Here is a 132,585-nt window from a genome sequence, read left to right on the forward strand (position 1 = left end):
TCCTTCCAGAAAAAGCAAATGATTAATTGCAACAAGTACTGCTCCCAGTTAGACCAACTGAAAGCAGCACTCGACAAAAAGCATCTGGAATTAGTCAACAGAAAACGCATAATCTTCCATCAGGATAATGCAAGACCACATGTATCCTTGATGACCAGGCAAAAACTGTTACAGCTTGGCTGGGAAGTTCTGATCATCCGCCGTATTCATCAGACATTGCACCTTTGGATTTCCATTTATTTCGGTCTTTACAAACTTCTCTTAATGGAATAAAATTCAATTCCCTGGAAGACTGTAAAAGGCACCTGGAACAGTTCTTTGCTCAAAAAGATAAAAAGTTTTGGGAAGATGGAATTATGAAGTTGCCTGAAAAATGGCAGAAGGTAGTGGAACAAAAGGGTGAATATGTTGTTCAATAAAGTTCTTGGTTGAAAATGAAAAGTGTCTTTTATTTTTACTTAAAAACCTAAGGCACTTTTTGGCCAACCCAATATATATAACATTCACTTTGCTGTACACCTAAAACTAACACAACACTTTAAATCAACTATACTCCAATAAAAATTTAAAAAAAAAAACAAACAGCAATGTATACAGGGTAATTGTAATTGAGAAAAAGCACACACACAGAAGTCTCATGCTCCAGAGTCTGATCCAGTTTAATTCCTGCCCCTTTGTAGAGGTAGTTTTGGGGCAAGCGTTTGAGGTTTGTTTTGATCCCACGAGGGCTTTCCTTATCTCTTTCCCTAGTTCTCTGGTAAACTAGCTGACCTGTTTCCTTTATTGTTCTCATTAAGCTACTAGCCTCCTCTTCATTGCTTACAACCAAAATCTCCATTGTTTTTGAGACTACCCTTAGTCTTGAACTTTCACATATGTTTCAAATAAAGTTAGCTACCTTAGAGTTTGGAGCTATCTCTTCTTAGGAATTGCCTCTGCCTATGAGCAAAATCTTTGAGCCACAGCTCTGGAATTGTGGGTGAGGACATTGACCTGCATCTCTCTGAGTTACGCTTTGCTTTATGAGCAGGACATCGGTGTGGTTGGCAGCCTCTCATCTTCCTAGCTTGCCTCTCATAGCATAGAACCTCCACCCTATGAACAAGCTAGGGCAAGGGCAATTGGGGTTGTATTCTCAACATGGCATGCCTGAGGTACAGTCTCTATCAATGGCAGCCAGGTGGAAAAGATGAGCCTCTGAATTTCTTGCTTCACTCACCCGGAAGGAGCCTCTGCAACATGTTGCTGGAAGGGATAAGAAATGCTGTTGGACTGCCCCTCCCAGAGAGATACCACAGTCCTCCACTGAGCAGAGGGTAGAAGAAGACTTGTGTTTTTGGCTGCCCCTGCCTGGAGTGGAGTTTCTATCACACTGAACTGGGAGGGGCAGAGAGCAAGTTGTGGTCCAGATGCCCTAGCCTCTCACTTAGTAGATTTTATTGAATCAATGTTTCTTCATTTGTAGTATACCATTATGACACTCCTAGAGACTTTAAATAACCGGGTTTTTAAAAATAATTTATACCACTTATACTCATTTTTCTAGAAAGAGCGTCCATTGAGCTCCTCATGCTGCCATTTCTGGAATAGCATTTTTTCTTTTGATGCTATGGTGAATGGAATTTTCTTAATTTCAGTTTTGGATTTTTCATTGTTAATATATAGCAATGCAATGGATTATTGTATATTGATTTTGCATCCTATGACCTTGCTATTAGTTTCTAGTAGTCTTTTTTCCTTTTTGATTCAATAGGAATTTCTACAAACAAGATCATGTCATCTGCAAATAAATATAGTTTTACTTTTTTCTTTCTAATCTTTATGCCTTTTTCTTTCTTGTCCTGAATTAAGTAGGTATTCGAGGACAAATTTCTAATAGAAGTGGTGAAAAGGGACATGTGCTCTATTTCCAGTTTGAGGGGGAATACATTCAGTCTTACACCACTAGGTAAAATGTTACCTGTAGGTTTTCCATATGTTTCATCAGATTGAGGTTTCCTTCTATATATAATTTGATGAGAATTTTTGTCATGAATGCATGTTGGTTTTTTCTCACGTTTTTTCTGCATATGGAGAGATTATCCCATGCTTTTTCTTAAGCTTTTTAATATTGTGCCTTACACTGATTTTCAGATGTAAAGTCCACCCTTGCATTTTTTAATACTATGCTTCATTATATGTACAAATCTTTTGTGTATTGCTGTATTTCATTTCCAAATATTTTGTTAAAAGTTTTTATATTTGTGAGTGTCATTCACCTGGTGGTTGTTTTTTTGTTTTCTCACAGTCTACCCAAACCCAATACTGTTCCAGTGCTGTTGTTGGGGGTTTTTTTCAGCTTTATTGAAGTATAGTTGACAAATAAAATTGTAAAATATTTAAAATGTACAGTTGACCCTTGAACAACACATGTTTGAACTGCGTGGGTCCACTTACAGATTTTTTTCAATAAATATAGTACCTGTATTTTCATTTTACAGATCTTTAACTAAGCGTGGGGAAAAGTTTGTGTTCAATTAGAGATCAGAATGTGTGGAATCAAAAGAATTAGGTTTTGAGTCCTGCTTCTGTCCAATTCTATCCTGTTTCAGCTTCCTGTCCTTGGGTGAGTCATTTATCAATTCCTTTGTTTTTGAGGCAGAGATAGCAGTATGTGGATTTTTTACTGCATTGGGGGTTGGAGCCCCTAACCACTGTGTTGTTCAAGGGTCAACTGTACATCATGGTAATTTGACACAAGTATACAATGTGAAAGGATTCCTACCATTTTTTTTCCTTGTGATGTCTTTGTCTAGCTTTGATAAAATAATTTATGATGCAGTTCCTCCTCGTTTATTGGTGTTGTTTTGGTATTATTTCTTCTTTGAATGTATGTTAGAATTCCAAGAGTGAAGCTATCTGGTCCATGGCTTTTCTTTGTGGGAAGATTTTGAACTACAAATTCAATTTCTTTACTTGATATAGGCCTATTCAGCTTTTCTGTCACTATTTCTACTTGAGTCTAGGTGTGTGTATTGCTAGGAATTGTCCATTTCAAATAAATTATTCAATATGTTGGCATAATGTAGTTCATATGATTCCCTTATAGCTTTTAAAATCTCAGGTATGTGTGTAGTGATGGCTTTTTTTTTTTTTCCTTTTTTGGTAATTTGTGTATTCTGTTTTTCTTGGTTGGCCCTGCTTTGATTTTATCCATTTTCCTGATTTGTCAGAGAACCAACTTTTGGTTTTATTAATTTTTCTCTATTGGTTTTCTGGCTTTCTAGTTCATTTATTTCTGCTTTTTCTTAATATTTATTTTTTTCCTTTGATTTGATATGCTTTTCCTTTTCTAGCTTCCTGAAGTTGGAACTTAGTGATTTTAGATCTTCTTTTCTAATGTATTTAAAACTATAAATTTGACCCTAAAACTTTTTTGTGTGTATTCCATAAACTTTGATGTTCTATGTTTGTATTTATTTACTTTGAGATATTTTTACAGTTTTTCTTCTGATTACTTCGATTTTTTCAAACTTCTTTTTTGTGATTTGAATTATGTGATTCCTTCTAGGATCCAAGGCAATTTTTTACGGTTAAATTCTTGAATTCCTGTATAGTTAACATCTTTTCCCATTAAAATGACTTAGTATCCACTCATATTAGTAAAAACTTGTATCTTGCTTTCATTGATACCCTGCAGCCAAAGATCACTAGGCACACAGTTGTAGTGGAACACAGTTGAGTTACTGATTCATTGTAACGATGGAAACCACATGCCATGAGGAACCATGGTGCATCTCAGTATAGGGTGACTTATTGTATGATTTGAAGCTTGCACTGGATGTTTGGGGGGGAAGTTCAGGAATCAGAGCTTTGGATTAATAGTATCAGGAAATAAATATAATTCTATGATTGGAATCATTTCTGGAATCATTCTTATCCAGAAAGCAGAAAGAATGGAATGGGGCTAAAAAGAGATCAAGAAGCAACCGTCAGTCATCTGTGGCAGAATACTGAGAGATTTGTTCATTTTTGTGGTTTGGATAATTTTCTTATATAATCCAGGTACAGACATATAGTGGCCTCGTATTAGTCTTGTTCCATCACAGTCAGCAAGTAAACCTGTGTGATGCTGATTGTCTGTAAAATAGTTTATGTTCAGGAATTCCCTGGTGATCCAGTGGTTAGGACTCCATGCTTTCACTGCCAACGGCGCGGGTTCAATCCCTGGACAGGGAACTAAGATCCTGCAAGCTGTGTGGCATGGCCAAAATAATAATAATTTATGTTCAACAGTAGAACAACATAGCCTTGCTGTGAGTGCCAGGCCAGCAGCTAGACACACCAAGGCCTATCTGGACTATCTGTTCAGCTACCACTTTGCAGAGCGTGATTACTGTCTATGAGATACCATTTCCAATGTTTTATGGAAGTGAACTCAGTACACATAGATTAGTTCAGTAAACCCTCAGCAAATTCTATAAAGTAGATTTTTTTTCACATCTTTATAAAAAAGAAGTGAGGCAATAAATTTCAGGAAACTTCCAGAGGTCACAAAAGCTAGTAAATGACAAAAGACTGAATTCAAACCCATACCATTTGATCATTTGGCTCAGAGATCGTGCTTTTTTTTTTTTTTTTTTTTTTTGGCCATGCAGCTTGCGGAATCCTGGTTCCCTGACCGGGGATCAAACCCATGCCCCCTGCAGTGGAAGCCCAGAGTCTTAACCACTGGACGGCCAGGCAAGTCCCTCAGAGATCATGCTCTTAATGCAGCTCTAATTTAGGAGCATCTCCTCTGTGCCAGGTGTTCTAAGTCAGAAGTTGGCAAAATTTTTCTGCAAAAGAGCCAGAGAGTAAATTTTCTCATCTTGGCGGTCTATATGGTCTCTGGCACAACTACTCAATTTTGCCTTTGTTCCCCTAATAGGCAACTATAAATATAATGTAAACACACCTGTAAACAAATATATGTGTTCCAATTAAATTTGACATACAAATACTGGTGGAGGGCTAGATTTGGGATGTGGGTCACATGGGATGCTGACCTTTGCTATAGTCTATAAACTAATTGTACTCAAAAGTAACCAAAGCACCCTAGGGTTTTGGTGTAGAGGCATGAAAGAGGAGGTCTAAGTGTCTTCTTCCTCCTGCTTGAGATCAATGTGTTGTCTGTCTCCATGAATAAGACACAGGACAAAGAAAGTAACAAAATATTATGCACAGAATGATGTCAGCAAAAAGGTGGGCTAGAAAGCTCCAAGTTCTTGTTCCCCCACAGAAATATTGGCAGGGGGAGCAGGAACTGTCTGAGTCAACTTTGCAAAGCTCTGGAAAACAATCAAAGGTTTACAGCAACCAAGTGAATGCCCAATCAAGAAAAAAACATCTTCACAAATGAACCTATCTACAAAACAGAAACAGACTCACAGACATAGAGAACAGACTTGTGGTTTGCTGAGGGGGAGAGGGGTGGGGGAAGGATGGAGTGGGAGTTTGGGGTGAGTAGATGCAAACTATTACATATAGAATGAATAAACAACAAGGTCCTACTGTATAGCACAGCGAACTATATCCAATCTCCTGGGATAAACCATAATGGAAAAGAATATTTTTTAAAAAAAGAATGTATATATGTGTTAAAAAAATAAATAAAAAAGAAAAGAAAGAAAGAAAGAAGAGGCCATCTTCAAATAGTAGGAACATTTTATGCCTCTTTTATTCATCTTTTCCTGACCCTCTCCCTGGCATGGTGGTGCCCGTAGTATGGAAGCAATGGCAGCCTGGTTCCCAGTTCCCTCCCTGGAACCCAAAGGAGCAGAGCAGACCTTAACTGCAAATTATTATGCATCTCTGTTCTAACCTGTCTGGAGGACCCCTGAAGGACTGACACAGGCACTTGTCTCTGTTTCACCTAACTAGGAACCCCAGTGGGAAAAGCAGCCTGAATGGCTTATAAAGGTGACCACAGACCTGCAGATGACTGGGGCAAGAGAATGTGGGTAGAGACATACGACATACCATCTGAGGCCTGAGAAGATGGAGTGAAACTCTTCAGGAAATTAGGACATCTAAAAGCAGCTGTGGGGCTTCCCTCGTGGCACAGTGGTTAAGAATCCACCTGCTAAGGTGGGGAACACAGGTTCAAGCCCTGGTCCAGGAAGATCCCACATCCTGCGGAGCAACTAAGCCCCTTGCACCACAACTACTGAGCCTGCGCTCTAGAGCCCGCGAGCCACAACTACTGAAGCCCGCGCACCTAGAGCCCGTGCTCTGCAACAAGAGAAGCCACCACAATGAGAAGCCCGTTCAACGCAACGAAGACCCAACACAGACAAAAAATAAAAACAAATAAATAAATAAATTTATAAAAAAGTAAATGAAAGCAGCTGTGGGCGGGGTGGTAGGGATAAATTGGGAGACTGGGACTGACATCTACACACTACTACATATAAAATAGATAACTAATAAGAACCTCCTGTATAGCACAGGGAACTCTACTCAATACTCTGTAACGACCTATAAGGGAAAAGAATCTAAAACAGAGTGGATATTGGGCTTCCCTGGTGGCGCAATGTTGAGAATCTGCCTGCTAATGCAGGGGACACTGGTTCGAGCCCTGGTCTGGGAGGATCCCACATGCCGTGGAGCAACTAGGCCCGTGAGCCACAACTACTGAGCCTGCGCATCTGGAGCCTGTGCTCTGCAACAAGAGAGGTCGCGATAGTGAGAGGCCCACGCACCACGATGAAGAGTGGCCCCCGCTTGCCACAACTAAAGAAAGCCCTCGCACAGAAACGAAGACCCAACACAGCAAAAGTAAATAAATAAATAAACTCCTACCCCCAACATCTAATAAATAAATAAATAAGAGTGGATATATGTATATGTATAACTGATTCACTTTGTTGTACAGCAGAAACTGACATATTATAAATCAACTATGCTCCGGGACTTCGCTGGCAGTCCAGTGGTTGAGACTCCACACCTCTACTGCAGGGGTCATGGTGGGTTCGATCCCTGGTCAGGGAACTAAGATCCCACCTGCTGTGCGGTGTGGCAAAAAATAATAAATAAATAAAGTAAATCAACCATATGCCAATAAAAAATTAATTTAAAAAAAAAGCAGCGATGTACAGGGGAATTTAGAAGGCCATGTGCACACCCAAACAAGATGCACACTCTGAAAAAAGCTAAGACCTCAAAGTTCTCACCCCAGGTTCAGAGCAAGTCCAGCTAAGTGTTGAACGAGTGGCCCAGAGCAGATCCAAACTGCAAAGACCAGCAGTGCTCCTGACAGTCATGAAACACTGTCAAATGATCATACTAAGGGAGGTAAGTCAGACAGAGAAAGACAAATACCATATGCTATCACTTACATGTGGAATCTAAAAAAAACAAAAAAAAAGTACAAATGAACTTATTTGCAAAACAGAAGTAGGCTCACTGATATAGAAAACAAACTTATGGGTACCAAAGGGGAAAGCAGGAGAAGGGATAAACTAGGAGTTTGGGATTGACATATACACACTACTATATACAAAATAGATAAACAACAAGGACCTACTGTATAGCACAGGGAACTATATTCAATATCTTGTAATGACCTATAACAAAAAAGAATCTGAAAAAGAATATATATATATATGTATATCTGAATCCCTTTTCTGTACACTTGAAACTAACACAACATTGTAAATCAACTATACTTCAATTTTAAAAAATAAAAATTTAAAATAAATTCAAAATTTTTTTTAATTTTAAAAAAGAAACACTGTCAAAACATTAAACACAAGCTAAAGAAACACAGACTTCAGTAATCACAGACAAGGAATGGTGTTTGCAACAATAGTTTGGAAAAGTCTCAAAACAGGCTACTGCAGACTTCTACAGTTAAAAAAAAAACAAACTACAAACCCTAGGTAAGGGAAAGAATTTAACTTCCAGAGTTATCACATTAAAACAGTCACATCGGCACTTCCCTGGTGGCTCAGTGGTTAACAACCTGCCTGTCAATGCAGGGGACACGGGTTCGAGCTCTGGTCCAGGAGATCCTACATGCCGCAGAGCAACTAAGCCCGCGAGTCACAACTACTGAGCCCCCATGCCACAACTACTGAAACCTGAGCACCTAGAGCCTGTGCTCTGCAACAAGAGAAGCCACCACAATGAGAAGCCCGCGCACTGCAATGAAGAGTAGCCCCCGCTCGCCACAACTAGAGAAAGCCCGCGTGCAACAACAAAGACCCAACGCAGCCAAAAATAAATAAATAAATAAATTTTCAAAAATAAAAAAATAAAATAGTTAAATCCCCAATTTTTAACAACAACAACAAAAAGAGGACATGCAAAGAAACCGAAAAACATGGCCCACTCAAGGAACAAAATAAACTGACAGAAACTGTTCCTGAAGAAGTCAAGACATCAGACTTACTAGACAAAGAGGGTTTTTTTTAACAGAGAAAAGAAAAACGATGGAGAAAATCAATGACACCAAGTTTGGTTCTTTGAAAAGATCAACAAAACTGACAAACATTTAGCTAGATTGAGAGAAGATGCAGACTACTAAAATTAAAAAATGGAAGAGTGTATGTTACTACTGATCTTACATTAAAAGGATTACAAGAGAATATAATGAATAATTTTACACAAGTAAATTGGGTAATTTAGATGAAACGGACAAATTCCTAGAAGTACACTATACACCAAAACTGAATCATGAAGAAACAGAAAAACCGAATAGACTTACAACTAGTAAGGAGAACAAATCATTAATCAAAAATCTCCCAACATAGAAAAGACCAGGACCAGATAGTTTGACTGGTAAATTCTAGCAAACATTTAAAGAAGAATTAACACCAATACTTCTCAAATTCTTCAAAAAAAATTTAAAAGGAGAGAATACTTCCTAACTTATTCACTGAGGCCAGCATTGCCCAGATTCCAAAGTCAGATAAAGACACCACAAGAAAAGAAAACTACAGACCAATATCTCTGATGAATATTGATTCAAAAATCCTCAAAAAATTAGCAAACCAGGGACTGGTGGCACAGTGGTTAAGAATCTGCCTGCCAATGCAGGGGACATGGGTTCCATCCCTGGTCTGGGAAGATCCCACATGCTGTGGAACAACTAAGCCCGTGAGCCACAACTACTGAGCCTTCATGCCACAACTACTGAAGCCCATGCACCTAGAGCCTGTGGTCTGCAACAAGAGAAGACACCACAATGAGAAGCCCGCACACCTGAAATTAACACATTTTAAATCAACTATACTCCAATAAAAATTAATAAAGTAAAATAAAAATTTGGTAAGGCGTGTTTGTCAAGGCCCCATATGTGACTACAGCCAGGCCCAGGCATGCTCTTCAGGTGTCCCTCACCAGCCCACACTGGTGACCCCTTCTTGAGGGGAACTTGGAAACATTTTCAAGGGACGAATATGACAACTGGGGCTATGTGAGCCCACGATCAAGACAGGGATGCTCTCTCCAGACTCCAGGTCCAGCCAGGGCTGGTCACAGCCTGGGTGCGGGAACTTAGAAATGTTTTGGGGGACACCTCCAAGTACCAGGCCTGATCTGGGCTGTGGACAGGACCCAGGCATCCTTCCACAGCAGCTGGAGGGCCTCTCTGGCTGGCTCACTGGTGACTACAGAGAGACTTAGAAAATGTTTCAGGTGGTGGATTCAGCGAACAGGACCCACATGTGACTGTAGTCTCCTGGTATAGGGACCTGACCTGGGGCCTTCCTCCCCTCAGGAAACATTTTCAGGAGGTACAGGTGGTGACTGGGTCCCGCTGAGGACAGCTGACTCCAAGAGCAACCTCCTCAGGCCTCCCTTGCAGCCCCCTAAGGATTCAGCCATCTGAGGAAGACAGAAACTTTCTGGAGATTGGGATTGACATATATACACTAATATGCATAAAATAGATAACTAATGAGAACCTGCTGTGTAGCACAGGGGACTCTACTTAATGCTCTGTGGTGACCTAAATGGGAAGGAAGTCCAAAACAGAGGGGATACATGTATACATATAGCTGATTCACTTCGTTGTACAGCAGAAACTAACACAACATTGTAAAGCAACTATACCCCAATAAAAAAGAAAAAAAAAAAAGAAACTTTTTGGAAGGCCCACATGGGAATGAAGCCCCGACGGCATCTAACTGGAACCTCCTTCACCTGCCAGGGCCAGTACCACACCCTCACCCCAGGCAGAATTGGAACCGATTCCAGCAACTTCAGATGACCAAGCATCTCCTGGGGACCCTGTCCATGGTACCTACCCCTGCACCCCACTGGTTGGCCTGGGATGGTCCCTGCCACTGGAGGGGGGCTTGCAAAGGTTCGGGGACGGGGGGAGTGTCCAAGAACAGGCCCCCAGTGTAACTGCAGTTGGACATTGGGTGCCCTCTCTCGGCCTCCCTGTCCCCTCTTCAGAAGGGAAAATTTTCTGGACGCACATCATGCAACAGTACACCGCGCGATCCTGGCCCCAAGAGGGGGACCTAGAAAAATTCTCAGGAGGCACTCCAGACAAGCGGGCACGAGGTGGGAATGCAGCCGAGTCCGGGGCTCCCTACCCCGGTCACCTGCAACACCTCGTCAGTCCTCGCTGGTGGAGGGGACTTCCATGCGCCAGCCATGCAGTTCCCAGATGCCCCTCTCCTTTATACAGCAGAGACAACCTCAGAGGAGCCCGTGTTCGGAGGCAGAGGGTGTCGCATCCCAGAAGACGGCGCTGCCGGCCTTATGGAACTCGCCCTTGGGCTCGGCAGTCGGATCCCACTTCAGCGGAGCTCCGGGGACTATATTTTTTTTTTAAAAAAAAGGCCACCAGGTGGCGCCCGACAACCAGCGCGACCTGGACGGATCTGGACCCCTAGACACCACCTCTCCTGGGTCTCACTCAAACAGTGTACCTCAGCTCAGCATCCGGGGTTGGCCTGGTGGGCCCGGGACACCGTCCACGGAACTCCCTGGACGACCGGGGCTGATCTCAGCCTCCAAAGGGGGACTTAGCCATTTTTTAGGAGGCACCCCCAATGACCCGGCCCCACTTGGGACTGTGGCGGGACTGGGGACTGTGACGGGGCTGGGGGCTGTGACTCAGCCTTCTCCACGCGCCTCCAGGGCCATCTCAGTTCAGTCTCCCCGTCCCAAGAGGGCTTAAAAATATTTGGGGGGGGGCTCCCCTGGTGGCGCAGTGGTTGACAGTCCGCCTGCCGATGCAGGGGACACGGGTTCGTGCCCCGGTCCGGGAAGATCCCACATGCCACGGAGCGGCTGGGCCCGTGAGCCATGGCCGCTGAGCCTGCGCGTCCGGAGCCTGTGCTCCGCAACGGGAGGGGCCACAACAGTGAGAGGCCCGCCTACCGCAAAAAAAAAAATATATATATATATATATATTTGGGGTCAGCACATCTGGTGACCCATCCCCATGTGGGACTTCCCCCAAGCCCTGGACAACCTCGGAAGTGGTCCTTTACCCTCCTGGTCACTGCCTCTCTGCAGAGGAGTTGGAAACATTTTCCAGAAGCATATGTGATGAATAGAGCCCACCTGTGACTATGGCTAGGCCCAGAACATCCTCCCTGGGGCCTCCCTGGATGGCTAGGACCAGTTGTCTCCTCCAAAGAGAGATTTAGAAAAATGAAGCAGGGGAGAAGCGCATCCACCAACTGGACCACACAGGTGTCTGCAGGTAGAAGTGGGGAGCCCTCTAAGCCCAGACCAGTGGCCCTCATCCAGAGGGGGACTTGGAAACTCTTTTGAGAGGCACGATGCCAACACATGACCACAGTCATGTCTGGGTACCTGCCCCGCTGGCAGACTTCCTGGCTCCAACTAGTTCCCACCAACAAAGGGGGAACCTCTGAAAATGGGACCCTTAAGCAGGACCATATAGCAGGCCTCTAGCCGCCCCCCTCAGCCTCCATGGCTGGCACAGCTGGTCCAGTATTCTAAAGGGAACTTACGTTTTTAGGGATTGTCTCCAGTGACCAGGCCCTAAGTGGGTCATTGGGTGCACCTGGGACACCCTCCCTGGTTGGCCCAGGCACATCTTCAATCCAGGCCCCAGACAGGCCATGGGCATTCCCACCCAGCCTGGGTTGGCCCTAGCCTAGTGAGGAGGACGCAGAGATCTTTTCAGAAGGTGATCTTAAAAGTTGGCACCCAAGCAGGACCACTATGGGCCAGTGTACCCTGACCCAGCCTCTCTGCCAGCCTAGACCTGTGCCCCTGCTCAGGACAGAAGAATGCAATGATCAGGGCACAAGAGGATGACAGCCAGGCCACGGTCACACTCCCCAGGACACACTGGTCCATCCAGCCCTGTCTATACCACCAGAGGGGACTAGACATGTTTTCAGTCATGCCACACAAGACCACTGGCATGCTAAGGTCTCCACACAGAACTCCCTGACTATCCCGGAGCCTGTCCACACTGGATCAGGACTCAGAAATGTATTAGGGGCATGTTTCTGCCAACAGGGACCCACAATGGATAGTAAGTGGGTTGCCGTGCCCTCGGGCCTCCATGTCTGGCCCAGACCAGTCCTCCCCTCCACAAAAGGTCACATGAACTTTTCAGGAGGGGCTCTCAATGACCATGACCAAAGAGTGATAGCACCTGAGCCCGTGGCACACGCAATGGGCCAGTAGGTCCAGCCCAGGTCATTGCCTCTTTGAACGGGGATGTGGGTGTGTTTTCAGGAGGCACCACCAGGTGCCATGGGTCCGATACCAGGACCTGTGCAGAACCACAGGCTGGCTCAGGCACCCACCCTGAGTCTTTCTGGCTAGGCTGTGCCTGTGCCCACTACCAAGGACACCTTAGAGAGGTTTACAGGATGCATCGGTGATTAGGCTCCATGCACAACTGAGGGAGGACCCAGGGCAACCTCCATGGGTCTCCTGGGATAATGCCCTGGATTTGGATACATCTTCAGAAGGCACATGGATGACCGGACACGAGATGCCACTCCTGGGGCACACTGCCTGGCCCAGCCTGATCCCTGCCACCAGAGGAATATTTACAAGCAGTTTTGGTGGGCACTTCCTACGACAGGACCCGATGCAGGACAGCAGGCAGCCCTGGGGCACATGCCCCAGACTGTCCTAGTCAGCTCTGCTGCCTTCCCCTTCTGGAATAAAATTTTTAAAAGTCTGGGGATGGGAGTTCCCTGGTGGTGCAGTAGTTAGGACTTGGCACTTTCACTGCCATGGCCCCGGGTTCAGTCCCTGGTCCGGAGAACTAAGATCCTGTAACCCACACAGCATGGGTGATTGGACCCCATGCAGGATGGCAAATAGACTGGGGTGCCCTCCTTGGGCCTCTCTGGTCTATCTCTCTAGGGGGGAGACTTAGAAAACTTTTCAAGAGGCACATCTGCCACCTAGACCCCATGTGTGTTCTGCCCGGGGGTTCCAAGCCAGCCCAGGCTCATGCCTGTTCCCCCACCAAGGGGGATGTAGAAATATTTTCTGAAGGCACATCTGAGAATCAGGGGCCCGAGCATCCGAACACTGTTCTCTACATGGCCTACAGGTGGGCTCGACATGCCCTCCCAGCCTCCAGACGCCTTCAAGGGGACCACACAAGACTGTATCAACTGGAGGGCAAGTTACTTCCTTTCAACTCTAAACCTCAGGTTTCATCCCAAGGCCTCCTTTCTCTGTAACAGACTCCAGAACACACCAGAACCAGGGTATACCAGGCTCTCTACCTGTCTCCTGGGAGGCCCAAAGCTCCAGCCCACCTGTCCAAGGCCCCACTTTGGGACCTGCCTCTAAGTCTTTCTCCACCCCAAGACGTCCCAGATTCCCCACCTTCAGGGCCCCAAAGTAGAGTATGGGAGGCCCTGGGGTATGTCTGGCTTCCAGGACCCAGGACAAACCAGCACAAGCCTGCCCTTAGTGGCTTCTCAAAACAGCTGTGTCAGGGACTTCCCTGGCGGTCCAGTGGTTAGGACCCGGCGCTTTCACTACCATGGCCCCGGGTTCAATCCCTGGTCTGGGAACTAAGATCTCACAAGCCGCAGGGCACGGCAAAAAACAAAACAAAACAAAAATACAGCTGTGTCACAGCCCTAGTGGACGGAGGAGTGAAGCAGGAGTGGCGGACAGAGTGGTAGGTGAGGTGGGGTGTGAATCGTGTAGACTCTGGTGAGAGGATTCAAACCAGCAAGTGGTCTTCCTGCAAGGCCTTGGGTCAAGGGTCAGCTAAGGTTTGCTGACCTTTCTGGGTCATAAATTCCACTGCCTTCAAAAAAAAAAAAAAAAAAAACCCACGCTCAGTTACACCTTGACCTGAGTCTTTTCTTGGTAGTGGCATTTTAATGGCTTTCCTTGGTGGTAGCAGCAGCAGCAAGAGAAGGGGGAGAGTTTGCCCTGCCCCTGGAGGACCCGGCTCAGGCTCTGGGGGAATCTTGCCTCCACCAGGTCTAGCTGTCCTCTTCCCATTGGACTGAGGCCAAGAAGGTGCGGATTTCCATGGGCTGTAGCGTGATGGTGGTGGAGAGCAGCCGGGAAGGAGAAGGATGGGGTGTGGGGCCTGGGGAGGTGGAGGGGAGAAGGAGTGAGGGACGTAGACTTCCTTTGCCTTAACACCTATATGCCACCCCACACCACCCCTGTGCTCCCTATCCTGAACGCAGACATACCACCTTAAATCCGTCCCCAGGGCCTCACTCACAGACCCTTCAACTGCTTCCCAGGGCCTAGATACCACCCCCAGATCCCCAAATCCCTCCCCAGTGCCTGGTCACCATCCTCACACCCACAAGCCCCACCCCAAGGACCGTCAAGCCAACGCCTGCCTCTGGAACTAGACACCGACGGAGATTCTCAAATCTTGTTCTTGGGACTGCACTCCATTCTCAAACCCTCAAGAACTACCACTAATTTGCTGGACCCACCTCAGTCCCTTAAACCCCTAACCTAGATCTGAACACCGACCGACTCAGGCCCTCGAGCTCTATACCTGGACCTGGTCAACATTCCCACACCTCCCACCCGGCCCCCAGCTCCAGGCAGGCCCCCACCCGTGTTTGGTGTCCACTGGAGCCTGAAGGCGTGGGCCCGGAGCTGGTTGGCCGCCAGCGTGGTCTCGCGCAGGTCGGTGATGGTGAAGGCGGAGAACAGGTCCTGCGGGCAGTGGATGGGCCGGGCTGTGTTGGGACAAAGCTGGGGTTTCCCCTCCCGCCTCTCTCCTGTCTCCTTCCCACCTCTGCCCTCCTCACCGTCAAGTCCAAGGTCACCGGCGAGCTCAGGTTGCTGCCCGAGTCCTCCCCTACGGCGAACTGGTGCTCTAAGCGCAGCAGCAGCGTCTCCGGTCCCCAGCGGGCTAATGTTAGTAGATGCACGGAAGGCGGCAGCTCTCGGCGTAGCCCCGAAAACTGCGGGAGAGTGGCGCGGGGCTGAGCCACGAGGGGCGGGACTGAATGGCGGTCAGGAGGCGGAGACCCGGCGTGGAGGGACTGGCCTTGGCCGCGGTGAGGGGGCGGGGCTTACCGGTGAGTGGCGGGGCTCACCCAGGACAGAGCCAATGAGGGAACGGGGCGGTGTCAGGTTGGGGGCACAAAGGATTTGGTCTGAGACTGAGTTAGGACGGGGAGGAAGAGTGGAGAGACCCGGCTGGAGGAGGTGAATAGACGAGAGGGCCGGGCCGAGGCTGCCGGGGTGACGGGGCTGAGCTAAGGGGACTGGACTAGCATACGTCCTCCCCAGGACGGGTAGGGGCAGGCGAGGTGGGTCCCAGTTAAGCCTAGGTAAATCCGCCCTCAACCCCGCCCCTCCCCCGCAGGCTTCCTTCGTGTCCTCTTTCTGCCGGCCCCACCGCCCCTCACCTGCGTGCGAGGGGCGACCTCGAGGCGGTAGGGGGCGCCGCCACCTCGGGCCAGCACCACCTGCGGGGCCAGGACCTCCTTCTCCGCCTGTAACCGGTGCCCGGCGGCCGCGGTCCGGGCCTTGTCCAGCAGCACGAGGTGGCGCCCTCGCACCCAAAGCCCCGACCCCTCCTCCAGCAACGGCTCCCCTACGCCGCGTGCATCGTCTCTCAGCAGCCTTCTGTGCACCTGCGGGGAGAGTGGCCAGGAGAGGGTGAGGGTCCTTCTAGCCAATTTCTGGGCCAGAAATTGGGCAAAAGCAAGTGGGAATTTCAAGAAAAATTGAAGATTGGAGTGGAACGGATGAGGACGAATGTCTGGTAGGAGGTCCCCAGTAGAAGTGGGGATCCGACCTAACAAGGTACTAGGACAGCGGGAGGTAAGGATCTAATGGGGGCGTGGATAGGGCAAATCAGGGCCTGGAGGGGAGGCTTGGGTAAGGGTTGGATAAAAGCACGGAGTAAATGTCTCACATAGGAATGGAGGGCTCCGCTTAGCGGGGACCACAAACGGAGGGGTGCACCTAGCAACAGAAACTGGCTTCAAGGTCCTGCAGGGGGCCAGGGAGGGAACTGGTAGGAGGACCCTGACTTAGATGGGGCTCGGACCACTCACCATGAGCTCTAAGGAGCCGTCACTCAGGCTACTGCCCCCCTGGGAGCGGTCAGTCAACACAGTCAGCTGCATGTTCCCATCCTGGGGGGCAAGGGGTGAGTGAGGGGCTGCACTGCCGGCCAGCCCTGGCCCCCAGGCAGGCCCCACAAGGATGGTGGAGACTGCTGAGAACAGTTGGGAGATGTTAAGAATGAGAGATAACCCCTGCTCTGTAAAGGGGTGTCAGGAAGATGTGGGGAGCAGGATGGGGGATGGGTACCGTGATGTAAATGCGACTGTTAACTGGATAGTAGTTTCCCGCCACTGGCTCAGTCTGGTTCAGCTTCCAGGTGAGTCGATAATCCCGCCTGGGGTGGGGTGGGATTTGATCAGGCCCGGGGTCTGGCTCCCCTTCCCCGCTCACCCACTCCTCACTCCCCCTTCACCCTCTCCCTCCCACACTCATTAGGATCAGCAGGTGCCCCCACTGGCCCTGGGCCCCAAAAGACCACAGACCACCCCTCAGTGCCCCCAATCACCCCACCTCCTCTCCAGGATCTCCCGGCCATTGCTGTCAGTGTAGAAGAGTCCGTCTGTCTCCAGCACAGTGTCAAAGCGACTGATGACCTCCTTCCCCCAGCCATCACTATACCCAATGGGATGGCAAGGTGGTGAGCCTCACTTTAACTCCACTCTGCCCTTCACTCAGCCCCCACTCCCAGCCTCCACCACTCACCCCACAGGTATTGGCCCCACCGTCCACTCCAGCTCCAGGTGCCGCTGTCCCGGGTACAGACGAACCACCTGGGAACACCAGGCTGAGAAGTTCTGGTGCACTTCCTGCACCAAGGCTGTCTGCAAGCACATGGGGGTGAAGGGCAGGTGTAAGCGTGCAGCTGAGCAGAGGTAAGCCCTGCAAATGTCCACCCCTGCTGTGAAGCTCATAAAGGCCTACATCAGGGTCAACCCCACTGATAGCTTGGGAGCCCCACCCACCTCCCCCACCTGCCTAGGTGTGATGCCCACACTTTGTACCGCAGTCATAGCCATGTAAATTTTGAGTTTGGCATACATGCTTGCTGCCCATCATTACCCTATCTCCCCTCCTTAGAACAGGATTCTAGCTTAGCACATGGCTACTGGGAATAGATTGTACTGTTTCGTCTTCCCTGAGGTTCTGAGTAGCTGCGTGACCATGTTTGGCTCAGTTAAAGTGGTGTGAACAATGTTCCTTTCCCCTTTCCCTCTTCCACTGGCTCAAATGCAAATGTGATGGCTGGAGCTTGAGCAGCCATCTTGGGCCATGAGGTGGAAGCTGAATGCTAAGGAGGGTAGAGCAATAAGATAGAAGACTAGGGCTTCCCTGGTGGCACAGTGGTTAAGAATCTGCCTGCCAATTCAGGGGACATGGGTTCGAGCCCTGGTCCGGGAAGATCCCACATGCCACAGAGCAACTAAGCCCGTGTGCCACAACTACTGAGCCTGTGTTCTAGAGCCCGCAAGCCACAACTACTGAGCCCGAGTGCCACAACTACTGAAGCCCACGCGCCTAGAGTCCATGCTCCACAACAAGAGAAGCCGCCACAATGAGAAGCCTGCGCGCCGTAATGAAGAGTAGCCCCTGCTCTCCGCAACTAGAGAAAAAGCCCGCACGCAGCAATGAAGACCCAAAGCAGCCAAAAATTTTTAAAAATTAAAAAATAAAAAATGATAGAAGACTAGATGACTACTGAACCATCCCACCTGCCCGGACTTTCCATTAGATGGAAAGAAACTTCCATCTTGTTTTAGGCATGGTTAATTTGGGTAACTCTGTTACAGGAAGCAAAACTATATCCTCATACAGTGACCCAGGTATGCAGGTGTTCACCTCAAGGAGAATCATGTCAAATGTGAGGCTTTCCGTTACCTGCCCCATTCCCACCCTAAGAGGAAACGTCAACGAGAGGCCCCAGGAAACCCCACAAGCCTAAGCCCCTGTTCCCAGCCAGATGCACCCTCAAATATCCACCCTAAGTTAGAATCACCCAAGCCCTATCCAAGTGTGAACCTTTAAATGTCCACCCCAGATAAAATCCCCTCCTACCACAGATCCTTGATGAAATCTGCAAGCAGTTACCCCTGGCTCTCCCTATCTGTTGGCCAAATGGGAGCATCCCACCCCCAATTTCAAAAGCTAAGTATAATCTTGACATTCACAACAGATGTGAATGCCTTTCTATGTGCTTCCATGGCGTAACTGTCACACAACCAGCCATGAATATCAACCCTGTGGGAGGATCCTCAAGTATTCCCCTCGGGTCTTAGCCTTCTTATTTGTTGGAGATATAAATCCTCCCCTCACTGCACACATGGCACACCACCCTCCACACACACACCCCTCACATGCCCCATCCCCAAGTGCCCACTCATCAGTCTTAACCCCTTACCTTCACAAGGTGGGTTTGAGCCCAGTGGCTCACAAGCAGTGGTTGCTGTCGGTTGGGTCTGAAGATGTAGGCACCTGAGACCTGGGAGCTTAGATTGTTGCCTGTACTGGCGTTGTACCTGGGGCCAGGGCAGGTGAGAGTCAGGCAAGGGACCCCAGCTCTGCTCACACCTGTTCCTTTACCTGGTGGTCCTCCCTCACCAGTAGAAGGCTTGGCGAACAGGCAGCCGGAGGTTCTGGTCCAGGTTCTCCAACTCCATCAAGAGCCCTGAGTCAGGGTCAAACCTAGCCCGGATGTACTGGGGAGAAATGGGTGGACAGACATTAATGACCACCGCTTCAGCCAACGGCAGCTTCATCCTTCCTGGGGCTCAGGAGAAAACCCTGGAGTCACCCACCCTTCCCTCCTCTCTCTCTCTTACTCCTCACCTCTGACTCTTTTAGCAAATCTGAACAGCTCCACTTTCTACCTTACCCTCAATCTGACCACTTCTCACCACCTCAATGGCATTCGTGGACTGCAACCAACCCCTTCCTGATCTCCCACCTTCCATGCTCGCTCCCCAGTCTTTTCCCCCCATAACTGCCAAAAGGTGCCTGTAACACCAGAAGTGAGATCACAGCCCATCTGCTTGGGACCCAGGCTGCTTATGCAACTGACAGAGGAACCACAGTGCCAGGACCCACAAGATTTTTAGGGCCCGTGGAAAGGTATAAATCTCAATTTCTTTTAGGTTCAGAAGAAAACCTGAATGAAATAATAATGAATATATTATATTGAATTCTGCATGGTTAATATTCATGTTAATATCCATACTATCATGAAATATAATTAACATATTTTTATGGAAGGAGGGACCCACAAAGGCCAAAGTGCTAGGACCCACAAGAGTCTTAATGCAACCCTGTTTCTCCCGTGGTTCCTTCACAGTAAAAGCCAGAGTCCTCCCCTCAGCCTTCCCTTAAGGCTCACATGATCTGACCTATCACCTCCACCCCAACACCCTGTTTCAGCCACACTGAGTGTTCTTTGAACACCCATCACCCGCCTACTTGAGGGCTTTTGTGTCTGCTGCTCCCTACCTGACTGGATCCCTCTTCCCCGAAAATGGCCACACGGCTCCCTCCCCCAAGTCTCTGACATGCCTCACTTAATTTGCAAAACCCTACCTCCATCAGCTCTGACATTTCTGTCAAGTGTCACCCATGATTACATTGGGTCCTCATAACAGCCCCAGGAGAGGACACTGAGGCTCAAAGGAAGACGGTCACTCCCTTGAGGACACACAATGGGGGGCTGATGATGCTAGACCATGAACCTAAGACCCACTGGCCCAGGGTCCCTGTGGCTTACTTCCACATCTCAAATTTGTCACCCAGGAATGGAAGGGGATATGAATAGGGTCTCACCTCATTCTGGATGACCAAGACACGAGACCAGGGCTTCTGGGATCTGGGATGGTGGATGTGGGCCTGGGGGCTTTGGCCAGGCACCTGGGTTACTGAGTAGATGCTGAAGCCCAAGGCAGGCACTGAGGCTGAGAAAAGCAGCTCTTGACTGTCTGAGCTGGGAATCATCACCACCTTGGGTAAGGGAGGAAGGAAACCAAGTCAAGAAGCTGTTGAGTACACATATAAAGCCACACCACACATACAGGGAGGGGTCAAACTTGAGGAGGGGAAAGAGTTCCAGGATGGGGAGAGGAAATTTAGGAGTTGGGCAGAAGGGATGCGAGTGTCAGAAATGCTGAGTTAAAGATTGCAAAGAGGGAATTCCCTGGCAGTCTACTGGTTAGGACTCTGTGCTTCCACTGCAGAGGGCACATGGGTTCGATCTGTGATTGGGGAACGAAGATCCTGCAAGCTGCATGGCCCAAAAAAAAAATGATTGCAAAGATTCATAAGGTGGGAAAAATCCACTAGGAGGGTGGAGCTACTGTGGGAAGTGGGAGAAGTGAGGGAGTAAATTCAGGAAGAGATCCTTGACACAGGGGAGGGAGGGAAAGACAGATTCTTGGGGGAGGAAGAGGTTAGTGGGAAGAGGCCTTCCAGGATGAGGGGAATATTCATAAACAGGAAACTTTTTAACGGGGAGATATTTAAAGGGGAAGAGGGCTTCCCTGGTGGCGCAGTGGTTAAGAATCTGCCTGCCAATGCAGGGGACACGGGTTCAAGCCCTGGTCCGGGAAGATCCCACATGCTGCGGAGCAACTAAGCCTGTGCGCCACAACTACTGAGCCCGCGTGCCACAACTACTTTAGCCCACGCGCCTAGAGCCTGTGTTCCGCAACGAGAAACCACCGCAATGAGAAGCCCCCACACCACAACAAAGAATAGCCCCCGCTCTCAGCAACTAGAGAAAGCCCACGTGCAGCAACAAAGACCCAACGCAGCCAAAAATAAATAAATAAAATACATTTTTAAAAAGGGAGGGGGAAGATACTCATGAGAGGGGGTAATGTTCCCAAGGGGGTGTGATATTAAGGGGTAGAGGGGGAAGATATTCAGAAGAAGAGACAGTAATGAGCAGAAGGTATCCATGGAGGGGGAGGTATTCAAGAGAGGGAGGTGTCCATGGAAGGAGAGATCCATGGAGGGAAATAAACCTGGGGGAAGTGTCCATGGGGAGAAGGGAGAAATGCTCATGGCGGGAGGTTTCCAAGGGCTTAGGTATTCATGGGTTGTGGTATTCAGGGAAAAATATTTGTTGAGTGGCCTTACATCGCTGGGCACAACTGTGCCACTGGGGTCCCTCACGAGAAAAACGTGTTTGCTGACAGGCAGCCGCACCATCCAATCCACCTTCCGCCCCAAGGGGTTATAAATGGTCACCTGGAACTGGGGTGGATCAGAGCAGGCATGGGTCACAATACGCCTTCTGCAAACCCACTCACCATGTGCAGCAACGTCCCTGGGTGATTCAAACCCCCAAGTGGTACACTGGTCTCCGTCCTGCCGCAGCTTCACTGAGCCCCCAGTGATCTCGCCCCAGAGTGATTAGCAACTCGCTGAGGCCTCCCCGCCTCCTTTCCGCGCTGCCGTCCCACCCACCATCCACGGGACGGTCCCCCGGGCCCGCCCCTCCCCGTCCAGGCCGCCTCACGCTCTCTGAGGTCTGGGTGAGCGGACAAACGCTGATGTTGAGCTTGCGACAGAACATGAAGTCCTCCTTGGAGCCACTGAGCCGCGCCAGCGCATTGCTCAAGAGAACCTGGGGAGGCGCGTAAAGTGGAAGGTATGCTGCGGCCACCAAGCGCGTCTCCTCCTCGCCGCCCCGCCCCCAGCCTCGCCCCTGCCTTCTCCGCCCCTCCCATCCCAGGACCCGCCCCTCCTTCCACAAGCCCCGCCCCACGAGCCCTTCCAGACACCACTCCGCTGTTTTCGACCACGCCCCGTACTGGCCCCGCCCCTTCTGCTCCAGGGCCTGCCCCTTCCTGTCTCCGCCTCTCCCAGGCTCCGCCCTCGCACCTCGCAGGGCCCCCAGCCTTCTGCAAGTTGGCGAGCGTAGTCATTGGCCACGTGCTGGCGGGAGGTGCCGCTGACCGCATCGTGGTGCTGGAGGACGGCCATCGCCTCATCTGCAGGCAGACGGTGAGCCGGGTGGGGTCTCCGCAGGACTCTTGGCCCCCGACCCCAAGGAGACGTGAAAAGTCATGTGCTGGCAGGCTGGGTTCTTAGGGGCTTTAAGAAGGGACTCGAAAAAAAAAAAAAAGAAGGGACCCGAGGGGGCAGTGGAGGTCTGGAGTCCAGCTTCAGCCTCGCCCCCGTCCCCTCACCCGCTGGACACCTACTGAGGGGTGCACTGTCTCCGGAACCATAGGGTCCCACGTTGGCTGCCGGACCCGCCAGCGCCTCCAGCTGGTTGCACACCTGTAGAGCAGGGGGTATGTTGGGGCACCAGGTCTGTCAGGACCCCTGAGCCACCCCCTTGAGCCTGGCGCCCACCTACCTGCAGGAAGTTGTAGCTGAGGCGCTCATAGCGTTTGAGGGCTGGCCGGCTGGAAAAGTAACCGGTCCAGAACATGTGGGGGCCGTCGGCGTAAGGGAAGAAGTCATCCTCTTTCAGCGACCTGCAACGGCAGCAGCATTGAGGGCAGGGTCATGACCCACAGGGCATGCCACCCATCCCCAGGCTCCCCAGTCCCCCCAAATACCAGGTGAGGTTGGCCTTGTTCAGCTGCCAGAGATAACAGGCTGGAGTGGAGTAGAGAACATTGACGCGGCTCCCGTTGGCCTGTTGCTGCGGGGAGGTGTCTGTGTGAGCTCAGGAGCCCGGGCAGGGGGGGACCCACAAGTGTGCACAAACTTACACACACACGTGCACACATTCATGCATCCAGTCGGTTCAGATTCTCTTTCTTAATACACAGTTTGAGTGCAAACCAATGGCCAAGTGTGAAAATGAATGTTGGCCAAAGCTAAATATTACCAGCCTGGAAAGAATTTCAGGGATGCAACAATAAACCTGAGATTTTACTAAGCTTTAAATAATTCCAATTTTATTATTTAAAACTTTCATGGAAAAACTAAATATGACATTATAGGACAGGAATAATAACTCCTCAGCACTGTAAGGTTATTGCCAGATGACACAACTGTTATAATGAATGGAGGCTCACTTTCAACTGAGGGAGGTGGAGGAACAAGAAGGTGACCTCCGTGAGTTAAAGGATGTTTGTTCTGCTCGAGTTGTGTCCCCAGTGCCTCGTACACAGTAGGTGCTCAATAAACACTTGAATGACCTAGAGAATATTATACTTAGTGAAGTCAGAGAAAGACAGATACTATATGATATCACTTATATGTGGAATCTGAAAAATAATACAAATGAATCTATGTACAAAACAGAAACAGACTCACGGACATAGAGAACAAACTTATGGTTACCTAAGGGGAAAGGGAGGGGAGGAGAGATAAATTAGGAGTATAGGATTGACAGATATAATCTACTATACATAAAGTACATAAGCAACAAGGATTTACTGTATAACACAGGGAATTATATTCGACATCTTATAATAACCTATAATAGAAAATAACGTGAAAAATTATATATAACTGAATCACTTTGCTGTACACCTGAAACTAATACAATATTTGTAATACAATACAATATTGTAAATCAACTATAATTTAAAAAATAAAACAAACACTTGAGTGAATGAAGAGAAGTGCATAGGACTACATGCCTTTATGTGCAAACGCACATTTACACCCCTGAACACACACTCATGTACAGATTTACATACACACACACTGTGTTCACTGAGCAAACAATCACTTGATTCTGCAGCATGCTCAGGACTGTGGACACAATTTACAACCAAAGGCTAACCCTGCTCTCACGGTATTCACAGCCAAGTGCAGAGGAGAGAAACTGAACAGATAGTCAGTTGGTTACAGTCAGCCTAGATGTATCATCACAGGTATTTGTGGGGACTCCTGTGAGCACAGAGGAAAGAGCAAGAGCTCGGCTGGGGCCTGGTGAAGGCTTCCTACAGAAGCAACACCAGTTGCAACTGATGTCTTAAGCAGCAGCAAATTTTCAGCCCCAAATAATAATAATAAACAACCGTAATACTTATTATTTACCTGGCACTGGTCTACTGGTCTATGCAAATGAACTCATTAAACTTTCATCAATAGCCCTGTCAGCTGGGAACCACCATTATGCCCATTTCCTAGATAAGAAAATTGAGGCACTGACTGCTTAAGAACATTCCTCAAGGTCACAGAGCCAGTAAGTGGCAAAACCAGGATTTGAACCAAGGAACTCCATTTCCAGTAAAATGGAGTGTGTGAAGGAGCAGGCAGGAGAAAAACCAAAAGAGTGTGATCTTCTGGCAGCCCAGGAACATGGTATTTGCAGGAGGAAGTAGTCAAGGTGTTGAAGCCTCCTCAGGGACCAGGGGCTTGGGGAAGATTGGGAAATGTCTTCTGGAAGGCCCTTGATTACGTTACTGAGAGCTGTTTTTGGTGAAACAGCAATGCAGGGAGCGCGTGGAAGGTGAGGACATTAAAGACTGTGCCAGGGCTTCCCTGGTGGCACAGTGGTTAAGAATCTGCCTGCCAATTCAGGGGACACAGTTTCGATCCCTGGTCCGGGAAGATCCCACATGCCGCGGAGTAGCTAAGCCCGTGCGCCACAACTACTGAGCCTGAGCTCTAGAGCCTGCAAGCCACAACTACTGAGCCCATGTGCCACAACTACTGAAGCCTGCACACCTAGAGCCCATGCTCCACAGCAAGAGAAGCCACGACAATGAGAAGCCCGCGCACCGCAACGAGGAGTAGCCCCCACTTGCCACAACTAGAGAAAGTCCGCGCACGGCAACGAAGACGCAACATAGCCAAAAATAAATTAATAAATAAATAATTTTTTTAAAAAAATAAAAATAAAAAAGACTGTGCCAGTAGACAACTCTGGGGATGAAATGATGGGGGAGGGGAGACGAGGTTCTGTGCTGATGGGAGAGTGAATGCCTGCCCACACAGCCACAGACCATTTACAGAGGCCACATCAATACATCCACGGTAGACAGAATAATGGCCACCAAAAGATGTCCATGTCCTAATCCCCAGAACCTGTGACTATGTTAGGTTACATGGCAAAAGGGAATTAAGCCTGCAGAATTAAGGCTGTTAATCAGCTGACCTTAAACTAGAGAGATTATCCTGGATTATCTAGTGTGTCCAATGTAATCACAAGGGTCTCTAAAAGTTGAAGAGGGAGGAGAAAGAAGTGAGAGTGAGAAAAAGAGATGTAACACCAGAGGCAGGGTCAGAGAGCTGTGTTGCTGGCTTTGAAGATGGAAGAGGGGGCCATGAGCCAAGGAAAGCGGGCAGCCTCTAGAAGCTGGACAAGGCAAGGAGACTTTTCCCTAGAGCTTTCAGAAGGAACGCAGCCCTGCTGACATCTTGATTTTAGCCCAGTGAGACCCATGTCAGACTTGTGACCTACAGAACTGTAAGATAACATGATTTCTGTTGTTTTAAGCCACTAAGTTTGTGGTAATTTGTTAAAGCAGCCATAGAAAACTAAGATAGCAGCCATAGATAATGTACGTGACCCAAGGCCCAGGGATACAAGCACAGGTGCCCACGGGGTAGGCACACTCACCTGGGCGTTGACCAGTTGGATGAGCTTGTCAAGGTTCTTGAACCACATGTTGGCATTCTCATACTGGAAGTCTGAGCCCATGGTCATCACAGTGTGGTTGGTGCGGTAGTGCTGGCCCTGTAGGTGGGATGGGGGGGTGTCCTCAGGCCAGGGTGTCCTGAGCCACCCCTGTGGACAGCTGTGTCTCGATATATACGTGGTCAAGAATGTGGGCGCAAAGAGGCATGGGGGGGGCAGGGGTGGAAGTGTGTCACGTGAGAGCAGAGGGACATAACAGAAAAATAGCCACAAGCTGTTGGGTAATTCTCTTGGGCTCACCACCCAGACGTGGGTACTGAGGCACCGTGCCATGCTGTCTCATGATCATGGTGGAGGTGTGCAGTGGTGAAGGGGTCCGCATTTCTAGTCAGGAACACACACAAATCCAGGAGGAGGGCATAGTGATGGTGAAAGGAACACTACCTTCCTCCGAGGATGGTGAGGAGGTGCTAGGGATTGCCTGGGCCGGTGGAAGGGCCCCGTGCATGTACACTAGAGGCACAGGTTCTGGGTACCAGGTTACCTGGGCAGTGGCCAACTGCAGGAAGTAATGGACCAGGTCCTTGGCGTTGTACTCAGGGCTGAGTGGGTCCTCCACAAAGGGCCTGTCGGCACACAGCGTGTCCCAGCACAGACCATCCGGTGGGTTGTAAATGTTGGGGAGCACACCTGTGGGCCGCACCAGGCTCAGGGGTGGCCCCACCCCCTAGACCTGCCAGGCCCCACAGGGGACGGACTTCAGAATTTGCAGGGCCCAGTGCAAAGTGCAAATGCCGGGCCCTTGTTCCTAAATTATGAAGAATTTCAAGACAATGACAGCTGGCTATAAAACCAAGCCCAGGGCCCTTCTGAGCGTGGGGGCAGCCCTCTCCCCACTCCACCCCCTTACTGGTGAAGAGGTCCGCGGCGGGGGGCTTCAGGCTGGCGCTGGCCCGCCACACCTGCTCCATTTCCATCTTCTCCTTCCGCGCGCTCTTGTCTTGATAATCCAGGCGTCCGAAGAAGAAGCCGTCAAAACCCATCTGGAGGTGGAGCAGGATGAAGAGTGGGATGGGAGAGCAGGACAGGGCAGGATAAATAAGGGCCTAGCCCTCTCCTCACCAACCGCCACCCCTTCAGAGCACGGATAGAAAAACCAGGTCTAAAACCAGGGAGGCCCTCCAGTTCATTTTGAACTTGGGGAGGGTCGGAAGTCCTGCGGGAGCGCCGGGAGGGAGCTGGTGCAACGCTAGAACCCACCTCCACCTTCCGCAGCCTAAGCACGGGAAGGAGGCAGGGTCATGGCACAGGTAATGAAGCCGGCTGCAAAACGGCAGGCATTCGCCTGCCACCCCACTTGGGGAGGAGCCAGGATCAGAGCAGACGGGGTGGGGTCGGGGAGGGGGGGGAGGAGCCAGCTGGACGTGAGGGTGCGGTGGCGGGGGGGCGGTCAGCCTAGGCTGGGGCAGAGAAGGGTCAAGGCCAGAGCAGAAAAGGAATGGGATTCACAGGTCACCCAAGAGGCAGGGTCTCAAGGGGCCAGAGGGCCAGGGGCAGGGCCTGGTCTGAGTGAACTTTCAGGGAAGGGAGGGGCTTGAGTGACCGGGGGAGGAGTCAGAGGGAATGAAGGGGCTGGCCCAAGGGGCCAGGAAAAGACCTGCGCGAACAGCGAGGCCTGCTCCCTAGAGTGGCCGAAGGGGTCGATGTGCCAGGCCACACGGGGGCGCCCGTCGCTGCCAAACGTGTCCTCCAGGAAGCGCAGCCCGAGTGTCATCTGGTCGATGATGGCTCCATAGTGGGTGGCCGCCTCATCGTTCATCACCCAGCCACCATTGGCAAACTCTAGGCGTCCTGTGCCGGGAGGGGCAAAGTCCAAGTCAGCTGTCAGGGCCAGGAGTGGGGCCGGGGTTGGTGATGCCGGGGACGAGAAGACCTGCCTGCATGCCCAGGCCTGAGAGGCGAAGAGGGGTCACTCCCAGGCCAGTGTAGAGAGATACTGAACAGAAGCCCTCCTGGCATGGCAGGCTTTCCAGAGGATTCACTGGAGGTGGGGCCTTAGAGGACGCACAGGAGTTCTCCAAATACAGAGAAATTCCAGGCAGGTGCAGCCACATACAGGCAGCACTTGGTATGATAAAAATCTCAGAAGCCAGAGTAGTGGAAACAGAAGCTGGTCTGGGTTTCCTCTTTTCACTTCCTTAGGGCAGCCTCACCCTGTCGCACCAGGTCCCGCACGATTTCCTGCGTTGCATTTGTCTGCTGTCGCCACCAACGGGAGAAGAAAGCGATTTCCACATAGATGAAGCGGCGGGTGGGCTCCGCCAGCAGGGAAGAGATGACCGAGTCTAGGATGTACTGCACACCCGCGTGCTGGACATCATTCTTGACTATGGGAATAGGGGTCAGGCAGTCAGGGACCAGCAAGCCAAGGGGCATAATCCTAGACACAGAAGCCCAAGCTGGGTATTGCCCCCACCCTAATGTCCAGGGCTGAAAAAGAATTCGAGGGGCTCCGAGGGGCCGTGGGAGTCCTAGGGGTCAGTCCCCACCCTCTACTCACTGCCGTAGAAGTACTGGTCCACCGTCTTGAGCCAGCCCACGTCATCATGTGTGTGGGCCACCAGGTGCACATTCAGCATGTCCGGCTCCACCTTGGGGCATGTCTGCACAGGGACCCCAAACACAAACACACATACCCTGTCAGTAACCCCAAGGTAAGAGGCAGGCTGCAGTGGGGCGTTGGGGAGGACATAAGGTGAGCCTCGATTTAGAGGCAAGTGGCTCAGGTGGGGCCAGCCCCTCCCAGGGAGGACACACATAGTTGTGTCACAGATGCAACTCCCACCTGACACAACTTCTCAGAGCACCTCTTATTCACACCCTGTGGAAATAATAGTAGTAGCTAATGCTTATTAAGCATTTGCAAATACCAAGCAGTCAGCCTGCGGGGTGGGGGCGACATTATCTCCAGTTTTCAGATGAGGACACTGAGGATCAGAGAGGTGAAGTGACTTGGCCAAGATCACGCAGCCAGGAAGTGGAGGAGCCAAGCTAGAACTTCTGGCAGCTGACTCCCAGCTCTCCACCAGTCCTCGCCACACATACAGCTGCTCGCCCGCTCACATCCAGCCACACAGGTAAATGCGTGCAAAGTCCAGAAGCAAGGGAAGCAGCCACAGACAGCCCCATTCTCAGACACGCACAGCCAGACTTCTCAATGACACAAAGCAAAGCATGCACTCAGACCACACTGTCATATTAGCAACCATTCACTAGGCGCCCACAAAACAGACCCACCCACACCTCCGGACCCTACTGGAGGCTTCACTCTGGCTCTTGTACATTTCCGCTCGCTGGCCGCGCTCACCTGGTATCCCGCGGCCCAAGCGCTGGGCGTCGTCAGCAACAACAAAAAGAGAAAGGAGAGAGGCGGGAGCGGTGGCCACAGCGACCAGGAGCTCGTCCGGGACCCCGCAGCGCCCCGGCCGCCGCCAGCGCGGACCCCCGAAGACCGCGCGTCAGCGGCCATGGCTCTAATGCCGCCGCCGCCGCCGCAAGCGCCGCCGCCTCCGCCTCCGCCTCCGCCTCCCGGGGGTTCCCGGGCCTGCCGGGGGCAGGGTAAACGCCCCGCCTCCAGAACCCGGCTTGGCCAATGGGCACCGGAGGGGCGGGGCTAGGGAGTGGCCCGGCGCGTCACGAGACCAAGGCGGTAGTTTTGGGTACCGCTGGGGACAATGCGGGCGCTAGGAGCGCAAGGAGGCGCTGGGCGCGTCCCACTCTCGGGGTGCTGGTTCGGCCAGACGAGCCTTTAGCCTCTCGTGGCCTCTGTGTGGCCTCCATGTGGACTTCGAGTGCCCTTTTGTTCCCCCTGGGCGCAGAGGTCTCAGATTTTCCTACGGATGCTGTGTTTGCCTTGGAGGTAGAGTATATGCCTAGGATCCTAGGGTATTCCGTTGACTTTCTGGGCTAGGGTCCGCGAGGGACCTAGGATGGCTAGGAACAGAGGTTAATGGGAGCTCTGTTCTGTCCTATGCATGGAGATGTAAAGTAACCGCCGTTACGGTGCTGGGGAGGGGAGGCATCCAGCCTTGTTCGAGAGATACCGGTGTCCTCTGATGAGGAGTGAGAACATGGCAGGTGGGGGAGAACTCAGTCTTTCATGCCTTCCCCCAGTCCTTGCCAGTCCATCCGATTTGCTGACAGTACCCCCATTCCTCTGATAAGAAATCCAAAGCACAGATTCCTTAGATCAGCAGGGCTGTCTGCTGAGTTGCCAGAGGGCAGGGATCACTGTTCAGTCTCTGGCAGCTGACTTAAGGCTCGAGTCTTGTGAAATAAGCAAGTGAACTAACCAAAAGGCTCCAGACTGGGGACCCCACCCCCAGCCTGACTTGAGTGGAGGAACTGGTGCCCTTCCCCCTGTTATGACAATGCACAGAAGGAGAGAGAGGTCTCAGAGAACCACCAGAATGCAAAAATTTATTATTAACTGGTTTCAACAAGAAAATGAGTGGATACACCTAGAAACACGGATAGTATCTCCCCCAACAGCAGGCAGGGTGGGGAAGGAAGGCAGGAGGGGTAGACCCAGGAGATTCCCCTCTCTGCTCCAGCGAAGTGGGATCCCAAGGACAGGGCCAGGCTCCCTCCATCCAGCTGCAGGCCCCAAGACTACCTCACCCAGGGAAGCCCAGGACTGCAGCCGAGGGCAGGAGGCTGAGCAGCCACGGGCCAGGCCTAGGGCGTAAAGTAGATAGAGGGGTCCAGGATGTGACCCCTCTAGGCTGACATCACCAGGGGGGCGTCATGGGCTGAGGGTTCTGCAGATATGACATCACCACGGCAGAGATGGACAGCCTGAGATGGGAGAGAGGTGTCAGTCCAGGATGGATAGGCTTGGGGTCCCCTTCCCCTCACCCAGGAGTCCCTCCCTCTCCAGATCCAGCCTCACATGAAGCTACTCATCATCTGCTTAGTGTCCTCAGAGCTCCGGGAGTTGGCAAAGCTGATGAAGGAGCAGTAGACAGCGACCCAAGCGCACCACTTCAGCTGGAAGAGGTAGGTGGGTGGGCGGGTTAGGTCGGTGAGAGGCACCACAATGAGCCCCCACAAGGGCCATTCCCAGGCACTGGTTCCAACCCCAGTTCCACCTGATACAGCTCAAACCCTGAGCCCCAGGAGTCTCTCAGTTCCAGACCCCCATTGTTAACTCCAAGTACCCGAGTTCTGGTCCTACTCCCTGTCCTGCATCTCTGACCCCACCATGTCCCCTCAGGCCTAAGGAGCCTGGCCTTTGACATCCCCCATCGTGCTACGGACCCCACATTTTCTCCACCAGTCCCCACCAAGTTGCATTAGAGCCTGGCCCCACCCTCAGACTGACGTCCTATGTGCCACCCTGACCAGGACACCTGGCTTCCCCGACAGCTCTAGCCTTCTTCACCCAGCATCACCACAGCCCTGCCCCCTCAGCACTGGTCCTGCTTCATTCTGAATCCATGCCTTCCCCACTGTCAGGCAGAGCTACGGGAAGGAAACTCAGCCCTGCCCACCTTGAGCATGAGGCCACACATGCTGAAGATCATGCCGAGCAGGTTCATGTAGTCTGGTGTTGGGTCATCCAAGGCTGGGTTACACTCGCTCGGCGGGGGCTTGTACCTGCAGCAGGGTCAGGGGTGCTCAAGCTCTGCCCCCAGGATGGGCAGGTGCTCCCCTGGGCCTCCAACCCACAATGCGAGGCCCATTCCCATTGTTAAAAATAAAACCACAGGCCCAAAATGGAGTCACTTATGCTAGGCCATGCCACTAAACTGGGGCTTAGTACCTCACCTAATTGGAGCTTCACCCTCCCCCAGAAATGTAGTCTTAACCAGTCAGTCAGGAATTTTCTGGTCAGTACCAATGAGGTAGTCTGTCACATGGGCCCCTCTCCCCTCTCCATCCGCCAAAGGAAGAGGTAACCCACCTAATAAGACCCTTTTTTCCCAAAAAGGAGGTGACTTAATCTGAAATAATCCTTTTTTCTGTTTATGACTTCCTTGTCCTGTCTTTAAAAACCTTTCCCTTTCTGTAGCCTTTAGAGCTCCCCTCTACTTGCTAGATGAGATGTTGCCTGATCCATGAAGCCTTCAATAAGGTCAATTAGATCTTTAAAATTTACTCAGTTGAATTTTGTTTTTTCAACAGATCTGGTGGCAGCGACAGGATCCAAAGTGAACCTCTGACAGCATTCGGGGACAACGAGAAACATAAGCATGGTACCCATGAACCCCTTTTTGAGTCCACTGTCTTTCTTGCCATTTCTAGGGGCCATGGGTAAGTTCCTCTCAGTTCTGACCTCTGCTCTCTTTGTGTCACTCCCAGTCTAATTGGCTTTCCAGCCAGTTACCCATTTGTCTGGAATCACTAGTTCCACGTTGGGAGCTGCTGGTAGTTCAGACCACAGTTCCTCATTTGGTTGGAAACCCCCAGCCTTGGTTCTGTTCCCAGATTCCATGTTAGGAACTGCTGGCGGTATGGTCTGCTGTTCCCCATTTATTTGGGGTCCTTTCCCAGATTCCATGGTGGGCACTGCTGGTGGCAGCTGAGGTTCCCCATTTGTTTGGAATCAGCCCACAATCCCCATTTGGAGTCTGCTGGTTCAATCCTTTCCCCCAGCCCCAGGTTCTGTGTAGGCAGTTGGTGGTGGTGCGCACAGGGCCTTTTCCTTGGCCAGGCCGCAGTAACTGGTTACAGGTGGAATGTTAAGGTATTCATGTTTGTCTGTCTTGCTTTGTGTAGATAAAGCCAGCTAAGAGAGGCTAAGAGAGATGGGAGCTTTCACCTTTAATGAATCAAGCATGCCACCCATCAGCACACCTGCCTTTTTTATGTCTAAGAACTATAATCCCAAAAGCTGTAAATATCTACAAAAATGGCAAAATATTACTAAAAACAACCTAGAGTTACAGTGGCCACTGTGGGGAATGTGTCAGTGAGACAAGATTGTTTATTTCAGAAGTGCTCTTGAGGGACTTCCCTGGTGGCACAATGGTTAAGAATCCACCTGCCAATGCAGGGGACACGGGTTTGAGCCCTGGTCCGGGAAGATCCCACATGCTGCGGAGCAACTAAGCCTGTGCACCACAACTAGTGAGCCTGAGCTCTAGAGCCCGCGAGCCACAACTACTGAGCCCACGCACTGCAACTACTGAAGCCCGGGGGCCTAGAGCCCATGCTCCACAACAGGAGAAGCCACCGCAATGAGAAGCCCACACTGCAATGAAGAGCAGCCCCCTGTCCACAGTTAGAGAAAGCACGCACGCAGCAACGAAGATCCGACACAGCCAAAAAACAAATAAATAAATTTATTTTTTAAAAAAAGTGGGCTTCCCTGGTGGCAATGGTTGAGAGTCCGCCTGCTGATGCAGGGGACACGGGTTCGTGCCCCGGTCCGGGAAGATCCCGCATGCAGCGGAGCGGCTGGGCCCGTGAGCCATGGCTGCTGAGGCCACAGCAGTGAGAGGCCCACATACCGCAAAAAAAAAGAAAAAAAAAACAACAGTGCCCTTGAAAGTGAGGATTTCCAAATTAAGCAAACAGAATGGGATACCTATTTTCATTGGTATATGGAAGCTTCCAAAAGGCTTTAAGTTTCCAAAATAGCCTCATTAAAAGATGGGTTACAAAAAGGCTAATGAAAAATCAAAAACACAAGAAGTACCTAAAACAAAAAAGGAAGGGCTGACATGACTCCTACTGCTCTCCTTTCTCCTTTTTTTTTTTTTTTTTGGCTGCGTTGGGTTTTCGTTGCTGCACGCGGGCTTTCTCTAGTTGCAGAGAGCAGGGGCTACTCTTTGTTGCGGTGCGTGGGCTTCACATTGTGGTGGCTTCTCTTGTTTTGGAGCACGGACTCTAGGCGTGTGGGCTTCAGTAGTTGTGGCATGCAGGCTCAGTAGTTGTGGCGCACGGGCTTAGTTGCTCCGCGGCATGTGGGATCTTCCTGGACCAGGGCTTGAACCCGTGTCCCCCGCATTGGCAGGCGGATTCTTAACCACTGCGCCACCATGGAAGCCCCTCTCTCCTTCTTTACCTGAGTACTCATGTTTGGTTTTTTTTTGTTTTGTTTTTGCGGTACGCGGGCCTCTCACTGTTGTGGCCTCTCCCGTTGCAGAGCACAGGCTCCGGACACGCAGGCTCGGCGGCCATGGCTCACGGGCCCAAGCCGCTCTGCGGCATGTGGGATCTTCCCGGACCGGGGCACGAACCCGTGTTCCCTGCATTGGCAGGCGGACTCTCAACCACTGCGCCACCAGGGAAGCCCCTGAGTACTCATGTTTTACTGATTTTCTTTCCGAACTGCTTTTCCACTCTGAAGGGACTATTCAACAGTTACCATGTAAGAGAGAACTACCCAAGGTTGCAGACGAACCTCCTCGGGTATCTTTCACTCTTTGGTCAAAGATGGAACTAAGGGCCATAGTTAAGGCATTTCCTAAACCTAGGGAGGAACCCCAAAAGTTCTTTGAAGAATCTGGAGTCATTATCAGGGCCTCGACCCCAGGCTGCAAAATCTTTATCAGCTCGTGCACATGCAGGTAGCACCAAATGGACACAGGAAGCAAATTGGCAAAACCCGGAGGATGATCTTCAAGATCCTCAACCAGAGAAAGCTGGCAAAACAACACCTGACCTTTTATAAGCCATTCCTAGGATCTTCCCTACCCCAACTGATCGGTCTGTTATTCAAACATGCAAACCAAAGAAAGATGAATCGGGCCAACTTTAAGGCACGCTTGGAAGCACTCCTCCTATGGCGTTCTGGTCCCATATAAAAGAGTCACTCAACCGGCTCTTAGCTGCCCAATTTGCAAGTAGATTATCTCCTGAGATTAGTGCATTGATAAAAAGACAGAAAATAGGATGGGAGACCACCAGTCTGATGGAGCCAGTGACCATAGCTGAGCACTTTGAAACGACCTTAGAGCAAAAATTTTCCAAGTTGTTGGCCTTACAGCTACAAAAGCTCCAAGGCCAGAGACCTAACATAACATCTTCCTAGAGGTCCACCATCAAAACGCTGGCCCGAGACCCAATGTCTCACATGTAATCAACTGGGACACTGGAAAAAAAGATTGTCCTCAAAGGTCTTATGCAAATTCTTCAACTTGAGTGCCCCGCATCTACCCCCTAAGTATTCCGAGGGATTCTCCAGTAAGCTGTTGTCAGTAATTCCCTTAAACAGCCAAGGGGAAACTAAAATTAAAATTAATGGGAAGGACCGTTCACCGTGCCAAATTCCAGTCGATAATGGAGCTACACTTTCTACTTTTATTTATTTATTTATTTTTTAGTTGCAGCAGGCGGGCTTCTTAGTTGCAGCATGCAGACTCTTAGTTGCGGCACGCATGCGGGATCTAGTTCCCCAACCAGGGATCAAACGCAGGCTCCCTGCATTGGGAGCGTGGAGTTACCCACTGGACCACCAGGGAAGTCCCTACACTTTCTACTTTAAATCCCACTCCCATAGGACAACAAATCCCTCAGAGTGAAAAAGAGGTTTCCTTAGTAGAAGTATCTAACAAACGTTCAGAGAGAATTTCTACCTCAACCAATACAAATGACTCTGGGACCTTTGACTGAAAAGCATTCTTTTTTGCTATGTGACATAGCCCCGGTCAATCTGTTAGGTAGAGATCTCTTTCTAAGTTAAAAGGGCTAATACATTTTGTTTCCAATGGAGACCTCACCGTAAAATTTCCTGACCAACCTGAACCTGATGTTCTCTTACGTTCTTACAATCTGTCCTTGATGTAGAAGAGGAAGGATTCCAACAGAAGTCCCCTAATTTAATTGAGGTGCCCAAAAACCTGTGGGCTATTTCTAATACTGACACTGGGACAATAAAAAGTACAGAGCCTATAAAGATTCAGAGACACATAACTAAACCTCTTCCTCAATTACCTCAATATCCACTAAAGCCTCACACCCGCAACAAAAGATCTCATCTCCCAGCAGGTAATTGTGCCCTGTATTAGCCCCCATGACACACAGATCCTGCCAGCCTGGAAACCTAATGGGTGAGGATGGAGATTTGTCCAGAACTTAAGAGGTTTTTCCTTTTTCCCCCCAGGGAAAGGTTTTGTTTGTTTGTTTGTTTTAGTTTTTATTGGAGTATAGCTGATTTACAATGTTGTGTTAGTTTCTGCTGTACAGCAAAGTAAATCAGTTATATATGTTCATATATCCATTCTTTTTTAGATTCTTTTCCCATTTAAGTCTTTACAGAGTATTGAGTAGAGTTCCCTGTGCTATACAGGAGGTTCTTATTATTAGTTATCTATTTTATATATAGTAGTGTGTATTTGTCAATTCCAGTCTCCCAATTTATCCCTTCCCTCAGGACTTAAGAGCTATTAACGAGACAGTTATTCCCCATTTCCCAGTTGTTGCAAACCCAGAACACCCTTTTGTCATGAGTGACACCAGACTCACAATGGTTCACTGTTGCAGACCTTGGTTCAGCCTTTTTCAGCACCCCTGTAGACCCCAACGGCTGATATCTGTTTGCCTTAACTTGGAACAATCAGCAATACACCTGGACAGTCATGCCTCAAAGGCTCATTGAGGCCCCTTCTTATTTCTCCCAAGTGCTCCACCAAAATGTAAGGACCTGCCAGTCCCGGGGATATCAACTCTTTTACAATAGGCAGACGACTTCTTGCTGTGCTCAGTAACCAAAGAGGCATCCATAAAAGACTCCATGTATCTGCTGCAACAGTTAGCTGAGAAGTGATGGAAGAAATTTTCACATATTGAGGTATGGGGAAGTCATCCTAGCTCATACATGACTGGGCTTGAACTTTTTTTTATTATTATTTATTTATTTATTTATTTTGGCTGCACCGCGTCTTAGTTGCAGGATGCATGTGGGATCTAGTTCCCCAACCAGGGATCAAACCTGGGCCCCCTGTATTGGGAGCTTGGAGTCTTACCCACTAGACCACCAGGGAAGTCCCCTGGGCTTGAACTTTTTGCTAATTAGAGCAGACCGTCTTGTGGCCTGTCAAACAGACATTGTACATCTGCTTTAACCATTAAAACAAACAGACAAAAAATGGAATACAGTTATCAGACTGTTCAGAATGTCCACTTTGAAGATAGGGATAAATGTCCATTCACGCCATCCCTAAGATGCCAATGCATCAACTCCTTTGAAGATGAGGTTCCCTTCCCCAAAACTAAGGTCATGCTGACTCACTGTGTATGTGCTAATCTGTCTCTTGAAACCTCGAAGGAATGTATTATGTTTGATGTTTGTTCTTTGTTCTGACAAGACAGAACTGTGCTTCAGGCATCGAAATGGAGCCGGGTGGTCATTGTGGATGTGGATATATTCCTGCATCACCGAGAACTTGAATTTTCTGAACTGTATCAAACTTAACTACACCACTATTCTCAAGACAATATCTGCTAGCAGCTGCCAGCTGCAACCTTATGGTCTCAAGATCTCCTACTGTAACTATACAACCACTTCAGACCCCAACCAATCCTTACTTGACAGGCACCCTTACTTCTTGCCAGTTCCAGTTATAATTCCTTTTTTTTTTTTTGCTGCACCTCGTGGCATGCGGTACTTCCCTGACCAGGGATCAAACCGGTGCCCCTTGCAGTGGAAGCGTGGCGTCTTAACCACTGGACCACCAGGGAAGCCCCAATTATAATTCTTGACAAACAAGTTATGTAACTGCAGTTTTTGCCTATATAAGCCTCTGCCATTTTGTAGTCTGGCAAAACACAATTCAAGGGCTTCTTGAATCTGTGTTTCCTGGGCTACAGTCCTCAGGTCGGCTTGAATAAAATCCTTTTTAAAAAAAAATAAATTTATTTATTTGGGGTTTTTTCGGCTGTGTTGGGTCTTCGTTGCTGTGCGCGGGCTTTCTCTAGTTGCGGTGAGCAGGAGCTACTCTTTGTTGCGGTATGTGGGCTTCTCATCGTCGTGGCTTCTCTTGTTGTGGAGCACGGGCTCTAGGCGCGTGGGATTCAGTAGTTGTGGCACGTGGGCTCAGTAGTTGTGGCACATGGGCTTAGTTGCTCTGCAGCATGTGGGATCTTCCCAGGCCAGGGATCGAACCCATGTCCCCTGCATTGGCAGGCAGATTCTTAACCACTGCGCCACCAGGGAAGCCCTAAAATTCTTATTATAGGTTGGTTGTTGATTATTTCCACTGACAAAAGGGACATAAACTCTCCAAGGAAAAATTACAATTATCTCTATATACTGTTCATTACCTAGTGCTGAAGGAACCCAGCTATCTCCAAAAAGGATTAGGCTAAACCACGAATGTCCTGTGCCTATAACTAAGCGACAGCTTTGTGGATTTCTAGACTTGATTGGCTACTGTAGACTATGGGTTCCTAATTTTTCTCTATTGGTTTTCCTACTCTATGAACTTACTAAACTTTTAGTCCCTGAGCCCCTTCCTAGGGAAGATAAACATAAGCAGGCTTTTCTAAGACTAAAACCAGTGCTGTAAGAACCGCCAGCCCTAGGCCTACCTAATTACTCAAAACCTTTCACCTTATGCGTGCATGAAAGAGATAAGCAAGCCCTGGCAATGCACACACAAGAGCATAGCAATAAACATAGCCTGTTTCCTATCACAGCATATAACTGGATTCAGTTGCCAGTCCCTATACCAAGTGTCTTAAGGCTATAGCTGCAGCTGCAAAGTTAGTAGGAGCCTCAGCAGATCTAACCCTAGGTAATGGCATTTATTTACAAATTCCTCAGGCTGTCCAAAGTCTTCTTAACTCTGAAATGACTCAACATTTCTCTGCAAGCAGATTAACCTCCTATGAGATCCTTCTGCTTCCACTACCTACTCAACATCTTAAATGTTGCAACGTCCTTAACCCTGCTACATCACCACCCCTGCCTGACAAAGGTGAGCCCCATGACTGCCAGGTAAGAACTACTGATCTAATCTTGCTGATGGGTCCTACTCTAAAAATGAAAAAGGGATACTTTGTTTCCAAGCTGGTTATGATATTACTAACCAATATGAATAACTTGAAAGGGAAACTTCCCACAAACTAAAGCAGCAAGTTATCAAATGACAGACTGTTAATATTTATACCAATAGCTGGTATGCCTTTGGGGTCATCCATGATTTGGGGATATTATGGAAACAAAGGGGTTTTCTTATGTCCTCTGGGCTCCCAATCAAAAATGCAGGGCTTCCCTCATGGTGCAGTGGTTAAGAATCCACCTGCCAATGCAGGGAACACAGGTTCAAGCCCTGGTCTGGGCAAACATGCCTTGGAGCAACTAAGCCCATGCACCACAACTACTGAGCCTGCACTCTAGAGCCCACGCCCCTAAAGCCTGTGCTCTGCAACAAGAGAAGCCACTACAGTGAGAAGCCCGCGCACTGCAACGAAGACCAGACCCCACTCGCCACAACTAGAGAAAGCCCGCGCACAGCAACGAAGACCCAATACAGCCAAAAATAAATCAATAAATAACTGTGTTTTTTGTTTTTGTTTTCTTCGGTATGCAGGCCTCTCACTGTTGTGGCCTCTCCCGTTGCAGAGCACAGGCTCCGGACGCGCAGGCTCAGCAGCCATGGCTCACGGGCCCAGCCGCTCCGCGGCCTGTGGGATCCTCCCGGACCGGGGCACGAACCCGTGTCCCCTGCATTGGCAGGCAGACTCTCAACCACTGCGCCACCAGGGAAGCCCAATAATTGTTTTTAAAAATGCTGAAAAAAATCCATTTATTTAAAAAAAAAAAAAGGGGCAACAAATAAACTACCTTCTTATTGCTATTCTCTTACCTTCTGAAATTGCTATCATTAAAATTGAGGTTCAGGGCTTCCCTGGTGGCGCAGTGGTTGGGAGTCCGCCTGCCAATGCAGGGGATACGGGTTTGTGCCCCGGTCCGGGAAGATCCCACATGCCGCGGAGCGCCTGGGCCCGTGAGCCATGGCCGCTGGTCCTGCGCGTCCGGAGCCTGTGCTCCGCAACGGGAGAGGCCGCGGCAGTGAGAGGCCCGCGTACCGCAAAGAAAAAAAAAAAAAAAATTGAGGTTCAGACCAAAAGGACTGAACCTGAGTTCCAGGAATTCCCTAGCTGACTTTCATGCAGACAGCAGCAACAGAGTATAAATATTATGGCACTGGGAATTCCCTGGTGGTCCAATGGTTAAGACTGGGTGCTTTCACTGTGGTGGCCCAGGTTCAGTCCCTGGTAGGGGAACTAAGATCTCGCAAGCCGCACGGAGCAGCCAGTAAATAAATAAATAAGGCACATATGGATGAAGACCATTCTGCTTCAGCAAAAAATGACCCCTCATTGCCTGACTGGCCATCCTGATGTCCTTGTAACATGGCACCAGCCTGCTCCTGAACAGAGACTTTTTTTTTTTTTTTTTTTTTTTTTTATTTTTTGGTAACACCATGGGCGGCTTGTGAGATCTCAGTTCCCCCGCCAGGGATTGAATCCTGGCCCTCGGCAATGAAAGCACAGAGTCCCAACCACTGGTCTGCCAGGGAATTCCCTGAACAGAGAAATTAAGGTGCACAAACAGTGGTTGTAAATTAAATGAACAATTGGGGCTATGGGAAACCCAGGATGGCCACTTCCAGCTCCACAGCAAACCCCATTTTTCAGTTTTTGCATCCCTTCACCCATCACAGTGCAGTTTTTTTTGTTTTTGTTTTTGTGGTACGCAGGCCTCTCACTGTTATGGCCTCTCCCATTGCGGAGCACAGGCTCTGGACACGCAGGCTCAGCGGCCATGGCTCACGGGCCTAGTGGCTCCGCGGCATGTGGGATCTTCCCGGACTGGGGCACGAACCCGTGTCCCCTGCATCGGCAGGCGGACTCTCCACCACTGAGCCACCAGGGAAGCCCCACAGTGCATTTAAGATGACTCAAATGATGAATAGACATTGGTGGGGAGACACAAAATTACAAAAACAGTTTACCACCAATGTTTGACCTGTCAGGTCCATAACCCTGGAAAAACTATTTTTGTTCCCAGAGGCCTCAGACCTCCTCCCTCTGGGCCCTCTGAGCACCTACAGCTGGATTTCATTCAACTGCCACCTAGTATCGGTTATCAGTAAGTTCTTGTTATTGTATGTATATTTTCAGGATGGGTTGAAGCCTTCCCTTGCCACAAGGCTGATGCCCTCACAATGGCAAAGAAGCTGTTAGAAAATGTGTTTACCAGGCGAGGTATACCTTCCACAATCTCCAGTGATTGAGGCACCGACTTCACTGGGCAAACCAGACAAGGCTTAATGAAAACCGTGCAAACTTCTTGGAATTATCACTTTCCCTATCACCCTCAATCATCAGGCAAGGTAGAGAGAACTAATGGGATCCTCAAAAATCTCTAAACTTGCTAAAACTAGTGGACTCCCTTGGCCTAAGGTATTGCCTCTGGCCATGCCAACTGTTCCCAGTACCCCCTGTGGAAAACATAGACTCACTGCACATGGAACAGTCACCAGGAGACCAGTGTCAATTGGTATACACCTTTCTGCTGATCCCTTATTATCTCATGTTAGTATGACCACCTACTATAAGTCTTTCATGTCTTAGGCCTATCATCGACAGGTTAAAGAAGCCTTCCAAGATCCCAGTTCAAAGGATTGTGTTGGTCACAGTCTGGAGCCTGGTGACTGGGTATTATGGAAACGTCATCAGAGGAAGACAGCCCTCAAGCCCATTGGAAGAGACCACACCAAGTGCTCCTAACCACTGACACTGCTGCAAAACTAGAAGGCATTGAGCCTTGGGTACACATCTCACAGCTAAGGAAGGCTCCACCAGACATCTAGTCCTGTACAGACGCTGGAGACCTCTGAATGTAACTGATAAGGAAGAGAAGCAGCTGACATCAAGGTGGACTGCTTCTGTCCCAGACGCCAGCTATAGACCATACTTGAACTAAACGTGAAACCCTTCCTCCTTTTTCTTTTCTTTACTCTGGTATTGACCTGAAAAGATGTTTTCACCCTTCTCTCCCAGACCATTGCTAAGGGAGGTAAGCTTTCAGACTGCTGGATTTGTCAACAAAGATTCCAATCTATCCATGATGCCAGAGACCCCCTGGTCCTTCCTGTGACCAATTTCTCTTCTATTCTCAAAGTCACAGAAAACTACAATCGAACCCCCTAAAAATTTCTTATGCGGTTCAACTTGTACAGCCAGAACAACCTATGCCTTGTTGTTGCCTTTCTCCCATCATAACTTACTCAGTTAGACACAATTACCTAGTAAATCTTAGTGCATTTGCACCCCCATGTTCCCATTATAATCTAGATCAGATTTGCCCCCAATCACTAAGAGATCTCACCAGCAGCAACCATGCTTGCAAGGCATTTAGAACAACACTTTATTTCAGGATGGGAGATTCTCTTCCCATACGTGCTGAAAACCTAACTGACACCTGGTTGGAATGGGTAAACGCAGTAATTCCTGTGACTGAATCCATTAACAGTACCTCTTAACGGGAATGGTTTGTGTCCCCATAGGGTCTTTGTCCATGGTGGTTATCATTCTCTTTGGGCCTCTGAATGCCTAGATAGCCAGTGCACAGGGGGCAATACCTCTTAGGTTATGTAACTGGGCCCCTGACATTCCACAAGGGAACTAAGACACCTCATTAGTCAAATCCCCTGGATTTACATCATCAAGTTAAAAAATAACGATGAGCGGGACTTCCCTGGTGGTCCAGTCGCTAAGACTCCACGCTGCCAAGGCAGGGGGCCCGGGTTTGATCCCTGGTCAGGGAACTGGGAACTAGATCCCACATGCTACATGCTACAAGGAAGATCCCACATGCCGCAACTAAGACCCACCGCAGCCAAATAAGTAAATAAATATTTTTTTAAAAATAACGATGAGGATTTCATGACTCAGGATTCATTTCCTTCGGCAGGGCCATCAGCCCAAGAAAGATCCTTAGATTCTCTGGCCAAAGTTGTTCTTTATAATAGAATAGCCCTTGATTATCTTTTAGCTGAGCAAGGAGTGTCTATGCTGTGGTCAATACCACCAGCTGCACCTGGATTAACCCTTCTGGATTAGCTGAAACTCTATTATATAAAATCACTGAACAAGCCAGTTGGCTTAAGAAGGTGACTCCTTCAACGGGAACTTTCTTTTTTTAGGAGGGATCGAACCCGTGCCCACTGCATTGGAAGCGTGGAGTCCTAACCACTGGACCCCCAGGGAATTCCCAATGGGAACTTTCTTTGACGTATTTGATTTTGCCTGGTTTGGATCCTGGGGACCATGGCTCTGAAGTGCCCTCCAAACATTGTGAATTATCCTGTTTATTATAATAATCTCCCTGGTGCACTTAATCTCTCAAAAGCTTTAAATGCATACTCACTGCCACTAACCACCAAGCAAAAGATCTCCTTAAGACTCGAACATCAGAAGAGTAACAAAAAAGTGACCAACTTAAAAACTGTGAACCTGAAGCCAGCCAGGACCTGTGACTATCACAGGGGTTAAGCAAAAATATCATAACCTCTGGTTAGCACACAAAGGAACAAGAAAAACTACGAGAACCTCAGAGCAGTAGCTGAGAGTGGCCCTCATGCCTTAAGTTTTGCTCACATCTCTCAGTTAAGCTGAGAGTCTGATTAAGGTGGGGAGGGTGGGAGGAGGGGGCATTGTTAAAGAGAAAACCACAGGCCAAAAATGGAGTCCCTTATGCTAGGCCAAGCAACCAAAGCAGGGCTCAATACCTAACCTAACCGAAGCTTCAACCTCCTCCAAACATGTAGTCTTAACCGGTCAGTCAGGAATTTTCTGGTCAGCACCAATGAGGTAGTCGGTCACATGGGTCCTCTCCCCTCTCCATCCTCCAAAAGGAAGACGAGGTAACCCCACCTAATAAGACGCTTTTTCCCCCAAAAGGTAAATGACCTAATCTGAAATCACCCGTTTTTCTGATTATGACTTCCTCGTCTTGCCTTTAAAAAACCTTTCCCTTTCTGTAGCCCTTTAGCGCTCCCCTCTACTTGCTAGATGGGATGCTGCCCAATTCATGAATCATTTGATAAATCCAATTATATCTTTAAATTTTAAAGATGAATTTTGTTTTTTTTTGCTTTTTAACACCATGACAACTAGGATCCTCACCTCAGCACTTTGTTGGGCCTCCGTGGGTCCGACATATTGTTCGCGGACATAGCGAGTCGCGCCTCTTCCGCTGCGGGAGTCTCAGCTTCCGGCGGCTTCCAGCAGGGAAACGGAGGATGGCTTTTAGAGTAACACCCTCAGCCCTCGCGCTTCCGTTCCTGCCGGCGGGAGCTGGAACTCCCCCCATCCAGGGGACAGAGAATTCGAAGAAGCCAAAAATGTTGCAAGAAAACAGGACGTGGGGAAAGAAACCGAGACGCTGGAAACAAGCTTCAGTGTTTCCAGCGCTTTCTCCAAAAAGCCTAAACGTTGAACCAGGAAGTGAGAAATAGGCAGTAGACTATGGAGGACAATAATAAGGTTACACCAAAGCGTGGGTTCCCAGGGCAGAAAGCCCCGGTGCAGGCTACTGTACGGTGGTGAGGAAGGGAGGGCGGAGCAATGGCTTTCCCGGAGCCAAAACCGCGGGCCCCGGAGCTGCCTCGGAAGCTGTTGAAGACGTTGGACTGCGGGCAGAGGGCGGTGCGAGCCGTGCGATTTAATGGTGAGCACCCTTATCGTCATTCCGGGTCCTACCTCCGCCTTCTGAAGTCGGCGGCCCAGTAACCCCCTCGTGGTGTTCCCCAGTGGATGGCAATTACTGTCTGACTTGCGGCAGCGACAAGACCCTGAAGCTGTGGAGCCCGCTGCGAGGGACGCTACTGCGGACGTACAGCGGCCACGGCTACGAGGTGCTGGACGCGGCAGGGTGAGCCGGGGGCCAGAGCGGGATCGAGGCGCTGAGGCCGGGGTCAGAGGTAGACGCTGATCTTCCCTGCTTTGCTCTCTAGCTCCTTTGACAACAGCAGTCTCTGCTCCGGCGGCGGGGACAAGGCAGTGGTGCTGTGGGATGTGGCATCGGGGCAGGTCGTGCGCAAATTCCGGGGCCACGCGGGGGTGAGTGCAAGCAAGAAACGGCCTCGTTAGAAAGGACCGGAATTGCGTGTAGGTGGTGACAGGCACCCACCCCTCCCCACGCAATTACAGCGCAAGGATCCTTACCCACGGCCCCGCCTTCACCAAGCTCTGTCCTTGCAGTTCCTCCAAAAACTTTCACCTCCCCTACCCCTAGCCTTTTCCCTTGCTTTAACTTGCACTGGGAACCCTGCTTTTATCCCCATCCAAAGTCCAGCCTTCTCTAAGCTGCTGTTCCTGTTTTGCAGAAGGTGAACACAGTGCAGTTTAATGAAGAGGCCACAGTTATCCTGTCTGGTGAGTCCGGGGCCTAGGCAGGTGGGCGCAGGGGGCTGCCCCGGCCCCCCCAAACCTGATCCACTTTCATGCTGACCTCACAGGCTCTATCGATTCCACCATCCGCTGCTGGGACTGCCGCTCACGGAGACCTGAGCCCATACAGACGCTGGACGAAGCCAAGGATGGCATATCCAGCGTGAAGGTGTCAGACCATGAGGTCCTCGCAGGGTGAGTGGGACCAGGACCTTGCCCCTCCCCAGGTGCCACTGGGGATCATAGCTGTCTCTGTACTTAGATTAAAATCTACTCTCAAAAAAAAAAAAAAAAAATCTACTCTCCTCACTGCACTCACAAGGCCTTGCATGGTCTGGTCTCTGTTGTGCTCTCAGTTTTTATTCATTCCCAGGCTCATTTCTGTTAAATATGCCACACATGCTCCCACCCCAGGACCGACTTTTGCAATTGCTCTTCCTCTGCCTGGGCTACCCTTCTACTACTTATTCCGAGTGTGTTTGAGCACCACCTGCAGGTCACGTTTTCAGTCAATGAGCATACAGGAGTGAAAAGATAGGAAAACAAGGAAAAACCCCACTTACATAGAGTTGATGTTCTACCTGCAGGAGACAATTAAAAAAAAAATATTCCCATGCAGGGCTGCCCAAATGTTGCCACAACCTGAGGGAGTGCCGATACCACCACTGGGGGCATTTGGGCTGCATGGCGTGGTGGCCTACCCAGTTCCCACACATCCCCCCTTGGACTGCATATGGCCGGCTCCTTCTCATCTTTAAGTACCAATTCAAACGTCACCTCCTCGGGGACCTGATTACCCTCAGTCAGCAAGGCTCCACGTTGGCAGCAAGTGCTCCTGGCTTGGTAGCAGCTGTGTCCCAAGCTCCCACACAGGGTGTAGCCCAGAGAAGGAGCTCAGTATAAATCAGAAACAGATGCAGTGGGACCTGATTGGCCCCTGGGGCTGAGTCTCAAAGCCAGTGCCTCAGAATTCCACTCATGAATTCCCTTCAATGCATGTTTTCTGTGGCCAGTCCTGAACATGACATGACAGTGAAGGGTGCCCAGGAAGGGCAGGCACCCAGCCTTGCTCTCAGGGCCCTGGCCAGGTGAGAGGGTACAGGAACACCAAAGCTGGAGCCCTGGACCTGCTGGCCCCTGTGATGCTTCAGCTGGATCCATCCTCTCTTGCAGCTCCGTAGATGGCCGGGTAAGGCGCTATGACCTGAGGATGGGGCAACTCTTCTCAGACTACGTGGGCAGTGAGTGTGGCTGGGGCTGTGAGGCAGGCAGGGAAGGTGGGGGCAGCACGGGAGACCCCAGCCTGACCTGCTTGCCCACCCCTCCCTTTCCCCCAGGCCCCATCACCTGCACCTGCTTCAGCCGGGACGGGCAGTGCACCCTGGTGTCCAGCCTGGACTCCACGTTGCGGCTTCTAGACAAGGACACAGGGGAGCTGCTGGGCGAGTGAGTTCTCAGGGCTGTGGGCCCCCTCCCCCACTCCCAGTAAGGCCCCAAACCCCCACTGATGCCACTCACACCCAGGTACACGGGCCATAAGAACCAGGAGTACAAGCTGGACTGCTGCCTGAGCGAGCGCGACACGCACGTGGTCAGCTGCTCCGAGGACGGGAAGGTGTTCTTCTGGGACCTGGTGGAGGTGAGCCTGTGCACCGGGGGGCCTGCCCGGTCCTTACCTGAGTCACTCCCAGGCCTTTATAAGGGAGTGCTGTTAGAACTGGGGGCTGGAAGGAGGAGTGAGTGAGGGGATGAGGCGAGAACATTCCTGGCAAAGGGCACAGCATGTGATAAGCCTCGGGGTTGTGGCACACACACACTGGTCAGGAGATAGAAGCACTTTGGATGGCACTGGCGGTAGCAGAATCCAGGTCAGGCAGGGCCACTGGGACTGACCCTGGGGTAGGAGGAGCGGATAGTGGCATCTGACCTCAGGGGAGACAGGGCTATAGTTTTCAGGAAATCTGAGCTACCCCTGAGCATCCCTGTGGTATCCAGCCCCCAAGCCCTGTGGGCCCTGTCCTGATGTGTCTCAGCCTGTTGGGGGTGTCAGGATGCGAACTGACCAGCCAGGCGTAGTGGGGTCAGAGCTGGGGCTTGGCCAGAGAAGTAAGCCTCCTAAGAGGATGGAGGGAACCAGGGGGCCCTGGAGAGTCCAGGGGCCAGCTCTCCCTCTGGGAACTAAGAAGGTGCCAACGTTCTGCCTACTTCTTGAGGTTCCTGTAGACCGGAAGTCACCCTGAAGGGGAGGGCACATGAAGGGACACTTTCCAGGTGGAAAGAGGAATGGTGGCCTCCTTGAAGAACTGTGTTTGTTGAGCTGTGCCTGCAGGGTGATGAAGGGAGCGGGCATTGAGGCTATCAAGTGGGCGGGTGAAGCCCAGATGGCGGCAGAGGGGGAGGGAAGCTGGGACCCACATGTGACCGGCCATGGAGGAGGGTAGTGGCTGTGAAGGTGGAGAGAATCAGCAATCTCTGGGCATGGTCTAAAGGTAGAACCAAGAGGATTTACCGACAGGGATGTGAGATGTAAGAGAAAGATTCAAGATGTTTGACCTGAGCACCTAGAAGGACGGAGTGACTGAGGGGCTCAGTTTGTGGCTGGTTCAATTTACAGTGTCTCGGAAGCACTTAGACGCATGTGGCTGAGAGCGGGGGGGAAAGCGGCTGAGGGGAGGGAGACACACTGGTGACACTCCCAACCCCCTCACTCCACAGGGTGCCCTGGCGCTGGCCCTGCCTGTAGGTCCCAGTGTGGTACAGTCGCTGGCCTACCACCCCACGGAGCCCTGCCTGCTGACCGCCATGGGGGGCAGCATCCAATGCTGGCGGGAAGAGACCTACAAGGCTGAGGATGGCACAGGCTGAAGCCAGGGGACCCACGACCAAGGACAGAGAGAGACAGCCTGAGGAGGACCACTGAGACCATGTATTCTAGACATGCTGCTGACCAAGGAGTTGGGAGGAGCTGGGTCTGCAAACTAATAAATAGAGGAGGTGGTGAGGCCTCCCTGGGGCTGCACCGTCCAGTGTTCAGTCCTCGTTCTTCTCGGGCGTGAAGGCATCTACCTTCTGGGCAAAAGTTTCAGCCACGAGCAGCGGAAAGACCAGGGAGGCATCAGCATAGACCTGTGGAGGGGACTCAGGTGAGCCACGGGACCCAAGGCCGTACCCCAGGAGACCCTGTGCCCCAGCTGGCTGGCCGGCCCTCACCTTGACAGGCTGTGCGTCCACCCGGATCTTGCCCCAAGAGACAGCTTCATCTGGCCGGGCGCCTGAGTCAGAGCCATCAAATTCCTGGGCTGTGTTGATGTAGACAGCGTAGTCAGCCCCATTCCGCTGTAGGGAGGGGCAGAGTGGGCTGTCAGCCACACAGACTCCAAGGCAGGGCACTGTAGCTAGAGGCTGAGGGACGTGTTCCAGATGAAGGAAGCCCTTGGCTGCCCCTCATTCCAAGGGAAGGGCCCCACGTCAACATCTGGGCAGAGTGAGGGGTCACGGGATGCTGGGCAGACAGTGGGCAGCGTTGCTCCAGACTCGCCTGCTAGGTAGCAAGAGCCCTCCCACATCTGCCACCAGCTCTGTAGAAGACCTCCAAATCCAACTTACCTCTCCCCTCTCTATGACCCCCACCCTGGGCCCCTCATTTGTTCCCCCCAGAGCAGCCAGAGAGCGCCTGAGAGCACCTGAGTGGCTCTCAAGGCCCTGCACTTTCTGCCTGTCACCTCCTGCCTCACCTCCTCCTCCCACTCTCGCCTTCGCCAGCCTCCTAGCTGTTCCTTGACCTACATCAGGCACCTCAGAACCTTTGCACTGACTGGTTCCACTGCTGGGAATTCTATCTCGCCCCCACCCCCCAAGACAACCACATGGCTCATGGGACCACCCCCTGAAAAACCTCTGCTGGCAGGTCACACTTCCCAGGAAGCTTTCCCTTTTATGAACAGCACCCCTTTCACTTGCCATCTTGTCATCCTTCCTTATTTTTCTCCATAGCAATTACTACCACCTGATACTCATGTCACCTGTTTGCTATCTCCCCCCACTAGAACATCAGTGCCAGGAGGGCAGGGATCTTGGCCTGTCTAGTCCACAGCTGTCTACCCAGCACATGGCATAGGCCTAGTACACAGGCCTGTCTGCATGACGGGCCTGAGTGCCACCCCCTACTAGGGAGCACACACACTCCATCCCTGCTCACCATGAGGTTGGCGTTGGCAATGTGGTGCTTGACCATGCCACCGCCCAGGATGATCATCCCAGTGCGCCTGGCGAAGATGGCCTGTGTGTTGATGAGCCTGAGGTCTGGGAAAGAGGGCTGTGTCAGGCCGCGGGCCCAGGCAGCCCTCCTCCCCCGCTCCTCTGGAGCCCCAGCACCTTACCTTCAACGATGTCCAGGACCAGGCCTGGGTTCTTATAGGAATGGAAGAAGATCATGTCACCCAGCGAGCCATCTGTGAGTGCCGGGCTCAACACAGGGATGTGGTTCTGGGAAACAGCAAGGCAGGAGAGCGGTTAGAGCTCAGAGCCCTGCAGGGGCAGTCTGGGAGCACTCCCTCCTCTTTGCCTGATTCTGGGCAGGGAGCTTAACTTCACTTGTGCCTGGCACATAAAGAATGGTAGCTCTTGTTTTTCTGATTGCTGGGCCCCATAGCCTCTGAGGAGCATGGGACCCTACACCAGGCCCCATGGGGGCTGCTAAGCACTGCCCCCAACTGCTTCCCAGTAGTCTAGGAGTAGAGCCAGAATACAAGGACCACACTCAACAGCTGTGGGACCTCAGGCAAATTGCCTAACCTCTCTGTTTCTGAGGTTCCTCTCCTAGGAGTGGGAATAAGAATAGTACCAACTCCCCAGGTGGCTGTAAAGATGAAACAACACATGCCAAAGCCTGGCAACTTTGCCCCCACCCAGCCCCTCACCTTCTGGGCCCAGTAATACACTGACTCTGGGTTGTTTATCTCCTTGCCAAGCCGGGCGATCATCTTGGAAGGCGTCCACTTCACACCCTAGGAGGAGACATCAGCTTCAGCCAGCGGCACCTCCCCTGACACCCACCGTGCCACCCGCACCCCCCGCCCCAGGTTCCTCCAGCCTCACCTCCGTGTTCTGCTCCAGCACCATCTGGTCCAAAATGGGCATCAGCCAGTCCTCAAACTTGCAGTAATTGTCATTGGGCACCAGCAGGTTTCCGATCCTGGGGACAGGAGGCATGTGGGCATCAGGGTCCAGGACCCTCAGCCTGGCTCCCCTACCCAGCACCACTCAGGGCCCCCCACCTGTTGATTCCGTTCTCACGTAGCTCCTTCCCCCTGAGGCTGAACTCGCCCAGGTATGTGGGCGCCAGACACTTGATGAAATCCTCCTCCACACCCCCAGCCGTGGTCACCAAGACGTCCACCTGCAGTCACAAGGCAGTGAGGTTGGCCAAGGAAGGGAGGCCCTGCTTTCGTACCGCAGGACTCCTAACTCCCAACTCTCATCCAGTGACCCTTGTGGGGAGCTCTGCTGCAAAACAAAACTGACCCATAGTTCCCTATCTCACTTCAATGACCAGTAATCTTATTGCCCATTAAGACCCAGAGAGGCCAAGGCCACAACCCCACCAGGTCCCCACCATGTTGTGCTGCACGAGGTAACGGATGGTCTCACGGATGCCCGAACTGATGAGGTTGGATGTGTAGCCCAGAAAAATGGTGCAGCCGGTGAGTGGGCGGCAGCTCTGGGTCAGGTCTGCATGTTGGTCTTCATCCTGAGCCAGCGGCTCTAGTTTCTTCTCTATCTAGGTGTGTAAGGGCAGGGTCGAGTTAACCTCTGGCCCCAAACTCCAGCCCAAGGACCCCAGGTGGGTTTCAGAGACAGACTCCGCGCCCAGGCCCTGCCCACTGAGGGATATGGGACCACTTCTACCTGGAACCAGGGAGTGAACGCCCCTGTGCAGGCTCCGCCCTTTCCACAGCCCAAGTCTCAGGTCACACACTCAGGCTTTGCCTCTTTTCAGGAATCACTTTTGCAGTCCCGAACCCTCTCCCCACTGGGAAAAGCAAATCCAACCTCAGGTCCCGCCCTGCCTTAGGCTCCTCCTTCAATCCCTCCCTCAACTGCGCGGTCTGGCCCCAGACTCCGCGCATTCCAGAATACCTGCACATGTTGCCTATAACGCGCCTCCTACCTAGAATCAGTCCCAACCCACTCCCCAGCACAAAAACTCGCGCCCAGGAGGTGGTCCCCGTCTCTCTCCAACTATCGGACGAAAAACACACCTCCTCCCAAGGAAGTCCCGCCCCCAAGTACCCCACAGTGCTACTGGAGGCCACGCCCCCTCAACCCAGGAAGTCCCACCCAGGCCTCACCATGGCGTTGACTTGCTGCACCGCGCGCCCGAAGTTGGTGGCCTGGAAACCAGTGGTGCCGAAGGCCTCCAGCAGCGCGCGGTAGTTCACGCCACGGTCGAAGTCGTAGCCCCGGACCTGGGCGCTCTCGGACGGCAGTGCCGAGCTGTGCTTCAACACGGCGGCCAGCGCCGCCGCGGGCGCCTCCCTCTCCAGGGGACCCTCCATGCTCCTGCGGCCGCACTGTCAAATCAGAGCCGCCCCAGGCCAGGCCTCCGGCGGCCTCGAACACCTCTAAGCCCCAGCACGCACAACCTGCGGAGGGCCGGAAGTTGTGCATGTCACATGAACCGCCGACGCCCGGAACCCAGGATGCCGCCTTCTTTGCTTGTGTATTCCGTAGTACGGAAGCCTCAAGGAGCCATTATTTCCTGTTTCTCGTGTTCTCAGTCTCAGATGAATGAGGACCCCGCTGGAGACCCACCGCGTTGCGTGGCGCTTGCGCATTCGTTTCTGTCCTCTCAGAGAGAGAGGATGGCTTCTTAGACGTCGCCCTTGGACAGAATTCGAATCACCGGGAAGTATCAGATAGTTTCTGCCGCTGAGCGTCTCTCGTCAAATGGGATGGTGATCCCTGTTCGTGTCTTGCAAGTCTCCAGAGCCTCCACATGCTGCGTAACCTTCTGGTCTTCCTTCCCCTGGCAGCTGCAGCTGTCACCTCCTCTGGGAAGCCTTCCCTGACCTTTTTCTGGGTAAGAGACCTCCTCTGAGATCCAGGGCTGACATCTATTTCCCTCCAGCAAGACTGAGCTCCTGGAGGGTGGTGTCTGTATCTCATGGGTCCTCCAAACCATGCATAGGGTCTGGTCCAGACCTCTTTAATCACTCTCACTCTGCAGTTTATGGAGTCTACACTATACACTGGGCTTTGTGCTGGGTGCTGCATATTTATCAGTGAACAAAATGCAGACCCTGCCCTTCTGGAGCCCACAGTTTGGGGAGCTAGAAGGGTAACAACAGTGGTAAGTGCTATGTAGAATTAAACGGGCTGATGTGAGAGTCCATGGGGTTGGGGGTGGGTGGAAGAGTTGGTGGTTTTATTTGGAGGGAGAGGTGGTTGGGGAAGGATGCCAAGGAGGTGATATTTCAGCCAAGGTCAGAAGAGGCCCCATATGTGAAGATCTGGGAGGGGGCATTCCCACTGGGAGAGAGAACAGCCAGTGCAAAGGCCCTGAGGTTAAAAAGGAGCCTATTTAATTAGAGGAACAGAACATCCTCCTTGACAGCCCCCACTTGGATCTCAAACTCCTGGCCTCAGTTCCCTCACCACCTAACCCTGATCTTCCTGCAGTCTGCCACATCTCTGCAAACAGCCCTACCTTCCACTCATCTAGTAGGCTGAAAACTGGGGAGTTGAGCCTGATGTTTCCCCTTTTTCACACCCCACATCCATCCCTCCACACGTCTGCCAAATTCTACCTACAAAATAGGTGCTTTTCTTTGTTATTTATTTATTTATTTTTGGCTGCATTGGGTCTTCGTTGCTGCACATAGGCTTTCTCTAGTTGCGGCGAGCGGGGGCTACTCTTGGCTGCAGTGCGTGGGCTTCTCACTGCGGTGGCTTCTCTTGTTGTGGAGCATGGGCTCTAGGCCTGTGGCCTTAAGTAGCTGTGGCTCGCGGGCTCTAGAGCGCAGGCTCGGTAGTTGGGGCGCATGGGCTTAGTCGCTCCGCAGCACATGGATCCAGATCCCTGGACCAGGGATCAAACCTGTGTCCCCTGCATTGGCAGGTGGATTCTTAACCACTGCGCCACCAGGGAAGCCCTATTTTTCTCCAATTTTTAAAATTGTGGTAAAATACACATAAAATTCACCATTGTAACCATTTTTAAGTGCATTGTTCAGAAGCATTAAGTACATTCACATTGTTGTTCAACCGTCACCACCATTCATCTTCAGAACTTACCCATCAAACACTAACTCCCCATTCCCTCTCTCTCCTCAGCCCCCAGCAACCCCCATTCTGCTTTCTGTCGCTATGGATTTGGCTACTCTAGGGACCTCACATAAGTGGAATCATACATTATCTGTCATTTTGTGACTGGCTTATTTCACTTAGCATAATGTCCTCAAGGTACATTCGTGTTGTAGTGTGATTTATTTAACAGATCCCACTGGCTGACTTGAGGAGAACGGGGTCGGGGCTGTGCAGGGCAGGGGAAACCAGGCAACTGCGCTGGTCCAGGCACACTGAGCTGGGGGCACCAGGACCCGGATGCTACCAACAGGGTGGAGAGAAGTGACCAGTTTGACAACTTGGAAGTTGATCTGTGAATAGCACAGGGAACCCTATTCAGTACTCTGTAATGACCTATATGGGAATAGAATCTTAAAAAGAGTGGATATATGTGTATGTATAACTGACTCACTTTGCTGTACAGCAGAAACTAACACAACATTGTAAATCAACTACAGCCGATTAAAAACAATTAATTAAAACAAAAGAAAGTTGATCTGATGGCTCTTGAGGAAGGATCAAATATGGGAATACTGGAAGAAAGGAATGAAGGAGGTAAAGATTTGAGCCAGAGAAGTTGGATGGATGGTGGTGAATTTGGGGGCTGGAGGTTTCGGGGGAAGATGATCCAGAGTCCAGCTTTGGCCAAGTTAGGTGGGGGACAACAGAGAGATGGGTGTGATGGACCGAGGAGGGAGGAGGGTCCTCAGGTGGGTCTGAGGTCAGGGAAGGGGCTGGGATGAGGCAGGGGAAGCCATCAGCATGAGTGAGTGGATTGAGTCATCTGTGGATCCCTGGGCCATGAGTGCAGTTGGAGAGAGGAGAGACGGGGCTGCACCTGAACCAGGTTACACTTTGCACCTCCGCCCATCGGAGTAGGGCCGGAGCCTGGCAAAGAAGGTCTGTAGGGGCCAGTTAGCAGGGCATCAAACAGGTCAGTGAGAGCCCAGGGCCCCTACACTCCCCCAGCCAAGGTGACACATGACACCAGGGCAGCCACTGGGCCTCTTGGAGCAGGGACCCCCCCCCCCTCAGCCTCAGCAGCTACTGCTGCCGCTGGTGACATTACACTCCATGAGTGTCCTGGCTTCAAAGTCTCTGCAGGGGTTGGGGAGGGAGAGGAGGGGGTTGGAGAGGCCAGGGTGGTGGGGGCGGGAGCCAGAGCGGGGCTGCAGGAGGAGGACTGAGCAGCCAGGAGTCAGCCGGAGTCCTCAGCTGAGGTATGTGGCCCTGACAGGGGTTGGGGAGCAGCCAATCCCATCCCTCAGTCCCCAGGGGACACAGGAGGATGTGTGGGAGCTCAGGGTTTGGGGTTCAGCCTGCTGTCTGTGGCTCTGCTCACGACTCCCCCAGATGCCCGGCAAGGTGACCACTGGCAGCGACATGGGGCAGGCCTGCTGGGCCGTAGAGCAGCTGCAGATGGAGGTGGGCATCAACCGTGTAAAGGTGAGGCCAGGGCAAGGCGGGTGCATCTGAGCAAGGGGGCAGGTGGACAGCCCAGCCCAGGTCTGGCTAACCGGGCTGGCCTGCAGGTATCCAAGGCGGCCGCTGACCTGCTGCAGTTCTGCACGGAGCAGGCCGAGAGTGACCCTTTCCTCGTGGGCATCCCAGCTGCCACCAACCCCTTCAAGGAGAAGAAGCCCTGCACCATCCTATGACCCTGTAGCCTGGACCACCCAGAGGGCCTTAATAAACATGAAGTGAATGCTCCTTAGGGCATGGCTTGGCCAGGTTGCGATGGGGGGCGAAGGGGGACTTCGGGCTTGCAGGGACCAGTGTGGTGTGCAACTGGCCCAGCCTCCCTCCCCGCCCACTCCAGGGTCATGGCCACAGGGGCCCACACACACCCTGGACCCTGGACAGAGAAGCACACCCCTCCCTCACCCCTACCTGCTACCCACCCTCCAGCCTATGGGGTAGCATTAGCAGATCCCCTGTCCCACTGCACAAACACACCCGGGATTAGAGTCCCAATCTACATGCCAGCGCGTGCCACACACATACACGCCCACATGGCGCACACACACACACACACAGGTGCCATCGTACAGGTGCCACGTTCTCAAGGGCCTCCCTCTTCCACACAGACATACACAGACAGGAATACTATAACAACACACACAGCCAGACCGGCCTCCCCAGGGACACTCAGACGCACGTGATCCCTGAAATGCACCCCACACACACACACACACACACACACACACACACACAGCAGTGGCTGTCGCTGAGGCTTTCATACACCAACTCACAGACACACACACATCCCTGGCATCCCAGCGCCAAGCAGCCTCGGGCGGATCCCTCAGGTGACACCAAGCTCACAGTCCAGGCCGGAGCACCAGTACATCAGCTTTATTTCTCCTTTGCTCTCCAGGGAGAGCAGGCATCCAAATCATAACAAAAACAAGGGCCCGAGGGTGGGGAGCAGCCCCCTGGGTTGGCCGAAACACAAACCTCACCTCCCCTGGCATGGGGCCCAGCCCAGGGACCCCACCCACCCACCCACCATGGCCAGGACTCCTTGTGCCCTAGTCCTGTGGGGGCGGGGCAAAGGCAGCACCAGCGTGGGGGAAGGTCCCCCCTGAGAACGGAGGCCCCAGCCCAGCCTGCCAGCTGGCAGATCCACATCCACATCTGCCTGCTCAGGCCTGCAGCCTCCAGACCTCCAGCGACAGGCCCCCAGAGGCGGCCACCACCAGGTTGCCCTCAGCGCAGATCTGCCAGGGCGGGGACATGAGGAGTCAGGGGTGCTCTGAGCAGCCAGGCAGGGCGCATGGGACAGGGCCTTACCCCATTCAGCACGTTGTGGTGGCTTCGAGTGCAGATGGTCCTTGGTGGGTCTGTGGGCACGTGCACCTGGTGAGGGGCAATGGGCAAAGGTCACGAGGTGTGCTCCTGGCAAGTGAGGGTGGGTAGAGAGGGGGGACTGTCGCAGGGCCTCACCCGGATGGTCTTGTCGGTGGACGTGGTGTACAAGGCCCCCAGGGAGTGTTTGATCCCTGTGATCTGAGACCTGTGGCCCACATCAAAGGACTGTGGAAGGGAGGGACAGGTGACACTCAGGTGTGGCTCTCCCAAGGCCAGTCCCCCACCGCCACCCAGGGATTAAGAGGTAGGGAGGCAGCCCAGGGCGGATCGTGCGCGGGCAAGAGCCTTGGCAGACCCTGACGAGCTGGAAGCAGCCATCCCGGTTGGCGAAGACATGCAGCAGACCCTGGTTATCGCCGGCCCAGAGCTGAGGCTCCTGGTAGGACATGCAGAGCAGGTAGGAGTCCAGCTGTGGGAGGGACACGGGACGGAGCAGCTCAGGCCAGTCCGGGCCCCGCCGCAGCCCTGGTCCCTCCAGCCCCCTGGGGAGCACCCACCTGCAGCCGCTGTAGGACGCTGTTGGCTCGGCGGTCAAACACCACCAGCGTGTGGTCCTCGCTGCCTGAAATGATGTGCCGGTCGTCCGCCAGCAGCGCCAGCACCGCGCTTGAGTGCAGCCGCCGGCTCTTCAGCAGGGCCGGGCCGACTGCATGGGCGATGGGCCAGGGAGGAGGGGGACATCAGAGCCCCTTGGAGGCCCCCTGGCCCGCCCCAGGACCCTGGGTCTCCATCCTTCCTGGCAAAATACTACTCTGTCTGCTCCCCCAACCCCCATCCCACAGGTAACCCTGTTGGTCCTCTGCCACCCCAGCTGGATCCAGGCCTCACAGGACCACCAGACCACCCCCCAACCCATCTCCATTCCCGCTCCTTCCTCCAGTCCCATCTGCTCTCAGTACGGAATGGACCTCAGCCAAGTCCCAGCATAAAATGCTTCACTCCTCCTGCAGGTCAGCCTGAGACTTGCCCCCACCCCATCCCGGCTCTGGCTCTGCCTGGAAAAGTTACACTGGGCCCTTCAATTAAAATGAGAATGAATAAATAAATAAACAATGGAAAAGGCTTATGGGCTGGGCCAAGTTCATTCTAGGCATTTTAATGTAAACATTTAATCTACCACAGTTCTTATTGTCATCTCCTCCCATTAGCCCTAGGCGGCTGGAGTTATTATTATCTGGATTTGACAAATGGGGAAACTGAGGTTCAAACCTGACTGGGGTCACTCAGCTAGGAGGTGGGGGAGCCAGAATTCTCAAGGACTGTCCTGCCTCCTACGGGACTCAGGCTCAGAGGCCCCTCCTCTGGGAGCCCTCCAGTACTTGACCCCACCCCACGTGGAGGCGGGGCTTCCTCTGCCCCCAATACCCACCCCCACCTGTCACCTTTGTGGCCCCCAGCACAACACAGGCCACTCTGAGTGGTCAGCCTCTCGTTATGTGACTGTCACCCCAGTTAGACTGTGAGGCCCAAGTGTCTCCTTCCCCAGGATGACCCTGGAGACACCAGGCAGCCCTGCTCTCCCACCTAGGCTTCAGGGTCCCCAGCCCACCTCTGGGGTCGTAGACGGTCACCTTCTTGTCATAGGTGCCAGTCACCAGGATATCAGGCCGGTAGGACAGGCACAGCACAGCCGCCTTGGCCCTGGGGACACACAGACCGCAGGGCTGGGGCTGTGGCCAGACAGACCCCTGCCCACCCAGGCCCCCCTGCCCAGGACCCCTCACACTTTATCTCGCCAAACTGCTGCCCATCAGCCGCCATGTCCCAGAGCTTCACGGTGCTGTCCCAGGAACCAGAGCACACTCGGTGGTCCAGCGCCGCCAGTGACCACACCCAGCCCTGTGGGACCAGACCAGTATGATCTTCCCCATTTCACGGAACCCAGTGAGTCAGCACTGAGTAGAGATTAGAGCCTAGGTCTGTGGGTCTGACCTCAGAGCCCAGGACATGCGCACCCCAACCTAATAATATTCCTAAATCAAGTTCTGCAGAGCCTCAGCTGCAGCAGTGGCTTGAGGCCACATGACAGTGTGACTAAGAATGGGGCCTCCATGGGAATTTCCTGGCAGTCCAGTGGTTAGGACTCCGAGCTCTCACTGCCAAAGGCCCAGGTTCTATCCCTGGTCAGGGAACCAAGATCCCACAAGCCACGTGGCACACACAGAAATGGGACCTCCAGGGAGTTCCCTGGTGGCCTAGTGTTTAGGATTCTGGGCTTTCGTTGTTGTGGCCCGGGTTCAATCCCTGGTCAGGGAACTAATATCCCGCAAGCTGCTTGGTATGGGGGAAAAAAAAAAGAATGGGGCCTCTACTCCATGACCTGGGTGAATGAAGTACCATCCCTCAGTTTCTTCATTGGGAAAATGAGCATTAAAAAAAGTCCCTGTGTGGGCTTCCCTGGTGGCGCAGTGGTTGAGAGTCCGCCTGCCGATGCAGGGGACACGGGTTCATGCTCCGGTCCGGGAAGATCCCACATGCTGTGGAGCGGCTAGGCCCCTGAGCCATGGCTGCTGGGCCTGCGCGTCCGGAGCCTGTGCTCCGTGACGGGAGAGGCCGCAGCGGTGAGAGGCCCGCGTACCGCAAAAAAAAAAAAAAAAAAGTCCCTGTGTCAGGAGCTAAAATGCACAGAACGCAGCTAGCTCCCCACTGACTCATTCGTCACCAAACCCTCTGAGGATAGTACTATGATGTGTCCCGTTCCACAGATAATGAAACTGGTGCACAGAGAGGTTGAGTCCCTCACCCAAGGTCACACAGCCAGGAAGTAGCAGAGTGGGGATTTGAACCCAGCAGCCTGGCTCCGAGACCAAGCTCTTGGCCACCAGCCTAGACCACCTCAATGGCTGGTGGACGTGCCCCTCCATGACCACCTCTCATGAGATGACAGTCAGGCTCAGAGCTGTCTGATCCCCAGGGGTGGCCTCATAACTGCCCTACCTGGGGCCACTCAAGGTATACCTGACACCTCCTAAGCACCTACTGTATATGAGCCTGAGCAACGCTCTTAATGCATATTCATTTCATTCGTCCTCATCCTAATTGACCTCTGGACAGAAGCAGAAACTAAGGCCCAGATAAGTCATACATCTCACTTAAAGTCACACTGACAATAGCAGAGCAAGATTTAAATCTGTGAGGTCTGGTGCCAAAACCTGTGCCCTTAGCCACGGTACCCTACCCAGGCCGCACGCCTCCTACCTCTGCTTGGCCTCCTACCCCCTCACCTTGTGAGTGCTGTTCTTCTGGGTGCCCAGGGCCTTGACCAGAACCCGGCTGGGCTCCACCCCCAGCTGTTGCAGGTCCCACAGGTTGACATTGCGATCTCGGGAGCCTGACAGGCAGAGTGTCCCACCCTGGGAGAGGAGTGAGGTGATGTTGTTGGGGTCACCCTGGCCCACCACTGCCTGGCCTTCCACCGACCCCCGTCTCACCTGGAGCAGCAGCACTGAGTCAATGGAAGCAAAGTGCCCATCGGCCAGGCAGAAGTACTCAGTCCTGCGCCCATCCTCTGCCCAGCGCGACAGGTGCTGCTCCAGCTCAATGCAGGCTGCTGGCCAGTCAAAGTCCTCCTCTGTGGGACGCAAAAGCAGGGTCCCCAGTGGGCAGGAACCCTGCCACCACCCACACCAGCTGTCCAAGCTCACTGCGCTGGCTTCCGGGGAGCACAACCTGAACCAGACTTGGAGAGAACCCACCTGGATCCCTTACCCCACCCAAGGAGGCCGAGGCTCTAGCTTTGGGACCACCAGCCCACGCACCTGCCAAGCAGGTCTAGGATTGCTCCTTACCCAGTTTCCAGAAATTGGGTAACTGGAGCCTCAGGATCACCTTCCCGGGCCTCATCCCCCAACCCAAGTTTGGGGGATAGCAGCCTCAGGACGTTAAGGCCCTGCCTCACCCCTGGCTAAGGTCCAACCTCAGCCCTCCCAACCCTCAGGCTGGGCACAAGAGCTAGGACTTCATAACTAACACTTCCTGCCTCGGCCATCTGAACCGGACCCATGGAAGTGTTTCCCAAACCAGCATCCCAAACCTGGGAGCTTTGTCAAGATGCAGAATCCAAGCCCTTGACCCAACCAAACATCTATGTTTTATCAAGCTGTTCAGTAAAGTCCCATCAATTCAAGATCACCAAGCTGCCTTATCCTCTAGGGACCAAAGACCTTGGAGGCCGGAGAAATTACCACCAGCCCCTGCCTAAGATCCCAGGTTAGAACCTGGACTCGAGGGTCTGTGATTGCTAATATCAGGGATCCCAACCTCTAAACCCTAGCTTAATAAGTTCAAGGGTTGCAGGCTCTGGACCTGAGTCCTGCCGCACCCTCACCTAGGCCAAGACTCTAGAGGTAAGGGGATTTGGCATCACCAGTTACTGCCTTAGCACCTAGACCCAGAACCTGGGGATTCTTGGGCTTACTCTGAGCCCCAAGGAGATTCTGACAGCCTAAGACTTCAAGTCCCTGTGTCAACCCCAAGCCTGAGGATCGCTGGATTCCGAGTTCAGGGACCCCAGCTACCCAAGTAGATTTCCACAGCCTCAGGACCCCAAGTATCTGTCTCATAGTCCACCCAGAGGTCAGGGGCTTTGGTACCACCAGTAAGTACCTCAGCCACCGCTGAGCCAGGACAGCCAGGTAGTCTGCTCCAGTGACTGTACTTACAGCACCCTGGACCCTCCCCCCCCCTCAAGCTTGACCTGGGCGGGCCACCCTGGCCCCCGGGCGCGCGCACCTTCCACCACTGGGTAGGGCGCGCGTACGCGGCGCTGCGCGCGTAGCCTCCAGGTGACATGGTCACGCACGAGGTCGCGCAGCGCGTGGCACACGCGCGGCAGGACGTGGAGCACGAGGCGCGCGTCCAGGTAGGCGCATATCTCGAGCAGTAGCTCCGGAGGAAGGCTCAGCAGGCCCGGAACCGCCACCGCCGGGCCCTTGGACGCGGCCCGCGGCTCCAGAGCGCCAAGGGACACAGCGGGCGCAGGCAGCGGAGGGGCGCGCGGGGGCGCCAGCCCGAATTTCGGAGGACTGAGCACGCGGGCCACGTAAGCCTCGGCCTGTGCGTCGGGGTCAGGCTCCGGCTCCGGCTCCGAGTCATCGTCCCAGGCGCAGGGATCATCGCGCGGCCCTGGAGGCAGCTCCATGGCGACCGGGTGGGCGCGGCCGGCCCGGCCCTGTCAGCAGCCGAGCCCGCGTCCTGTCTCCTAGGCAGCGCAAGGGTACTTCCGGCGCTGCCTGATGACGTTAGGGCGCCAACCGGAAGCGAACGGGTCGTGGGGAAACTGCCCGCAGACTGAAAGCCAGCTCACTGGAAGGGTCTCGTTCTTCAGCCGCGTCGGCCCCGAGCTGGAAAATGCAGATTCCTGGTTCCTGCGTTTTTTAAACTAGCATCTCTGATGGTGCTGATGCAGAGGGCCAGCGGACTCTAGTTTGAAAAACACGGCCCTGTCGAAGGCACTTCTCACAGGTGACACTGACCTTACAGATAGAAAACCCCTTTTTCCTGGTTCGCAGTCTGGGCATGCTAGTGACTCGAACTCCTGTTCTTTTCTTCCGGAGCCAGAAACAAGCAGTTACACTGCAGAGACCTCGGTGAAAGTTAACTCTGAGTTACCCAAAATCCTACTGATAGAAACAGCATCTCATTTACCGACAGCCTCTTTTGAGCCAGGCAGTGTTAACACACAAATTCTAAGCAGCACTAGCTGTTCCCTCCCCTTTTTTTCTTTTTTAATTTAATTTTATTTATTTTTGGCTGTGTTGGGTTTTCATTGCTGCGCACAGGCTTTCTCTAGTTGCAGCAAGCGGGGGTTACTCTTCGTAGCAGTGCGCGGGCTTCTCCTTGCAGTGGTTTCTCTTGTTGCAGAGCACAGGCTCTAGGCGCGCGGGTTTTAGTAGTTGCGGCTCACAGGCTCTACAGCCCAGGCCCAGTAGTTGTGGCACAAGGGCTTAGTTGCTCCGCGGCATGTGGGATCTTCCCGGACCAGGGCTCGAATGTGTGTCCCCGTCATTGGCAGGCAGATTCTTATCCACTGCGCCACCAGGGAAGTCCCAGAGTACCCTACTGTCAAGACTGTGACCATTTTCCATAACGTTCTTTCTCCTCTCCCCGCTGTATTTTTCTCTATGGGACATATCGCTGTTTCACTGATTAGCTTTCCTCTCACTAAAATGCACACACTTGTTAAACGAAAGTTGGTTGTGTGTCAGCATTTCAAAAGATTTTCCCAGTTTGATGCAGGTGATGCTTGGGCTGTACTGAGGTTGCAACAAGATTTTATCCTGAGGCCTGTGCGTCCCCAGATGAGCAGTTTCTCATTTGCCTTTAACTGTTGCACATATTTACCTATGTCCCACAGGCTTGGCGCTGAGCTGAGCATTCTACAAAAATGTCTAACCTGCCCAGCAATCCAGAGTTGTGAAGTCAAAGATTATAAGAATGCTGCAAGGTCTTGCTCCTTGCCACTCAGTTTAGTCTTTAGTAGATGGGGATCTTGAATCTGGGCTGTAACACTAATGGGTCCCCTTTAGTGAGCTCAGGCTCTAGTGAGCTGTAATTATGTCCCAAAGACTGCACTGCATGTGTTACGTTACCACATTTAATCTTTAACCTTACTTACTTCCCCACTCCCACAATTATTTCCTGACCTGATTCCTGTGCATCCCTATTTCTAAAACTTCCCAGGCCCCCCTCCACATCTCTTCTCTACTGCCAAAGCCCAGGACACAAGAGGCCAGATGGAGACCAAGGGTTTCACAAGAAACTGATCTTTACTCAACAAAGTTCTACACAAGTGGAATCTCACGCCACCTTGGCGCCAGTCCCCAGCACAGCACGGTAACAAATGGACAGACCCTGGGAGCCCGCAGGAAGAAGAGGATGAGGGGGAAGGAGGGATGTGGGAACGAGAGGGACTGCAGATCGAGGCCAGTCAGGGTCCGCAGCCCTGCGCAGGGGAAAAGGTTGAGAAGCTGAAACTTCGTTGTGCAAAAATCAACAAAAAAATAAATTAAAAAATTAAATAGTTTCCTTAATTAAAAAAAAGAAAAGAAGAAAAAGATAACTAGAACCAGGCTCCCCTTCCCTGAAGGTGGTTGGAGGCCCCCCATCCTGGATGGAGAAGGGGTTACCAATCCCATCAGACAGCCAATCCACACACCCCAAGACCCAGCAGAGGATGCTCCAAAGAACTGGAATTACCAGAAAATTAAATGGTATTTAATTTTTTTTTCTTTTCTTTTTTTTACAAATGGCTTCCAGAGACCTGCTGGAGTTTCACAGCGGGGGAACCAGCTGAGTTTATGGAATGTGCACCAAGTGCCCCTTGGAAGAGAGGTGGGGCCTGACCCTGTCTGATAGGAGACACAGGGCTGTGATGAGGGTGTGATCCAGTGCTCGAGAGGGATGCATGGAGCAGGACCCAGAATGCAGGAATCCAGTCAAACCCCCAAAACCGCAAAAAGAGGCCCCCAGAGAAGTAGAAAGGGAAGAGGAAAACAACATTAAGGGGGCTTCAAGGCTTGGTTTCAGTTTTGAGGCCAACTGGGAAGCAACCACACCTCCTCTCTCTAGGGGAGCCTCTCCCACTGTGCTTGCATCCCCAACCAATCCCAGAAGTTTCCCTAGGATCGCTACCCCAATCTGGTGGGGTCTTGGGGCCTACTGGGAGCTGTGATGATCAGGAAGTCCCAGGGCCAGAGTCGGGTAAGGGAATACAGCACCCTTCCCTTCCTTTGGTTTCCCTCTTGCTGGCAAAGCATAAGCCTTGGTTTTCTATCACCATCAATTAAATGCCTCAGCCTCGGCCCTTGTGTTAAAACCCAGGCCTGGAAGAGGGCTCTCGGAAGCAGAGAAACAGACTGCCTTTGAAACAGACTTGCTTATGGAGAGACACAGGGGTAGATGTCAGCAGCTCTGGCTGCCCCCAACTCTCCTCAGGGGGAAAAAGTTCCAGCCCAGCATCTTCGAAAGTCACTGGAGCACAGGGGAGGGAGAAAAGGGCGACCTCTGGCCAGCCCCGGCCACTTCGGTGGTCCCCACTCTTCTGGCTGGGACGGGACAAGGAGGGAGACACACTGGCTGAGGCTGCCACAGAGCTGGCAAGAAGTGTGCGGAGCAGGTCCAAAGCGTGTGCGTGCTGACTGGGCGGCCCCAAGGTGGCCGTCCTCTTCCCCCCCACCCGCCCCAGGGTCCCAGCGGAGGTCCCCAACCCACCCAGCCCTCCCTAATCACCGCCAATTCCGGCAAAACAGCAGAAGCTTCTTAAACTCTAGATGCAGGTTACACGGAAGGCCTTACGAGTTAACTCAGGGGTTCACTAATTCTACTGTCTCCATGCAGTCGGGGAAATGGTGGGGCGGCTGGCCCAGCCTGGCTGGCTGCAGCGCCCGCACATGCGTGTAGCCACGTGTGTACGTGTGAGTGTACGTGTCTCTACAAGGACCCCCCTCCCCACCTGCTTTTCCCTTGCCTCATCCTAAGCCGGATTTGGTCGGCCGTGTTGATTCTTCCCTCCCACACGTGGCTGGCCCAAGTAGGCTGCCTGAGGTGACCCCAATTAGAGCAAGGGGCCCTTGCTGCCAAGAAGTCCCACCCCCCTCCCATTTATAGGATGAACGTGGAGGCCCCACCCACCTGCCCACCCGCTGACCGGCCTATGGCCGGGTATGGCAGGTAGATGGACGGGGAGGGCGTCTGGATTTGGGTCCCACTCACTCCTCCCTAACCCCCCTCGACCAGGGCACGGCGACTTCTGGACGCAGCGCGCTCCCCAGCAACCCCTCTGACGACGACGCAGACAGAAACCTGTGAGGAGAGGAGAGGGTCAGGGCCTGCGCCCCTTTGGCTCCCACAACAGCGCCAGCCCTCTCTGCACACGGCCTCCTCACCTGGCAGTCGCAGTACTCATCTAGACCCCGTAGAAGGCAGCTAGCCTCTCCTTAAGCAGCGGCGGGAACTGCTCTGAGAACTGCTGCCAGTTTTCTTCCCCAACTTGGTCTTTGAAGCCATGGAGAATCTGCAGCGAGGGAGGGGGTGAGGGGCGCCCCGGAGCGGAGCAAGATGAAGATGAACTCGGTCTCTCCCCACCCTGCCGCCTTCCGAGACTAGATCAGGGCCAAGCGGGAGCCCTACCTTATAAAACATGTCCCGAAGGTCATCCTTCGGGCTCACCCAGGAGGCTACAGCGTCGCAGAAGAAAATAAAGTCCTGAAACGTGACGGATCCCACGTGAGGGGCCGTCCAAGCCCAGCCCCAGCAACTTCCCTCAGAGCCCAGCTGCCCCAACCTGCACAACACCCCCGGGGTTGACGCCTATCATCATGCAGATGCCTCGGAAGGCTGAGTCCTTCTCCTCATTGTCCCTGATGTTCCTGAGGGATGTGCACCTGTGGGGAAGGTAAGCAGTGGGGAATCAGCCAGTGGGCCTGGGGCAGGATTGACATCTGTGGGGGACAGCAGGGAGCGGTGGGCCAGTGGGTGGTGGGGCTGGGATGGGACATGTATCTGTGAGGCGTGGGGGAAGCAGGAGATCAGGGCTCAGTGGGGCTGGGTCGGGCATCCACGGGTGGGCAGGGTAGGGCTGGGTGGGCACAGGCGAGGGACTGGGTCGGGCCTGTCCCACCCTCCCCCCACCGCCCAGCCCACCGTACGGCAGGCCCCACACAGGTGGGCACACACCAAGGCCGGATGAACTGCTGCAGCATGGGTGCCACCTCCTGTGGGCACACGTAGCCCAGGCGGCCGATGGTGATGGCTGGAATGGCAGAGGGACTCGTCAGGCGACCTGCAACCCCGAGCGGCCCCGGTACGTGGCAGGGCCTCTAGCACGAGGCACCAGCCCCGCCCCACGGGCCCCAAGAGAATAGCTCCTGCCAGCTCCCTGGGCCCCCAAGCTTGGCCCGGTCAGGGTCTCCTCCCCACCCCACTTGGGTCTCTCCCAGGTCTCCCCCGAGGCCAACATCTTTCTTAGGCCTCCTCCCATAGCCCCATTCCAGGTCCTTCCAGTCACCCTCCCTGGTTCTTTCCCAAGGCCTCTTGTCAGCTACCCTCCCAGCCAGGATACCCCACCTCCAGGAGGCGGGCAAGGGGGCGGCAAGGGCCCAGGCCTGGGGCCCACCTGTGTTTTCCAGCAACGTCTTGGGTGTGTTGGGCCGGTTAATGATCTCCACCAGGTTGTTGAGGACCATCTGCACATAGGGCTGCATCTCTGCCCCTGGGGGACAGGCCAGTCAGAGCCCCACACAGCCCACGCCACCCACACTGACCCGAGTTGTATCCAGACACTGGCCAACCAGTGAGGAAGCAAGCAACCTTCTCTGGCTATCTGCTGCCCAGGCGCCATGGCCAACCAGAGACAGACCTACACCCTCCCAACACCAGAAGCTTCCCTGGCGTCACTGCTGGACACCAGGGTGAGACCACACCACCCAGCCTCCCTGTGGGGTTAGGCAGAGAGCAGAGAAGCAGTGACAGTCTCCCAGCCAATCCCAGGGGGCCTTTCAGCCAATTGCTTGGAGGGGAGGGAGGTGACAAGTAGTCCAATAAGTACAGGCCTCCTGTCCTGTGCCTCTTTGGAAAAGCCAATTACAGATGGCCTTTCAGCCATGTGTCCCCATCTCGGATGAAAATGCTCAGAGGTGTCCCCTTGTCCCTGGCCAATCGGAGCCTTCCTCAAGGAGCACCAGGGCCCTCTAGAGGGAACCTGTCAGTTAGAGCCAGACTCCTGGCCCCAGGCTGGGAACAAGCCAATGGGGAGGGACAGGGCCTGCCCAGCTGTGGGGCACTTACCCATCTGCATGCAGATCTCGCCAATGGCCCAGGTGGCATTGTTGCAGACAGAGATGAACTCGGGGTTCAGGTTGGTGCCCAGGATGGGCATGAACTCAGCTGGCAGGGAGAAAGAAGGGTGCTGAGCAGGAGGGCCAGCCAGGGTAAGCTTCTGACACTTGCGAAGCAGGCCCCGTCAGACAGTACGAATACATCCCAGTGCGGTCACAGTCCTCCCAGGTCATCTCTCCATCACTTGAGGCCAGGGCTGGGGTCATGGGGTAAGGACGAAATGGGGGTCGTACCGATACAGGGCTTGACATGGATGAAGCAGGCTTTGGTGAGGTCTCCCAGGAGGGCGAAGGAGCTCTGCCGGACCTCAGGCATCGAGTCCTGGGGGTTGGAGCAGGGTCAGCGTGGCCGGGCTCCCCTTCCCCCAACCAGCCGGGATCCCAACTAACCCCTCAGAGCAGGGCAGCTAAGGGAACAGCTCCTGGAGCATGACCTGACCCTGCCACTTCCCAGTGCCAAGGCTACAGGCCCCATCTGTACATCTGGGACTCGGGGCATGTGAACGAGAATGCCCAGCTCGGTACCACTACAGAAGAGAGCACTTGGAACTGCTGCCCATCCTCAATACGCTGCGGGGTGGGGGCGTCATATTGGAGGGGCTTGTGCTTTCACATTTCCTATTTTCTACTTTTTAATTTTCTACATTGTTAGGTTTTTCTATGAGATTTTACATGTTTTATTTGAATCACTTTTAAAAATAATTACAAGCTTTTTTTTTTTAATGGGTCCTTTCTCCCTGATGTCCTCAGGGCATAACCAAGGCCCTGAGTCCACCCAAGGCAGCCCACAAAGGCTGCTGGGTGTCACCATTGTCCACTTAGAGGCCCGCGAGGGGCCCACCCACCTGCATGCACTGAAAGAGCAGTGTCATGATGTTGCTGCGGGCTACCAGCTGCTCCACGTGCCCGCCCAGGCCCTCAGCCAGGCCGCTGAGCAGGTCCAGCGCCACGATCATGAAGTCCTTGTCAGGGGCCTCGTACTGCTCAGGGTGCTGGGTGTACATCTGGGCACAGAAGGGGGCAGGCAGGTGAGGGGAGTGGGCCCAGGCTGGGGCAGCAGCAGAGGAGCGGGTGATGGGGTGGTGCTGGAGGGATGCTCACCATGGCCTGGGCCAGCGTCTTCTGCACCAGGGTAACACAGCGCTGGTAGACGGGCTCACAGTAGGGCAGGAAGCCACTCTGCAGGGCAGTGGCCACTGATGACAGGCACTGGCAAGGAGGAGGGCAGGAGAGGTGAGCTCAGGTGGGTGGGACGGGGCCTCGGGAGAGGGCCTGGAGCTCACCCACCTCCAGCAGAGGGAAGAGGTCCTTGTCTTCATCCTTGAGCTCGTTCCACTTCTGGATCAGCGGAGGCATCAGCTTCTGGATGTATTCCTGGAAGGGGAGCAGGAAGTTGGGGCTCCCTGGGTGTGGGTGGTGGCCTGGGAACCAGCAGGGTTCCCTGTGACTCAGAGGTGCCCGTCATCTGAGCAATGAGGTCTAGGCTCCTCGCTTAGGTTCATGGGGCCCTGCGAGGCCTCGCCATCCAGCCAGACCTCCAGGCCCTTCTAATTTACTCCCTTCTCACCCATCCCGAGCCCCACCCCCACCCCCCCTCCTGCCCCTTGGAGCCTGAGTCAGCGCTTCCTGCTTCCTGCAGGCCCCTGAGCTCCCCCGGCACAGCACTTACCACGCTGTCTCATAACTGTCTGTCTCCCCCACTAGACTGGGAACAGGGCGAGGGCTGGGGCCGGGTCTGTCTGTCTGCCTGTCGAGGTCATGGCCACGTCCCTGGCGTGCGACACGGGTCGCCGCCAGGTCACCGGATGCCAAGGGGCACAGGGATCGGGAGGAGGGAGCCGCTGTGGGGTCTCACCGGCTGGTTGAGGTGGTGGCCCACAGAGTCGGCCAGGGTGCCGATGGCATCGTAGAGGATGAGCAGGTTCTTGTGCTGGTACTTGCCAAAGGCAAAAACGAGGGTGTCCAGGATATAGCTGAGGTAAGGGACCAGCTCCGTGCAGGCCTCCTCCTCCAGGGTGGCGAAGGCACTGGAAGGGGGAAGGGGTTTAGCAGGCAGCCACAGGCAGGGCTAGGCTCTGAGTCGGGTCAGGGAGGGTGCACTCGGGATCAGCCAGTACGAATACGTGAGAAATCAGTACAATGTCAAGGGTCATGAGTATCATCACTTCCCAGAGAGCAGCCAGTGGGGCCAGGTGAGGTGAGGGCTGTGGGGCCAGGGGTCGAGGTTCACCTGCAGGCCGCCTCCTGTACCCTCTTGTTGCCATCCAGGATGCGCTTGAGCAGCTCTGTCATCAGAGGCTTGAGGTGCATGTCAGGCGGCTGGCTGACCACCCAGTGGGCATAGCGGCTCAGGGTCCAGCAGGCGATGGAGCGGACCAGGGCCTTCTTGTCTGATAAGCACTGGATGAGGTGCGGGATCAGCTCTGGCAGGTAGGGCACCATGCCCTGCATGCAGCCTGCAAGGAGCCGGCACAGAGGCAAGGCTGAGCCCAACTGGTCCGGGTCACATCCACCCTCCTGGGGAGAGGATCAGCCGCACCTGACAGATGGGGAAACTGAGGCTTGGAAGTTAAATAACTGGCTCAGAGTCACAGAGGCAGTGAAAGGCAGGATGGGGATGGGAAACGGCATCAGAGCAAGACTTTCCTCTCCATCAGCTCCACCCCATTCCAGGGCTTGTGATGTTTTTATCTGGTCACTAGTTCATTCATAGATGGCCAAGCTGCACACTGACTTGGGCTTTATGGGCAGTAACAACGCAGGTGGACAGAAAGGACCTTTCCTTTGAAACCTTTCTTGGATGTTTGTGATTTTTCTTTTTCTACTTTACATCTTCTCTTTTTAAAAACCCTTAACTGTGTCTCTCTTTTCATTACAGAACACGGGTAATAAATAGCACACCCTCTGATAATCCCAAGCCATGAGATCTATTTTTACCAGTTTAGGGTCAGTTCCTTGAGATCTTTTCCCATTATATATGCAGAACACTTCACATAGTCTATTAAAATACATACGTGCATTGTGGAACGTGTTATGTGTCCTGTTAACATAAGACCCATTACTTATTATATGAGGAAACATTTCCTTAGACAACTTTGAAAAGCTCTCCAGGGTGAGGGCTCCTGCTGCCCTCTCTGCTTGTTCTAGCAGGCCTGGATGCTGAGGGGGTCGTGTGTGCTGCCTGTAACAGTTCTGCAAAGCCCTCTGGTAGTTCACACTGTACACCCCATCCATCGGGACAAGGGGAACCTGGAAACCGTGTCAGTACAGCACAAGCACACCGTGTGAAGTTTAAGGAAACACCACTGCACACTTCTGATTCTGGCAGGCCAGCCTCGCAGCCAGAGCAGGTTTGAGGCCCAGCTTCACTCTGGGTGACGAGGGAAGTGCCGTTGATTCTCTCTGCACCTTAGTTCCCCCATCTAAGAAACCCACCTCCTCAGGTGGTAGTGAGCCCGCAGGACAGGGCTGCCTGCTGTGGGGCAAGCACTGCAGAAGTGCCTGTTATTATTGTTGCTGTTATTATGCTTATGGCCTGTCCATGAGAATTAAGGAAAGAGCTTGCTTTCGGGGGTCCCTTTCAGGCCCACGGGCTGAAGGGAAGATTCAAATCCCAGAGCTGTTTGGAGTGGGGTGAGCAGGCCTCTGGAGAGAACCTGGGGATGGCGTCGCCCCCCACAAGCCTGCCTGGGCCAGCCCCAGTCTCGCACCAGCGTGGGGATCAGAGGTCAGGCGCAGCCAGGCTGGCAGGTCACTTACCCTCAGCAATGGCGCCCAGCACCAGGATGCCCGACTCCTTGACCACCCACTCGGGGTGGAAGAGGAGGCCCTTGAGCAGGGGGAGTAGGTGGGGCAGCAGTTCCTCCCGGAAGACGTTAGCCAGGACGTCCAGTGCAGCCGCCGAGCACTTCCCTGGGGTGGGAGGGGAGATGGGGGGGGAGGGGTGGCGGGCTCAGGGAGGCACATCAGGCAGGCCACCAGCCCTCCTCTCTGTGCCCCCCAGGATCAGAAATCATGATTAGAATCTTCATGATCTGCTCCATATAGGCTTCTGATTCCCTCCTAAGAGGGGAGCCCAGGGCTTGCTGCCCCCTACTTCCCCCTTCTCACCCCAGGCCCGGCCACTTACTCAGATTCCAGTCGGACAAAGCATCATCGTCATCATCATCCTCTGCATCCTCTGAGCCATCAGGCCGCTCAGCCTCATGGGGCAGCGTCACCGTGCGTGACTTGTGGAAGCGTGGCTTGATATCCTGCTCGCTGTCAGGGACGGCCTCATCCTCCTCCACATCCCCCTGTGGAGCCAGGCAGATGGCTAAGCACCACAGAGGCCCCCATCCCCAGTGCCCCAGCCTTCATCCTCCTGCCTGTGCCTGGTGGTCAGCCCTAACTAACCTTGAGCAGGATGATGTCGATTTCTGAGTACTTCATCCCGTTTACCAGGATAGGGATCAACCTGTTGGAAGAGAGGCTGTTAATCAGGATGCAGGGGCCCCAGAGGGGGCTTACAGCCTGGGGGAGAGGGAAGAAGCGGGGAGGGGAGGAGGTCAGGGAGCCAAGGGGCCGACTGCACATGCTGATCCTGGTTATGCTACATCCACTCATTTCCCTTAGTGGGTACTATCTCAGCCGAGTCTCAGCCACTGTGACTGGGTCAGAGCTGACACTACTCCTAGCTCCACAGGAAGGTTCTGGACCCAGACCCCTGGCCACTCAGTGAATTCCCGACCCCTGAATACACTGAGAAGCTTGGAATAGTGCCTGACCCCTAGCACACCATAAAGCAGGGACATGTGGCCCTGTCACCAGGCACTTCCCTAGGATGGGGCCTGGTTAGGGGACCAAACAGGCAGGGCAGCCTGCCCCCTCAGCTGGAGCCCATGCACGTCGGGATCGGAGATTTTGGTTAGAGCCCTCACTGACTCGGGGATAGAAAAGTAATCCAAGTTGGTCCAGGAGGATCAGCCCTAGGACTTTTGCGGAGATACTGGTTGAGAGAGAATTTCTTTACTCTGAGGCTCCTGAGCTGGAAGGCTGCAGAAGGCCACAGTACTACGACGAGGGAAGGCTGTGCCTGAGAACAAAGCCAACATAGAGGAAGTAGATCTGAGACCAGACAGGCGCCTTTCACATCCTTTGAGCACCTGGATCCAGCTATGCCTAAAGCCTCTGTTGAGTCTTCACTTTTTTCCACCTATAACTTAACCTAATTTTTAAGTCATTAAAGCTACATACTTACCGTTTGCAAAATAAATGTGCACAGGAATAAAAGTAAACCAAGATACAAGATGTGGACTGAGGCTAGCGCAGGAGCTGACCAGAAGGAAAGGCATAGGCATGGCAAGAGGTGGAGGCTGGGGTGGGACAGAGGGCAGAAGCAGCACTCACTGGACCAGGTGGGAGGCCAGGACTTCCTTGCAGATGGGCTGCTCGGCCAGTGTCAGCCAGAACTCGCAGGCCTCAAGGGCCACGTTCTCATCATGGTCCTGGGTCCTCTGCAGCATGTACTGGGGTGGGATGGGAGAAAGGCTAAGGCTTGGCCCGGCTAGGGGTGGCTCCCCACCTGCCTCCCACCCCTCAGCGCACACGCGGGCTGGCCCTGGCCAGGCATACCTGGATGATGCTGTGCATGTGGGGGATGAGCCTGTCGATCCGCACTTCCAGCAGCATCACCAGTGCACGGCACACGTTCTTCCGCACCTCAGGGTCATCATCCACGGCCAGGGCGAACAGATGCTGCAGGGAAGCCGGGGTCAGCTGTGGCTGGGCCCTCGGCCCTCCCGCTGCTCCCCTCCCCAGCCCAGTGGCCCACCTCGATGAAGGTGTCGATGTTGTCCATCAGTGCCTGGGCCCGGTCCATGATAAACTGATTCACACAGGCGATGGCATGGGACCTGGCAGGGGGCAGGCGCACATGGGTCACTCCTGGCCCCACCCATCCCACCTGCTCCAGGCCCCCTGCAGACCCCTGGGGAGCCGCACCCACCGGATCTTGGGGCTGCAGTGCTTGAAGAACTGTAGGAACTTGGGAATCATGATGTTGAGGGGCCTGTTGAGGGCATCGCTGTCCAGAAGTTCGGATGAGTCTTCGCAGATCTTCTGCAGGGCTCCGAAGGCTCCCTGAGTGGAGGGGAGCAGGCACATGGGTGTGGGTCCCGGTCTGGCCCCAGCTCCCGCTTAGGCAGGCAGGCCATGGCTCATCCCCTACCTCACAAGTGTTGTAATCCTCCGAGTTGAGTAGGTTGCACAGCTGGGGCAGCAGCTCGGGCCACATCTGCAGCTCGCCCTTGGAAGCGATGGTGGTGATGAGAATGCCTGGGGCGGCCAGGAAAGGACGCTGCCTCAGGCTGGGTGCGGGCCTGCCTGGCGCCCCAGCCCTCCTTGCTGCGCACTCACTCCAGCACACTTTCTGTGCGCTACCCCCTGTAACCCTACACACTCTTTGAGATCCTCTGAGTCCTACCGTGAGCCAGCCCTGTTTCAGGCCCTGGGATGCAGCACATAACTAAACACAAAATCCCTGCCCTTAGGACCTATCTAGTGAGGGAGGCTGTGAGGTAAAGATAAATCAGCAGAAGACCTCGGTGGCTACATGCCAAGAGATAAGGGAGGAAATAAAGCAGAGAAGATGGCTAGCAAGTGCTGAGGATGAGGGTAGCAATTTTTAATTGGGTGGCTAGAGAAGGCCTTACTAGGTGACACCTTGATATCTGAGCAAAGACCTGAGGAGGTGAGGGAGAAGCCATCTAGGTTCTGTTCTCAGAAATGAGAACAGCTGTTTCAGGAGGGAGTGGTTCAGAGCATGGACCTGACCTAGTCACTTCTGAGCTCTGCTACTTGCCAGGCAAATCCCTTAACATCTATGTGTCTCAGTTTTCTCATCTGTAAAATGGCAGTAATAACAGTACTACACTACCATCCACGGTGCTGGAACATTCTGTGAATCAATATCCTTAACACACTGAGAAGTTTCTTGGCCAAGAGTGACAGCTCAGGGCATCATCACAGGCTGACTCCCGCTGCACCCTCTTACCTATGGTGGCCCGGATGAGCGAGGAGGCATCGCCGATGTTGTTGAGACATTCCTGTTTGATGAAGTCGGCCACAGGTGGTGGAAAGCTCTGGTAGTGTGCCTTCACGTTGTTCTTGAGGATGAGGCCACTGAGAGAGCGAGTTGGCTCATCTGGGGGAAGAGGGCTGAGGCTTAGGGAACCACAAGGGAGAAAGTGGGGTCAGGCTTGTGTGGAGGGACACCAAGGGCATACCTTCCGACTTGAGTCTGGTCAGGACGAATATCAGGTAGTTGTTGAAGTCGGGAAACTGGTTCAGTTGTTTGAGTTTCTGCTAGGTTGTTAAGGGTCTTGGGAGACAGAGGTCTTCCCCAGGCAGAGCCCCCTTACTGCCATATAGCTGATACTACTTCTGACTATGGGGACGAGGCAACCAGCTCCTGGAACCCCACCTGTCAACCCCCATGCCCAGAATAACACAGCATTTCAGGCACATGAGATTCATACAGCGGGTGGGGGAGCATGTCTGAGCTTCCCACCACTCCTGAAGATCTGGCCAGAGCAGGAGAGGGTTAGCAAACTCAGCTCTCTCTGATGTTGGCAGCTCCACTCACTAGCAATCCAATGTGGCATGTTTTTTTTTTTTAAAAAAAAGAAGGGAACTCACACTTTCAAGTGAAACTTGCTAATGGTTTAAATAATTTAAAAGTTTAACTTATAGCATTTTAAATGACCAATTGAAAAATGGAAATTTTACCCATGAAACTCAACTAAAGCCAAGCACCAACTAAAAGTGCCCCCTTCTCCTGCCGGGCCACATTTCCTCTGGGAATGGGACCCAGTAATCCTAATCCTTAATTCTCTGCCAAGGCCTGCTCCTGCCACAGCAGAAAGAGTCTAAGAATTAGGGAGTAGACCCCTTCCTCTCTGGCCTTCAGGAGCTGCAGATGTCTGCCCCGTCCCCCCAGACCCGGAAGGAAGGAAGGATACATCCTGCACAATGCGCTGCGTGGCTGTGTTGGGCGACTGCGAGTCTTTGAGCAGCTGCAGGACCTGCTGCAGGCCCTGCTCGTCTGGCTGCCAGTCCATGGTGCAAGGTGAACTGCGGGGGTAGGGGCCAGGATCAGCGCTGGATCCCAGGGGCTCCGTGTGAGTCCCGGGCTGAGCCCCCACAGAGGTGGTGGCGGCGGTAGCAGGGCGGGAGCGTCCTCGGCGGACAGACGGAGGCCGCCGATCCACGCCCGCCCAAGTGCGGGGTCCCCGCCAGCTGCGCCATCCACGGCCGCGCAGTCGCGGGCTCGGGAGCGCGGGCGCGGGTATGTGGAAGCGGGCCATGCGAGGTGGCGACGGGACCCGGCGGATCCTCATCCCACCCAACACTGGGCCTTCAGCCCACCGCGGCCCATACCGCCACCCTCGGCTCCGGGCCCTAAGACTTCCACTTCCCTCGAAGCTGCTAGGCGAGGGCCCAGCCACCTCCCCATCCAGGGACCCTGCCCCAGAACACGATAGTGCCCCAGCCCCCGTGGTCTCTCCCGTGCCGGCACGCAGTCCAGCGATTCCCCTTAATCAGACCCAAAGCAGTCTCCAGACAGGTCCCTGATGCCTCTCCGCAGGAGAGTCAACCAAGCCCACCTATCCGGCGACAGAAGGCCCCTGGACGGGTCCCTGTCGCTTCCTCAGTCAGGTCTGGCAAAGCCTCCCCACACAGCGCTCCAACCCCCCGCCCCAGTCAGCATTAACTCCTGCTAACGGGTCACTGCTGCTTCCCCCAATCAAGTTCGACCAAGCCTCCCACCACCTCGAACCGAAAACCCTCTTCGTCCGATCCCTGCGGCTACCCCCAATTAGACCTGGCCGAACACTCCCCAGGGCATTTCCTCCAACTGATCCCAGCGACGCCTCGCAGTCAGACCCAGAAAAGCCCTCCAGGCCGAAGTCTGAAGCCCTTTCCCTATCAGGGTCCAACAAGCACCCCCCCAACTTTTCAATGCGGCCTCCCCCAACCAGACCCAACCATGCCCCACCGAAACAGCCCCCTACACACACCCGATCCTCGCGACGTCCCCCAATCAGTCCCTAAGCAGTCCCCATACGATTCCCCCAATCAGAGCCCCTCCAGCCCGACCCCAGACGTCCCACTGGCCCGATTCTCGCGGCACCGGGACCTGGCCCGGTTCCGAGGCCCCACCCCCTAAGCCCGGCTCGGTTCCCCCCTCCCCCGCCCCGGCCCATTCTCGCTGCCTCCTCAATCGGGCCCAACCGGGTTCTCGGCCTTTCTCGGTCAGGCGCGGCCCCGACGCCCGGGCCGCGCGCCGCGCAGGCCTGAAGCCCTGCGGGGGTCGACGCAAGCCGGGGCCCAGCCGGTTAGGGTCCGGGTGAGGCTCACTTACCCGGCCTCGGGCAGCAGCAGCGGGGCCTTAAGCCGCGGCTTCTCCTGAGACTCGCGAGGAAGGAGGGAGCCAAAGACAGGGAGCAAAAAAAAAAAAAAAGAAAAAAGAAAACGCGGCCGTATATGAACTGCGGAGGCTTCCGTACGCCGTTCAAACTGGCCTAGAAGAACCAATCAGGAGAAACAGCCGTCGCACGTGGCCTGGCACCGGGAGACCTAGGCCCAGCAGAGGCTGGGTCACGTGACCGAAGAGATGAAGGCTCTCTAGGCCTCTCTGGCCGGCCGGTCCTCCCACCATCTCGTTTTCTCAGCCTGCCTCAACGCCGGCCTGACAGGAGCTCTTTTCTGGAACTAGGAGTTTGGTGGCGCGTGGGACTTTTTGGTGTATGGTGGACCTGTAAACCCTTCAGTCAGAGCCACCTGCGCCTTTGTCACCCCCCTCCTCTAAGAATTTAACTGTGCCTTCCTCCCTCCATCCAGACGGTACTTGGGAGGAGTACATGTGCGTGCAGAGAAAGAGTGGAGGGGACTGAGCCTGGGGTGGACTTTATACCCGAGACAAAGGAGGGAAAGTCAGACAAAGGGAGTGCCTGAGACGGGCTGGGTTCCTGAAGAAGCCTCTGCCATATTTTGCGTTATTTATTTTCCAGTACTGTTTGACAACTTTTAAAAGGATATAAAAAAATAAACCCACGAGGATATAAAATTTTAAATGAAATGAACTAATAAAATAAACGCTAGAGCAAAAGGCCTATCTCCTTTCGTTCCCTGAGGCTGAATGAGGTGAAACAGTTAAGGAAATTTAGGTAAGGGAAGGAAGATGAAAAAAGACATTCCGTGATTCTTGTGCCGTCTGAGGACAAAGTAGGGCACCCCTTTTCTTTCTCTTAAGAGTAAAGCGGAGTAGGGAGGAGCATGAGCGTCCCCGTTCCCCCCTCCCCACGTCTCCGCCCTCCTGACAAAAAGTTGGGCGACCTTATGCCCCTCGGAGCTTTAGTGTCCCCATTTGTGGAATGGGTATAAGAATAGTTTGCTGGGTTTGAGATAATCCAAGTTAAGCATTACAAGATATGCAGTAAATTGTTCTTCAAAAACGTGGCTTTTACTCCGAGGCTCAAGGCCGTCCTTTTACCGTATTTGGCTCCTCCCTAAACCAATATTTACTGAATTCACTGAATCAACTAGGGCTCTAATCCCAAAGAACAACCCAGCCCTGCCCTGAGGGACGTTTTGGCCTCGGGAGACGCACAGGTCAATTCTTGCCCCAGCCTGGAGGAGGGGGACAATTTTCTCAGTCCACTTGCCATTGGCAAAGTCAGTCCTGGCTCCGTTCATTCATGAAAAACAGGTACCTAAGCCCTCTCTTGCCGAATACTGGGGCCGCCAGGGTTTTGGGAAGGGTCAGCTGGCGCCAAACTCCACTTCAGGAGTTGGGATCCCTAAAGTAGCGGACTGGATTCCCACCTCAGCCGGCTCCGCTAGACAGGAAACCGGTTTGAGGGACACGTGCGGAAAGCCGCCGCCTTCGCATGCGCAATGGTCTTCCCGCGCGCATCGTGAGGACCTAGAACTACAAATCCCATCTTGCCGTGCGCCCGCGTCGCCGCGCTTACGGTCTCTGGCTGAGACTCGAATCTGAGGGGTTGGAGAGCTCCCCAGAGTTGGGCGTTGAGCAGAAGGAAGAATAAGGCTGAGGGGCTGGGACGGGATCTGGGGGTTTCGGGAGAGGATGCGAACCGTAGTTTTCTGCTCACGGTTGGGGGTTGCCTCAGACAAGGGTCACGTGGGGAGCGAGTTGGAGATGCAGGAGAAAATTTGTTAATGCTCACCCCCTACTTTTAATATGTCTAGTGTCCAACGGCCCCGAGCAGGCCTCGGGGGAGCGAGGAGTTAGGGCAGAATAATGTGACCCCTGCTGCCTGTATAGTCCACAGTATTGGCCCTCGTGTGATCACAGATCTTTCTTCCTCTCCCCTGATGGTGAATTTCAGTACTGAATAGAAAATCAAAAAAAAAATTTTTTCCCCGTATTTATTATGCACCTACTGCCTTTCAGTGTACAAATGGTATTCTCACAACAGCGCTGTGCACGGCAAACTTACTTCAACTAGAAGCGCTCAGTGCAAAAACGAAACTCAAAGAACTGATGCCCAACCGTGAATCTGAGATGGGAGACAAACACCTCTCAGTTTACAACAGCCTCCCTGCCTGAGCATCTCATCACACTGCACCTTCCTATCAAGGTATTTCTCAAACACGGTCCCCAAACACAAGCCAATTGCTTCACCTAGAGAAGCAATAACAGCCACTTTGTCAGAGTTAACGATGGCTGTATGAACAGTGCCCTTACTTTAGAACTTCACTCTACAAGGAGCTTCAGTATTTTCTCTCTACTTTATAGATGAAGAACCTGAACCACAGAAAGGCTAAATGACTTGCCCAAGATCACACAGCAAACAGACACCAGAATAGTTTGAAGCTGGGACTGTGTGACTCACCAAAACCTGAATTTGATTCTCCTCCCTCTTCAGACTTTCCCCAGGTCAGGGTAGGTGAGCTCAGTGAAAGGAGGTGCTGGGACACCATCAGCTCCCTCTGCCTCCTGATACTCCAGAATAGAGGCTGAGCTGCTGCAGGGGCGACCTACTTCTCCCACTTATGTTTCTTTTTAAAGATCCAGAGGCTGTGGGTGGCTTTGAGGGAGGAGGAGGTAGAGTTGGCTCCATTGGCTTCCTATGTCCTCTCCCCCACACTACATCCCCAAGGTTAAAGTCACACTTGGGCCAGCTCAGCATCCTGAAAGTAGGAGGGAGACCATTGAGGTGATGTGGAAAATAAACCAGACAAGCCTTACAGTGTGTTAGCAGGAAGTGAGGGGGGACATGTTGCCTGTTCCAAAGGCTGTTTGCTCACTCTTCAAGCCGGGGGTGGTTTCAGCTCAGGGTCTTTGCACCTGCTGTTCCTTTAGCCTGAACACTCTTCCAAGAACCATCTTCACTGCCTGCCCCACCTCCTTCGGGACTTGGAACAAATGGTGTGGCCATTCCCGACCAATTTAAAGTTATCATCTCTCCCACTCTCATCACAGTCCCCCTTTCATGCTTTTTTCCCCCGCCACAGAATGTATAAACATGTGGTGTTCTGTATTTTGTTTCTTGTCTGTTTCCCCCAACCAGAATGTTCGCTCCACTAGGACAGAGAGTTTGGTGTTTTCGTGCTCAGTATTTGGGATGCCCCACGCTCCACAGGCTGAATCTGGCAGTGTGAGGCTGGGTAGGTGCTACCTCAGCCCTCCTCCCCCTGCCTCTACGGGTGGTGGAGGGCCAAGCACATGGTTACCACCTGATCCTCAGAGTCATGATGCTCCCCCGTTGTAAGAGGGTTGGGAGCCTGGCCCTAGGATGGGCAGGAGTGCCGAGCTGCTCAGCATTCGTGCCTGGGAAGGCCTGGGAGATGGGCCCACAGCTGGGGGGCCTAGATGTTGCTCCAGGTCTAATAGGTTTGAAAAGGGGTCAGGAGGCAAGGGCATCTTAAAATATTTGTGGGCTCCAGGGAAAGCAGGCAGCCAGGCAGCCTTCAGCTCCAGCAGGATGAGCAATGAGGCCAGGAAGACACAAAAGTACAAGGAGTACTAGAGGGGCACTAGGGGCATCAGGTTTCCTTTAGGATACCTTGTCCCCTGATATATCAACTGTCATGTTCTGCAAGGTGGGACAAACAAGCCCCTTCCCTGGAAGGGCTACAGGTAGCTGGCAGGACAGAGCAGCCCCACGGGAATCCAGATCCTAGCCCTCTTTACTTCCTCCACTGCCAACACCCCATCACCTCCCCTTGCCTGATCATGGCCTGGCCTCCTCCATCTCCCAGGTTCTGCCCAGACCCCTTCAGCCAGAGGGATCCTGTTAAGACATACTGAATAAAACACATCATGTTGCTCCTTACCTCACAACCCCCCCAAAGGTTTCTCACCCTAGCACACAAGGCTCTGCATATAATCCACCCATGCTCCTCACTCAGCTGGCTCCAGTCATAGGGGCCTCCTCAAAGCTGCCCATAAGGGCCAGGCACTCTCCCTGTCTTTATGCTGGCTGTTCACTACCCCTGGGACAGGCTTTCTCACCTCCCTCAGGACTCTGGTCAGATGTGTCAACTAAAATAGACCCCTCCCTGCAGCCTCTATCCTGTCCTTCGCAGTCACGTCCCAGAACGGCTTCCCCCTTTCATCTGTGTCTGTTTTCTTCCACAATGGCAGGGAGCATGCATGGTCTGTTCTGTTCACTGCAGCAGCCGCAGGGCCCAGAAAAACCCAGGCACACCAGAGGTGCTCAGTGTCTTCTGATTTGAACAAACTGACAGCTTTGGCCCAGCCCAAATGGGACTGTGAAGGGACACTGAACAAGAACACCCAACAGTGGGGGGGAAAGTCAGGGGTGAGACCTGAGGAGAGTTCAGGCCTACAGGAGGTGATGCACCCTCGTTCTCCCCCCACACCCTCCCAAATCCCTCCCTCACTGGGCCAGATCCAGGCTTTGGTGGGTGCAGTGCCAGCCATGAGGGGAGGGCTTAGGTTGGAGAACAGCAAAGAAGGCAAACCAAGCACACAGCTCCAGCACTAGGTCAAGTTCTTTACTTCCCAGAAGTGATGGCTAAAGGGAGGGAGGAGAGGATGAGAAGAGGAAGACAGAAAGAGCCAGAGAGAGGGAGGAGCTGGGAAGACAGGGGACAGTAAACCACTGTTCTATGAAGTCTCAGGAGACAAGTGCTCAAGGTAAAAAAGAGTCCTGGAGAATCGTCCGCAGCTGCGGCAGCTGCAGGAAGCATCTCGGTTTCCTTCTGTATATAAGTCCTTGGGGGAAAAAGGCTGCCGCGCTGCCGCTGCATTAAATAGTTATGTACATCGCAGAGTCCCAGGCCGTGGGCAGGCAGGGAGGGGGGTCATTTCACCAGGGGCCGAGTTTTATCATCATCGCCGCACTGGTGGGCTTTGTACTTTTTCACCTCTGCCATGTACTTGGCCCATGCATCACCTTTACTTGTTAATACCTGTTGGGGGGAGGGGAGGGACACACGGGGGTTGGGAAGGAGATGCCAAGGAGGCCAGGAACCAGGGTCAGGACTGTCCTGAGACAGCTGACCCACCCACAGAGTCACCGCAAAGGTCTTGGGTGTGAGGTAAAGATATGGAGAATCAAGTTATCTGGGAACTTTGTTGAAAGCCCTCCTCCCCCACCCAGTACACCCATCCAAGGGCTAGATACTGAGGAGGGAGGGACAGGGCACCTGGGCCAGGAACTGAGGCTGGAAGGAAAAGGCAACGTGGGCAGCCCCCCACACCCAGCCTGCTCACCTCATCCTCCGTCTTCTGCTTCTTGGCTACTATTCCCGTCTTGAGGGCTAGTTTGTTCCCGCCTCTGCGCTTGCCCACCTGGGTGAAGGGACAGAAGACTGCAACGGTTACAGGAGCCGGGGCCCGCCCTTGGCGGCGCTGAGGCCCACTACACCTTCCTAGCCCGGCCCGGTGGCCCGTCCCGACGCCGCGCCCAGCTCCACCAGCCGGCCGACCTGCGCAGCAATCAGAGAGGAGCACACGCGACTCAGCGCCTGCCCTGGGCCCATGATGCCCAGGCAGTACTGGGCCCCCAGGCTGCCCTCCCAGGGAGAGAAAAGAATTCCCACATCGGTGGGGACGAGCACTGTCCTCACCCTCCCCTAGTAGAAACCACACAGACAGCAACAGTTCCCTTTATTGAGCACTTACTGTATGCTAAGCCCTGTGCCAAGTGCTTTGGATATACTATCTCCTTCCACTTTCACAGTCACCTTACGATGAAGGTTACCATCCCCATTGTAAAGATGAGGAAACATCTCTGAAAAGGAGAAGCCTGTACCATGGATCATGCCAACAGCAAACAGTGGAGCTGGATTCTGGGTCAGGTGTGTCTAGGCCAGAGCAGCATTCTTAACCACCAAGCGACACTGTTCCCCTACACGTAACCGGGCCTGGCCTCTTTGCAGGTGCTCCTGCAAACGGCCCCTTGATGAACAAATGAAACAGGCAGCGACAACTACTGCTATTCTCACTCACAGAGGGGCACTCGGCCTCCACCCAGTTCTCACACCAGCCCAGGTCCTGCCACTTCCCCTTCCTCAAACATAAGTCTTACTCTGAACTTTCATCCTGGTCTTCTGTTTTCTCCCACACACTTGAGGGTTTCTTGTGCCCCAGGGGCTGCAACAGGCTTTACAGACATCCCATCCCTACCCCTCAGCCAGGCATTAAGTGACCTGCGCTGTTGGGACTATTCTCACACTCATTTTTGACAGATGAAGAAACTTGACCCCCAGTTCGTTACTCTCACACCACACTTTTTTCTCCATACCACAGGAACTTGCTCTCAACACCAGAGACAAAGCAAGCTCAGAGTTGACAATCAAGGTAGGTACCATTTCTGTGGCCTAGAGTTTCTCAATCGCATATACTAGTGACATTTTGAACTGGATCATTTTTGTTCGGGAGGGGGAGACAGTTGTTCTGCGCATTGTAGGATGTTGAGCACCATTCCTGCCCTCTACTCATAAATGTCAATAGCACTCCCTCCCCCAGACAACCAAAATATCTCCAGACTTTGGCAAATGTGGGGATGAGGTGAGGGGAATCGTCCCCAGTTGAGAACCACTGGTTTAGCCCTTCCTATAAGAAAGGCCCAGTGCTAATCACATCAGAAGATGCGATGATGCCCATTTTTACAAGCAGGGAAAATGAGGTTAGACCAGATCAGATGCCCCAGGAAAGCAGAGATGCCTGTCATAATCAACACAGCATACCCATCACCTAGCACACTGCCCAGCACAAGGTAAGGTGCTCAATAAATGGACACTGGACGAATGAGACTCAGGGAACTCAAGCAAATCTGCTAGGGTCACACAGTAAGCAGTCTGAGTCTCTCATCCACACAGCTCAGAGTCCAGACTTGACTATGCCCCCCATCCCCATAGTGGGGGATGGTCCCAGTATCCAAAGTTCGGGATTCCACTCAAACAGGAATCCTGGTATCCTGGTTTCCCCATCCTCGGAGCGCTGTTTCCAATGGAATTCCCCCCAACTCCCAGTTCTTGCGGGCATACTGCGGGGGTCCCCACCTCCGCCCCCAGACCTCTCTCGTCGAGAATCCAGTTTCCGAATCCTCAGCGGGTGACCCGGACGGCTCCCTCATCGGGGTCGGAGGGTGGACCTGGATCCCGCTCCCCTTTCTCGAGCCCGATTCCCCCTGCCAAGGAAGGCCCTGGTGCCCGCCCCCACCCCCGCGGCTCCTTACGAAGCTGAGCGTGGGGCCCGGGCCGCCCTTCCTCTTCGGATCCCCGGGACCCGCGGCGGCGGCGGTGGCCGGCTGGTCGGGTCGCTGCGGGCCCGGGGGCGGCTCTTCCTGCCGCTGCCGCTGCTCCTCCTCCATCTTCCGCTTGAACAGCTCCAGGAAGCTGCCGTCGTTGGCGAACAAGTTCACGCCGCCCGACACCGGGCTCGAACCCGCGCCCGACACTTCATCATCCCCGCTCTCGGGCGACGTCCCGGGCCCGGACTCAGCCCATCGGCTCCCGCCGCCGCCGCCGCCCGCGGGGCCCGGCGCCTCCCGGCCCGGAGGTTCCGCCCGTCTCCCTCGGGCAGCCATTTTGTCGCCAGGTACCTCGCAAAGGATTCCGGGAAGGCCGCTCCGGGCCCGCGCTTGGCGCCAGACTTGCCTCGTCCCGGGCAATGCATGCCGGGAAGACCGGTCTGGCCCTCAGGCATCCGCAGTGGAGGCGGGGCATGAGGGGCGGGGTGAATGAGGAGTAAGGTTTGACGCTACGCGCCGGCGGGCAGACGCCCCGCCCCGCCCCGCTCCCGCCTCCGCCCCGCGGATGGTTATAGCCCTGCTAGACTCCCGCAGGCGTTACGCAGAGATGGTCTCTTCCGGAATGAGACTATTGTCTGCGCCTGGGGCTGTAGCGGGCTCTCGGAGTGAGGTTCCCGCTTGGGACTTAGGGGCGTATTAGCTTTTCGGGGCTAGAATCCACTTCTGGCACCAGGGATAATCTCAGTGAGGGGTGGGACCTCGCCTGAGGCTGTGTGCTCAGCTGACATCTCGGAAGCTGGGTCCCTAACTAGGACTAACTAGAGGGCATATCTAGCCTGGGCCCCCAGAATAGAAATAGGGGTGTCTCTGGATTGGGTACCTGTCTCTGGGGTGGAGCTTTTATTTGGGAATAGAGACACAGCTGACTCCAAGGAGCGGGGATCCCCATTTGAACGTCAGGGTATTATTTTATGTGCTAGAGTACTCATGAAACCGCGGATATTTCTAGGCTGGAGTCTCCACCTAAGAGTATCCGCTAAGGGCCTGGGACCCAGCCTGTATTCCTGCCCAGGGCAGAGTTTCAGAGAATTGGCTGAACTGGAGTTTCCCCTCGGACAGAGAGCAAACTGGAAGGAGGTTTTCGGGAACAGGGTCCCTTCTACGACAAGGAGCGCAGTTGCAAGTGTTGTCCCTGCCCTGTCCTGTCCTGCATGGGGGCTCAGGGCTCACTGGACAAGGATCTGCGGACCTCGCCCACAGCAGCCCCGGGACCGTCTCCAGCCAACTAATCGGTTCGTTTATGATTGGTTTGCGTCAGGAGCCCGGTGGTTCCCAGCCAATTGAATAACAGAAGAGACGGGCCAGAGGCGGTGTTGGAACCCAGGTTGGAGAATAGGGGGGGAATGATCGACATGAAGTTGAGCCTATGGGGTCAGGTCAGGGTGGACCTCGGATCTAACTTCTTCAAAAAGGTATGCAGTGGGTGTTTGGCCGGTTGCTAAGGAGAGGTTGGCGGCTACCGGGACCTGAGAGTGATTGGTAAACGTAAGAAAAGATGTAGCCAATGAAAGGAGTGCTGCAAGACTTAGGGGCCAATCAGTAAAGGGGAGTAACCTGGGATGTACCAATATGTTAATTAGGAAGGGGGAGTCTTTGAAGAAAATATAGACAAGAGGCTGACAAGCTGAACCTTGGAAGGGGAAGACGTTGGAAATATAGCTTCTATTAGCTCCTAAGAGTTAGGCCATGAGAAAATTGGTTCAATCTTCTAGCCTTGATGGGGTTGTGATAGGAAATTTCCCCTGTAGGTGCTTTGCATGGTGCGCTCCGCTTGATCACGTGAGCCGTTTCCAAGATGGCGGCAGGGGTGGCCGGGTGGGGGGTTGAGGCAGAGGAGTTCGAAGATGCCCCTGATGTGGAGCCGCTGGAGCCCACGCTTAGCAACATTATCGAGCAGCGCAGCCTTAAGTGGATCTTCGTCGGGGGCAAGGGTGGTGTTGGAAAGACCACCTGCAGGTAAGGAGGCTGCGGTGGTGGCCGGGAAAACGGGTGGGATGTACCACAGGGCGAAGGGGAGGCCAAGGACCGGGTCTTCCACCACCAGCCGGGCAGGAGGGCTGGGCTGGGGCCTTCTGGGTTGTACTCTTCGGAAGTTATCGGGAGCAAATGGAAGCTACCTCCTGAATGCAGGCCTGTTCAAGGGCTGAACCACATTGGATCCAGCGCACGGGAGCCTGGAGAGCGTTTAAATGTCCCAATCAGCTAGACTGTACCAGAGTGAGCCCAGAGTAGGGGGAGGGGCACCGGGGCGAACTATCCTAGTCTGGTGAACCTTGCCATTCTACGCCCACGTGGGGGTGGGGGTGGAAGGCGGGAGAGAGGGCACATGATCAGACTACCCATTCAGCTGGGAAGAGGGGGAGGGGTCCCCGGGGCAAATTACCCTGGACAAGTGGACTGAACTATCGAATTTAGCAGGAGGTGCAAAGGACCCCTTAGTTTAGAGTTGAGGGAGGGGACACAGGGTCGAGTTGGCTGGATAGCTGGACCATGTTACTTTGTGCCAGCAAGGAAGCAGGCATCAGGCGGGACGGACACATTCAGCTGAACCTTACCACTATATAGCCAGCTGGAGGGCTCAGTAGGTGAGGTCTGATAGGGTCCCTCTGCAGGGATTGAGGCTTGATCCCACAGTCATCCGTACTCTTCTCTCAAGGCCCTTGCTGATCCAGGTCCCCTGCTCCTGGGACCCTTCTTCTCCCCATGCAGACCTAAGGAGCAGAGCCTAACCCTTCACTTCCCACCTTTTGGCCTTTCCCTTGCCCAGCTGCAGCTTAGCAGTCCAGCTATCCAAGGGGCGGGAGAGTGTTCTGATCATCTCCACTGACCCAGCCCACAATATCTCCGATGCATTTGACCAGAAGTTCTCCAAGGTGCCTACCAAGGTCAAAGGCTATGACAACCTCTTCGCCATGGTGAGTGCAGCAGGGCTTAGCCCCACCCCCCCGCCCCAACTCTGGCAAAGTCACCTTCAGGCCTTTCCTGTGAACACCCACCATCAGTTACCATGTCCTGCCCATTCTCCATCCTCTGTCTCTCCACTTTCACTCCTTCTTCAGCATACCCACAGGGGAACGAGTGAGGAACGTTTGTGGAGCAGAAAGGAAGCCAGAGTGACTGGCGCTTAGTGAGCAAGGGAAGGGAGGGAGACATCAATCAGGACCACATGGTGTAGGACCTTGCAGCCCACTGAGATCAGTTTAGCTTTGTTTCCAAGTTAATGGGAAGCTGTTTGTTTTAAGCAGAGTAATGTCATGGCCAAATTTGTTTTCCAGAAAGTTCCCTGTAGCTCTCATGCAGAAATTGGATTGTAAGTCAAGGATGGAAACAAGGAGACTGGGACAGTGACCAGGCTAGGAATGATGGCAGCCCAAAATTGGGAGGAGGGGTGAGAAGTGGTCAAATTTGGGATGTATTTTGGAATTAAAGCAATTTAACTGCTTGTTTGTAATGGGTGAGAGAAAAAAATGAATTAAGCATAAGTACATGTCTTGGTTATCTCCCTGGGCAGCTGAGGTGGGGAAGACTGGGAGAGGAGCAGGTTTAGAAGACCAAACGTCAGGAATTTTATTTGGCCACAGTGAGACCAAGGTGCCCACTGGTCATCCAAGTGGAGACATCAGGACAGCAGCTTAGTTATGTGAACCTAGAGCTCAGAGGAGGTTGGCATTGATTTGAGAGTCATTGTCCCAAGGGTGGTATTTAAAGCTGTGTGAGTGGAGGAGCATGTGAAAGAATAGAGAGGCCCAGAAACAACCCCGGGGGCACATCAGCATTTAGGGTCCAGCAGAGGAGGAGGAAGAACCATTGAAAGAGGCCGAGAAGGAGCCACAGGTGAGGTGGGAGGAAAGCCAGAGAGTGTGGGCTCCTAAGCTCCAGGAGGACAAAGGGACTAGGGCAGAAAGGTTGTCGGCTCTAGCAGGCACATGAGTTTTAAGCAGATCACCCTGGAAATGGGGGCAGAAGCCTGCCTGGAATGGGTGAGCTGAGGTGGACACAATGATCACCATGATGGGAGCAGAGAAATGAGCATGGCCATCCCTGGAGGGAGAAGGGAATGAGGGTTAAGGAAGGCTTTTCTGAGGAAGGAGATGCTAGAGCATGTTTGTTTGCTGCTGCACATGCTTCAGGGAATTCCTCGGTGGTCCAGTGGTTAGGACCCTGGGCTGTCACTGCCAAGGGCCCAGGTTCAACCCCTGGTCAGGGAACTTAAGATCCCACAAGCTGCGCGGTGCAGCCGAGGGGGTGGGGGGAAGCTTCAACTGGGAGGGACAAGTGATACTGCAGGAAGGAGTGAGGATGCCGGCTGAGGACGGGCCTCAGGCAGGTGTGAGCTCACTCCAGCGCACAGACCCAGGACTTGGGCTCTGCCAGGACCAGGGGCTTAGAAGGAATGTAGGGGGACTGGGGCGTTTCCTGGGAGGAAATGAGGGTGTAGGCAGCCAGTGGCTTCGCTTTCTCATTGAGACACAGGCGAGGCACAGGCCTCAGCAGAGGGTGAGGGACACACGGGCCAGAAGGGGTTTGAGCAGGGAGAAGATATGGCATTAACATTCCCATGGGTGGATTTTCTGGCTCGTCGAATGCCTGTTGGAGACTTGTGATCAGGAATGGGGAGCAAGGTTGAGTTCTTCGTCTGGGATGTTCCCCTGATGTTCACCTTGGTGTAGCCATGCCAGCGAGCTGTGAATAAACAGGATGGGGCTTTTGCCAACCACAGAGGGAGAAGGGAGTGTTTGCAGAGGCATCTTGTGGAGACTGGGCTGGATAAGAGTGCCGCCCAAGAGGGACACTGACGGTGAAAAAGCGGGCAGAGGTGCGGGGATGAGGTGGCCCAGGAAGGTCTAGAATAACAGGAAGTGAGAAGGCTGGGGTCAGAGAGTGGCCTGGTGACTAGGAACAACCCATCAAGGGTGTGACTGTGGGGGGGTGATGTGTGGACAAGCTCCCTGCAGGGAAATGACCTCTGAGGCCAGGGAGTGGAGGGCTTCGCCACAGGAAACATGAATTCAAGTAGAAGAGGTGACAGGCGGGAGATAGAGAGGCAATGAGTGCAGGACGGGCCAGGGACCGCAGGCTTGGTCATCCCCTTCATGGAATCTGCATCCATGTTGAGGACCTACTCTGTGCCAGACACTTCCAGGCACTGGGGACACAGCAGTAAACAAGACAGAAAAACCCCTGCCCTTGTGGGGCCAGCATTCTGGTTGGGGAGACAGGCGAAAAACATGCTAAGTAAACCATGTGAGGAGAGGCCAGATGTTAAGAAGAAAGGAAGGCAGGGCAGAGGGGGCTAGGGCTGCACTGTTAGATTGGGCGGTCAGGGATGACTCATGTTAGAGGAATGATCTGGAAGAGGCCACAGGCCCGGGTGGGGGAACAGCCCGTGAGAAGGCACTGCAACGCACTCTGGCTTCCCTCTGGGACACTGAGCACAGTTGGCGATTTTCCATCTGCTTGTGAAAGACTTTAACAATCTGTGCCACCACCCGAGACCTTAAGCGCCTAAGGGAAGGGCCAGGGCACCTCAGAGGTCTCCCCAGCTGTGACCTGGTGAAGGGCTGTGCTCAGGGCACCCCACAGGCTCCCTCGGGCTCCGTGCCCAGGTGGGAAGGCTCCAGCAACAGCAGCCTGAGTCTTGACCCTCTCGGCCCCCAGGAGATTGACCCCAGCCTGGGTGTGGCGGAGCTGCCGGACGAGTTCTTTGAGGAGGACAACATGCTGAGCATGGGCAAGAAGATGATGCAGGAAGCCATGAGCGCCTTCCCAGGCATCGATGAGGCCATGAGCTATGCAGAGGTCATGAGGTCAGGCCCGGCGGGGACTCTGGGTGCCCGGTGCTGCCTGGGGCTAGGGTGGAAGAGGGGGCAGAGCGGGCCTGATCCTCATCTCCCCACAGGCTGGTGAAGGGCATGAACTTCTCGGTGGTGGTGTTCGACACAGCGCCCACAGGCCACACGCTAAGACTGCTCAACTTCCCCACCATCGTCGAGCGGGGACTAGGCCGCCTCATGCAGATCAAGAACCAGATCAGCCCCTTCATCTCACAGGCAGGCAGAGCCCCAGGGCATCCAGGAGTCCCCTGAATCAGAGTGGGCCCCCGGACCCCAAGATGTGCAAAAACAAAGGCATTTCCCACATATGCTCTCAGTCAGCGCTTCCCAATGGATGGGATGGATCTTCACTGCGGGGGAACCGTCCCCCCTACTCCACAGCACCCAGTGTCCCTGCCTCCACCCGCTGAGTGCCCCAGACAGAGCTTGAAAGCACATATCCCAGAGCCAGATGGCCCGGGTTCAAACGCTTTGCACTCTGGTGTGACACAGCTGTGTGACCTCCAGTCACTTCCCCTCTCTGGGCCTTATCTGTCAAATGGAGAGCATGCGAATCCCCCCATGGGTTACTATTAGCACAACATGACAACCCTGATGCCGTCACACTTTTGCACGCCACTGACACCTCCTTGGTTGTGTGTGGTCCCCCGGCGGGGACCTGTGCCTCAGTCACATTTGTGGGGCCCTTACTGTGTGCCAGACACTGTTCCAAGCACGTGACATGTCATACAGCACAACAGCTCTACACATGAGGAAACTGAGGCTCTGGGAGGTCAAGCTAACCTGGCCACAGTCCCGCAGAAATGGCAGAGCTAGGGTTGGACCCCTGCGATCTGCTCAAGGGCCCACACCTTTAACCACTGGGAGGTGTCAGGAGTCGTCCCCCGGGTATCTAGTGAGCCCAACCCAGGGAGTATAATGTGCCCCAGGTAAACCATGAGCCCTCTCACATCGTCCCCACAGATGTGCAACATGCTGGGCCTCGGGGACATGAACGCAGACCAGCTGGCCTCCAAGCTGGAGGAGACGCTGCCTGTCATCCGCTCCGTCAGTGAGCAGTTCAAGGACCCTGTGAGTTGCGGTCCAGGCGGGCGGCGAGAAGCTCAGGGGAAAGAGACAGGGCTGAAATCTGCCCCTCCCTGTCCTGTCTTGGATCCTGCAGGAGCAAACCACCTTCATCTGTGTGTGCATTGCTGAGTTCCTGTCCCTGTATGAAACGGAGCGGCTGATCCAGGAGCTGGCCAAGTGCAAGATCGACACGCACAACATCATTGTCAACCAACTCGTCTTCCCTGATCCCGAGAAGCCCTGCAAGATGTGTGAGGCCCGCCACAAGATCCAGGCCAAGTACCTGGACCAGGTGCGCACACCCACCCTCCCGCCCAGCCCTCATAGCTCTGACCCTGGAAGCTGGGGTCCGTCCCAGCCCAGCCAAGGCACTGCTGACCTTTTACTGTATTCTCTGACCTTTTGCTCCAGCCCACCTTCTGTTCCTCGCCCCAACCCCCTGCCCTTCACCCACTGCTTCAGACCTTCTGATTCTGGCCTTCATAGACTGGCTGGCCTGGCCTAGATACCTCTCACCCTGGGGAGTGGGAGGTCCAGCCCAGTGGTCTCTGACCTCACTGGCGCCACTCCCACCTATGTCCCTGTGAAGCCCTTGCTCATATTCTCTCCCTGACTCTGGGAGACCCTTAGCCTGACCCTTTAAGTTGATCACATTCTGTCCCTGCCCTGTGGCCCTGCTGCCTTCTGCCCTCTACCCCTGCCGCAGATGGAGGACCTATATGAAGACTTCCACATTGTGAAGCTGCCACTGCTGCCCCATGAGGTTCGGGGGGCGGACAAGGTCAACACCTTCTCTGCTCTTCTCCTGGAGCCCTACAAGCCCCCCAGTGCCCAGTAGCACCACCACCAGCCCCAGCTGCTGCCATTTCACACTCAGCCGCCACCCACCGGGGCAGAGTTTGCACAAAGTTCCCCCATAATACAGGGGAACCACTTGGGGGAAGGGAGGCGGGGAGGGGGTCTTTTCCCCCTGGTGGGGCTGGGGGAGCTGTAGCTGCCCCCGCACCTCTCCCCGCCTCTCCTCCCTCAATAAAATGATCTTAAACTACTGTGGATGTTGACATGGTGGGGTTGGGGCCTAGTACCTCCATGTACAGTTGCAAAGGTTGTACACTGCACAAAGATGTCACATCCAGAGAGGCATAGATGTATGTTTAGGTCCCTCACAACAGAGACCTAATAGAGATGTGTGTTTATTGTGGTAATTTTGGAAGGAGGGTTCTTCTGTAAAGGGGTGCCTTTTTCTAGCTCTATATGGGTAAGGGTGTCCTCTGGGGCTGTAAAGCCTGGAGTAGAAGAAAGGGGCATCTGCCCACTTCCTTCAAGGCTCAGAGCGTGGGAACGGGGAGGCCCCTTGGCCAGCTCCAGGCTGGTGGGGAGCGGATTAGGTCGGCAGCGGGCCCAGCACTGCCTGCTGTTTGGTTTGGGAATTAGTGGGCACCCTGGGCAGAGGCTGGGCCTGCCAGACTGCGGATTAACAGTTTCCACCCCCACCTCCCAATTCCTGTTACATGGAATGGCCTCAGCCCCTCCCAGCACAGGGCTGCAACAGGGGGGCTGATTAAGGGGCAGGATGACAAAGGACTCAGGCTGGACGGGCCCTGAAGTCCTGTCCTGCCCCCAGAGCAGCCTCACTGAGTGGCCTGCCGCCTGTTTCCTGCAGTTTGAGCTTCAGTCCCCGTATTCCTAAAATGGAGACAGAAGTGTGGCCATTCATAGGGCCATGGCACAAATTCACCTGACCCTGGAAGGGTTAGCAAACCAGCCGGAAAGGCATAAAGCAGCACCCCTTCTCTCCTTCACTCCTCCCTCTGCCACTGCCTGGACAGTCACGGTCATCCCCAAGACCCAGGACTGGCATGACCTTGGGCGTTTGCAAGTTCCAAGCTGGAGCTGGATGGGGATGGCGGGAGAAAGGGGGTGACTAAGGATATGCATGAGTCAGGAAGTGGTGTTCAGACAGTGCACACCCAGGGTCTAGGCGTGCCAGGGTGTGTGTGTGAGGGGAATGCAACCACGAGCCTAGACGTGTCCCCCCAGTTCAGTCAGGTGTACACAAACCCATGTGGGCACACCCACATTGAGGAGGTGCTTGTAAACGAACATGGCAGTGCAGCCCACGGCAGGACCCCAGGCTCCGAACCAAACTGCCTGGGTTCAGATCCTAGCTGTGCCATGAACAGACTGTGCGTCCTCTGAGCCTCAGTTTCCCTACCTTGATAGCGGGAATAAGGAGCACAAACTTCACATTTCCTGCTTTTGAGGACACAATGAAATGAAATAGGTAACGCCTTTACAGTGGCCCCAGGCATGTACCTGCCAAGGTCTATTTGTTACTATTCACTGTAACAATTAGTAAGCATGTGAACTAGCCTGGGCAACCCGCCTCTGCCCCAGCCCGGGTTAAGCAGTCAGAAGTATGTGGGGACAGTGAGCTGGAGGAGGGGAGATGCGCACAGGGGTCGATGGGGGCTGTGGAGGGGAGGGCTGGCTGCAGCATGTGAGGATACATCCAGGGGAATAGGGGCCTCTGGTCAGGTATGGAGCCCATCAACCTGAAGCCTGTCCCCTCCCCAGTTCCCGTAGCTAGCAGCATCACCCCTCATCCTCTTTGATGTGCTGTCCAGCAGCTGGACGGCAGAGGCACAGGTCCGAGTACAGCCAGCCCGAGCTGGTTCCTAACTACCCCGGGCTGGGCAGACACCTGCCAGGTTAGGAACACTGCGTCCTGGCTGGCCAGACCTTCGGGTGCAGGGTCGAGCGGAGCCATGTGCACTCCTGGTGCTGGAGTGGACTTGAGAGGCTCAGGGGCGCCCCAGGGCACCCCTCTTGGAGCTGAAACCCTGAGCAACTGCCCCTCCCACACTGGGCTATGCATTCAATGGTGAAGATGGAGGGTTGTTTGTGCCAGGCTAGAGTGCCCCCTTTGTAGGTGTGTCTGTAAAGGGAGAACATCTGTCCTGTATCCATGCCAAATGTGGAGACAAGGTTTTGTGTCCCTAAGCTTGTGTGTTCATGACAACGCCCAAAGTGTTTGAGACCCAGGGTGTGTGTGTGCCTGCCCGTCGCCGCCCGCAGTGAAGGGGTGTTGAGGAGCGTGTGTCTTACGTATTGATGTACAAATGAATGCAGGTGAGTTTCATGAGGGGTTATGGCCTGACTCCATCTGGACGTGACCCTCTGGGTCTGTGGGACTGTTGGGAGGGGTCGATGTTGTATGAGTGTGTCTTTGCTACATTGGCATATCAAAGGGACTCCCTAGGACCCGGCTCTGACCCCAGGACTGTGTGCTGCTGTGCTCCTGCATCTGGTGTGTGGCCATGGTGTGTTTTTGTGCAGGGGAGATCAGGAATAAATGTCTGCTACCTCCCTCTGTGTGATGGCTCACGTGTGAAGGCATTCTGGGGTCGGGCTGGGGTCTGCACTTGGCTGGTTGTGTGACCTTGCGTGTGTCTCTATTACATAGTATGATCATGAAGGAATTCAGGGTGCCTGGGTCCCTGCCCCTGTTTTCCTGGGTGGCTGTTTGGAGCACTATGTGGGTGCCTGAGAGCTGAGAGCCTGGTGGGTTAGGGTCCATCTGCTTTATATCTGCGTATGGGGGTGGGGGGCTAAGTGTTGTCTCTTTGGTGACTCTGGAAGTCTTTGTGCCAGTGCGTACTGCTTTCTGGGTCACCGTGGTCGTGGGAGGCTGTGTTGAGGAAAGCTGAATTTGTGTCTGGGTCTATGGTGTGTGTTTCTAGGTGCGTCTTTGTGTGTGATTACAGGTGAGTGTGGAGCGACCCAGACTCACTGAGCAGTGTGTGTATATGTCTCGGTCTGGTAAAGACAGGGTTCCTGCCCCCTCCCCCAGGTCTAGGTCCAAGATTTCTTGGATCTGCCAGTGACTGACTGGGAGACTGGACAGGAAGGAGCTAAGGAGGACAAGGTGAATTCCCCACCCCCTGCCCCAGGTAACAAACTGATGAGACTTCAAAGTTCTGAGGCTGCAACTGAGGGGGGAGGGCCAGGGAGGGGCCACCCACGCCCACTCCCCAGCCCCCTCCCTCACAGAATCTGGCTTCAGCCCCACCCAACCCTGAAGCCCGTCCTTTCCCTGTCCCTGAGTGTCCCTGAACCAGCCACCAGGTGAGAAGGACCCAGGCCTGGGGGAATAGGGAACCTTGAGGACGAGTCGGTCTGCGGGCAAGAATCTGAGTCCTCAGGGTAGGGTTGGAGGGCTCAGAAGGCTAGAGGGGAATGGACAGAGGAAAGGTCTAGGTGGATCCAGAAGAGGGAGGGGGCAGAGCCAGTTCGATTAAGTGGGAGGGGGATAGGCTGGGGCAGCTGTGCAGGAGACGGAGCCAGCCTGAGGCTGAGGGGCTGTGGGGGAGGACCTGGGGCCTGGAAGCTTGGGGATCTGGCTTTGGAGGGCTTCAAAAGGAAGTGCAGGGGAGAGAATGGGCCGAGACTGGGTTAGGGGAGTAGGGGGAGGGAAAGCAGAAGTGGGACTTGAGGGAAGGAAGTCAGTTGGAGCCCCGGGAACATAGAAACTGAGGCGCTAGGGACTCGGGGAGCGGGGGAGAGGCTGTAGATGGCGTCCAGGTAAGGGGTATGGGATCAGAGCGGGCAGCTCGGGTTAACTCGGTGGACCAAGGGCCTTGGCGGTGGGGGATGAACGGAGAGGGCCTGGGGAGGTCGGCGCCGGACGCTGGGACCTGGAGTCCAAGGAAGGGAGTGGCCTGCCAGAGGGCCTTGGGGAGGAGGGCTGGGGGCTAGGGCAGGACTGAGCAGGTGGGAGGGGACGGGAAGCTGAGCCAGAGCCGGTACCGAGGAGGTGGCCGGGCGTGGAAAGTGACGCGGAGCTGAGTCGTCCCCGCACCTTTCTACCCTCGCCAGCAGCCTTCCAGCCCGGCCCGGCCCCCCATTCCTCGGCCCCCAATCCCGGGTCCGGTCCAGCCCCCTCTCCTTGGGCTTGACCGGCCCGGGCGCCGCGATGACTGTCACGTACACAGCTTGCGTGGCGAACGCGCGCTTCGGCGGCTTCTCGAAGCTGCTGCTGCTGTGGCGCGGGAGCATCTACAAACTTCTGTGGCGCGAGCTGCTGTGTTTCCTTGGGCTCTACATGGCGCTGAGTGCCGCCTATCGGTGAGGCGGCCCCGGGAGAGGGGGGAGGGCCGGCCGGAGTGGGGGCGTTTGGGGAGGGCTGCGGGCCGGCCCCGGAGGAGGTGCTGGAAGGGAGACCTGCAACTGGGGACCGGGGCTCGCCCGTGATCCCGCGCCCCCTCCCTCGCAGCTTCGTGCTGACCGAAGAGCAGAAGCGCTACTTTGAGAAGCTCGTTCTTTACTGCGACCAGTACGCCAGTCTCATCCCGGTCTCTTTTGTGCTCGGTGCGTTCGCGCTCCTGAGTTCCCCATTCCCTTCATCCTGAGAAACCCATTGCCATTCATGCCTTTTGGAGACTCCCATTCCTGCCTTTCTGAGACGCCCCCCCCCATCAAAGCCACCCCCCCACAAATCCCCATTTCTGCGTCCTTTAGGCCAAGTATGGCCCCAATTCCTGAGACCTTGTATGTCATCTGGTCAGAGGGTCCCCTGAGGTGCCCCCAATGAGAACTCCGTGTCATGCATAGGCTTTTATCCCTGGTCAACTCAGGGACTCCCATCTGTGTCTGCATGGGATTACTAGTGCCTCCCCTCACATGTACTGAGCCCCAGGGACCCCCATCCAAGAGCCCCACATGACTCCCTCCTTTCAAGTCCAGCCTGAGGGGCAAGGGACTCTGACAAGTCCCAGCTCCTTGTCCTCAGTGACTTCACTTGACCTCAGCCTTCCTCCCACCATTCTGGGCCCACAAGGATGGGGTGACCAGCCTGCCCCAGGTTCCCTGACTTAGACACCATGCCCAACCCCTTCACACATCCCTGGCTCCGGGGCTCCCTGTGGCTTTGGTGACAACCTGCCTGTGGGCCCTCTGTCTCCACCTCTACACGGAGATCCTAATCTCCCATCCCAGGTGACATCCAAGTAGCCAGGGTGATCCAGCCTGGACTGACCTCAGGGCTGAATCTCCAGGTTCCCAGCTCAGGTGGCCCCACATGGTCTGGGTATCCAGCCTACCGCATGTTCCTGATGAAGACCCTATGTCACTCCTCTTCCCATGACCTGGGACCCCAAACCCCTGGCCCTAGTGTCCCAACTGAGTCTCCCATTCCCGGCTCTCCCGCAGGCTTCTACGTAACGCTGGTGGTGCACCGCTGGTGGAATCAGTACCTATGCATGCCCCTGCCCGACGCGCTCATGTGCGTGGTGGTCGGCACAGTGCACGGGCGCGACGAGCGCGGCCGCCTCTACCGACGCACGCTCATGCGCTATGCAGGACTCTCTGCTGTGCTTATCCTGCGCTCTGTCAGCACCGCTGTCTTCAAGCGCTTCCCCACCATAGACCATGTGGTGGAAGCAGGTGAGGCTCCGGCCAAAAGGAACGCGGGTGGTGGTGGGGCGGGGGGGCGCAAAGACTGAGGGTGGGGCAAATAACCCCCGACCTCGCCCCTCCAGGGTTTATGACCCGCGAGGAGCGCAAGAAGTTCGAGAACCTGAACTCATCCTACAACAAGTACTGGGTGCCTTGCGTCTGGTTCTCCAACCTGGCGGCGCAGGCTCAGCGCGAGGGCCGCATCCGCAACAACGGCGCCCTTAAGCTGCTGCTGGAGGTGGGCTCTCCGGGTGGTCACTCATATCAAATACCAGGGAAATTGTACCCCACGCACCCTGAGGTTGTGTGTCTGCCATGCGCCTCCCACAAGGCGGATCCCAACCACCCTTATCTAGCAGCCCCCAGGTGTACACTTAAATCTCTATGGGGCGGCTCCTAGGTGCATAGTACTCCTAGGTGTACACTCACCACTAAATACTCTCCCTGAAGTCCCTAGAAGCACACGCCCGCCTCCCACCAGGTGACCACTCACCCCCATCCCAGGTACACCCCCCCAACTTAATCCCCATGTGTGAGCTCACTATTCAGGCCCCCTCATGACGTGTATCTGCCTCCAGGAGCTGACTGTGTTTCGGGCCAAGTGTGGGATGCTCTTTCACTACGACTGGATTAGCGTACCCCTTGTCTACACCCAGGTAACCCCGCCGTGCCTCTTTATATCCCGCGTCAGAGGCCCTGGAGCGTTGGTCTCAAGGAGAAACTGAGGGCCAGCTAAGACCCCATCACAGTGACTCGCGATCCTAGCTCTGGTCTCTCCATGACCCCCCAAGGCCCAGAGAACCCTGAATTAGCACTCCGTCCTGCCCCTCCCCCAGGTGGTGACCATCGCTGTGTACAGCTACTTCCTGGCCTGCCTCATCGGTCGCCAGTTCCTGGACCCGGCGCAGGGCTACAAAGACCACGACCTGGACCTGTGCGTACCCATCTTCACCCTGCTGCAGTTCTTCTTCTACGCGGGCTGGCTCAAGGTGGGTGGGGCCCCAAGGCCAGGACTCCAGGGGTGGAGCGGGCAGGGGTTTTCAGTTCTCCACCTACCTCTCCTCTTACCCACTCAGGTAGCTGAGCAGCTCATCAACCCCTTCGGAGAGGACGACGATGACTTTGAGACCAACTTTCTGATCGACCGCAACTTCCAAGTGAGACTCTCTCGGTTAAGACCATCTCTGGGCTCCCAAAGCGGCCCTGGCCCCACCCCTGCTAAGACTCGCTCAGACATCGCCCCTGATCCATCCTTCTCTTTGGTCACCACACTCCTACCCGTCCAGAGGGGTCCACCCTTCGGTGCCGGCGCTGTTCCATGCCCACTCTTCCCCGCGTATCCTCGCCCGCAGGTGTCAATGCTGGCCGTGGACGAGATGTACGACGACCTGGCCATGCTGGAGAAGGACCTATACTGGGACGCAGCTGAGGCTCGCGCTCCCTACACCGCTGCCACCGCCTTCCTGCTGCAGCAGCCCTCCTTCCAGGGCTCCACCTTCGACATCACGTGAGCCAGTGGGGATGGGCGGGGCCTCTTGGGGGAGGGGCTCATGACTGCGGGGTGTATCTGATTGAAGGGGCTGTGGGTGACCCCTGGGTGACCAGGTCGGGGCTAAAGGCTACACCCTGGAGATTCGGGGCTAAGAGCTAAAGTCATGAGGACTAGGACGGGTCAGGGGTCAGGGATCCGGGTCAAGGTCTGGGACCCGGCCACTAACTGGGGGCAGAGCTAAGGGCTACAGTCTATGAGGACTGGACGGGCCAGAAGCGATACCAAAGGACAGGCGGCAGGGCCCCAACTTAGCCTTTTGAGGCCTAAGTTTGAGCATAGCCAGAGCCAGAGGATAAGGCCAGGCTCTCCGGTGAGGAGCCAAGGTCTTTTGGGATAAGTGGGACAATGGGGTGGAAAAGCAGTGTTCCTCGGTCCCAACTCTGTTGATGAAGAAGGGAGAGGCCGCAGCACTGACCCATTGTCTCTTCCGCAGGCTGCCCAAGGAGGACATGCAGTTCCAGCGGCAGGACGGCGTGGATGCGCCGCTGAGCAATGCACACGGCGACTTCCTGCAGCGCCTCCTGCCGGTGGGCGCGGGCATGGCCGCTGGAGGCCTGCTGGGCCGGCGCCTGTCTTTACTGCGCCGCAAGAACAGCTGCGTGTCGGAGGAATCCACAGCCGCCAGCTGCGCATGCGCGGGCGCCCCTGATGGCGCGGCCCCAGAGTGCAGTGGCAGTGACGCGCTGCTACCCTTAGGCCTGCTGGAGCCGGAGTCTGAGCCCCACGCCGGCCGCGAGCCGCCAGCCCCCGAGCCACCCGCCGAGCCCTTCACCGTTGTGCCAATGCCCGGGCCCCGGGGGCCGGCTCCACCCTGGCTGCCCAGCCCCATTGGCGAGGAGGAGGAGAGTCTAACCTGAGACCCTTGGACCCTGGATCCCCAAGGATAGAGAAAATGCCCCAACACCGCCCGCAAGCAGTGGTTTGGGCTTTATAAGCTGCCTGTGGACTCCGCCTGCCCGCTTACCTGCCTGCGTCCCGCCTTTACGTTTGGCACAGAGGCTTGGAGCGCCTCCTGTGGGCCAGGCACTGCACTGAGGGCAGGGTATTCTTCCAGCATCTTTGAACTGTCGGTCCTTACCACCAGCTCTACTTCCTACCCGCCACTGCGTGAGAGTTTTTATCAGTGTGCCTTGCCTTTCTTCTTTCCTCAAATTGGACATATGAGTGCCCACCTCAGTGCGCTGTGAGGATGAAATGAAATGTGGCTTTAAAGTGTTTGGTACATAATAGGTGCTCAATAAACTTTTAGTGTTTTTTTGTTTGTTTGTTTTTACTCAACTCCTGCCAGGCATTTATGCTAAGTAAGCTTTAAGGGATCCTCCAGATTATTTGATGATGCCCTGCCCACTTCCTCCCAAATTCTCTCTGAAATGGCCCCATTAGTGCCCAGGGCTTTACTCATTCATCAATGTAGGACCCACGGTCCAAGGACCATAGCTTTCTCCTGCCAGCGTTTTTCTTTTTCTTTTCTTCTTCTTTTTTTTTTTTTTTTGCCACGCGGCTTGCGGGATCCTAGCTCCCCGACCAGGGATCGAACCCGGGCCCAAGGCAGTGAAAGCGCGGAGTCCTAACCACAAGACCTCCAGGGAATTCCCCTGCCAGCCTCGATTTATGCTTCTGCAAGTGACCCCTCTGCCTCAAGCCCCTGCACTCTCAGATACCCCTTCAGTGCTCTAGGTCTTACATCAATCGTATGTAGGTGACTCCCGAATTTAGAAGTCCAGCCAGGATCCCTCCCCTGACTCGAGACCCAGAGAGCCAACTTCCTGCTTGACATCTGCATGTGGGGAGCTCACGGGCACTTCGAACATAACATGCCCCCAAACCTATCAGCTCCCCACCTGTCCCAACCTCTGTCAGCTTTGTCCTTCCAGATGATGAGGACAAAACCTGGGAGTCACCTTCAACTCCTTTCTTTCATCCCCTCTCCTTATCAACCCAGTAGCAAACCCCATCAGCTTAGTCTTCAAACTGTATCCAGAATCCAACCATTTCCCATTCCTCCAGGGTCCACACCCCGGCCAGAGCCCTATCACCCAACCACCCACCTGGACGAGTGACCTGGTCTCTCAGCTCTGGCCCTGACACCCCCGCAGTCTGTTTCTCCCATAGGAGCCAAAGGGAGCCTGTGACAACTTGAATCAGGTCATGTCGCTCCTTTGCTTAGAACACTCTGTGGCTCCCACTTCACTTAGAATGAAAGCTAAAGTAATCCACACACCCTACAAGGCCCTGGACAGTCTGCCTGGTCTTGACTCTCTCCACTCTTCCCCTCACTCACTCCACTCCAGCCACACTGGCCTCCTCACTGTTCCTCTAACCCACCGAGCAAGGTCTCGTCCCAGGGCCTTTACACGTGCTATTCCCTCTGCCTGGATCACTCTTCCCCAGATACCTACATGGTCCCTCCCTCACCTCCTGCAGGTCTCTGCTTAAATTATGTCACTTCAGGGCTTCCCTGGTGGCACAGTGGTTGAGAGTCCGCCTGCCGATGCAGGGGACGCGGGTTCGTGCCCCGGCCCGGGAGGATCCCACGTGCCGCAGAGCGGCTGGGCCCATGAGCCATGGCCGCTGAGCCTGCGCGTGAGGAGCCTGTGCTCCGCAACGGGAGAGGCCGCAGCGTTGAGAGGCCCGCGTACCGCAAAAAATAAAAAAATAAAAAATTCTGTCACTTCCTTGGTGAGGCCTCATTTCCTGGCCTTTTATTAAAAATCACCACCTGGGCTTCCCTGGTGGCGCAGTGGTTGAGAGTCCGCCTGCCAATGCAGGGGACACGGGTTCGTGCCCTGGTCCGGGAAGATCCCACGTGCCGCGGAGCGCCTGGGCCCGTGAGCCATGGCCGCTGAGCCTGCGCGTCCGGAGCCTGTGCTCCGCAACGGGAGAGGCCACAACGGTGAGAGGTCCACGTACCGCAAAGAAAAAAAAAAAAATCACCACCTCCCAAATCCACCTCCTGCATCCCCATGACTTTGTCTGCTTTATTTTTCTCTGTAGCACTTCTCACATCAAATATTTTATCTATTTTGTTTATTATCTGTCTCCATTGGAATTGACAGCTTCCTGAGGTAGGGATTTTTGTCTGAAGCTTCTTCAAAACCCACCACACACACATACAGTTACACAGATACAAACATGATTCAAACTTCCTACGGGGTGCTATCGGTCACTCACACTTTAGTAAGAACACAAGCTAGGATTTTCTTAAAAGCAGTGACCTGAGCCCCTGGCCTACCTTCTCTCCCTCCCCTCAGAGCCCAGAGTCCAGCCAGGTCAGATTGAAAGTCTTTATTATCTTTCTTCTCAAATATAAAATCACTCTCTCCCCTGGCAGCTCACTAAAATCAAGAATAAGAATCACATTGCTAAAAAGAATAGGCCCATTCCTGCCTCCCGCCTCATCCTGCACTCTCGTCCCACCTGGGAGAGAAAAGGGCAGAGATTATGACTTCAAGGCTCTCAAGCAACTGGCTGAGGCATAATGCTGGGCCCCATGTGAGTCAGGGGAATCCAGGGTGGATTAAGCCCTGATTGGCTGGACAGGTGGCAGGATCCTGAGATCCATCAATGCTTGTCAGTGGGGCGCATGTTCAGGGGTGCTAGGCGTCCCAGGGGTCCGCGGCGAGCATTGGTGGCCAGCCGCTGCTGTGCCAGGAATGACTGGGCATGGGCAGGTGCCCGCTCTTCCCCGGCTCGCTGCTGCAGAGCCATGCCCTGGAGGGAGGGGCATAGTTGGGGTCAGGTGAGCCCACAGGACCGCCATGCCCACCCAATACTTCAGCCATGGCAACGGTGCACTCACCATATTATACCAGGCACTGATGAGCAGCTTTTCTTCCTGCTCTCGCTGACTTCGACTCTTCTCAAAGTCCATCTGCTAAGGAGGCAATAGTCAAGGACCTGGATATGCTGAGGACAGTGAGAAGGGACAAGGACACCCACCTCCAGGTGCCGGATGCGGACATCGCGCTCTCGAAGCTGTGTCCTCAGGGTGTGGAGTTCCGGAGGAGCCCCCCCAGGTGGCCGCTGCTTGGGTTCCAGGGTCTGTATGACCTAGGGGTTGGGGAAGACACAGCCAGGGTGACCTTGGCCTCACAGGCCGTGGTGTAAAAGTCTGTGACATGATTAGATATGACAGGTGTGGGGGCAGGAGGCATGAACCAATGGGAGGCAGCAGCCTCGGCAGAAGGCGTGTAGGGCACCCAGCGCCCGTCCTCACTGTGCGCGCCTTGTCCACGTAGCGGCGGTACCGCTCCTCCATGGCCCGCAAGTCCGTGTCCTTCTTCTGCAGGTTGTGCTGCAGCTCCTCGATACGCCGGGCTGCTGGGGGAACAGGTGGCCCCTCAGCTCTGTGCCAAGCTTGGGGCTCCCTGCACCCAGCCGGCCACCCAGTCCCACTCACTGCTGCTATCGGCAGGGGGCTCTAGCTCCTCGATGTACTCGCGCTTCCGCTGCAGCTCCAGATCTGCCTCATGCAGCTTCTGCCTGCGGGCAGGGGACCGGCAGCAGTAGGCTGAGCTCTGGGCCTATTTCTTTTCTCCTAGTGGTGGCCACAGCCTTCCCAGCCAGCCAGAAGTGTCCCTGCAGACCTTTCTGCCTGACCCCAAGCCTGGGGGTTATGTGCGCTGGCCCCACCATCTCCTCAGCCATCAGAGTCCCAACCCTCTACACCCCTCATCAGATGGGCCCTGGACCAGCCCTCCCATTTGTCCACTTCTCCCCATTCCACAGCCCACTCGCTGGTCCAGGCACCATCATCCCTTGCCAGCCCCCTCTACTCTCAACCCCTCAGTTCCATTCTCTACCCAGCAGCCAGGTATCTTTCTGGAATGCAAATCTCTTATAAAACAAAAGGAAATATGGGACTTCCCTGGTGGCACAGTGGTTAAGAGTCTGCCTGCCAATGAAGGGGACACGGGTTCGAGTCCTGGTCCAGGAAGATCCCACATGCTGTGGAGTAACTAAGCCCGTGCGCCACAACTACTGAGCCTGTGCTCTAGAGCCCACGAGCCACAACTACTGAGCCCGTGCTCCATGACAAGAGAAGCCACCGCAATGAGAAGCCCACGCACTGCAACAAAGAGTAGCCCCCACTTGCTGCAACTAGAGGAAGCCCGCGTGCAGCAACAAAGACCCAACGCAGCCAAAAATAAATTAAAACTTTTAAACATTTTTAAAACAGGAAAGGAAATGCAAGCTAATAATTGACAGTTCTGCCACCTGTGGCAAAACCCCAAAGATTCCTGTAGGTGAGACTATTATCATGTGTCGGACATGGAACATGGTGTAACATCTAATAGTGAACCTCTGGCTATGTCTACTAAAATTACAAAGGCATGTACCCTGGGAGCTACCCATTGCATTTTTGTGTATATTTGCACACAAGCAAAATGATGCCTATACAAGGTTTACTTTGTTACATTGCTTGAAATTGCAAATACCTAGAAAGAATGAGTTAAACACATTATGATATTACAAAAAATGCTATAGGCCAGACCTTCTGGACCAGAATTCTACAGGAGAATTAAGCCCTAATGCCTCCAGGTATCCATCCTCTGTAAGGAAATAACTTGCTGTGTTCCAGGTCGGCCTTAGCTTCATTGCATCCTTGGCAGAACTGAGAAAATAGTCACGAAAATAATTTTCTGTAAGGCCTAGTTCCCCTATGGAACCCCAGTTGACAAAGGCTGCTATATGTGAAAAAAAAAATAAGAAGGACTCCTTTATTTATTCTTAAGGAGAAATTTCTCCAGTTAACTTGTTAAGTAGGGAAAGCAAAGTGCACATATTACACTACTTTTTGCGTAAATAAGGAATGATAGTAAAAATCTATATTCATATTCATTTGGATCTGCTTTAAAAATTCTGGAAGGATTTCCATAATAAACTAATAGAAATGAGGGTGGAATGGGGTGGAAACTGAGTCAATGAGGGAGCACTCAGAGGTATACCCTTTATTTCTGTATAGCTCGGTATACATTTTGGTTTTTAAACTATAAATGTGATAGCCATTTAAAATAGTTTCTTTCTTTCTTTTTTTTTTTAATAGTTCCTTTTTTGGGAATTCCCTGGCAGTCCAGGGGTTAGGACTCGGAGCTTTCACTGATGTGGGCCCGGGTTCAATCCCCGGTTGGGGAACTAAGATTCCACAAGCCACACAGTGTGGCCAAAAATGAAAAACACAAAAAAACAACTTTCCTTTTTAACAATGCAAAAGTAAAAGGTGACTATTACTTTGTCACACAACCTTGTTGCAATTTCCTCTGTGGCACCCCATTGTTCCCCCAAAACATTCCATATGCCTTCCCTTAGTCTATAAGGCCCCACTTGAGCTGACCCGTCAGACTCCCTTTCCTCATCAAGAACTCCCCATCGACACCGGATCCACCTCCCACACCTTTGCCCCAGCCTTTCCCCCCACGAAGAATACCCCCACTCTGGGACTCACAGATGCTCCTCCAGCTTCCTCTTCAGCAGGGTTGACTGGAGGAGAGAAGAGGCACTGGGTGAGTGAGGGCTCCAGAGGTCCCAACCTCTTTCCAGACTGAGGGTAGGGGGTGCCACCCTGGGCTCAAGGTACTTACAATGGACTTCACAGGGCATCGGGCAGCAGGGGGAAGAGAGAGAAGGGTTATTGGGGGACACAAAGGAGGGCCAGGCAGGGAGGAGGTGGGCACTCACATCTTCAGTCTTGCCCCCCTGCTCCTGCAGGGCCTTCTGCAGGTCCTCCACCTGGGCCCGCAGCTCCGACAGCTGCTGCTGGTTCAGCCTGCAGGGTTGGGGGGCCCACTTAGTGCCTGCGCCCGCCCTCAGCCAAGCGTGTGAGAGGCCCCCCTCCGCCAGGTGGGTCCTCACCGGTGCTGCATCTCCAGGCCGTGGCGCGCGCGGTTGGCCTCCTCCAGGTGGCGCTGCAGCTCCTCCTGCCGTTCCCGGTCGGCCGCCTCCTGCTGGCACAGGCGCTTGTTCTCCAGCTGAAGCTGTAGGAGCGTCTCCCTGCGGACCGGGAAGGAGTGAGCAGTGCAGGAGATGGGTCACCACTCAGGCCTACCAAGGCTCCAGCAGGGAAACTGGGCAGACGCGGCCAGGAGAGGGATAGAGCCCTGGGGGAAGAGCCCAGCCAGACCCTGGGGTAGGGTTAGAGTACAGGGGACAGCGCCTAGGCATGGGTGGGCGGAGCGCCGGTGGGGCTGGGGGGCAAAGTGGGCGGAGCCATGAGCTGGGTCTAGGGGTGGCGCCAGGGAAGGGTGGGGCTACAGGAGAGGGTTAGAACACTGAGATGCGGCTGCCGGTAAAGTAAGACACTGAGAAGTGAAAAGCTGGGGTGGGAGTTCTTACGGGCAGCGCACAGGGCAGTGAACCTAACAGGGAATATACTGAGGACAGGGCTGTATCCTGGGGGCAGAACCCAATGTGGGCAGGGCTGGAGCAAAGGATTTTTGCCTGGGGAGTGGAGACAGATGGGTTGGATCTAATTTGTGCACTCAGGACGGATCCTGAAGAGGTGAGGCACCAATAGGGCTAGAGCCCTGGCCAGGTAAGAGCAGAATTAGGAGTGAGTGGGCCTAGAAGCCCGGCTAGGACTTGGGAACCAAGTTGAGCAGGCCTGGCTAGTGGTAAATACCTGTACTGGGGACGGGGCTGAGGGTGGGCACTGGCAGGCCCCAGTGGGGCCAGAGCTCTGAGTGACCCCAGGATACCTGAGCTCCGCAGGTAGGATCTCGGCTGCTAAGTTTTCCACAGCCGGTGAGGTGGGATCCAGTGAAGGGTCTGGAGAATGTGTGAAAAGTCTTCAGGTAGCTGCACAGTTTCTGTCCCCATCCCTAGGATCCTCTTTCCGAGAAGCATCTTTGGGGGTTCAACTTCGGCCAAAAGCCTGACTTGACCCAAACCCCACCCCTGGCATGACAAGGAGCCATGATCCTTGGCCTGGGTTTGCCTTTGCCCCACCCAGAGCTCCGATACACAGTCCCTGCTTTCTGTCAGCCCATGTCACCTCTTTCCACTCTAGCCTCCCTCCAATGTGGCCTAGCTCTGCCCCCAACCTAGACAAGCCCTGGGACACTGCCTTTTCTGCCTGCCCTAACAGCACACCAGACCAGGTAAGGCCAGGCCAGCCATCTCCCAGGCCCTGGGATGGGCCTCCAACTCACCGGCTTGGGTCAGCCCGCGAGGCTGCAACTGGGCGCAGCGCAGCTCCTCATTGGCCTCCCGCAGGGAGTCCCGTTCTGCCAGCAGCCGCTGGAGGGACGGGATGCAACAGGCCACTTGAGGCTGGATCGGTCTCCTAGGATAGGGGTCCCCAACCCCTGGGCCGCAGACCGGTACCGGTCCGCGGCCTGTTAGGAACCGGGCCACACAGCAGGAGGTGAGCGATGGGCAAGAAAGTGAAGTTTCGTCTGCCACTCCCTATAGCTCCCCATTGCTCGCATTACTGCCCCCAACCCCCAGTCCGTGGAAAAAATGTCTTCCACGAAACCGGTCCCTGGTGCCAAAAAGGTTGGGCACTTCTGGGCTTCCCTGATGGCGCAGTGGTTAAGAATCCAGGGTACACAGGTTGGAGCCCTGGTCCGGGAAGATCCCACATGCTGCGGAGCAACCAAGCACGTGAGATACAACTACTGAGCCCACGTGCCACAGCTACTGAAGTCCGTGCGTCTAGAGCCTGTGCTCTGCAACAGGAAAAGCCACCTCAGTGAGAAGCCCACGCACCGCAATGAAGAGTAGCCCCCCTCACCGCAACTAGAGAAAGCCCGCGTGCAGCAACGAAGACCCAACGCAGCCAAAACATAAATAAATAAAAATAATAAAGTTCCCTTAAAAAAAAATCTTATAAAGGTTGGGGACTGCTGTCCTAGGGAATGGGCTCTGCCACGATGGTCAGGGTGGGGCTTGGGTGGAGGGACCTCAGCCTCACCTCCTTCTCCTTTGACACCAACTCATACTTTTCTTCCAGATTGCGGCACTCGAATAGCCATTTCTCGGCCTTCATGGCCTCCTCCTGCCGCTGGCCCTGCAATTCCTGAACCTAAACAGAGGAGAGGGGAGAGGACAGCAGGGTGGGAAGGAGGGGCAGGGACTGAGTACAAGGTGAAAGGGCGGAGCCAGAGGGACCAGCTGAGGGAACTTGGAGGAGGCTTAAGGGGTGGGGCTTACAAGCCTAGGGAGGAGCTGGCTGGCCTAAAGGGTGTGGCCTCTATATAAAAATGGGAGCAGACGCTGGGTGGAAGGACTTAGCACCACGCTGAGGGTGAGCTAAAGTCAGCGGCCGGCCAAGAGAAGCCCCCACCCCAGTCCAGGTCCAGGCCCCCGCCCGTACCTGCCGTCGCTGCGCCTCTAGCTGGGCGCGCAGGGAGCCGGCCCGGCGCAGCTCTTCCTCCAGCTGCCGCGTGCGCTCTGCGTGGCCGGCGTTGCGCTCCTCCAGCTGCCGCACCTGCCGCCGCAGCTCCCGCAGCTCGCCCAGGCGGCGCCGGCAGCTGCTCAGCGTGGCCTCCAGCTGCCCTGCGCGCTCTGACGACTGCCTGCGGGCGGGGGCAATGGGAAGAGGAGGCGGGTCTGAGGTCAAGGGTTCAGCCTGGATGCGAGGCCCTCAGGGCAGGGGAAGGTGTCAGGTCAGCCTTGGGGCATTTGGGTTCAAGGTGATGGGTCATGAGGGTCAGGGGTCAGCGGGGCCTGGTGGCGTTGGGGGAATCATTAGGGAGCATAAAGGGAGCCCTAAACATCAATGGTTAGCCCAGGGTCAAAATCAGAATCTGGGGGACACAAAAATGACTGTGGGGTTACAGGGGGAATGATGGGGCCCAGAGGTTCTGAGGAGCCCCCATGGACACTTTGGGGTCATGATGTATCTATGGGCCTAACAAGGGTATTGTGGGTGCAGGGGCCGTGGTGGGGTCATGGGGGATCTTTGAGGCAGAGCACTGTGGAGCTCTTGAAGGTATGGTAGGGGCTCATTAGGCACTTTAACATTACAGGAATGCCATGGGGGTCACAGGGGAGCCCTTTGAGGCAACAGAAGGCACAGTGAGGTTGAGGGGTGGGTGCTATGGGGGCCTACCAAGCACTTTGTGCTTGCAGGGATGCTGTGGAGTCATAAGAAGGTACAGTCATGTGATGGGGGGACAGAGGGGTCACCAGGGGCAAAGTTATTGCATTGTGGGGTCCTGAAGGGCACCATGGGATGCTGGGGCATGATGGGTCCCAGAATGGTGCAGTGGGGTCTGGGGAGCATTATGACCCCCTAGGCTTGCTGGGGTCACAGGGATCCTATAAGGCAGCGGTCCCCAAACTTTCTGGCACCAGGGACCGGTTTCATGGAAGACAATATTTCCACGGACCGGCGGGGGGTAGGGGGATAGTTCAGGCAGTAATGCGAGTGATGGAGAGTGATGGAGAGTGGTGGGGAGCGATGGGGAGCGGCAGATGAAGCTTCACTCTCTCGCCCTCTGCTCACCTCCTGCTGTGTGGCCCAGTTCCTAACAGGCTGCGGACCGGAACCAGTCCGTGGCCCAGGGGTTTGTGACCCCTGCTCTAAGGTATGTGGGATACAATGTGGGATAACAGGGGGACACTGTGGGGTCCTGGGGGGCACCATGGATCCAGGGAGTTTGGTGTTGTCCAGAGGACAAGGTGGATTCCAGGATAGTGCGGTGGAGTCAACAGGGCATTGTGGGTGCCCACTAGGAATTTGGGGGTTACAGAGGTCCTATGGCATCAGAGGGGCACTCTGGCAATGGGGGTGTGTGGTGGGGACCTGCCACTCACCGAAGTTCATCCATTTCATCCTTCAGGGCCTGTGCCTCCTGGGCCAGGCTGGTCAGCTCCTGGTTCCGCTGCTGCAGCTCGGCGACCTCCCGTTCCAGCTCAGCACAGCGCACGCGCTCGTCCTCCCTGCCGCTCTCCAGCCTGGGGGTGGGGGAAGCACCACATGAAGGGACTGTGCCTGCCCCAGTCCCCTGGCCTGCTGGCCCTGTCCCCAACTGACCATACCTGAAGTTCTCTTCCTGCAGCTGCTCCAGCTGGGACTGCAGCAGTAGCAGCTTCTTGGAGGTGAGGCCGGTGGCACCCTCACCCTCGGACCGGCCCACCCGCTCCCTCAGCACCTCATTTTCCTGAACCAGGCTCTGCTTCTCCTCTGACAGGAGTACCAGCTGTGGGCAGGGCATACAGACGAGCCGGAGCTGGGAGAGGGGCTATGCGGGCAGCCCTGCCCTGGGAGAACCTGTGGACCCCCACCTCGGCCCCACCTGCCGCTCCAGGTCCAGACAGCGCTGCCGCAGCTCGTCAGCCTCGTCAGCCTCCTCAGCCTCCTCACTCAGGAAGTAGTACCTGCGGGACTGATGAGAGGAGTTGAGGGGGGAGGGTGGGGAGAAACAAGAAACTCAGGGATCCAGGGGAGGAAAATGGGGAAACGGAGGATGGGATCTTCAGGGACAGAGAGGAGGGAGCCAAGAAACCCTCAAGATCTAAGAAGAGAGGGCTGGGACCTGAGGGGACTGGAGAAAAGGCAATTCAGGAACCCTGGGGACCTGGCAAGGGAAGAGGATAGGACCCTGGAGGATGGGAGTGGTTTACAGGCTTAAGGTCAAGCCCTTGCTCCTTAGGTAGCCCTGAAAATCAGTAATGGGGTCGGACCTTTAACAAGGTCCCCACCCCTTACCTGGCTATCAAAGTTCCCATATGTTTCCGGTGACAGGGAGTCAGAGGTGTCTTTGGTCATGAGCTGGAGGGGGGGGGGTGCAGTGGGAGGACATTGAGATGAACTGGGCCCTCTGAGGGCAGCCTCCAAGGCTTCTACAATCCAGACTAAGAACTACTCCATCCTCCTGTCCCCAAAGCCAGTCCTCCCCAATAACCCCAGCCCAGAGGCTGCCTCATGTGTCCAGCACGCAGGGAGTCCTGGTCCTTCCCCACTCCCCGGCCACCTGGCCACACTGCGCGCCTTGTGGGATCCTAGTTCTTCAAACAGGGATTGAACCCGGGCCATAGCAGTGAAAGCGCTGAGTCCTAACCACTGGACCACCAGGGAATTCCGAGGCCTGGCCCTTTTAGTGTGCTAGGTTGTGACTTAGAGCTGGGGGGCGCTGGCAGACACATGGGACAGGGAAATGTGGCCAGCTGAGTTCCAGACAGAGCCCAGACCTTACCAGGGCAGAGCCTGTGCCCAGCTGCCTTGGAGATGTCCCCTCCCCTGAAGCTCCTCGCTACAGTGGGCATACCCACCTACCTCCTGGATGGCTTCCATCACCACATGCTGAACTGATTCCTCTAGCGTCATGATTCTCTGGATGTGCTCTGGGGGTCAAGGTGGGGGAGACTGAGATGGAGGGTGGAAGGGCAAGAAGCGTTTCCTCAGGTCTTCCCCTAGGGACCACCTAACCTCCCATACCCTGCTTCTTCTCGCAACTGATAGCACAGCCCAGCACCAGCTGAAGCAGCTTGCCAAGCTCTTCTGGGTCGGAGAACTCGCCAATAAGGCTCACATCTGGAAGGTGCTGCTCCAAAATGGGATGCCCCAGGACCTGAGGATGGGAGGAGGAAGGGGTATCAGGGGCTGACGGATCCCCCCTCCTCCCAACCCAACCCCCTAAATCCCTTTACAGTTACTCACATCCTGGGAGTACTCCACCAGGCTCTGTAAGATTGTCTTCAGATTGTTGACCTGGGGAGGGGCAAGGAGTTGTGTCCAGGGTCCCAAATCCCCCCAGAAGGGGCCAAGCAGCCCCCACCCTGAATCTGTCTAGCCCATTCTTTTTTTCTCTGTCTCGCCTCCCAATCCCTTGTCATCTCATCTTGTTTAGCCCCATTCTCTGTCTGTATGTCCCCTCTCCTAGGAGTGACCTGTCTGGCTGCCTGCCCTTCTTACCCACCTGCCCATCTTGTTCACGTGTCCCCAGAATCCAGTCACTTCTCACCACCTGCCCCACTACACTTTGACCCTAGCCATCATCATCTCTCCCCTGAATTATTGCACCAGCTTCCACTCTTGCTGCCCACCCCTCCATTTCTCTACAAGCATCCAGAGGGAGCTTTTTAAAGCCCAAGCCAGGTTTGTGTCTTTCCTCTACTAAAATCCTTCCTTGACTTTACACAGCACTTAAAATAGAATCTATCTTCCCTGCTCCAGCCTGCCAGGCCCTTGATGATCTCATCTACCATTCCTGCCCCCTTGCTTTCTGTTCTGACCCCCCTGCCCTTCCTCGATCACACCAAGCTTATTTCCAACTCAGGGCCTTTGCATTTGCTGCTCTCTGTGTCTGGAATGCTATTCCTCCAAATCTTACATGGAGATCAGCCCATCTGGAGTAACCACCCACCCACTCTCAGTTGCTCTCTCTCGTGGCCCAGCTTTTATTGTCTTCATAGAGCTAATTGCCATTGGAAGTCAATGTTAATGTTTGTGTATGCAGGGTTTTGTCTGAGTTATTCCTTGCTGCACACCCAGGCCTGCTTAATAGAAGAATGAAGGAATAAATACATAGTTGGCTGGTCACCATACATCTGTCCCTCTTCCTGTCCAGATCTGTTTGTCCATCACCCAGGACATGTCTAACTGACCCTTCCCTGATCAACTCTTCACCAGTCTGTCCCCCATTCATGAGTCCACCTGTCACCTTCAACCTCCGGTTGGGACCTGGGTCGTCTGAGATGCCCTGGAGCCATGCCTCGTTGAACCAGGAAGGGTCTCTGGGGGTGAGAAGGTGGGATGAGCTGCTGGGGGACCCTTTTGGGACCCTCCCCCTCAGCCCCACTCACATCTGGTTCAGCACATAGGCTACTGCGAGGCCACTGCTCAGTTCCTGGGGGCTGGTACAGGGGGGCGGGACATGGAACGTCTGCAACTGGTGGGGGAGAGGAAAGTGCAACAGGCATTATCAGGGCCTGGGACCACGGAACAAAACCCCTTTCACAGACTTTTCCGGTCAGCAGGACCCTCACGTGCTGGGTGGGGGCTGGCCTGTTGCTTCAGCAAGCCAACTCCGTGGGGGAGTGGCTTCTGCTCACCTGGACGGACCGGAGGGGGCGTGGCCTCATTATACCTCTGCCCAACAAACCCCGCGCGACCAGGCGAGGTCAGACCGCGAGTCACTTGGTCCCCATAGGCACCACGTGACCAGGCCAGCTCACCTGTGCCCTCGCCCCACATGACCCAGCCACCAAGGGGCGTGGCCTCACCTGCTCTTTACACGGAAACCTGCCACTTGACGGGTCAGGTGCTCAGGCCAGAGTGCAACGGCCTGGCAGGCCGACGACCCCTTCCTCCTCCCTGCCCCAGGACGGAAGGGTGCACAGAGCCAAGGTCGGGGCTCCCGGGCGAAAAGAGAGGGCGTACACCTGTCCCTGGCCCCGCCCCCGACCTACCCAGGTGAGCAGAGACCCGCATAGCTCGGCCTTGTCCACGCTCATGGCTCCCGATTGGATTCAACCCCGGCCGCGGAGCCCTGCCACCGCAGCGGCGTCCAGATCAGCCACCAGCGAGCGCCCGCAGCCCCGACCTCCCGCTCGGCCTAGAGCGCCGCCCCGCCCCCTAAGCGCAGGCCCCGCCCTGGACACGTGATCTCCTCCCGGCACCAGCTTAGGGCTTCAGACCCTCCATCTTAGATCCGGGAAGCTTTTGGGCGCCAGCCTGCCGCTAGGGGTCAGTCTGGGCCAGCCTTGCGCATCCCAAGGGTGGCTTCGCCTCCCCTCCTCCCCGAGCTCTTTTTGGGGTAACGGAGACTTCACCGTCGTTCCTTTTCATCGGGGGCGGAGCTGCCCCACCCTGTTGTACAGGCGCATTCTCGTCCCTTTCCTTCGGCTGAAAGAAATTCTGCTGTCTAGCCACATTATGATCAGAGCCTTTGCGCAGGAGAGGGGCAGGTCTTAATATATTCTATGGACTTGGAGGGGGAACAACACTAAAGGGTTCTTCCCAGTGTAGGTGACTTGATAGTCTTGCCTAGGGGTAGACAAGGGGATTTGGGTTCTAAGTCGACGGCAGGATGGGTCAGACACATGTCCTAGGTAACGGACAGACTTATTTGCCTAGCCTGGATCCGTCCTCCACTGAGCTTTCCCTGCCCTTTCCCCTCCCTGAGGCCCGCGCCTGGGCCCTCCTCCCTCAGAACCCAGGACAGGGCCGCCCTGATCGCCACGGCCCACCCGGGGCGCCCAGACAGCAGGAACGCGGCCTACGGGGAAAAGGATGGGCCCACTCTGAGACCCCGTCTGGGCAGTGAAGGGGGCTTAAAGAAAAAGTGCTAACAATACTAGTTAACAATAAAATCGCAGCCACCATTTATGGGGTGCCTACAAAATGCAGTCTCTCCGCTAAGCGATTTAAATATATAGATGGTTGAAATCTCCACGACTCTAGGTAGCAAGTGCTCTTTAAATTCCCGGTTCGCAGGCGAGGAAACAGAGGTTCTGGGTGGATCCGGCTTTAAGGGAGGGGTTAAAGCACCGGACCTCTGACGCCTGAGTTCCCCGGCAGTCCCTCCCCTGCGGAGCGGGCGAGGTAATGAGCAGTAATTAGAGGTTATTAGCTGTACCCAGAGAGAGGGGCGGACTCTGCTTTGGGGGTGGGTCTAGGTCTGAGGGGCGGGGAGCTGCTCCCTCCAACCCAGAGTCTGGCTTCGGCGACCCTGCCCCCGAATGGGTTGAGCAGGATGACTACAGCTCCCCTCTCCCCCCCGCACTCCTCCGCTCCCCGCACCATCGCAGGAACACAATCACTCTAGCACCAGACTCCAGGTTACAGCCCACTCAGACGCACAACTGCACGCACGCAGGGGCCTTGGAGGCTCGTCTACACACCCACGTCCCCTTCCGAGTTGTTTTCAGCCTCCATCCCCTGGGAGTAGAGTGGAGTGGGGGGGAGTAGGGAGGAAGGGGACAAGGGCCAACAGTGCCGGCTTCCGGACAAGGCTGCCTTACGGCGGCGGGCGTGAGAACAGCCGCCGCTGATTCCCTTATCCCGCACCCACTAAGGAGAGGGTGCTGCCAGTAAGGGGAAGCGGGGCCCCCCTGCCACCAGGCAGAAGTGGAAGGTGAGCCGGAGCTATGGCTGTTACAAGGAGAGGAGGCTGGGATTATTTGTGAGAGGACCTGGTTGCCCAATGTTGGGAGACATGCTAGGACTGCCAAATATTTGGGAGTGGGGTCCCCAATACTTGCAAAACCCGCAGGGATCTTGATGTTTAGGAGGAATCTAAATATTCGGAGCATGGACTTGAATTGTTTTAACGTTGCCATGGTATTATAGGCGTTATAGATGTTCAGGGAGCCAAAAGTCCCCAGATTTAAAGGAAGGTCTGGGTGCCCTCACGTTGGGGGAGGAGTCACAACCCTCCATTTGGGGCGGCAAGGAATCTCATGTTTGGGGGGAAAGGGAGCTCCCTACGTTGGCAGGGAAGAGCAGCAATCCCTATTATGTGACACAGGGAACCCCACTGTTGGGGGCATCAGTGTGCCTTCAATCCAAAGAGAGGGATCACAAACCCTCATTTTGAAGCAGGGATCCTTTATTTGGGGGAAGGATTCAAACCCCCCACTTTCGGTGGAGAGAGCCCCCAAGTTTGGGGAATGATCTGGAGGCCTCCATTAAGGACGGGGTGCAGGTCTGGACCAGCAGCCCCCAGCTGGTTTGGGGACCCCACCCCCTCCTCTCTGTTTCCAGGAACAGCTGGGCCCAGCCTGGGCTGTACTGCTGGGAAGCGGGTGACTCAACCCCTCCCTGCGGCCACAGCTGGACCCCCGCCCGCCCCCTCCGGCCTTCACATCTGGGCAGAGACCCAGTCATGAGAGCTGGGATGGAGACCCTAGGTTCACACATTTAGAGATGGTGCCCCTCCCCCACCCCCGGGGCTGACCACAAGCTCAGGGTGGACACCATGCCCCATACCATGAGGGGCTCTGGCAGGCTTTCTGCTCTCCAGACACTGACATTCCACCAGGACTCCCATCCTGACCCCCTCCCCGGGTCTGTACATGTCTCTGAGTCCATGTGAAGTGTGTTCACATCTATGTAGGTGTGAGATGGTGGGTCTGTGATTGTGTGTGCACAGGCCTATGTGTTTGCATCTATCTGTGTCTTGGGGCCCTGGGAATTTACCCAACAGGCTATGTGTGTGTGATTTGGTGGTTTTGGGGGGTGCTGTCAGGGACTAGGGCACATGCTTCTCTTTATGGGACCTTGCTGTGTGTCTATATCCCTAGGTCATTCTTTGTGTGAGAAGTGAATGTATGACAATCAGTACTTCAGTATGGGTTTAGGTTGTGTTTCTGTGACCGTGTCCTACTTCTCTCCATCATGTGTTTTTCTGTGATAGCATGAGCCTGTCATGTTTGTCCTTGGTTTATCCATGTCCCCGAGACAATCTGGTGTCCCTGTGTGTGGCCTTGTGGGTTTGTGTCTGTGACCCTACTTTACTTCATGTGCCCTACTTGTGATGTCTGCGTGACAGCATGACCGTCGTGTGTCCGTCCCCAGCATGTGTCTCTGTGCCTCTACAATCTCCATGTGAGAGGAGTGGCTGTGTGACAACTGGAGTCCTGAGGTCCAAGACTTTTATCTGTGTCTTACTTTGTCTCGATGGTGTGGCTTTATCGGAGTGTCTGTATATGCCACCTATCTGTGTATGAAAATGGCCCTACCACAAACGATGTGTGACAGTGTGACCCTGCCCACATTCGCCGCGGAGCTGGCTGGACTAGTTAATGTTTGTGCCAACGTGTGGCAGGTGTATCCTGTGTCCGTGTGACACTGTGGATCTGAGAGTTTGTGACCTTGCGTGGGGGGGTGTCAAAGTCACACAAGACAGCGTGAGGAGGCGGTGATGTGCTGGGGGGGTGCGTCAAGCGCCCGGAGTCCTGCCGCTCTCGGCCCCTCCCGGCGCTGCGGGGGCGCGTGCGTCGTGCGTGACGTGAGGCACGACGGGGGTCGCTGCGTGCGTGGAGCCAGACGCGATCGTGCGTGCGAGCGCGGGGGGATGGGCTAGCTGCGTGCGTGCGTGCGTGGGCGGCCGCGGGGGTTAGGCGCGCGGGGGAGCGCGGGGCACAGCCCCACCCTGGCGGGGACTTTGGGCGCGGGTGAAACCCGGGAGGGGGCTGCCGTTAACCCCTTCCTGCCCGACCTGAAACTTGTGGCCCCTCGATAGAGCGCGCGGGGGCTTCCCCGGCGCGCGGGGACCGTCCCTGACAAGGGAGGAACCCCGCCATCGAGCTGAGAGACCCCTCGGTTACCATGGGAACCGGAGCTTCCCGCGCGGCCGGGCTCGTGCTTCCTCCCCCCTCCCGCTCTTCCTCCAGCTCCGTATTCCACCGACAATGCGCTGCCCGCTCCTGGCCTCCTGGTCTCCGGGGAAGGGGCTGGGGTCAGCGAGGCCCTGGCGTGCGTGACTCAGGCCAGCTTGAGGGTCCCCTGGCCGCAGCCGACCTCGCTCCCCTTCTCCACCCCGTGACTCACCCCTCGCGGCTTTCCCCTTGTGTGACTCAAGCCCTTGGGGAGGGGGCTGCGGACTCTGAGACCCCCCCTCCAGGCAGTGGGGGCTGAGAACCGAGTACTGGGGGCCTAGAGCTTAAGGAGTGGGGCTCTACCTCCGGCGAGGGTCGGTGTCTGGTGTCTTGCCTTAGACATCCCTTGCCAAGGTCCCTAGAGCCGTTTCTCCCACCCCTGAATTGGCAGTACCTACCCCCCAACCCTCTGGGAACCCAGCCCCCAGCCCCTCCCCCATAGCCCACAGGAAGTTTTTGCAGAGCCCATCGGCGATGAAACGGTTAAAGCCGTTTTCTTATTCATTTCATCCAGGGGCTCCTTTTGACTCAGAGCAAGCCAGGCGCCCCCTTGAGCCGGGCCTCGTGGGGGCCTGGGTTCATACTCCACCCCACATGTACCATTTTTAGAGAGGGGAGGGAAGGCTATTGGTGAGCTGGCTGGGGGTCTTGGGTAGCATACAGGGTTGGGTTCAAATCCTGCCTCTGCCCTCATTACTCTCTGGGTCTCGGTTTCCCCATCTGAAAATGGGGAATAACTATGACCCACTTATTGTGGCCTTATGGGATTAAGTGAATAATAGATGGGACGCTTTGTTCCCAGAGCTGGGCAGAGGAGCAGGGAGGGGGCTTGGCCGGTAGAAGGACCCAGGCTCCTCCTGTCTCTCAGGCCTGGGTGTCAGGGTGACCAGCAGAAGCGAGTCCTTGTGGGGCGCGCCATGCCCCACCCAGGCGCTCTGAGGCCATGGGGTTCATCCCGTCCACCCCCTGCTCGGGGCAGGCACCCAGGAAGTGAGAGGCGGGGCAGGAATGAGGCGGAACCTGTTGGGCCCGTTGCCTCCCCACCCCTCACCCTCATTCCGGGGCCCTGGCATGCCCCCCGCCACGTTGCGGCCCCACCCCCACCGCCCTGGACGCCTGGGTCCTGACCCGACGGTGGCCCAAGGGAGGGGATGTCGGCGGAGACAGCGTCTCGGGAACATCCTGTGGACTGCTGGCTGTGGACTGCTGGCTGGACAGACCGGAGGGTCAGCCCCTCCCCGGGCAGGGCAGAAATCGGCTGGGGGCAGAGTAAACATGGCCCAGGGTGGCCAGACTTGGGGGGGGCGGCAAGGAGTGTACACATACACAGTCACACACACAACACCCGTGTCACCCTGGCCACAGAGAGACTGCCAACCGGGGACACACTGACAGGGTCAGACACAAATCTGGGCAAGACGGCTGTCAAACACAGACACAGTGACAGGGCAGACTCAAGAGGAAGATTGAAATGCTGCCAAACACACAAAGACACCGACAGGCCAGAAGCATAAAGGCAGGGAGTGAGTGACACAGATAAATCAACTCAGCACACAGGCAAGATGGACACACGGACAGACACAAATACAGAAGGACATTGACATTCTGGTGAGAAGCACACAGCCTGGCAGACAGTGGCATGCTCACAGGCACTCTGAGACAAATGTGACAGGCCAGAAACACACAGGCAGGACGGACACACAGAACTGTGTGTCAGACACAGACGGGCAATACATGCATGTGGATAGACTCAGAGAGAAGGGACAGTCACTCTCAGTGCAGGCTCCCCAAGAGCTGCACTAGAGATGTTCATACACAGTGTCAGATCCTGACACACAAGAAAGCAACACAGGCGCGTGCGCGCGCGCGCGCACACACACACACACACATACATGAACACACACTAGCAAGATCACCAACTCAAAAAGATACTCAGAGGCAAGAGAGACATACATAAACCTATGGGAGATAGACATATATAAACCTATGGGGAAGGACACATACAGACCCTAACAGAATCCCCCCACCTCCCGCCACAGTTGCACACACACTCAGAGATGCTCTGAGAACATCAGAAGTCAGCCTTACAGATACACACTACCTCACCGATGACACACACGTCAGACCCTCCGACAGATTGGGCAGATGTAAGCAGACAGACTGACAGTCACACACATGGTCTAGCCAGACAGTCACACCCAACGCAGAGAAGCATTGACAGGCCACAGTCGGACATTCACTAACACATTGGCACAGAGACACCGTGACAGAACCTGTTGGCTAACACACACACACACACACATACACACACACCAGCCACAGAGCCCACATAGACACACACACATAGCTGAGCCACAGACACACACCAGCCACAGACCTCACACAGGCAAGCCATGGACCTCACACACACACAGACACACAAACACACTAGACACGAATAGGTTAGCCATATGAACTCCAAAACAACCTACATTCATGTACATAGGCCAGCCACATGCAACCTATTTCATAGACCATACACATACTCACACACACACTCCCCCCCCAACCCCCCCACCCCGCGCCAAAGCAGGCAGGTCCTACACACCCCTGCAGTGTTGGGCCAACACACAGACACATGCCCTGAGAAGACAGGCCTCACACACACTCTCACATGTCCTGACAGGCCAGCCACACACTAACCCACAGCCAACCAGACACACACGTGCCCCTGGACCATGCTGCGGGGCTCTGGGCTTCCCAGCCAGTCTCTACCCCCACTCAGAGATCCTGGTGCTTCCTCTCTCCAACCATCGCCCCCCCCTTCCCGGCCTGCTGTTTGTCACTTCCCCTAGGAGGCCCAGCTCAGCAGCCTCAGTCCCTGGTGGGATGTGGGCCTGTTTTCTCAGCACATCCCCCGTAAATGGGGCACCTGGGATCTCAGCCATGCTCAGGCCCCCCAAGACCTCGCCAGCAGTGGGGGGCACAGAAACAGCTTTGTGGGAAACTCCCCTCATGCCCAGCTGAGTCAGCCTGAGGAGACAGACTCTCCTTCCTGCTTCCAAGAAAACCGAGCAGCTTCCTCTCCAGGAGAGGGGTGAGGGACCCCCCAAACCACAGAGGTGGAGGAGGGAAGTAACTGGAAAGCCAGGGGTTCCTGGGGGAGGGCCTCCGTGATCCTCAGCCTCTTCCTGCCAGCTGCCTGTCCACACCCAGGGGCAGGGACGAGGGAGCCTGGGTGCTATGACTTGCGGGTTCTCGTCCTGGCCTGCCCACTGCCTGACTCACAGGCAGCCCCCAGCCCAGTTTCCTGGTGAGGGCCCTGCCAGCCAGTAGGCCAGGGGGGAGGGGGGTCGCCAGGCTATTTATAAGAAGGAGAAGTCCCTCCTGCCAAGGCCAAAAGCCCCAGAGAGACCCGTAGGTGGAGGGGGGGGGCGAACTTCCTCCTTATCCAGTCCCCCAGGCCCCGGGCCCCTGGGCATGAGGGAAGCCTGGGCACAGACTCCTCAGCCAGATGCTAGTCTGGAGCCCAGGGCCTGGGCAGTACCCAGAGGCTAGTCTGGGCACCCAGGGCAGACGGAGGAGGGGGCTATCCTCACACCTTCCTCACAGGGACGGCCAGCCTTGGCGCCAGTGGGGCGGCATGAGGTGGTGGCACCCAGGCTAGAAGGGTGAAACTGGCAGGGGCTTGGAACCGGCTGTACCAGCTTAGCTGGGCCCCCGCCCTCCCTCACTGGCCCAATCCCCACCCCCTGGTCAAACACCCTGCAGAGAGCATGCTGACCTGCCCCCAAACACACCAGCAGCCCTCTGCCCTGTGCCCAAGCCTGGATAAATGAGACCCTTCATGAAAGGGCCTGCAGAGCTTGGCATACAGTTGGCACTGCATAAATGCCTCTCTGATTGTCATTATCCACATAAAAAGTGGCTAATGCTCTGGAGCCAGACAGCTCAGGTTCTAGGTCAACTCCAGTGCTTATAGCTGTGGGATTTCAGGCAAGTTCCTTACCTTCCTGTGCCTAAGTTTTCTAGTCTGTTAAACGGGGCTACAAATAGCATGCATTTCGCTGGGCTGTTGGAAGCAGGCAATGAATTATTCTATGTAAACCACTTAGAAGAGTGCCTGGCCCATGGTAAGAGCCATATAAGTGTTAGCTACAAAAATAATAATTATTATTTCTCAGTCTGCTGTCTGCATGACTCTAACCCTGCATCCCTCCCTGCCCTGCCCCCCACCCCCCATACATCCACTTTTCCTTGCTGGGTCCTTGGCCTCCATCTCTACCCTTACTGGGCCAGTCTCACCTCTCTCCAGGACTCCCCTGGCATGGGCAGCCTCAGCACTGGTCAGGGCTGACTCACTGTGGCCTCCTGGCCTGTGGGACCTGCAGGTTGGCTTCCTGATATGCTGCCCTCCAGCCAGGCCTGCCCAGCCCCCCGACGTTGCCCGCTGCGCCCCCGCAGGGCCCAGCCAGATGTCAGCTGCAGTTATTAGCATGGGCAGGAGACACAGGCCTGGCAGCTTGCCTGCCAGACTCAGCGGCCACTGGAATCTCCCTTGAGCCTGAGGCGGGGGAGGGGAGCAGTTCAAGCAAGGGAGGAGGAGAGGGGGTACCCAGGGATCACAAGGACCCTCCAAAGATGGGGACACCCCCAGTTTCTCATGGGACCTTCCTCCCCAAAGCCACTGCTCTGCCGGACTTCCCCCAGCCCCCACAGAGCTCAGTTTCTCTTTTGCCTCTTTCGTTTTCCTTCTCTCCTCCACACTTGGTGAGCTCTGCGCTTGCCCTACAAAGTCTGGCTAGCCCCCCACCCTCAGCCTCTCTCTACCCTAAAGAAACGTCCATGCTCCCAAAAGACAGAGGCCTCACACTCTCTCTGAGTGAGAGAGAGAGAGAGAGAGAGACTGAGCTCACCTCTGGTTCTAGTGGCTCACAGCCTATCTGCTTGGAAGTCCCACCTTAAGTCTAACTGGAAGCCTCACCATCTAAACCTTCACCCATTTCTGGGGAAGGGGCTCTGGAGGGGTTCCCTCAGATGAGGGAGACAACTCAGATGAGGGAAAGGATCCCCCTTTTAGGTATTCTGGATGGTGAGGCGACCCGCACACTGAAACAGGAGTAGGGCCCGTCACCCACATGAGTGAAGGTGGGGACACCCCAGCCCCTAGGGATGTATGGGGGGAGGGGCCCCAGACCTCCTGGCAGAAAGTAAGGGCACCCAGCTCGAGGTAGGAGGCAGCCGTGCCAGCCAGCCCAGGCACTGGGGTCGCCTCGAGGCACTGACCCGCCCCCTCCACGCCCGTCGGGCCGGGGGCGAAGTCCGACCCAGGCCCGCGGGCAGGCGGGGACCTGCCAGGCTGGGTCGAGTCGGGCAGGGCCTGGCAGGACGCGGCCCCAGAGCGGCTGGGTGGGGCCGGGCCAGGCGGCCGGGGCTGGTCGGGACTAGCCGTCCTGGGGCCCTGGCGCGCCCTGGGACCTGGCAGATCGGGGCAGCCGGCTCCTGGCCGGGGCTCCGGGACAGCGTTAACCCCACCCCTTCCTGTGCCCTTATATGGGCGGCGGGGAGAGACTCCGGGGGCCGCCCCGCCCCCAATCCTGCCCGCGGACTCCGGCCTGTTGCCATGGCGACCAGGCCCCGGTGAGTCCCCCTCCGTCAGGCCGATGGAATCGTCCCGGACTGCCAGCCTCGGCGATCGCCTGCGGGCGCCAAGGGCTGAACCATTGCTTGGGTGGGGATCGACGACTGGAGGCCTCTGCGGCGGGGCCTGTCCCACGCCCCTGGCTTCCTCTGGGGTCGCAAGCCCAGGTTCCTCTTACGAGGCGCAGAACCCGGCTGGACCCAGGGCGGGGCGCATGGTCCCGTAGGATTCGAGTGACGGAGGCAGGGCCCTGTTCCTTCCCCCTGGGCTGTTGCCACACTTCCTGCCGCGGCGCTCTTTCCCCAGCCTGTTTCTAAGGAAGGAGTGGGGTTGGGCGACCGCGCCCCGGCCGTCGGGCTGGGTCTAGGCACCAGGAGCCGACACTATGTCGGTCAAGTCCAGGGTCACTGGGGGAGGTCTTTGGGGTGGGGACAGAGTATACAGGCACCTAGAGGTCACCCACAAGAGGGGACGCCGATCGTGGAAGATGCAGCAGTCTAGGTCCCCAGGATCCTCAAAAGACCCCTTCTTCTCTCATGTCTCAACCGGAGACCCTCTGTCAGTACTATCTCAGTACTGAAGGGGTGCCCCGACCCTTCTAATTCTCCTCCGTCGGGCCTTCGCAGATGACCCCCAGTGACCTCCAACCTCTGACAGTGTCTTAAACTTCTACCCCACATATTTTCCTTGACTCAGTGTACCCCAGGACCCTCACTCACTTTTTCCATATATAGGACCCCCAATTCCTTCCCCTTCCAACTTGTGGGGGACTCTCAGTCTCTCCCATGGACTCCAGGACCCCTACTCATTTTCTGCATAATGGGTGTCCAGCAGCTCCCGTGTACACTTTTGATCGCTCCCCTTCCTCACTTTTCCTGGGTTCAGTTCCTCTCGTGAAAATTCCAGTCCCTCAACTCTTCTGTACCCTGGACCCCCCACTCAATTTCTGAGTCAGGCGTCTCCTTACCACTCCCCCACCTACCCTGCTTAACCCTCCTGTCTCTCCTTTGGGGGGTCTCTCAGTGTATTCTCAGCCCTCCCAGCCCCTCTGGAAGACTCCAGATCCCTCAGGCCTTTCCGTGTGCAGCTCGGGACCACCCCCGTCCCCCCAACACACGCACACTTGCTCTGTACCAGTTCCTCGTATCCCTCATCGAGTACTCCAGGGGAGTCATCGCCCTCCCTGAAGCCTCTCCCCGTGTACCTCTGACCGCCCCAGTGCCCCCTTCCTCGCGCACCAGGGTCCTCTGAGCCCCTCCCCCTGCAGTCGCTCCGAGCCACCCAGCCCGTGGCCGCTGTTTACAAGGACACGCGCTTCCTGACAATGACGCGAGCCGCCTCCTCCCCTTCCCCACGCTCCAGGAGGGGGGCGCGGGGGCCCGGCTCGGGCGACCGCCAATCGGAGCGCACTTCCGCAGCTGACAATCGCCGTATAAAGGCGTGTGGCTCCGGCTGAGCGGCCGGGACCTTGAGCGCGTCCAGGCCAGCATCGGAGCCAACGGGGAGCGGGGAGCAAGGGGGACGCAACACGAAGAAAGCGAGTGCGCCAGAGGGGGGCAGAGGGGCTAGAGAAGCCGCACAGAGCTTCCGTGCACAGCCGCCTGTTGGCCTCTCTCGGCCCGTACAGGCCCCCGGGAACGCGCGTCCAGACACCTGGTCCAGCCACCTCCGCGGACTGCGCGCGTCTCGCTGCAGCGAGGCCCGGGGCGGCCCCGCAGGGACCCTCAGACCGACCGGGCCGCCCGGATGTGCACTAAAATGGAACAGCCCTTCTACCACGACGACTCATACGCAGCGGCCGGATACGGCCGGACCCCGGGCGGCCTCTCTCTACACGACTACAAACTCCTGAAACCCAGCCTGGCGCTCAACCTGGCCGACCCCTACCGAAATCTTAAAGCACCCGGAGCGCGGGGCCCCGGCCCAGAGGGCAGCGGTGGCGGCAGCTACTTTTCCAGCCAGGGCTCGGACACCGGCGCGTCGCTCAAGCTCGCCTCATCGGAGCTGGAGCGCCTGATCGTCCCCAACAGCAACGGCGTGATCACGACGACGCCCACGCCCCCGGGACAGTACTTTTACCCCCGCGGGGGTGGCAGTGGCGGAGGTGCGGGGGGCGCAGGGGGCGGCGTCACCGAGGAGCAGGAAGGCTTCGCCGACGGCTTTGTAAAAGCTCTGGACGACCTGCACAAGATGAACCACGTGACGCCCCCCAACGTGTCCCTGGGCGCCAGCGGGGGGCCCCCGGCCGGGCCCGGGGGCGTATATGCCGGCCCGGAGCCGCCTCCCGTCTACACCAACCTCAGCAGCTATTCTCCAGCCTCTGCGACCTCCGGAGGAGCCGGGGCCACCGTCGGGACTGGGAGCTCGTACCCGACGGCCACCATCAGCTACCTCCCACACGCGCCGCCCTTCGCCGGCGGTCACCCGGCGCAGCTGGGCCTGGGCCGCGGCGCCTCCACCTTCAAGGAGGAACCGCAGACCGTGCCTGAGGCGCGCAGCCGCGACGCCACGCCGCCGGTGTCCCCCATCAACATGGAAGACCAGGAGCGCATCAAAGTAGAGCGCAAGCGGCTGCGGAACCGGCTGGCGGCCACCAAGTGCCGGAAGCGGAAGCTGGAGCGCATCGCGCGCCTGGAGGACAAGGTGAAGACACTCAAGGCCGAGAACGCCGGGCTGTCCAGCACTGCCGGCCTCCTCCGCGAGCAGGTGGCCCAGCTCAAACAGAAGGTCATGACCCACGTCAGCAACGGCTGCCAGCTACTGCTTGGGGTCAAGGGACACGCCTTCTGAGCGCCCCCCTATCCCCCGTACGGACATTTTCCCAACCTGGACGGCTGGGCGCACGCCTCCCATGGGGCGAGGGGGCAGGCGGTGGGCACCGGCCCCGGGGCCTGGGGACGCCACAAACCACACTGGACTCCTGCCCGCCCGCTCTGCGGCCAGTCCTTCCACCTCGACGTTTACAAGCCCCCCTTCCACGTTTTTTTTGTATTTTTTTTTCTGCTGGACTCAATTCATATTGAATATAATATATTTGTGTATTTAACAGGGAGGGGAGGAGGGGGCGATTGCGGCGGAGCTGGCCCCGCCGACCGGTACTCAAGCCCTCGGAGATACTGGGGAGGGGACCCCCGCCCCCGCCCTCCCCCCCTCTGCACCGTACTGTGCGGAAGAAACGCGCAGTCGGTATCTAAAGAATTTATTTTAAGATGTGTTTGTGTGTGTGTTGTTCTTACTTTTTATTGAATCTATTTAAGTAAAAAAAAAAAAGGTTCTTTATTAATTTCTGTTGTCTTTTTTTCCAAGCCGGGCGGGCGGAGGGAGGAGAGTAGTGGGATGCCCCCACCCCACTGCGGTTTGTGGCTTGCTCCTGTAACTGTGTCAATCTCGCCAGCTTTGTTCAGACATCTTGCGTCCCCAGCCTGGGTGTCCAACCCTTCTTGCGTCCCCCGATCTCCCGGGTTGGAAGGTGCAGGGCGGGAACCAGGTCCCGCAACTCCCCAGCACCGGGGGACAGGATGCCTGGCGCGAAACGCGCAGTGCGCAGGCGCGGCCCCGCCCAGCCGCGCGCGCCGGGGCTTTCCCCGCTGACGCTACGGAAGCGCTGTCCAAACATGGGCTGATTCTGCCCAGTGACGCGACGGCGGTCTCTGGGCAGATTCCGGGAATCCCCTCCCCCGCTCTGCCGGGCAGGGCCGCGGCGCCGGGAAAGGGGCCGGGATTTTCCCAGGCTGGCGGCTACCAAGGCCCGGAAAGCCCCAGGCCTGGGTCCAGAGCGTCCGCGGTGGGCGGGCCGCACTCCAGAACACCGGGAGCCACCCCAGAGTCTCCCCCATCGGGCTGGTGCCTGGGTCCTGCCGAGCCCACGCCAGCTCCGTCTGACCTGACCCGGGAGGGGGGATGCAGTTGCCTGCGCGTCGTTGCCGCCGCGATCCCCTCCCCACCCCCGCCAGGAAGGGCGGTGCCCGCCTGCCAGTTTCCCCTCCCGGGTGCCAGGCCGGGAGCGGGGCGACCGCCAGGTCTGGTCCTGCCGGGGCGGCTGCTCGGGCCGCCGGGCGCCGCCGCCGCCCTCTCATGGGGCTGCCTCCCCCGCAGCTGTGACGGGTGCGAGCGCGGCTGGTGAGCCCCGATGGGGATCTGGCTGGCTTCGGAGCTGGAAGCCCCCAGAGCAGCAGAGAAAAACACAGATCGAGAAACCAAGCCACAGGGGCGAGGTGGGGTAGAACAGACGCTTCATTAATTCATTTATAAAGTACTGAACAACCTGGCCCAGGAGTCACAGACGGGACCAGGGCCGACAGACAATAAACAAGCAAGCGTGATTCGGAGATGGTGGTAAGTGCTAGGAAGAAAAAAAAAATGGTCAAAGTGGTAGTGATGGGGCCGGGGAGGTTAGCTGCTTTGGAGAATGGATTGGGAACATGGAACTTTAATGAGGCGATTTTTCAGCAGCTTTGAAGCTGAGCCTGAGAAAATCCTGAGTAACAGCGTTCTGGCAGAGGGAACAGCACATGCAAAGCTCCTGTGGCCAGAACAAGATCAGCCTGTTAAAGAACAGCAAGAAGGCTGTGTGCTGCAATGCAGTGAACCAGGAGTTGGGAGATGAGGTCAGGGAAGACCACACAGGGCCTTGGGGAGGAGTGTAGATAAAACCCCAAGGCTGAGATGGGCGCCCTTGGAGGGCGTTAGGCTGGATAGCAGTAATAATGGGTCTGTGGATTAAATGAGCTTGTCAGTCCTGTTCTGTGGAAGGAAATGGGGGCTCAGAGGGGCAAAGCCACTTGCCTGAACATGCACAGCATCAAACTGAGCTCCTTCAAACACTGTCTTGCTCCTAACACCTGCCTCCCAGCCTAACCCTCATCCTTCCACTTCAGGGGAAGGCACAGCCCTTCCAACCTGGGGTGGTGTAGAACTTGCAGCAGGGACTCTGCCTCTACCTCAAGCTCCCTCTCTTGGTTCTGTGCTCAGGATTGGGTCCCCACCTTCTTCCAGCCCCAGGAACTTGGTCCTAATAACCATTAAAAGAGCCCTGAGCTTCACGTACTTCATCTCTTTTAACGTGAAATGGTGAAATGTAGGTTTGTCTTTATTCCCATTTTGCTGTTGAAGAGACCCAGGGAAGATCACAGCTTAACCGGCATTTGAACCCAGGCTGGCTGCTGTTCAGGTGTGGGCGCTGCTCTGCATGGCCAGGTTTCAGGTTGTAAGGCAGCCTGGGACTTGCTCCCTGCAAGGGGCCAACAGCACCATCGCCCCCGGCCCCTCCACCCGTCTTCAGGCCAAGGAGAAAGAGGGAGGAGAGTAAGCAGTGAGCATGATGCAAGACTGCCACCTTGTGGTGGAGATCGGTAACTACAATGTCAGTTTCCCAGGCCACAGTCTGGAGAAGGGGGTGGGGAGTGGTACCACGCCAGGACAAATCACACCAACACAGACTCACATCTGTCCCTAATACTTTATTAGTCGCCTCTAGGCCTGTTCTCAGCTATGTGGGCTCCAAGGAGGGGGTCACCGTTCACCAGCTCTCAGCTGGTAGCTTGAGAAAGCCTTGGCCTAGCCCTCTGGGGTCATGGACTGTAGAGTCTGAAGGGGCCTTTCCTGGGTCAGTATGGGGCACCCAGGTGGGGGCACAGATGGGGGCCAAGAGCCCAAGCTTGCCGCCCCTCTGCCAGCCTAGTTGTGTTTGGAGAAATATTCCTTGCTGTCGTCCACGCTGGGCTTGATTGTGTCACTGCCGGGCATCCAGCCAGCGGGACAGACTGTGGAGAAACAGGGGCGCACATATGAGGCCAGAGCGCCATACTCAAGGTAGAGCAGTAGTGAGGGGACAAAAAGAGGCAAAGCAAGAGCAGGAGTTGCAGAAGAAAAAGCCTGGAGCCAAGTGGTCCAGGCCTAAGACCATGCCACATGGTAAGAGAAGCCCTCCAAGCCCAGCTGCAGGATTTTCTGACATTTTATTTTATTTATTTATTTATTTTTGCCACACCATGTGGCACGTGGGATCTTAGTTCCCCGACCAGGGATTGAGCCCGTGCCCCCTGCAGTAGAAGCGCAGAGTCCTAACCAACGGACCACCAGGGAAGTACCTAGTTTATTATGTAGTTTTTTGGCCGCACCGTGTGGCTTGTGGGATCTTAGTTTCCCTGACCAGGGGAAACTCGAGCCCTCAGCAGTAAAAGTGCAAGAGTCCTAACCACTGGACCGCCAGGGAATTCCCTGGCTGACATTTTAATTTCTTTCTGGCTCCTTTAATCGCATCTTTCTCTCTTAGCCCCAGCCCCAGTGGACTTTGAGGGCCTGTGGTCAGGCTGTGGCCTTCACATGAGAAGATACTCTGATCCAACTAACATTCAAGCCTGCCTTGGCACAGGCCTTCTCAAATACCTTCTACAGATTTCTATTACCTCCCCAGCTCCCCACCCTTATATTGGGGTATCTCTCCCACCAGACTAGAAACGTCCTGCAGACAAGGCCCTGAGTTAAATCTTCTTTGGGGCCCTCACAACCACCCCACACAAGCGACAGGGCGGGCAGTGAATGTATGCGTGCATGACAGAGGGGCTGCATATGTACCCATGTGTGAACACATGTGAATGTGGGTTTCGGCTCACCTTCCCCGTGCTCATCTGTGTACTGGAAGGCCTGGACCAGCCGCAGAGCCTCATCCACAGAGCGGCCCACAGGCAAATCATTGATGGTGATCTGGCGAAGGACACCCTTGCCATCGATGATAAAGAGGCCCCTGAGATAGCAGAGTTCACAGTGAGGAGCCAGAGTTCCCACTGTCAGGACCCAGGGAGGGAGCACCGTCTTCCTGCTAGCCACAGGGCTGGGGGCAGGGAGGGCATCACCCAAGAGCGATCCCCTCACTCTGAGGATGGGGGCTTCCTGAGGGTCCCACAGTACCTGTAGGCGATGCCCTCATCTTCCTTCAGCACGCCATAATCACGGGACAAGCTTCTGGTTACATCAGCCAGCAGGGGGATGTTCAGGGGGCCCAAGCCTCCCTCCTTCCGGGGGGTGTTGATCCTGTGGGTGGGGGAGACAGGGCTGGGACCTCAGGATGCCTGGCACAGCAGGGTCCTCACCCTTTGGGCCTGCATGTGATAAGGGCTGGAGAGGGGGTGCTGGAGGTGAGAGATAAGGGGCTTTTGAGCAAACCCCAGGAAGCGCCACCCACCCCACCCTGAAGTGGCTGCTGGGGCTGCTTCTCACAGCTGGGAAGACTAAGCTAATACTCTAGCAAAGTGGCTTCACATGTACTGGTGGTTTCCAGCACCTTGAGGCAGAGAACCTGCCTTAGAGTCCCCATCCTCCTCTCTCTAGCTCTGTGTCACTGGGCCCAGCCCTTCACTCTCTTGAACTGGAGTTTCCACCTTGCTGAAATAGTTCACGGGAGGGAGGCTGTGTTGCCCTAAGTGAAAAAAAGCATCTGCTAACTCTCTACGCCACGAAACTAGTTTCCAAAAGCTAATTACTGTCATCATCATTGAGGACTTGGGAATCACTATTTCCATTATTTTCTTGATGGGAAAGGGAGACGCAGAGGTTGAGCACCGGCCAGGAGAACACACAGCTCAGACCCTATAGAGGTGTAGGTTTAGCTGCACCCTTCCTCCTTACTGGTCCCCACTGGTCATACCAAGCCAGGTGGGTGAACTGAGAGTCCACAGAGACGCCCAGCACATCGCAGTCCAGCTTGTGGAACTCCTCGGCACGCTCACTGAAAGCGATGATCTCCGTGGGGCACACAAAGGTAAAGTCCAGCGGGTAGAAAAAGAGGACCAAGTATTTTCCTGGGGAAGGGGGTGGGAATAGACAAGGAGTTAGGGCTCAGTCCCTCTAATGCCTGTGCCCCGCCCCCACCAGGGCCCCCTCCAGGCCGCCCTCACCTTTGTAGTCTGAAAGCTTCACCTCCTTGAAGGCGCCATCCACCACGGCGGTGGCCTGGAATTCCGGGGCGGGCTTTCCGATGTGCGCGTAGCCGGAGGTCATGACTGAAAGCCGAGACCCCCGCCCGGTCAGTGCGCCCTGGACGACCCTTTGTCCTCGCTTCCCAAGGTCACGCTGCGTACCGGGCCCAGTTACTGAGTCAGAGCGGCGGAGGCAGCAGTACTGCCTCGCACCTTCTCCGGGACCAGGTTGGCACGGCCTTGAGACTTTGGGAGACCCGCCCCCCTGGACAGCTAGAGGGGCCGGGCAGCTGCCGGCCGGCCCCCAGTTAGCGTGTCGGCCTGAGCGCGGTCGCGCAAGCCCACCGCCCCAGGAGGAGATGCCGCGAGCTGGGGGCGGGGAGCCTGGGGATGCGGCCTGTACTCCAAGGCTCTGGCCTCGTTTTTCCCCGCAAGGACAAAGGCGGCCACTACGGCGGGCGGAAAACAAAGGCGGCCAGCGCTGAGGTCCGGATAGGGCCCAAGCTGCTCCAAGGGGACTCCCCGCAGCTCGATGCACTCCAGGTGTCCATACCTGCGTGGGAAAGGGCGGGACGCACAGACTTGCGGACGCACAGACTCGCTTTCGTAGGGCGAAGTGTGCCCTGGCCCTTGGAGCCTTTTATATTAGGCCCGAACCATGACGCCTAGCGCGGAGGGGTGGGCGGACGAGCGGAACGGTCGGGTCCACTGCAAGCGCAGGGGAGGGAAAGAGGAGCCGGTCGCGACCACTTGCTCGCGGGCGGCAGGGGGAGACGCGCAGCCGCCGGCCCCGACCACTGCGTCGGCCCGCGGGGTTGATGCGCGGGGCTCCTCTTTGGAGCGAGCTGGGGTCGGTTGAGTCCGGCATGGCCCGGAGCGGTTTGACACTACTGTTGCTGCCTCTGATACTCCTGCTGCTGGCAACTCCTGCCCAGGTTTCCCCCGACTACCAATACTTCGGCGAGCAGGGAGAAGGGGACACCTGGGAGCAGCTGCGGCTGCAGCATCTGGAGAAAGGTAACTGCAGGCTGCGGCTGTGATAGTGCAGAAAGGTGCTTCATTGCCCCACGTCACCATCTGGCTGCAAATAGACCCTCCTTCAGGGACCTCAAATCTCTGCCCAGGGGCTTCCCTGGTGGCGCAGTGGTTGAGAGTCCGCCTGCCGATGCAGGGGACACGGGTTCGTGCCCCGGTCCGGGAAGATGCCACATGCCACGGAGTGACTAGGCCCATGAGCCATGGCCGCTGAGCCTGCGCGTCCGGAGCCTGTGCTCCGCAACGGGAGAGGTCACAACAGTGAGAGGCCCGCGTACCCCAAAAAAAAAAAAAAAAAAAAAAAAAAATCTCTGCCAGCTATGCACTGGCGGCGCCCCTCGGGCTGATTACTTTTCTCTGAGGCTCAGTTTTCTCATCTGTAAATTGAGATAGAGACTGTCTATAAGCAGCCTACACCGGGAGAGGGGACGTGAGCAGGCAATAAATACCGACGCAGACATATCCATAAACTCATGGATAAGTGCTGGGAAAGGCGGAGATAGAAAAGGCAGGGTGCAGGTAAACTTCTGAAGTCAGAGAAGGC

General features: G+C 55.0%; 15 protein-coding genes, 1 long non-coding RNA gene and 1 other non-coding gene across 37 annotated transcripts in view; 7 read left to right on the plus strand and 10 right to left on the minus strand.

Moving 5' to 3' along the window:
- Positions 1 to 14,310: 14,310 nt before the first annotated feature.
- MAN2B1 (mannosidase alpha class 2B member 1) lies at positions 14,311 to 29,603 on the minus strand. Its single transcript, XM_027084862.1, has 24 exons — positions 29,403 to 29,603; positions 28,596 to 28,698; positions 28,249 to 28,422; positions 27,693 to 27,886; positions 26,946 to 27,078; positions 26,580 to 26,725; positions 26,018 to 26,134; positions 23,052 to 23,137; positions 22,847 to 22,967; positions 22,689 to 22,767; positions 22,366 to 22,475; positions 22,001 to 22,108; positions 21,619 to 21,735; positions 20,308 to 20,481; positions 19,099 to 19,196; positions 18,899 to 19,016; positions 17,206 to 17,324; positions 17,014 to 17,115; positions 16,750 to 16,837; positions 16,491 to 16,571; positions 15,837 to 16,064; positions 15,231 to 15,386; positions 15,033 to 15,135; positions 14,311 to 14,542 (listed from the first exon to the last, which is right to left on the minus strand). Exons 1-24 carry the CDS (start codon positions 29,562 to 29,564, stop codon positions 14,433 to 14,435), a joined length of 3,027 nt encoding a protein of 1,008 aa, XP_026940663.1. The 5' UTR covers positions 29,565 to 29,603; the 3' UTR covers positions 14,311 to 14,432.
- An 885-nt stretch (positions 29,604 to 30,488) lies between these two features.
- WDR83OS (WD repeat domain 83 opposite strand) lies at positions 30,489 to 44,346 on the minus strand. The gene is made up of 4 exons (XM_027084899.1): positions 44,183 to 44,346; positions 31,588 to 31,693; positions 30,987 to 31,084; positions 30,489 to 30,892 (listed from the first exon to the last, which is right to left on the minus strand). The coding sequence occupies exons 1-4, from the start codon at positions 44,230 to 44,232 to the stop codon at positions 30,826 to 30,828; spliced, it is 321 nt and encodes a 106-aa protein (XP_026940700.1). The 5' UTR covers positions 44,233 to 44,346; the 3' UTR covers positions 30,489 to 30,825.
- Positions 44,347 to 44,364: 18 nt separating this feature from the next.
- WDR83 (WD repeat domain 83) lies at positions 44,365 to 48,468 on the plus strand. Of its 2 annotated transcripts, XM_027084892.1 has the most exons (9): positions 44,375 to 44,726; positions 44,810 to 44,930; positions 45,013 to 45,118; positions 45,385 to 45,433; positions 45,517 to 45,643; positions 46,622 to 46,689; positions 46,786 to 46,894; positions 46,973 to 47,087; positions 48,164 to 48,467. In XM_027084892.1, the coding sequence occupies exons 1-9, from the start codon at positions 44,624 to 44,626 to the stop codon at positions 48,311 to 48,313; spliced, it is 948 nt and encodes a 315-aa protein (XP_026940693.1). In that variant the 5' UTR covers positions 44,375 to 44,623; the 3' UTR covers positions 48,314 to 48,467. The 2 variants fall into 2 exon arrangements, with proteins under 2 accessions (XP_026940694.1, XP_026940693.1); XM_027084893.1 differs by lacking the exon at positions 45,013 to 45,118 and having other exon boundaries at positions 44,365 to 44,726; positions 44,810 to 44,913; positions 48,164 to 48,468.
- LOC113608503 (uncharacterized) lies at positions 45,789 to 47,083 on the minus strand. The gene is made up of 3 exons (XR_003428346.1): positions 46,967 to 47,083; positions 46,796 to 46,883; positions 45,789 to 46,652 (listed from the first exon to the last, which is right to left on the minus strand). It is a non-coding gene; the product is annotated as an uncharacterized LOC113608503 (long non-coding RNA).
- DHPS (deoxyhypusine synthase) lies at positions 48,353 to 52,134 on the minus strand. Its single transcript, XM_027084883.1, has 9 exons — positions 51,799 to 52,134; positions 51,063 to 51,227; positions 50,725 to 50,846; positions 50,546 to 50,642; positions 50,368 to 50,454; positions 49,828 to 49,933; positions 49,647 to 49,750; positions 48,659 to 48,784; positions 48,353 to 48,574 (listed from the first exon to the last, which is right to left on the minus strand). The coding sequence occupies exons 1-9, from the start codon at positions 52,003 to 52,005 to the stop codon at positions 48,479 to 48,481; spliced, it is 1,110 nt and encodes a 369-aa protein (XP_026940684.1). The 5' UTR covers positions 52,006 to 52,134; the 3' UTR covers positions 48,353 to 48,478.
- A 172-nt stretch (positions 52,135 to 52,306) lies between these two features.
- On the plus strand, positions 52,307 to 55,504 carry GNG14 (G protein subunit gamma 14). Its single transcript, XM_027084898.1, is given in 3 exon segments — positions 52,307 to 52,529; positions 55,148 to 55,334; positions 55,337 to 55,504. Coding segments are annotated over 3 exon segments (387 nt in total). The 5' UTR covers positions 52,307 to 52,445; the 3' UTR covers positions 55,453 to 55,504.
- Positions 55,505 to 56,133: 629 nt separating this feature from the next.
- On the minus strand, positions 56,134 to 61,914 carry FBXW9 (F-box and WD repeat domain containing 9). Of its 2 annotated transcripts, XM_027084882.1 has the most exons (10): positions 61,397 to 61,911; positions 60,097 to 60,236; positions 59,890 to 60,018; positions 58,392 to 58,504; positions 58,215 to 58,306; positions 57,163 to 57,311; positions 56,961 to 57,074; positions 56,741 to 56,830; positions 56,588 to 56,653; positions 56,134 to 56,514 (listed from the first exon to the last, which is right to left on the minus strand). In XM_027084882.1, exons 1-10 carry the CDS (start codon positions 61,803 to 61,805, stop codon positions 56,440 to 56,442), a joined length of 1,377 nt encoding a protein of 458 aa, XP_026940683.1. In that variant the 5' UTR covers positions 61,806 to 61,911; the 3' UTR covers positions 56,134 to 56,439. The 2 variants fall into 2 exon arrangements, with proteins under 2 accessions (XP_026940683.1, XP_026940682.1); XM_027084881.1 differs by having other exon boundaries at positions 56,134 to 56,653; positions 61,397 to 61,914.
- Positions 61,915 to 63,413: 1,499 nt separating this feature from the next.
- TNPO2 (transportin 2) lies at positions 63,414 to 81,401 on the minus strand. Of its 7 annotated transcripts, none has more exons than XM_027084865.1 (25): positions 76,904 to 81,401; positions 75,501 to 75,612; positions 74,766 to 74,841; positions 74,534 to 74,683; positions 73,709 to 73,815; positions 73,487 to 73,620; positions 73,313 to 73,394; positions 73,114 to 73,236; positions 72,889 to 73,007; positions 71,896 to 71,956; positions 71,630 to 71,795; positions 71,260 to 71,412; positions 69,731 to 69,956; positions 69,356 to 69,527; positions 68,788 to 68,874; positions 68,602 to 68,709; positions 68,346 to 68,504; positions 67,735 to 67,822; positions 67,451 to 67,549; positions 66,780 to 66,875; positions 66,341 to 66,446; positions 65,949 to 66,048; positions 65,795 to 65,869; positions 65,551 to 65,678; positions 63,414 to 65,467 (listed from the first exon to the last, which is right to left on the minus strand). In XM_027084865.1, exons 2-24 carry the CDS (start codon positions 75,597 to 75,599, stop codon positions 65,571 to 65,573), a joined length of 2,694 nt encoding a protein of 897 aa, XP_026940666.1. In that variant the 5' UTR covers positions 75,600 to 75,612; positions 76,904 to 81,401; the 3' UTR covers positions 63,414 to 65,467; positions 65,551 to 65,570. The 7 variants fall into 7 exon arrangements, 6 of the variants coding, with proteins under 6 accessions (XP_026940666.1, XP_026940669.1, XP_026940667.1 ...); XM_027084868.1 differs by lacking the exon at positions 76,904 to 81,401 and adding an exon at positions 76,560 to 76,712 and having other exon boundaries at positions 66,341 to 66,416; XM_027084866.1 differs by lacking the exon at positions 76,904 to 81,401 and adding an exon at positions 76,560 to 76,675.
- LOC113609015 (small nucleolar RNA SNORD41) lies at positions 69,602 to 69,671 on the minus strand. The gene has a single exon (XR_003428478.1). It is a non-coding gene; the product is annotated as a small nucleolar RNA SNORD41 (small nucleolar RNA).
- A 106-nt stretch (positions 81,402 to 81,507) lies between the features above and the next one.
- TRIR (telomerase RNA component interacting RNase) lies at positions 81,508 to 84,677 on the minus strand. Of its 2 annotated transcripts, XM_027084896.1 has the most exons (3): positions 84,219 to 84,677; positions 82,250 to 82,327; positions 81,508 to 81,945 (listed from the first exon to the last, which is right to left on the minus strand). In XM_027084896.1, the coding sequence occupies exons 1-3, from the start codon at positions 84,567 to 84,569 to the stop codon at positions 81,838 to 81,840; spliced, it is 537 nt and encodes a 178-aa protein (XP_026940697.1). In that variant the 5' UTR covers positions 84,570 to 84,677; the 3' UTR covers positions 81,508 to 81,837. The 2 variants fall into 2 exon arrangements, with proteins under 2 accessions (XP_026940697.1, XP_026940698.1); XM_027084897.1 differs by lacking the exon at positions 81,508 to 81,945 and having other exon boundaries at positions 82,251 to 82,327; positions 84,242 to 84,594.
- Positions 84,678 to 84,918: 241 nt separating this feature from the next.
- GET3 (guided entry of tail-anchored proteins factor 3, ATPase) lies at positions 84,919 to 92,244 on the plus strand. Of its 2 annotated transcripts, none has more exons than XM_027084885.1 (7): positions 84,919 to 86,249; positions 87,061 to 87,208; positions 89,952 to 90,100; positions 90,193 to 90,343; positions 91,091 to 91,198; positions 91,290 to 91,487; positions 91,607 to 92,014. In XM_027084885.1, the coding sequence occupies exons 1-7, from the start codon at positions 86,089 to 86,091 to the stop codon at positions 91,664 to 91,666; spliced, it is 975 nt and encodes a 324-aa protein (XP_026940686.1). In that variant the 5' UTR covers positions 84,919 to 86,088; the 3' UTR covers positions 91,667 to 92,014. The 2 variants fall into 2 exon arrangements, with proteins under 2 accessions (XP_026940686.1, XP_026940685.1); XM_027084884.1 differs by having other exon boundaries at positions 84,925 to 86,249; positions 91,902 to 92,244.
- HOOK2 (hook microtubule tethering protein 2) lies at positions 88,087 to 114,290 on the minus strand. 8 transcript variants are annotated; one of them, XM_027084870.1, is made up of 23 exons: positions 113,559 to 114,290; positions 112,953 to 113,038; positions 112,811 to 112,883; positions 111,808 to 111,858; positions 111,586 to 111,718; positions 111,424 to 111,491; positions 110,857 to 110,919; positions 110,444 to 110,533; positions 110,187 to 110,377; positions 109,962 to 110,102; positions 108,517 to 108,718; positions 108,115 to 108,225; positions 107,351 to 107,438; positions 106,898 to 106,967; positions 106,056 to 106,193; positions 105,882 to 105,969; positions 105,649 to 105,683; positions 103,603 to 103,685; positions 103,420 to 103,523; positions 103,143 to 103,253; positions 103,003 to 103,077; positions 100,168 to 100,384; positions 88,087 to 88,976 (listed from the first exon to the last, which is right to left on the minus strand). In XM_027084870.1, exons 1-23 carry the CDS (start codon positions 113,601 to 113,603, stop codon positions 88,753 to 88,755), a joined length of 2,487 nt encoding a protein of 828 aa, XP_026940671.1. In that variant the 5' UTR covers positions 113,604 to 114,290; the 3' UTR covers positions 88,087 to 88,752. The 8 variants fall into 8 exon arrangements, 7 of the variants coding, with proteins under 7 accessions (XP_026940671.1, XP_026940675.1, XP_026940673.1 ...); XM_027084874.1 differs by lacking the exons at positions 88,087 to 88,976; positions 100,168 to 100,384 and adding an exon at positions 102,474 to 102,914 and having other exon boundaries at positions 103,003 to 103,074; positions 103,420 to 103,520; positions 113,559 to 114,284; XM_027084872.1 differs by lacking the exons at positions 88,087 to 88,976; positions 100,168 to 100,384 and adding an exon at positions 102,474 to 102,914 and having other exon boundaries at positions 113,559 to 114,284.
- BEST2 (bestrophin 2) lies at positions 92,353 to 100,165 on the plus strand. 3 transcript variants are annotated; one of them, XM_027084878.1, is made up of 10 exons: positions 92,353 to 93,479; positions 95,049 to 95,123; positions 96,074 to 96,322; positions 96,471 to 96,565; positions 97,406 to 97,639; positions 97,735 to 97,889; positions 98,230 to 98,307; positions 98,488 to 98,808; positions 99,004 to 99,158; positions 99,637 to 100,165. In XM_027084878.1, the coding sequence occupies exons 3-10, from the start codon at positions 96,171 to 96,173 to the stop codon at positions 100,058 to 100,060; spliced, it is 1,614 nt and encodes a 537-aa protein (XP_026940679.1). In that variant the 5' UTR covers positions 92,353 to 93,479; positions 95,049 to 95,123; positions 96,074 to 96,170; the 3' UTR covers positions 100,061 to 100,165. The 3 variants fall into 3 exon arrangements, with proteins under 3 accessions (XP_026940679.1, XP_026940680.1, XP_026940681.1); XM_027084879.1 differs by lacking the exon at positions 92,353 to 93,479 and having other exon boundaries at positions 94,651 to 96,322; positions 98,488 to 98,640; positions 98,728 to 98,808; XM_027084880.1 differs by lacking the exons at positions 92,353 to 93,479; positions 95,049 to 95,123; positions 96,471 to 96,565 and having other exon boundaries at positions 96,218 to 96,322.
- A 10,247-nt stretch (positions 114,291 to 124,537) lies between the features above and the next one.
- Positions 124,538 to 126,373, plus strand: JUNB (JunB proto-oncogene, AP-1 transcription factor subunit). The gene has a single exon (XM_027084887.1). The coding sequence runs from the start codon at positions 124,837 to 124,839 to the stop codon at positions 125,878 to 125,880; it is 1,044 nt and encodes a 347-aa protein (XP_026940688.1). The 5' UTR covers positions 124,538 to 124,836; the 3' UTR covers positions 125,881 to 126,373.
- Positions 126,374 to 128,531: 2,158 nt separating this feature from the next.
- PRDX2 (peroxiredoxin 2) overlaps positions 128,532 to 132,585 on the minus strand; it is a 4,838-nt gene continuing 784 nt past the window's right edge. Inside the window, exons 1-6 of one of the 2 annotated variants that reach the window (XM_027084895.1) lie at positions 131,560 to 131,668; positions 130,986 to 131,090; positions 130,736 to 130,889; positions 130,000 to 130,122; positions 129,705 to 129,835; positions 128,532 to 128,852 (exon numbers count right to left, since the gene is read on the minus strand). In XM_027084895.1, coding sequence (XP_026940696.1) covers positions 128,767 to 128,852; positions 129,705 to 129,835; positions 130,000 to 130,122; positions 130,736 to 130,889; positions 130,986 to 131,088 — 597 coding nt within the window. In that variant the 5' untranslated portion in view covers positions 131,089 to 131,090; positions 131,560 to 131,668 and the 3' untranslated portion in view covers positions 128,532 to 128,766. Of the gene's footprint in view, positions 128,853 to 129,704; positions 129,836 to 129,999; positions 130,123 to 130,735; positions 130,890 to 130,985; positions 131,091 to 131,559; positions 131,669 to 132,585 lie in introns of those variants that run through there. The other variant, XM_027084894.1, reaches the window with a different exon arrangement.
- RNASEH2A (ribonuclease H2 subunit A) overlaps positions 131,699 to 132,585 on the plus strand; it is a 6,954-nt gene continuing 6,067 nt past the window's right edge. The window contains exon 1 of the mRNA XM_027084889.1: positions 131,699 to 132,023. The gene's annotated coding sequence lies outside the window, so the exon portion shown is untranslated. The remainder of the gene's footprint in view (positions 132,024 to 132,585) is intronic.
- Positions 131,873 to 132,585, plus strand: part of THSD8 (thrombospondin type 1 domain containing 8) — a 1,695-nt gene continuing 982 nt past the window's right edge. The window contains exon 1 of the mRNA XM_027085848.1: positions 131,873 to 132,023. Coding sequence (XP_026941649.1) covers positions 131,873 to 132,023 — 151 coding nt within the window. The remainder of the gene's footprint in view (positions 132,024 to 132,585) is intronic.

The sequence above is a fragment of the Aethalodelphis obliquidens genome, unplaced genomic scaffold, assembly GCF_003676395.1.
Source record: "Aethalodelphis obliquidens isolate GAN/ISIS:26980383/991018 unplaced genomic scaffold, ASM367639v1 scaffold53, whole genome shotgun sequence".
Classification (NCBI taxonomy): domain Eukaryota; kingdom Metazoa; phylum Chordata; class Mammalia; order Artiodactyla; family Delphinidae; genus Aethalodelphis; species Aethalodelphis obliquidens.

Excerpts from the sequence above, each read along its gene's own strand:
- WDR83OS (XM_027084899.1), bottom strand. The coding sequence starts at position 44,232 with ATGTCCGCGAACAATATGTCGGACCCACGGAGGCCCAACAAAGTGCTG. Across the intron at positions 31,694-44,182 it reads AGGCCCAACAAAGTGCTGAG|GTACAAGCCCCCGCCGAGCG; the intron begins GTGAGGATCCTA and ends ACCCTGCTGCAG. Across the intron at positions 31,085-31,587 it reads TGTGTGGCCTCATGCTCAAG|CTGAAGTGGTGCGCTTGGGT; the intron begins GTGGGCAGGGCT and ends TACCTCTTCCAG.
- MAN2B1 (XM_027084862.1), bottom strand. The coding sequence starts at position 29,564 with ATGGCCGCTGACGCGCGGTCTTCGGGGGTCCGCGCTGGCGGCGGCCGG. Across the intron at positions 27,887-28,248 it reads GCGGGACCTGGTGCGACAGG|GACGCCTAGAGTTTGCCAAT; the intron begins GTGAGGCTGCCC and ends CTCCCGGCACAG. Across the intron at positions 16,572-16,749 it reads ACAGTCGCATTTACATCACG|GATGGGAACATGCAGCTGAC; the intron begins GTACCCATCCCC and ends CTTGCCCCCCAG.
- HOOK2 (XM_027084870.1), bottom strand. The coding sequence starts at position 113,603 with ATGAGCGTGGACAAGGCCGAGCTATGCGGGTCTCTGCTCACCTGG. Across the intron at positions 111,859-112,810 it reads GTCCCAACCGGAGGTTGAAG|GTCAACAATCTGAAGACAAT; the intron begins GTGACAGGTGGA and ends GCCCCTCCCCAG. Across the intron at positions 110,534-110,856 it reads ATGGGAACTTTGATAGCCAG|TCCCGCAGGTACTACTTCCT; the intron begins GTAAGGGGTGGG and ends TCCTCTCATCAG.
- TRIR (XM_027084896.1), bottom strand. The coding sequence starts at position 84,569 with ATGGCTGCCCGAGGGAGACGGGCGGAACCTCCGGGCCGGGAGGCGCCG. Across the intron at positions 82,328-84,218 it reads CGGGCCCCACGCTCAGCTTC|GTGGGCAAGCGCAGAGGCGG; the intron begins GTAAGGAGCCGC and ends CCCTTCACCCAG. Across the intron at positions 81,946-82,249 it reads AGCAGAAGACGGAGGATGAG|GTATTAACAAGTAAAGGTGA; the intron begins GTGAGCAGGCTG and ends TCCCCCCAACAG.
- DHPS (XM_027084883.1), bottom strand. The coding sequence starts at position 52,005 with ATGGAGGGTCCCCTGGAGAGGGAGGCGCCCGCGGCGGCGCTGGCCGCC. Across the intron at positions 48,785-49,646 it reads TTGCCAACGCCAACCTCATG|CGGAATGGGGCTGACTACGC; the intron begins GTGAGCAGGGAT and ends CCCTCCCTACAG. Across the intron at positions 48,575-48,658 it reads TGGACGCACAGCCTGTCAAG|GTCTATGCTGATGCCTCCCT; the intron begins GTGAGGGCCGGC and ends TCCCCTCCACAG.
- WDR83 (XM_027084892.1), top strand. The coding sequence starts at position 44,624 with ATGGCTTTCCCGGAGCCAAAACCGCGGGCCCCGGAGCTGCCTCGGAAG. Across the intron at positions 45,644-46,621 it reads GACCATGAGGTCCTCGCAGG|CTCCGTAGATGGCCGGGTAA; the intron begins GTGAGTGGGACC and ends CCTCTCTTGCAG. Across the intron at positions 46,690-46,785 it reads CTTCTCAGACTACGTGGGCA|GCCCCATCACCTGCACCTGC; the intron begins GTGAGTGTGGCT and ends CCTTTCCCCCAG.
- TNPO2 (XM_027084869.1), bottom strand. The coding sequence starts at position 75,878 with ATGAGGATCCGCCGGGTCCCGTCGCCACCTCGCATGGCCCGCTTCCAC. Across the intron at positions 71,796-71,895 it reads TCGACATCATCCTGCTCAAG|GGGGATGTGGAGGAGGATGA; the intron begins GTTAGTTAGGGC and ends CTGGCTCCACAG. Across the intron at positions 67,550-67,734 it reads CCATGTCAAGCCCTGTATCG|CTGAGTTCATGCCCATCCTG; the intron begins GTACGACCCCCA and ends TCTCCCTGCCAG.
- JUNB (XM_027084887.1), top strand. The coding sequence starts at position 124,837 with ATGTGCACTAAAATGGAACAGCCCTTCTACCACGACGACTCATACGCA.
- BEST2 (XM_027084878.1), top strand. The coding sequence starts at position 96,171 with ATGACTGTCACGTACACAGCTTGCGTGGCGAACGCGCGCTTCGGCGGC. Across the intron at positions 97,890-98,229 it reads CCCTTAAGCTGCTGCTGGAG|GAGCTGACTGTGTTTCGGGC; the intron begins GTGGGCTCTCCG and ends ATCTGCCTCCAG. Across the intron at positions 98,809-99,003 it reads TGATCGACCGCAACTTCCAA|GTGTCAATGCTGGCCGTGGA; the intron begins GTGAGACTCTCT and ends CCTCGCCCGCAG.
- FBXW9 (XM_027084881.1), bottom strand. The coding sequence starts at position 61,805 with ATGGAGCTGCCTCCAGGGCCGCGCGATGATCCCTGCGCCTGGGACGAT. Across the intron at positions 58,307-58,391 it reads CAGCAGTTTGGCGAGATAAA|GGCCAAGGCGGCTGTGCTGT; the intron begins GTGTGAGGGGTC and ends GTGTGTCCCCAG. Across the intron at positions 56,654-56,740 it reads CCACCGACAAGACCATCCGG|GTGCACGTGCCCACAGACCC; the intron begins GTGAGGCCCTGC and ends GCCCCTCACCAG.
- GET3 (XM_027084884.1), top strand. The coding sequence starts at position 86,089 with ATGGCGGCAGGGGTGGCCGGGTGGGGGGTTGAGGCAGAGGAGTTCGAA. Across the intron at positions 87,209-89,951 it reads ATGACAACCTCTTCGCCATG|GAGATTGACCCCAGCCTGGG; the intron begins GTGAGTGCAGCA and ends CTCGGCCCCCAG. Across the intron at positions 91,199-91,289 it reads GTGAGCAGTTCAAGGACCCT|GAGCAAACCACCTTCATCTG; the intron begins GTGAGTTGCGGT and ends TGGATCCTGCAG.